This window comes from Corvus kubaryi, unplaced genomic scaffold (assembly GCF_017639235.1).
Source record: "Corvus kubaryi isolate FWS band 111438036 unplaced genomic scaffold, C.kubaryi_AGA036_p1.0 37300, whole genome shotgun sequence".
In the NCBI taxonomy this organism is placed as follows: domain Eukaryota; kingdom Metazoa; phylum Chordata; class Aves; order Passeriformes; family Corvidae; genus Corvus; species Corvus kubaryi.
The window spans coordinates 3,137,618-3,279,656 of record NW_024581093.1 but is presented as its reverse complement, the minus strand read 5'-3'; the positions used below and the strand labels follow the sequence as shown (position 1 = coordinate 3,279,656).

General features: G+C 42.2%; 4 protein-coding genes and 1 long non-coding RNA gene across 9 annotated transcripts in view; 4 read left to right on the top strand and 1 right to left on the bottom strand.

The window, feature by feature from the left end:
• Positions 1–6,848, top strand: part of LOC121664110 (c-Maf inducing protein) — a 131,120-nt gene extending 124,272 nt beyond the window's left edge. Inside the window, exons 19-21 of the mRNA XM_042027133.1 lie at positions 710–815; positions 1,879–1,949; positions 4,857–6,848. Of these exons, the coding sequence (XP_041883067.1) occupies positions 710–815; positions 1,879–1,949; positions 4,857–4,910 (231 nt within the window). The 3' untranslated portion in view covers positions 4,911–6,848. The remainder of the gene's footprint in view (positions 1–709; positions 816–1,878; positions 1,950–4,856) is intronic.
• Positions 6,849–8,420: 1,572 nt separating this feature from the next.
• Positions 8,421–19,518, top strand: LOC121664109. 3 transcript variants are annotated; one of them, XR_006015878.1, is made up of 3 exons: positions 8,421–8,986; positions 10,713–14,172; positions 14,425–19,518. It is a non-coding gene; the product is annotated as an uncharacterized LOC121664109 (long non-coding RNA). The 3 variants fall into 3 exon arrangements; XR_006015877.1 differs by having other exon boundaries at positions 8,424–8,986; positions 10,713–10,830; positions 14,092–19,518; XR_006015876.1 differs by having other exon boundaries at positions 10,713–19,518.
• A 16,918-nt stretch (positions 19,519–36,436) lies between these two features.
• On the top strand, positions 36,437–94,286 carry PLCG2 (phospholipase C gamma 2). 2 transcript variants are annotated; one of them, XM_042027129.1, is made up of 33 exons: positions 36,437–36,538; positions 40,165–40,398; positions 52,722–52,862; positions 55,450–55,543; positions 56,701–56,748; positions 59,339–59,423; positions 60,184–60,267; positions 61,624–61,667; positions 62,805–62,877; positions 63,752–63,853; positions 64,011–64,129; positions 65,025–65,110; positions 66,026–66,146; positions 67,190–67,358; positions 69,152–69,256; positions 69,483–69,572; positions 70,113–70,291; positions 71,231–71,431; positions 72,710–72,829; positions 73,829–74,009; positions 75,214–75,282; positions 76,446–76,555; positions 77,402–77,498; positions 78,449–78,515; positions 78,768–78,925; positions 81,570–81,672; positions 83,574–83,783; positions 84,371–84,516; positions 85,507–85,621; positions 86,810–86,977; positions 87,288–87,376; positions 90,784–90,968; positions 91,751–94,286. In XM_042027129.1, exons 2-33 carry the CDS (start codon positions 40,203–40,205, stop codon positions 91,791–91,793), a joined length of 3,798 nt encoding a protein of 1,265 aa, XP_041883063.1. In that variant the 5' UTR covers positions 36,437–36,538; positions 40,165–40,202; the 3' UTR covers positions 91,794–94,286. The 2 variants fall into 2 exon arrangements, with proteins under 2 accessions (XP_041883063.1, XP_041883064.1); XM_042027130.1 differs by lacking the exon at positions 36,437–36,538 and adding an exon at positions 41,448–41,642 and having other exon boundaries at positions 40,324–40,398.
• Positions 94,287–97,791: 3,505 nt separating this feature from the next.
• On the bottom strand, positions 97,792–101,914 carry SDR42E1 (short chain dehydrogenase/reductase family 42E, member 1). 2 transcript variants are annotated; one of them, XM_042027131.1, is made up of 3 exons: positions 101,805–101,914; positions 101,025–101,126; positions 97,792–99,778 (listed from the first exon to the last, which is right to left on the bottom strand). In XM_042027131.1, exons 1-3 carry the CDS (start codon positions 101,843–101,845, stop codon positions 98,671–98,673), a joined length of 1,251 nt encoding a protein of 416 aa, XP_041883065.1. In that variant the 5' UTR covers positions 101,846–101,914; the 3' UTR covers positions 97,792–98,670. The 2 variants fall into 2 exon arrangements, with proteins under 2 accessions (XP_041883065.1, XP_041883066.1); XM_042027132.1 differs by having other exon boundaries at positions 101,344–101,837.
• A 19,338-nt stretch (positions 101,915–121,252) lies between these two features.
• On the top strand, positions 121,253–133,595 carry HSD17B2 (hydroxysteroid 17-beta dehydrogenase 2). Its single transcript, XM_042027128.1, has 5 exons — positions 121,253–121,655; positions 126,572–126,784; positions 127,111–127,296; positions 129,915–130,052; positions 131,493–133,595. The coding sequence occupies exons 1-5, from the start codon at positions 121,379–121,381 to the stop codon at positions 131,849–131,851; spliced, it is 1,173 nt and encodes a 390-aa protein (XP_041883062.1). The 5' UTR covers positions 121,253–121,378; the 3' UTR covers positions 131,852–133,595.
• The last annotated feature ends 8,444 nt before the right edge of the window (positions 133,596–142,039 follow it).

The following is a 142,039-nucleotide window of genomic DNA, read 5'->3' as shown; positions in this document are numbered from 1 at the left end:
TATCCTTTTTTTTTGTATGGGGAATATGAAGTAGAAACTGATTGCTCTCTTGTTTTAAGACTGTTTGTATCTCCTCCAGATTTGTCTTAACAATGTAACTTTTGCATTTGAAAAACTTCGATGCTTTTTGTTCAAAATGAGTTTGATTTCACTGAATGAAGAGCCTGCTTTTCGTGTGTTTTTTTTTTTTTTTAATTAAAGAATTAAAAAAGGGTTTAGATTCCATTTTATTTTGCGATATCCTGGTTTCCATTAATCTAGAATTTAGAAACAGCAGAAACCAACTGGGTCAATAGAACAATTACCAATCAATAGTACATTGTTCTTGAGACCAAAATAGCTAATTAATACCACTTGCATCGTGCTTTTTTTGTGTGATGTGGTTGGGAACTGTCTGAGGCTGCCATAACCATCGTGTATAGTCTGGGTGGGAGCCCGCTTGTACAAAGTCCAGGCTTCAAAGGCACCACTCTAATTAAGTGATGGCCTGTGGTTAAGTGCACACAAGTCACTTAATTTCTCTGTTCCCCGCCTTCGAGACAGGGATAAAACTATTTGCTTTCTCTGCTGTCATTTGTGATGGTGGCGAGCGATTGGAATGTGGCTTTGAGGGCTCAGTCCAACCCCGTTTCCATGGCTCTGTTTGCACTGAGGTCCTTGCAGGAGGTGTCGGTGCCTTGTCTGACTCGGCTCTGCTTGTGCCCCACAGTTCGGCGACGCGGGGCTGCGGCTCCTGTCCGAGCACCTCACCATGCTGCAAGTGCTCAACCTGTGCGAGACCCCGGTCACGGACGCCGGGCTGCTGGCACTGAGCTGTGAGTGACAAAACGGGGGCTGTGTGGGACACTTGTGTGGAATTCGTGCAGGATCAGGCAGGAGATGGATCTCTCATTGCCATGGCACTGCTTCTGCAGGGATTTAGGACAGGCCGTGGCTGTGTTTTGGTTTAATCTTCCCTTCTCCCTGCCCAGTCCTGCAGCCATCCGGCTGCGGGATGGGGACCTGAGCCTGATGGCACTGAGTGGCCTCATGTGGGCTTTGTCCTCCTGGGCCATACTCTAGATCTTGCCTCTGGCTTCATGGCACCTGTCTCCATCTCATGTGGTGACCTGTTGCCCAGGGACCTCCCAGATTTCTTCCCATGGCTATCCCCTCTGGGTGGGACCTGGCCTTGTGGTGCAGGAGGGGAAGATTGCAAAGCCATCTGGCAGCTTCTCAGTCAGTGCCGCAGGTTCCATACTCCTGGCAGTTTTTGTTCCTTTGTTTTTAGGGAGGTGAAACTCTCCCTGTTCTTAGTTTAAACAAGGCAAGGCAGAGTGAGGCATCCAGGATTCCCTGAGCACTGAGAGCTGCTCGGTGTGCTGGAATGAACCTCCCTCCTGCACCCAGGAGTGCATTATAAACCTCATTGTTGGGTTTAGAGGGCTACTTTAGTAGGCTTGATCCTACGCAGACGTGCCAGACAGGCCAGTAGTTATGGCTCATCTTAGGAAACTATTCTGCTAAGTACTGGAGCCTAAAATGGGAATGGGGGGAGGAGAGGGAGGCCTGCCAGATCAGTGAGCACCACGCAGAGCACTGAGAACGGGCACTATTCAGAATAATGTGCAGGAAACCGATTATGAGAAGTTGACTGAACTCCTTTGAAGTCAGCAGACTTAAGCATATGCTTGATGGCCCTTCCTAAATAGGGACTTTTTCCTGGATGAGGGCCCAAACAGCTGTTTATCCATTTGTATTTCTGTATTTTACACTATTCAGCTTTTTCCTGGGAGTGTTGCACATAGTCATGTCTTGTTTATGCTTTGGCCTACTGTAAGCATGATATTTTAAGAAAATGCAGCATGATCATAAATATCTGTGTGTTTTCTCTTTCAGCCATGAAGAGCCTGTGTAGTTTAAATATGAACAGCACCAAACTTTCAGCAGATACCTACGAAGATCTCAAGGTATTTGTGAATTGCATCCTCTAGAGATGAGAAGTAGCTGTAGCAAGAGCACGGTGGTGATGCCTAGGGCAGGGAGAACTGACCCTGTGGAGTGGGTAGCATGAAAGTTACCTGAAGTGGTGAAGTGGATTATTTTGGGGATATAATTAATGACTGAAGGCAGCATTGTGAGGTTTCCAGCTTTGATGGACTCAGGAAACATTTAATATACTGAATAGAGAAGCATGAGATAGAATCAGGAGCTCAATCTTTTTGCCAGTGCTATCAACAGTAAAGGCTTTATCAGTAAAAGTTTCATAAATAGAAGCATATTGATTGTTTCTGATGAGGATACAGAGACAGGTACAATCTAGTGCACACCATGTCCTGTACTGTTAACAGGACTAGAAGTAACTTGGGTGAACAGGATCATGGAGCTTTGATTTGGAAGGCAAAGGGAGAACTAAAAGCATCGAGGAAGATGCAAATTTATCTTGACACCTCTAGGACTGGAATTGGGCTCTGAGCAGAAACGTCTGCACAGATGCCCAGTTCTGAAATTTGACATGTAATGTCTGGTTTTTACTGTGACTTTATAACTGCTTAGGAAAAATGGTGTAAAGAACCAGGATGTAGCCCCAGGGGGTTTCAGACAAAGCTTGCTTGAAATGTGTTGGCTTTTATGACTTCATGTGGACTTTGCCTTCGTTCTGGTGGTGTGTGAGTTGCCTCTCCCAAAATCTTACCTCAGAGACCCAAGGACTCAAGATGAAACTCGACATTTGCTTGTCTTGGATGTTGAAACGGATTGGGCCAGGTTTACTGAAAAGGTCCCAACCTTGGGTTGAGTTTGGAACTTGAAGCAAGTTCTATAACTGCTCTGCTTTCAAAATTCACTGCAAACGTCTGTCTTTGGTTCTGGCTGTGGAGCCAGGGCTCCCCCAGGGACTCAGCTGCAATGCTGCTTGCATGGAGTTTTCAAGATCAAGTTTTCAAAACTTGTGTCACAATTGTATATGCAAAGAAGTCGTCCTTGGAATTAACAGCTGGCTTGCAGATGGGTTCACACAATGGAGCTTGTTTCAGGCCCCAGGCATTTACAGACAATCAAGGTCAATGCTGTATTTGGCCCAGGGCTCTGAAATCACATCTATTGAAAGGCTCCCCCAATCCCACCCCTGCTTCTGAGGCCCTTTGCCACTCACTTCTTACTGAAACTCACATTTTCCTAACCAGTTCCCTCTGCTCTGGTATTGCATTAATAGTCCTTAGCAGCAACACAAGAAAGTGACTTGCCAGAGCAAACAGCAAAACTGGCTGTGAGCAAAGTCCTCATGATTGCAGAGAATTCAAAAAGCTGAGAAAACAGGCAGGCATCACTTTTTCCCCTTTCACCTCTTCCATTGAGATTTATCTCGGTGGCCATTTTTTAGGGCCCTGTGTGTTCAAAGGTAGTAGTTTCTCTCCCTGGGGCACATGGTTGTAGGTTTGTTAAGAACAGCTCAGACTTCAAAGAACGTATTTATGATACAAATCTTTTCTTCTTCTCCCCTCAGTTTGCGAGAGCATTTGGGGCACAAGCCAGTGATGACATTTCCTCTCAGCTCCATCCCCCACCCCACTAAACACGCTTGCACACACACAGACACCCACATATGTACCAGGCAGGCTGAACCAGACAATAAATAAACACCCACTACTGAAGTCATTATTGCCTAACTGAAAAATTATTTGCTGGCAGTGTCTGTAGGATTATGAATAGCTCTTATCAAAATATGCATGCACATAAATCAAGGAGTGAGGTAATAATGACTCCTAGAAACTTCCAAGTCCTCAATTATGCCCTGGCCTAATTAAACATGTTTATTTGTTTTGAGAGAATTAGCCGTGCAATTATGGTCAGAGAGCGTGGAAACGGGATTGGCCAGTAGGAACAGCGCAAATGGCCCGTCCCCGTCTGCCTCATGTGGGGTAATTCAGGAATGACACGGCCAAAAGCAGCGGAGTTGTGACAGGGAGACTGCAAAGACACCAAAAGTTGCTAATGCTCTACAAATTGTTTTAGTACGTGGAGGGTAAAGTGAGCGATGTGGAGGCCAAAGGAGGAACGTGTCTCTGTCTGCTGCAGTTCAAGGCCTTCATGGTGGGAGTTGGACAGACACATTTTGCTAAGCATTTGCTTAAAAAATGATGCTCAGGGTCTGATCTGGACCTGGTGGCTGGTGCGTGGGTTTTAGAGCAGGTGGGACTCCAGTCCTGTGTGTGTGTAAGGGCTCAGCTTTGTGTTCCTTCGCCACACCCGCCCGCTCCGGCTCCCCGCTGAGCTCAGCACTGGGTGAGGGTGTCACGCCTCTTCCTGCAGTTGTGGTTGACAGATCAGTCCTCCCAGTTTGCTGGGAGGTGCTTTGTCCCTTTCTATAGCCCTCCTCCAGATTTGGATACGACCTCTGAATTGAGTAAGTCCAAGGATTGTTTCCACATAGGAAACAGGCCAGAAAGCTGTATCTGCCCTTTAGCTCTCCTAGGCTGCCTGTCATCCTCGCCACCACCAGCGGGGCTCTGTGCTTTCCTTGCCAAGCAGAGGTGCTTTCATCCTCTTTCAGGAGCCCACATTCGAAATACAAGTACGATCTTCAGAGCTGAACAGGTCCCAGGGTTGCTGTCACACAAAAAGTCACAGGACACAAAGGTTTTTTGGCCTTTACCTCCCCTGGGCAGCCAATTATCAACACCAGCAACAGCGGGGCAAGGTGCTCTCCGTCCCCAGGAAGTTCTTTTACCCCCCTTCTCTATTCCTCCTCAAATTTGGGTACCACTGCTCTGTTGGATAAGTACAGGGAATCATCCCACACAAGAGATTTGACAAGAATCACGTTTTACCTGAGCCCTGAACATGTTGTTAATTCTGACCTCTTCCTCCCCTCACAGGCTAAACTCCCCAACCTGAAGGAGGTGGACGTCCGCTACACCGAAGCCTGGTGAACTCCCCCTGCCTCCGACTCTTCTCTTTTGCTTCTTGTGAGAAGGAAAAGATTTTTAAAACAGATTGAAACAAACCAGAAAATAACTTTTGGCCAATTCCTGTAGAGCAGCGAGTCCAGGGACTTGGTGGCAGGAGTTGTGGTTGTGGGGTAGCAGAGTGGAGTTGTGTGTGTTGGGAGGACGGGGCAAGCCTGGACCCTGTCGGATTCTTTCAGCTTTGTGATTTCAGAATCAACATAATTTAAATTGAAAAGGAAACAAACAAACAAACAAAAAAGGACTTTGTAGCAGCAAGAGGATTATAAAGAGGAAAAAAACACCTTTGTGGATTTTATTTGCCTTTGTGTTTTATGCCGTGTGGAGAAAAAAAATATATTCCTTTGTCCTTATTTACCTGGGTTTCCTTGGCTGGCACCCAGCCAGCCAGAACTCCTGTTTCACCAGTTTTGCTCCAGAAAATCAAACTTACAAAAATCTCAAGAGAAGAAAACCAAAACCAATATGATTTTCACCTCCCCCCATGTCCTTGCAGTTGTTATGCAAAGTAATTTTGTTGTACATAAGATTTACATAATGCACCTATTTAAGAAAATGGTTCACAAATAACAGGTCTGGGACCTGTCTTTTATTTATGAATTGTTAATTCTTTTACCCTTTTTTTTGCGTATAGTACTGTATAAACTAGTTTGCTGTCTTGTTGTTATTATTATTTTTTTTAAGGAAATGTCCTCCTTGAAGAATTGCCTTTTAGTAATGCAAACTGTATTATACTCCTCTCTGTCAACATTCATTGCGTTGTCTTTTTTAATTTCAAAATGCCTCAAATGTTATCAAAAAGGAAGGAAACTCTTTATCAAGGGGAGCGTGGTTGTTGGGGAGGGGGTGCAGGGATTAATAAAAGTCACAATTCCTTCCAAATTCTGAAAACTTTCTTTAGTCTTTTAAGCCATGTCAGGTTTAAACATGGGAGACGGGGACAAGACGTTTATTTTGCCAATGGGGTGTTTGCAAACTGTAGATTTTACAAGTTGCCTCCCTTGTTTTCTGTTTACGTCCGATATTTCAAAAAGAGAAAAAAAAGCTCTCCCTCCACTTTGTGCATCAGCTTTTTCTGTTTTTTTTTTTTTTTTTTTTTTTCCCCCCCCCTCCCCTCGTTCCCTTCCCCTGTCCTGTGCTCCCCCTCCCTGCCCTGTTCTGTGCACGCATTGTTCTGCATGTTCCTCTGGGGAGACTGAGGAAATCGCGGTGTTGCTGATCTGATAGCTCTGACCTGTCTGTAAATGTGACTGCTACATTTTTCAAATTCCACAGTTGCTTAGAAGATGATTTTTTAAAAATTGTGGTTTCTTTTATAACTATGCTGTTGACTTTTTTTTTCATAATGAGCCTTCATTGTACAGAGCTGCTTATTTAAAAAAAAACAAACAAAAACAAAACAAAAAAGTTTTTTCCTCTGTTTAACACTTTTATTTTATTCTTCAGCACCTCAAGGTTTCACATACAGCCAATGTAATTTTTTATATAAATATATATATATTTAATCTTACTCAATGGAAAGCCAAGCTTTTTGTTCAGGTTTTTTTGTTGTTTTCCTTTTTTTTTTTAAGTTGTTGCTATGTAGACAACCCCGTCCCAAATGATGTTGTTTTTCTCTTTTTTTCTTTTTTTTTTTTTTTAATAATGAAAAAAATTGAGTCTTAACTCATGTAGTGTGTCAGGTTTTTTTTCCCCCCCCTTCAAATCCCAGACTGTATGAAGATGCAGTATGGGAAGGAAGAAGAAGAAGAAAAAAAAAAAAAAAAAAGAAGAAAAAATATGCCAACATTTTCCTTAGCACTGTTGCTTTTACCAATGGTTTACTACTACTGTTCTGTAGCTGTGTACAAAGAGATGTGAAATAATTTCAGGCAAAAATAAACTGTAAGTGAATATCTTTTAGCTGCGTGCTTTGTGTTTTCTTTGAAGCAGGCTTTGGCTGGCTGGTGATGAGGGGACACTGTGGGAGGTGCAGACTCCAGGGGGACCAGCAGGCAGCCAGGGCATTTGCCACCACTCCCCAGGCTGGAGGAACCACCACCTAGAAGGGAGGGAGGAAGAGGAAAAGGAAGGAGGACAGCTGAGCTGTGTGTGTCCTGTTCTTGCATCCCTCCCAAGGGCTGTTCTCTGCACCATCCCCAGTCCTTCAAAGGCTGAAGGAGTCCCTGCAGTGGCCATCAAAAGAGTTGCACCGGTGAGGGGGTTTCTTGCACTGGTTGCCTGATGTAGACAGTGAGGGAAGCACTGGGGTGTCTCCAGGCTTGAGAGGGGTTTCTGTACATTAAGGTGCATTTCAGAGCAGCCTCCAAAAGCAGGGATGTGCTGTGTTTGTGTTCTCCCAGTGTCCTTGATGGAGCACTCCAGGCTGTGGGCTGGATGCCAGCAGGAGACCCAGCTGGAGCTCCACAACTCTGCCTCCATCGTTGGCACAGCTACTGAACTCTTCAGCTTTCAAACAAATGGGTCCCACTTGAAACCCATTCCTTCAGGTGTTCTGAGAGCCGCCTTCATCACCTATGTTCCCTGGCTCCTGTACTCCCACTTTTATCTGTATTTCTGTTCTGTTCCACAAAAGAGACTTCAGGACATGGAGAAACACAAGGGTTTGTACTGTGCTTCCAGCCAAGCTCAGAAGAGCTCACAGGGTGGCCCTTGATAAAGAGAATTACCTGCCTTCATTTTTTTTCCTTCACTGAAACCAGAGAGCTGTTGCTGAGGCTGTTGGGCTTTTTGGGTGTTTCCCTTGAGCAGTCACTGCTGCCTATGGGCTGTCCTGCCCTGGCAACAGCAAGGACTTCACAAAGCCCTTCTGGACCCAGAAGAGCCAGAAATATTCCTGGGATGTTGCATGAGGGACTGAGAAGGAAGGAGAGCTTTAAGCCTTGGTGAGATGAAAGCGTGTGTTGGATACAGCTGCTCTTCCTGCTGCGGACAATGACCCCTCCCTGAGCTCCCTAGGCTCTGCCTTTGGGGGAACTGGTGACAGCATTTGGCTTCTGCAACCTCAGCGGGATCATCAGCAGTGGGAGAAGCCTGGACATCCACAGAGCTTTGCTGAGATGCCACGTTAGGTGACTTGGAGTGAGCAGGGAATGGGCATGTGTGAGATCCCCCTTCAACACCTGCCCCAGCCCTGCCTTCTGCAACAGCCTCCAAGAAACTCCTTTGTGCTCCCTCCCTGCTCCTGAACCAGCAGAATCTCCCCCTGCCGTGGCAGCAGGCTGAACCAAGTCTGAGTGAGCTTGGAGCTGGTCCGTGTGGTGTTAAGTAAAATGGTACTTGGAGTCTGTCTCACCTGGCTGGAGCCATCACTGTGCCAGGGCAGCTGTCTTTGGTCTCAGGCCTGCACAATTACAGAGCAGCATTGGGAGGCTGTCTCAGGATTGTGTCCGAGTGAGGATTCTCCTGTCAGCTGTGGAAGGTGGGGATTAGACATGCTGTAATAGAGATGCTGTATCTCAGCTTGCACTTAGTTTTCATGAGCTTTTTGTACCAGAGCACTGGGCCTCGTGGCTGGCTGGTGGCTTCCCCTGGATAATGATGTCTTTCTGCCTGTGCCCAGCTGCTGCTCGCTGATAATGGAGCCGTTCAAAAGCTGCCTGGTTCCATTTGGGAGGTGACTGCAGCCCATCATCCCGGGGACTCGGAATGCCAGGGGCTTGTCTAACCTGCAGCTCTCGGCTTTCAACCCGAGCTCGTGCAGTACCTCTGATGCAAGTCCAAAGAGCACAAAGCGGCAGCACTGCCAAGTTTCAGGAGCAATTTTCTCCTGTCCTCATTAAAACCCTGTGCTTGTCTTGCCTTCCTACTGCTGCTTCCACTGCTCACAGCTACCTTTTGAGTTTCAGAAGACCAAACACAAAGATGAATCGCACAAAGCACCTTTGCCTCCAGTTTCCCAGCTGTGTGGGCTCAGCTTATTTGTTGCTCAGAGAGTGAAAGATATGCCTAAAATCCTGAGAATTCAGCATGGATTTGCTTGTAGGGGAGTACTGAAACAGCTGCTAGCCTGAAGCATTGTCTGGTGGGATTTTTACCAGGTAAGAGCTTGGTATGTGTTGTTCACGGGATCCAGGTGGAGGCCAGGTTATCCTCAAGTCCCATCCCTGGGGACCTGAGGCTCCTTGCCTAATGCTGGCTAAGGGACCTCACGGGGACGTGTGGGAGATGGTGGCACTGGGTGGGTGTGGAGCACCTGCAGTGTCCCTGGGGCAGACCTGCAGCTTGCTCTGTGTCCTGATCTTCCCCCAGAGCAGGTGGGCCTTGTCCTGGGGCTGTGATCTGTCCTGGTCCCCAAGGCAGGGAGAGGCTCCATCTCTGAGCCCCTCCAGCACCGAGAACAAGAAGTGTCTCTGATGCTCTTCACTCCTTACGCTTCCCAGAGAGCATCAGGTAAAGCCCTCTTGGAAATACAGTGGGCTCTGGGCTAGCAATCCCCAAATGCAGTAAAGGATTTTTAATCTGGAGAAAGAGCTCCTTGAAACTTTCCAAACATCTATAAGCAGTAGGGCAGTAAGTGCTGCTAAAGGCAGTGCTGACCTCTCCCAGCCCCTGTAACACCAACCAGCTGTGCCCATTAGAACACATCACTCAGTTATATTGCTGTCTCTTGAATTTTTAATGATTTTTTCCAACTAAATGGAGTACACGTATCAAAAGATTTGTTTTATGTAGATGTTACAATGCATTTTTTTTCCATTTTCTATTGATGGGGGAAAAGTTTAAGTAAGTATTTGAGATTAGCCATTTTTGTTAACAGATCTTGGAACGTCCTTTTTGCCAGTAATATCAAACGTGCAGGTATTTTTCCTGCGAGCCAGATAACTCCTTTTTTTTTCAGGTAATCTCACTTTCATGCTTTTCACCAAGCAGCTAGAACAAGTACTGTGATACATTTGTAATTTTCCAATAGGCTCTATCAGGTTTTAAATATATACATACCCAGACCTCACAGAGATCTGCTGGCCGCGGATGAACCTTGTTGATGTAAATTTGTGTCTTTTACCTACCAATCTCTACAAGGACCCAAACAGAGCTTTGTGTAGGAGAACAGAGCTCCCAGTTTGTGTTCAGACCACTGAATTGGTCTCAGCACCTAAATTCACCAGTTTGCTTCACAGATCTGGCAGTTGATATAGTAACCAGTTTCCTGTTAATTTTTTCTTCCAACTGGGATAGGATATCAAACATTAATCCTTTAATTCTAATGCAGCATACATTTGAAGTTGAGTTGTTCACAGTAGATACTGAGATACTTTAAATCATAGCAGGCTTTCCCACCCAGAATCTCCTGGTTTTGCATAAGCCTTTGCTGTGAAATCCCTGCTTTTGTCTTAAATCACGAAAAAGTTCTTCTAAAAAGAGAAGTTTGCTTTGAATATGAGGTCAGAGACCCACTGACTGTCACTTCTTTGGTATGCACTGCACGTCCTTATGTTGAAATACTGAAACCTTGGCTTAGGAACGCTTTTCTTTCTATATTTTACCTATTATGATGACATTAAGGATAACTAATGTTAGTGAGTCATTTGCCAGGTGCTTTATGATCTTGGGGCTAGGTTTGGTTATTTACTGCTGCAGAGGGGCAGAGTGTGATCCTTGAAAGCTGCAAAAACACATTTATCAGGAACACTTCAAATTTCAGTTTAGGCCATAATGTTGGAAAGACACAATCTGTGGTTGATTGTTGTTTATAAAAGAGAAAAGGTATTGTAAACCTGTCTATTGACTAGGGTTTTATGTTGTTCTCCGATTCTGTTTTACCAGCTGTCTTCTTTCCACGTGGTTCTCGCCAGGCCTGACAGATGGGATGAGCAGTGGCAGGGCTGGGGGAGCATCCCTGTGCCTGCGTGCCTGGATGGGGCCCATCAAGATCCCCTTCATGGTAAGGAAAAGAGATTCTGCTCTGCTCCTAGCGTAGGAGCAGGATTTGTCCAGTGTAGCAATAAAAAAATAAACCTTTATAAAAATCCCAGCTACAGCTGAAACAAACCTCACTGTGACTCGGGGGAAGGGCTGTGTGAGGAGCAGCCGGGACAGCTGAGCTTAGCCACAGCATTGCTCCTGCCCTCACTGAGGTGAAATTCTTGTTTTAACATTGCAGTGAACTCGGTAGAGTATTTTTGGCTGGAACAGTCTGACCCAGACTTCTGCAACAGTCCACTATTAACTGATAAGTTAAAGGAGGCTCTAGGGGAATCATGGATGTGGCTAATGGGATGAAATCCATCCCTGGAACTGACACTGGCAGAGGGCTGAGTCTCCTCGCTGAAGCCTGGTAGAGATGCCAGGTCCTGCTCCTTCACAGCTCTTTTCTTCAGAAAATGTGCTGGGTGTCATTGTCAGAGGGATTTCTGGTTTAGAGCTGGGGGAATCTCCCCCGAGCGTGGAGGGCAAAGCTCCACTGCGCAGCCAGAGCTGTGCGTGGCCATCAGATGCTCACACAGGATTACATCCCTCAAGGAGGCGTGGAATTCCCTCTTTGGGGGGTTTGTCTGGCTCCCCCTGACAGGAGAGCAGGTTGTGGTGGCTCTGCTATGGTGCCTGTGACAGTGAGCTTGTGTTCCTGCACAGTGAGAGCTGCAGGACCCCAGAGTGCCAAGCCTCTGCCCAGGTCACTGTCTTCACATTTTGGGAGCTTCCAAACCTCCTTTCTTGGAAATACAGTGGATTTATGAGGACAGGGAAAAAGGGTTGGTGTGCACAGGGCAGAGCACGGTCCTGATGGGTGTTTCCAAAATGCAGCCCCATCCCCCTGCTACCAGTGAGGGGGTCCCCAGTCCCCCCAAATGACATGAGGAGGGTCTGGGCTGGTGGGCATCGCTAGATGCTCTGGCAGGCCCAGTGCCAGGGTCACCTCCTGTGAGAAACTCTCAAATAAATAAATAAAAGCCCCAAACCAGGGCGGGGGGGAGAAGAAAAAGGGAAAAAAAGTTGCAGTTGAGGTTGAGGCTGCTGCAGAGCTGATGACATCAATGTTTCCATGGCGACAAAATCTTCACTTAGGTATGGTGAGTGCCCTGAGCTTGCGGCTGCCAAGGAAACCCGCCCGAGCTCTGGCACCAGCCACTGCAGTCCTGGGCCTTCCTCCTCCTCCTCCTCCTCCTCTCCCTGCCCTGCTGCCCAGGGCCTCTGAACTGCGCCCTGCTCCCGGCCCTGTGTGGAAGTTAGTTGGTGAAATTGTCCATTTTTCATCCCCACTGCTGTGCCAGCACATCCCAGGAGTGATGAGGGAGAACTGCCATCAGCAGGGACGTGGGGACACGGTGGCTCTGTGACTGTCCATTGCCATGCCACAAGTCATCTCCTGTCCGTTCATGGACTCCAACATCTTCATGGTGGCCAAACAGAGCTCTTGGCTTCCTGCAGCTCACAAGTGAAGTTGCTTTGGGTTTTGGGGCCTGGTTTGGGCTGACACTGTGCTCAGGGGCTATGGGGAGCCCAGCCTGGCATGGGGACCCTTCCTTTCCCTGGACATGGTGTGGTGTGGCCTGAAGGCAGCAAATGGCTGGAGGGGTGACTGTGGAGGAGCAGGTGGGTGGGATATTTTCCATTCCTCCATGTCTTAAAATGCAGCACGAAGCAAACGCATCAGTGGCCACTCCTTTGCTGGGAAGTTGTCCCAGCACAGCATGGGTTGGGTCTGGGTAATTTTTTTTCCTATGATTCAGGTTAAAATCCTTTAAGTACCCACAGCGTCAGAGACCACCCCCAAGGAGAATTAGGGAAATTCATAAGATGACAACGGTGTTTATCCTCCCCCACCATCACGTTTTCCCTCCTCTTCATTAGTACAAATGAGCAGCCTCTCCTGAAGTTTGGTTATTCTCTAGAAAAGCACTGCATTCAGACAAGAGCAGTCATTAGTCACCAGGGTGAACCCAGGGCTAACGAGCAGTGAGTGAAGTGAGGAAAAATAATTGGCAAGAGGTTTGGGTCTAAATGAAGTGGGATTTCAGTGCTGTGCTCAACTGAAGCCATGCCATATCTGGCCAAGGGTGAGCACCCTGACCAGTGCTCCCACAGCAGTCTTGACAGCCCAGAAGGACCCCACAGGCCCCTCCACATGGTGGCAGGTTGGTTGGTCGCTGGTGGCCGAGGGCTCTGTCCTGCCATGAATTCATCTCCAGTGAAAAAGTATAATCCAAATCCCATGAAAGCTGATGGAAAATGTTCTTTTTTAGCTCATTTCAAGGCAGACCCCAGTGATTAATAAGCAGTCTGGGGATCTTTGTTCGGTTCTGTGTTTTTAAGTGGATACTGAGTGCAGGCCTAAAGGCTCCAGTGACGGATTGTGTCACATGATGCCGCTGCATCACTCCACGTGTGACCACGGCCAGCCCTGTGTGACCCCACCAGGGACTGTCTCCTTGCCTGTCTGCACTCTGAGGCACAGCTCTAGCTTTGAAGTTGGGGGTTTGGGTCTTGGTGAAGCTGTTGTTATTTCAGAAAAAGAAAAAAAAAGAAGCAATCTGTCTAAAAGAGAAACATCTGGCATGTGAGACACTGCTGGCGCTCAGGCTCCAGGGTCTGTGATCCATCAGGCTCTGAGCTGCTCTGCTGCTGAGCGTGGCTGAGCTGAGCCAGTTTCTGGGAAGGAAAGGAAAGGAAAAGCTCAGCAGAGGCACAGCAGAGCTGCCAAATCCCACATGGCACGAGGGAGCCAGCCTGGTGCTCCCACCCGGGGCACTGAGGCAGCGGTAGAGCAGGTGACCAGGGGTGCAATCACCTCATGCCACTTTCATTTTGGAGGAAAAACACACAATATACCAGGAGGCAGAACTGTGGTTCAAGCAAAGCCCAACCTGCTGCTTGAGTCTTAAAAGGAAGTTCAACAGTTTTGCAGTAAAATGGCTTAATTTTATCCCACAGCTGTGGTAAGAGCAAAGGCGATTAACTAACTGCAGATCTCTTGAGAAAATAAAGGATTTTTTTAGGCCTGAATTTTTGAGAATAATTATCAATTTATTGATATCCCTTCAAAATAATTATGAATTTTACACAGTACCAGACCTCCACTACCCAATTTCTGGTCACAAGAGAGGAGTGTAGTCAAAGGGAAATGACTCACAGCTGCCTGTGGTTGAAATTGATGAGATATTTATCTGGAAATATTCTTGTCAGTGGCTTTTCCTTGTATTTTGAGTCAGGACAACAGCGTGGAAAACATCGCCAAGACAGTGGTGTCCTCACTGTGGCGGCTGCAGGGACAGGAGGATCAGCTCTGGTAAGTGGAGGATCAGAGGGTTTAAGGCCAAGAAACCCCTGTCTTAATGTTCCAGCTCACTTTCTGCAGGAAGCAGCCCATGATAACCCCACAAGTGGTATTTACTGAGGACAGAAGGGAGAAAGGAGATGATGGAGAAAACCAGAGATCAGCTGTGAGACCTTGGGATCACGCTTGTTCTTTTTAAAAAATTTTTCTTTGCCCATCCCAAGAAAGCCCCTTCACATCCTGCATTATCTTGCCTGTAAGCAGCAGCTCTTCCAGGAGATTTAAATAGACGTGGAGGAGAAATCCTTCCCCTGCTTGCACCCGGGGTTACCCTGCGCGTCATCTTCCCGGAGAGAAGCAGCAGTGGCCGTGTGAGAAGAGAACTGAGCTTTCTGAATTGCTTCAAAGCCCTGCTCTGCCAACCAGATTATTGATCAAGAGGAAACGTCGGCGTTTCAGAAGCTTCCCCAAAAAGGCACGGAGCCTACTCGGCTCCCGTGCGTCACTGGGGATTTTTTTATCCGCGGATTTTCCGGCGTGTTTAACACAGCCGGGTCGTCCAGGAGGGACCCTGGCAGAATCTCCCTGCCGAGTGACTCACACTTGCACATCATGGGAATATGGGTTGACTTCAACATACTGCACTTTTCAACTCTGATTCATGCCACCCCAGGAGAGTAAATAAGGCAACTCCACACACATCTCGGCCGTGACGAGCTGCCTTCCCACTGAAAAGGTGTCAAGGCGAAGGACACTGCCAGGGAATGGTGTCACCTATAGCTTAGCCAGCGATTTCCCAAATAGGATAAAATGTCTCTTTGCATGTATACCATGAGTCCCCTTGCAGCCCAGGGTACCTGCTCTCTTGCACATTGCAGGAGGTCTTTACTAAACCAAAGACACTGCGCTAGTTCCAGCAAGGTTTTGGCAGGTTTGCTAAAGCCTGGGGACATTCATTAGCAACCTGGGGTTGTCACTTTTCAGGCAGATCGTCTCTCCGCAGATTGCTTCAGAAGGGTGTCTCAAGAAAGCAGAGAGCCTCTCTCGTCTGGATGATTCCCAAATTCAGGGTAAGCCAGGTCGCTGCTGCAGAAGGCGTTACGTGATGTGTTTAGCACCATAGAGACAAAAATCAGGAGCATATTTTTTTAACACGATCTAAATGAATTATGTATCCGAAATCAGTTGTTTGGGGAAAAACTCCAGCTGTCATTACTGGTACCTGAATGGTGGTGAGTCACCAAATTACATCCTTGGGTTGGGGAAACAGCGAGCTGAATAAGTAGATGTCTAGTTGCCTGTTTAAGCCAGTGAAGCAATCCAGCTAAAGCACCTCCTGTACCAGTCAGATGATTTCTTCGGTACAATTTTACTCCAATCCTGGCTTTCAGCTTTGCCAAGAAAGCCCAAGGAAAGAGCCCAGGTGCTCCTTACAGCTCCTGTTCAGCGTCTGCAGGCAGTGGCAGCCCCTGCCCTGGGTCAGCTCTGGCAGCTCTCTCCAGCACATGGCTCTGCAAACCCAGTGACTCAGCAGGAATATCTTGGCAGAAACCATCAAAAGAAGGCAGCCTTAGACATCTCCTGATAGCAGATTGTGGATTTGTGCTTTTTATTTAGCCTGATCTGTCATTGAGACTGTGTAGCTATCGGTCTCTGCCTGGAGGGAGCTGGATTACAGGTGATTTTTCTGATTGCAGGTCACTGATGTGAAGAGGTGAATGTGTTCTTAGGCAGGTTAGCCAGACGGAGGTTAATTGAATAAGCATTAAGTGAATTGGGGGCTTAATTCCCAGTGAACGCCAGCTCCTCCAGTTCTTTTCTCCCTTAGGCTTTAATAAAAATCTCACTCTTATCCTGAAACCTGCAAGAGAGAAATATCCCCAGCAGCATAATTAGCGCATGCTATGCCACCACTTACGGTGCTGTAATATTGTCTTTCTCTCAAAATAAGTAAAGAAAGAAAGAACCTCCCCTCATTTGATTACATGTTCTGTTCTCTCCTCCAGCCTTGTCAACATGAAGCACAGAGATTGCCTAATCTGCTCTCGTTATTTAATTACGTGACTGCCCTGGCTTCTGGCCGTAACCCATCACGACTGGCACCGCATTCCTGCCCAGCCTCCAGGCACCTCCAGCTCCGGTGGGTATGGGAAGTGTGTCCTCACATTCCCTGCCTATCGGGTGTGCGAGTGGCCAGCCAGCCCCAGAGTAAGGACGTGGCTTGGATCCAGCTGGGGAGTGAAGCGCTGGGTCCCCAGCACCCGGGCCTGTGGTCCCGAGGGGACATCAGCCAAGCCCTTGAGGAGGAGGCAAGTGGAAGCATTGGGTGTCCACACCCTTCCTGGCATGCCCGCTCCCCGGGAGTGCCAGCTGGGATTTGTGTGGTGGTGTCCTCCCCGTGCTCCCGGGATTCCTGCCGGCCCCAGGGTGCGCCGGGGCTCGGTCCAGCCGCGGGGCACCGGCAGCTCACGGTGGGAGCTGAGCCCCAGCCCTGGCACAAATCCTCCTCTGTCCAGCCAACCTCTCCTGCCCTCAGGGGACAGCTGCAGCCTGCTTGTGTCTGGGGGTGGTGTCTGAATCCAGCCACTTAAAAACACAGTAAAAAAGTCCTTCTGCTAAAATGCTGCTCTAGGAAGGACAGAGGACCACAGCTGTGTGGCTCAACAGCACGGATGAGAGTTGATCTTCCGTGATGTTATACCAGATGAATTTATCCTCTCAGCCTTAGTTAAACCGTCTGCATACCTGGTCCCTAAATCACTGTTTTCCTTGTCTTGTTATTTATCTCTCTCCCTCACAGAGCTATCAAAGCCCTGGGATTAAGGACATAAAATGTGTCTCCAAGACAGAGTCCGTGCCCTCTGCTGTTGACAGTTTCCCCACGTGAGGCCCTCAGCAGTGTGGCTGTGCAGGCCAGAGAAGGAAATGAGAACTTGGTCCCCCCAGCTTGAGCCTTGAGGCACAAGGTGCTTTTATTCCTCTGCCACTTGCAGGGAAATGAGTCACCATCAGGACGGCATCTTCTGCGTGCGGTTGGTGTAGCTCTGGGAGATGGACCCTGGCAGAGTGATGGAGGTTTGATGGCACTTAGAAAGGGCTGCTTCTATCAATAGCTTTGCACAAGTACTTTGGTTCTTCACAGTTTTCATTAGGGGAACAGCTGCAGAGGCACAGGCTGATGTATTTTCCACCAAGTCAGTCCCCCTTGCCTGTGTCTGAGCAGCTTTGCCTTGGAGGACCACAGACCTTGTGGGACTCCTGCACTGAGGCTGAATTCTTCCAGCACCAGGACTGTAACACACATGTGAGAGACCTTTGGAAAAGAAGGGATTTCTACTGAAATGTGGTGCTTGTGTTTCTTAGGCTTCGAGCATCCCCACCTAAATTCACAGGGTGCTGAAGGATTAGGTGCCTGTTTTCCTCCATTCTCATTCCATTTTGTTTCCTTTGTTTGGTCCCCATCATAGCAGCTCTTGGGCCCAGGCCCAGCACTTAGCAGCAGTAGCACAGGAATTGATTTCAGCAGAAGAAGACAATTTCCTAAATTATTAATGTTAATAGTGGACGAACCACAGGACACAAGCAAAAATATACAGAACAAAGAGCTGAAGAAAAGCAAGAGGATGGCAGCCGGAACCATCAGGGTGATGAGAGACAGAACAGGGACAGAGAGAGAGATGTCCTGGGTGACTGGGACCAAGATGGAGCACACACAGAGAAGGTTTTTGGGAAAATCCAAAACCAAAGCAGTGCACCCCTTGGAGAGATTCCCAATTGCTATGGATACATGCACTGTTATTATCAGGGTTTTATAACAAGCAGCTCACACAGAGAAATTTCTACATGATGAAAGATCTGTGCCCCACAGATCTGTGCCTGTATTAGAAACCTGCTGGGGGGCAGGGGACCACTCCTGTGCTGTCCCCATCCTGTGCCCTACCTCAGGGGTAGTCCCTGAGGTTGCCCAGTCCCTATGGCACAGGGTAGCTCGTTGCCAGCCTGCCTGGTGCGTCCTAGCTGTGTTTCTCAGAACCCCTCTGTGTTTTCAGCTGATTTGCTTTGACATCAGCAGCCGGCAAGAAGTTCTCTGTGTCGGGGTGTGTGGGAGTGCTATGTGACACCTTAATCATGCTGAACAGGAACACACATTCAGATTTCCTCGGCATTTCAAAGAAATGTGATTTCCTTTGTGCTGCAAAGAAAGAGTTGACTTGATTGCGACTCTCTGTGGAGATCAGCTCTGGTGCCTGTGAATTAGGGTGCCAGGATCTCATTCTGGGAAAAACAGGGAGATAAAACACACCAGGCTTTTGAGCTGCAACTATCAGGGTTAAGTTTCTTGCTTGTAACTGGGGTTCATTTTGAGGAGACCTGTTTAATTTAATTGGCCAATGTATCACAAAATCAGCTTTTGTTCAAAAATTAAAATTTGCATCCAAAGTATCACATCATACTGAAATATGTATACTGAAATATCATACTGAATCCCAGCTTTGGAAACGGTTATTAGCCGTTGAGCACAGGCATGGGAAACTAATGCAAAGTCCAAATGAGTGATTCATTTGTTAACTTATTTCTCCTCCCCATATGGGTGACAAATATTTAAAATCTCAGAGAAAACTCAACTAGGGATGAATATAAATGAGTACAGATATAAGTGAGCATCTGCTGACCCAGATGAAATGAAATAATGGTCGGGAGGAATCATGATACACCTGCTAGCACAGGGCCCAGTGAAGAGTGATGGTGACGCAGGGTGGGATTTTATGGCTGGTGTTCTTTGTGATACGTGGCAAGGCCCTTGGGAAAGCTGGATTTGCTGCTGTGTTCATCCTGCTAACAGCCTCACTTGCTCAGCTTTGCTCATCCGGATGCACAGGACTGCTTGGATGCTCAACATGAAAATGCTTTTCATTTTTTGTGATTTAAGAGATAACCTTAAAAACGGTACATTTGGTAAATTGCCACTCATGATAATAAGCAAAACTCCTGTTGGATCTGATAAATGAATTTGAATGATTATGCTCAATTTAGCAAAGCACCATGTTCCTGCTGGATATGTTCTCAAAATATGGGACTTAAATGGGGTACTGCCCAGGAACTGCTGTCAGGGGCACTGAGGTTTGCCATGGCATTCACCAGACATGTGATAATTGTTGCTACCCAAAAGTTTCAGTTTTCAGCACCAAGTTAACTGTTGCCTAACCCTACTCACATAGCGTGCGAAAAAAGTAGGTCACTCAAGACAGCAAGTATTGCTCGGCTTGGAAATCCACTTCTGCACGTTCACAGTTCAGCAGCTCCTCTAGAGGAGGGATCACATCCGTTGTCACCAGGCTCCTACCCGAGCTGCTGCCTCAAAAGAGCAGTGACGTGCATTCCTCTCCCCAGTGTAAGGTGAGGGTGCTTTTCCTTGCCCAGGTGGGCTGCTCCAAGACAGGGAATGTCCCCTTTCACCTTCAGTGGCAATGATCTTCCTGCTTTAATGGAGAGTTAATGATAATCACACCTTGCTCTCTGAATCAGGTTCTGGATTTCCAGTCTCAGACGGGGAAATGACATCTCTGCTCAAGGAGAAGCTGGAAGGAGGATCAATTTCTCTTCCCATGCCTATGTCTCCTGTTCCTCTGTGATACTGCAAAAGCCACATGCTGCCCAGGATCAGGATAAGCCCTGCTCACTGTGGCTGCCAAGGGCTGGAGGGTGGTGTCCAGGGACAGCAGGGTAGTCCCCATGGAGGTGGCCCAGGAGCTGGTTGTTGGTGGAGCAGCACTGCCCTGGAAAGCAGGACAGTACAGACCAGCAGAAGCAGGCTGGGCTTGTCCTGTGAGCCTCTAAAGAGGAGTTCAGCATTGGGCTGACCATGTTGGATGTTTGTCCACCATGAGCTACTCTTTCCCACGGTGCTCAGGGATTCTCCTCAGGGGGATTAAGGCAGTTTGTATGATCAGTTCTTGGTACCTAAACCCTAATATCTTGTGTTCTGAATCCTGTCTGCCGGGCTGGGGTTTCCTGCCCTGGGCACCTGCAGGAAAGCAGACCCAGGCAGAACCTTCCTGCAGCTCCCTCACTGCACTGCCACGCAGTCCCACACCCAAGTGGGTTTCTCTCACCTCGTGCTCTTGCTGTATTTAAGTCTCCACATTTTGTGCCTGGCTGTTGAACTGGATGGCGGGAGGCAGGCCTGTGGTGGCACCTTTTGGGGCAATTGCAAACAGCAAAGGATTCTTAGTCCCTCAGCTAAATCACATGCACTTGCATTGTGGTATGGGTTGGAAGGCAGCCACTGCTCCTTCTCCCTGGGTGGAGCAAGGGGCTCTTCCCCATCCATTTGTCAAACCTATGTCATTCTAGAGCTGAGGTTAAGCAGTCACACAGAATTACCTGTGCAAAAATACAGTGCAGGGAATGTTAGCTAAGCTTCACTTACATCACTGCCGATGTGTTATTTTGGGACACATTCATACTGTGCAGTCCTTATTCAGATGAAACTGCAATTGACGTATTTTTTTCCATAATGTTGCTTTTATTTGAAATCATATCTATACATCTTGTACAAATCAAACTAATAATAAGCATTTCCATGTCAGACTGTACTTATGGATTAATTTTGGAATTTAGTTTATAGACATGATTTGACTTTGGTGGGATTTATGTCCCTAAAAGGACTGCAGCAATGGGACAAATTCTAGAAAGTGGCTTTTTGTCTATAATTCAACTTATTTGTTTGTGGAACCCTGAACAGTGTTCTAATCTTCCATCTGAAAACTGCCTTGTCACCTCTTGATTTACAGCATTTTCCTTTGCCTTGCCTCTCTACAACTCGGTATTTCTTACAAGGCAGGTATTGTCAAATCTCTTTCTTGAAACATATAATAACCACCTTTTGTATCGAACAGGCATATAAATTACTCAGCTTATATGACAGAACAGAAAATAAAGAGTTGAGTATCTGGCAGAGATGCCAAAGAGTGATATTATTATAACCTTACCGTGAAAGATTTGCCAACAGAAAGTTACATATCAGTGAGGTAATCAATGACAATATTCCCTTTATTACACCAAATACCAGAAAAGATTCTTGTAGGATATATCTCCAGACAAATCACAACTCTCTTATCAGTATGTTCAGTAGCCATCCTTGTGCGTCACAGATGGGATTCATAGCTTAAATAGACCCCAAAGAAGGACACATGATCACAGGGGTTGCCTGTCAGTGTTACAGATGTATTATTCACATCTTCTTGGGAATTTTCCTAAGATGTTTGTTTTTAAGGGGGAAATAGTGTTCCTGCAAAATTAATATCTCACAGATTTTCAAATTTTCCTTCATGAAAATTACACCAGCAATGGAGCAGCTATTTCAAGGTGGAATGGTCCAGATGAAACCAAATCACAGTGCTTGGCTTGGAGCAGTTTCAAACAAGCGCCCATCCTCGCCTGAGCTGCCGACACACGTGTGGGATTTATGTTCAGATGCTTTGTCCCTCCAGTTCCTGCAAACAGGCTCGGCTGATCTTCTGGCTGAAGAAAAGCATCCACCCTGGCAGCCGGAAAACACCATGTCCCTGGGCAAAGAGGTGCAAAGAAGCACAGTGTACACTTGTAGGAAAAGTGAAGATTTCAGTTGACAGGGGAATAGAAGATTATAGGGTCAAGAGGCAGCTTAGAAAAAAGCATCTGTATCAACGTCTCCATGCCCTGCCTCTCACTCAAACTTCTCGGCCCTCTTTAAGCCTCCAAATCAAGTGGCCTGTGCAAGGGTGATCAGGACAGCCCAACACAGACACGGAACAGAACCCCAAAGCATTTTCTCACCAGCTCCGTCCTTGGTGCCGGACTGTATCCCGAAGCAACCCTATTACCCAGGGAATGGTGGGAATGGCCAGCCCTCCCCTAAACACCACCTGCAGCGCCCGATCAATAACGAGCAGCATTACCGTCAGCGCTTTCTGCTTGATTTATCGGTGCTTGTAAACATCAGCTGACTTTGGATGGAGCCTTAGGATCAACCTGGCTGAAGTGGAAGAAAAAAGAGCTAAAAGCCCTTGGTCACCGTTTATTCACGGCTGGGATTTGGTGCACGGCTCCACCTCATGGCAACTGCACGACAGAGCTGTGGTTTGGCCTCGCAGGGTGAGGAATGGCAGCTTTTCCTTGGCTGTCACCAAATCAAACAGGCTTAACTGAGACTCTGGAAATCAGATTCAGGTGCAGCTGAAATCTCGGTGCTGAGCTTCTTCTGCTTAAGGCGTGAGCGTCGCACACAGGCTTTGGCTGCTCTGTATCCTTTCCCCTCTCTGCATTAGAAGTGGGTGAGTGTCATGGTATATTTAGGTTGGAAAAGCCCTCTAAGATCCTCAGGTCCAAACATTAGTCCAGCACTGCCAAGGCCACCGCTGAACCACGTCCCCAAGAGCCACATCTACACGTCTTATAAATCCCTCCAGGGATGGCGACTCCGTCGCAAAAGTTTAAAAGTGTTATGACCTTAAGAGCCACTTATTTATCGTCTGATTCTCCGGACACAGGTTCCTCACAGGCTCCGTGGGATGCCCAGCTCCGATTGCAGGAGTCGCTGTGGTTGCCGAGGCAGGGGCCAGGGTGGCCGGGACGCGCGGGGACCGCTCCCGCGGTGTCCCCGCAGAGCGCTCACACGGCTCCCTTTCCGCAATCTCTGCTGCCCTCGCATGGCACGGCTAGGAAAGGAAATGAGCCCGGCTTGGGCAGATCCGGGTTTGAACAGGACGTGTGCCATCAGTGACCGCCGCTGCGGGCTCGCAGGCAATTTGGCAACTGCTGATGGTCATGACCCTTTCCGCGGTAATAACACTGACAATGGATCGTCGCTGGACTTTATCACATTCAAAGCCGTGTTCAGTAATAAATCTGAGCTTCTCTAGGAACGGTCTTGAAATACAGACCTAAAAAGCCAACCCATCAATCTGCACGTGTCCAGGCAGGGAGTCCTTGTCTGCTCTTTGGTAAATGATTTTTTTCTTTATAATGTCATTTTGTTCTTCACTAATGCTCTCCATCCAAGGTTATCAGGAAGCTAATCAGCTAGACTTCCCAAGAGCAAATCATTACCTAGGAAAATATTACTCATCCTGAAGACCAAACACAGCCTCGAGCCCTTGAGTATGTATTAAAGAAGGCTGTTCCAATCTGATGGTAAGAATAAAAATTTATTTTGCATTAGGGTCTTCTTACTGCTGTTACTAGTAATCATTGTATTCTATAAAAGCATCAAATTATTGATCTGACTATCAAGAAAGTCTGAATAGAGTCTGCTTCTCAGCTATGAGAAACTCTGGTGCTCTGTTTCTCATACTCAGTACAGTATCTCACAACCATTTCTAGCTATAATTTTGTAGACCTTTGCTTTCATTTTATTTAAGCTTAATTTTAATACAAGACTGTTCTTACTGTTCACCGCCTGTGGTTAAATCCCATGGTAATATCTGCAGTCTGATGCACACCTGTGTGCCTGCTCTTGTAGCAGTTACCAAACCCCAAGTAAGCTCGTTGTACAAGGGGCAGTAATGTACAGCATGCAGAGGACTAAACGTGCTGTCCCATGGGATGTGTGCCATATGCAAATATGGGTCACATGTGCAAGAGCAGATTTGAGAAGATAAGCTGCTAAACTGGCCTATCTCTGGGAGAAAGTCAGGCTGGCAGACTGAACAGCTGAGCTAATAGCTAAACTGATCTTTAATCCATCTTTGCTGTAAGCTATCTAGAAAGAGATCACTAGGCACTAAGTAGCCTATGTGGATGAGGTAAATGATAAAACCTGAGAAAAATCACTGGGAAACTGGGAAAGTCGAAGTTTTGAAACACCAGAACTACTGGAATGGCATAGCTGTATCCAGTGCAAGGCAGATGGCTGTTGATGTGTCTGGAGGTGACTTAGTTCATGCAGTTGGATTTATTTGCTCACTTATGAGGCCCTTTTGAAAGAGAAAGGTAAAAAAGAGGCAGTGGGTGTGCCGCATGAAGAGAGGCACTTAGGAGCCAAGCCAGACACTTGTCTGATTCTGCTGAGCAATATTTCTTCTAAATGAATCCTGAGCAGAAAGTCTGCTAATACTGGATGTAGGCAGTGAGTGGCATCGTGGTATCACAGAAGAAGCAGCAGAGCAGCAAACTAAGAGGATTAGACACAGCAGAGGGACAGATAAGAGGCTGAGGAGAGGTAATTCTCAGGATGGGAATCCTACCTGTGTTTAGTGCTCTGTCCACGTGCCCACACATGGTAAGTTTTATACACTGCGGTTTATGGAAATTAGTACCATTGGCCAGCAAATGTTGTGTTGCTCCTTCATCTCTGCCCTGCAACTCCCAGGGATAAGGAAAGCAGGCATCTCTCCTCTCTCCCTGTGGACTGATGTGCCTTCTGCATGGCTTGTAGAAAAGCACTGCACAAGCAACAGCTTTTGGTGACGGAAACACCTGGTACGTTTGGACTCACTGAACCATCACTGGTTTACCATTAAAGGAGAGGCTGGCATAAATAGTCCTGGAAGAACACACACAAATCCTGGCATGAATAACAAAGCAAGTGCCACAGTAGCATGGATGATATTTTAATGTCCCAGGAAAGGAGAATTTTAGGAATCTGAATCATGCAAAGATGCTCGCTAGTGTTTCTGGGTCACTTGGAACCACAGCAGCCAGGAGCTCCTCAGAGGTTTGCTGAGGGCTTCAGGCAGGAGGAGTGGAACTGCAACTGGATCAGGCTTCCTGGCTGAGGCTCACAGTCCACACACCATAGCCTTCCAGCTTGAGGAAATGTAGTAGAAGGGACGTACAAATGTGGTGTGATGTATATGAATAGGAATATTACTTTGGCAGTCTCCTTCTGTGTTATATTCTCAGTGGTAGCTCCTCTAAATCACCAGCTCTGTTATAATATCTGTAAGTACAGGATAGGGCCAGTATTGTTTCGAGATTCAATTTATCATGCTAATTCCAAACCTCGGTGCTGTAATACTGACTATCTTTTTATTACATAATCCTTTGCCCTTGGGAAAGGGGTATAGAGGATGTTAAAGATGCCATCAACAACTGATGCTTTAAAATACATTTCTTTTTTGCCAACATGACTGTATCATAGGGTAGCTAAAAACTAGAGGTATAAATAAATAATGGTTGGCATATTGGCCTCAGAATAACAAATTTTCTTTTTCAGTCTTACACTCATGCAGATTTAGTTTCTAAGTGAAGTGAGGTAACTTTGGATAGCACAGGTTCCATCTGTAATAAAACAATAGTAATGCTAGTTGTAGTGATAATGCTGCATTAGTGGTGGAGCCTTGTTGATAAATAGTGTACCACAAGAACTGCATCCAAATACTGCATCACAAACACTGCCTCCTGTACTCCTGAACCAAGGTCTCAGCAAAGTGAAGTATCCTTGTCTCCATTTTGCAGTTGGGGAAGCTGAGGCACAGAGTGACTTGCCCAAAGTCCCCGAGGAGCAGTTGCAGGGCTGGGGAGAGCAGAGTACAGCTGTGGCTTCGATCCCAGCTGGAAGTGTGTCCTGCCATGCAAATCCCGTGCTGTGCTGACCAGTTGCTCCCGTGCAGGGACTCTGGTGAGGGACTGGGAAGCTCCCGTTGCAATGAGATGTTCTGATCCCTTGAAAAAGGCTCAGTCTTTCTCAGTGCTGCTGCTCTCTCGGGATGCCTGTGCAGTGCTTTCTGCAGAAAGTTGTCCCTGTCCCCTTTGTGGCATCAACCTCCACCATACTTGCTGTCCAAACAATTTGAGGACAAATAAGGAAGGAAAACGAACAGCCAGCTGCTTTCCATTGAGTTAATGGGTTTCTCCTGGATACTTTGCAAGAGTTTTGTTTAGCCCAACTCTGGCTTCCGCCGGCAGTGATGTGAACAAGCAAAGGAGCCACAACAGCTCTCGTGTGAGTGCAAAAGGCCCGACTGTGGTCACACAACAACAGCTCAGGTGGTGGGGTTTGAGATGTGACCTGGCACTACAAAACCACAGCACAGCCTCAGTGGTGTCCTTTGGTTTGTTCTTCTGCACTTTGTTCTCAAGGGCCTGCAACAAGCCCTACAGAAGTAAAGAGAGTCTGTTTTCCGTGTTTGGGATTTTAGGGTATTTTTTTGAACAAATCGTTGCAAATCAGCTGCTAAAAATGTGTCTGCCATTTTTTTAAAAAGGCATTTCCTGTAAAATCAGCTGGCATTGTCATCCTGCCTGGGCTCTCTTCTGCAGTAACCTAGCATTTTGGTGCAAGAAATATGGCCATTTCTTCCTTGTTTTTTCTCAACTGAAACATATCCAGAAAGACTGCTGGTCTCCTTCACTCAGAGGGAAGACTAATTTAAAAACTTCTTTATTATGCTGGTAGTACCAGCCCATCCCTCAAACATTCATCTTTCCTTTTAACAGTAAAAATAAAAAGGAGGTAGGTTTGAGCCAGTGTGGTGCAGGGGGCTCCATGAACACTGAGGAGCAACTGCAGCTTTTTTTTCTCTTCAGCTGAGCCAAATTTTTATGCAGACCCTGATTTTTGATAGAGTGATTAAAATCCATTTTTGAACAAGCCTGGGAAGGCAGCAAATTTGTTCTCAGCACACACATAAATAAAGCCATGATGTCTGAAGGTCTAAAAAATATCTGTAAAACATATGTCAGCAAGAAATAGCATTTCCAAGGCAGCTCTGCTCTCAGCTTCGATGCTTGAATATTTCAACAGAAATTATTAGTGTGGATTTTTTTCTATCATCATGGAGGTTTTCAAAAACCTTGGTGTTTCTTTCCCTGTTTGCAAAATGCTTTATTTTTTTAGTGAATCATTGACAAATTTATTACTCTATTTTCTTTTTTTTTTGGTCATATCAACTGAGATATATCTTAATGTATTTTAAGTTGTTTGTAGGTGTCTTGGCACAACAGATTTTTCCTTTTCTCTTTGTCATAACAGGAATCAGTCGTTTGCTGGCTGGTTGGATTTTTCATTAACTAATTTCAAAACACACAGTGCTTTGCCTACTTACAGAGTCTCTATTTTCAGCTCCCTCATCAGAAGGTAGATGTAACTGTGTAACATGCAGATTAAATTCCAGGTATTTCAGCCAACTCTGCTGTTCAAGGCCTATTCTCATGAGCTTCTAAGTGGTTCTGTTGCATTAATTTTCCATGCCCATTTACAACAATAAAGATTATCAGCTTGTTTACTGCTAATAAGTAACGACCATGAAAGGCCAAATTTAAAGCAGTTTTGTAACTTAAAGAGGTATACTTCCAGCTGATGCTCTTTTTTCCATTGCTTCCAATATTTACAATGTTAGTTTTGGATTTGTGTTTTCAGATTTCTGTCTTGTCTATGTGGGCTGAGCTGGGGGTAGAGGTGGCAAGAGGCAGGTGAGGACAGCAGAAGCAGGGACTGTCTGTAAGTGCTGGATGAAGGAAGATGTGTGTGAAACTTCAGCTTGAAACCAATTATGCCCCAGCTCTTCACCTGTGGGAATAGAGTTAATAATCTCTCATTATCTTCCTGTCCTCCTTCTGCTATTATCTGTGCTGCAATCCAAAGGAGCACTGGTTTTAGCTCTTTAGCATTTCTGTAGTAACTGCAGCCACAGATGCAAAGTACTCCACTTAAAGTGACAATCTTCAGAGTGAAACATGATGTTGATACCACAGCTAGATGTAGGTGAACTCAAACTTTGCATTTTTTAGCCAAAAAAAGTTTTCTTATATGTTTTTGCTCTCTGAGAGAACTACAAACCAAAAATGCCTGTTTTTTAAATTCTCAGCCCCACACTTCCTGACTGACCCAGTATGAACCACTGCTGCTCTGCACACATTATTTCCTCTCTTTGAAAAAAAAAAAAAATTAGCCACAGTCTGGCAATACCTTGCTTTTCCATTGACCTTACCTCTCACCTTTTGGGGGTAGAAAGCTGCTCTTCACAAGAAGGGAGCTAAAAGCAGAGCAGGGCAGAGGCAGATGTAGGGTTGGAGACACGGCCTTCTCCAGCCCTGTATTTTCTGATTCTGTTGACTGATCTCCTCCCTGATATCAAAGCACCTCACTGCTGTCCACTGTAGTAGGAGGCTGGAAACATTTCATTTTATTCTTTCTGTAGTATCAAGGATGTTCTTTTGCTGCCATTTTTGTCCAGCAATTTTCTTAGCAAAATATCTCCTTGCCGCAGCACTGCTGCTATTGCGCTGCCTGGTGCTAGAGCCTGCCTGTTGTCACACTGCAGAAATCATCAAAAAGCAACTTTAGCTCTTGTCTTTGCTATGTAACTGAGGCTTTCCTGCCACAGCAGTAGCCAAGGTCTCCTCAGTCCATTGACGATGTCTGTCATCAACTCAGCAGCTCTGTGTGTCCCTTCCATCTGTGCTGCCAGACCAGGGGAAAGCTGCTGACTGGCACTTACTGGGAGCAGGATTTTCTTACTTTTCCTTAGAGGTCCTAAAAGGAACCTCTTCTTCAGTTATATTTCTGCATGATTTTTTTATTTTTAGTTTTCTATGTTTTCTTTTTGGTCAAATAGTATCATGTTTTATTTTGTTTTCATAAAATATGTCAAAAAGTGAACTCTGTTTTGCCATATTCAAACTCTGTTTTGATATAAATATTTGTATTGCATTTCAATCTGTTAAAATTATATTTTTTCTTAATAGATTTATCTACAGATCTAATTATAAATTCTGATTATTATTTGCATATAAATCAATTGAAAACCGGTATTATTCAGCTTCAACGTATTCACTATTTTTAAAATAAAAAAAGTAAATGAGTGCAAATTATCAGTTGTTAACAAAGTGAACCTTCTCTTAATCTTAATACCCTCTGGGGTAACAAACCAGGAGTTCTATTCTGGTCTAACTTTTAAATCCTTGGTTCCACGCTTAAGCCATTTTTTCCTGACAGCACATGGCTGAACACAAGCTGGAAGTTTGTATATATATTATAAATGCTTATCTCAAAACAGACACGAGTTTTTTCAATTCTCAAGGTTTTTATTTTTTTTCTTCCTAAGGATTAAAAATATTTGACATTTTCCTAAAAGCTCAATGAGCACAGTCCCTGAGACTCTTAGTGATTGTCAAAAAAATAAATTATAAACCCCTTGGATGCGGAAAAAAATTAAAACAGGAAGAAAGGGCATCCCAAAGGTTTAGAAACCAGAAAGCAAAGAATTCAAAATTTGCCTAAGACAACCAGAAACTTACAGTTGTTGGTTGGTTTCAGGTGGGGGCATTATTAACACATTGCCACGTTACTGATGCATGATGCAAGCGAGACGGGGTGAAAAGGGCTCAGCCCATGCGGGTGCTAGAAGGGGAGAGAGTCCTGCTGGCTGGAAGGGACATATTTCAGAGTTAGTGTTCCACTTTCTTTCTTAGGACCTCTTTTTTTTCATTTTTCCCCTGCTAGCAGCAGCCACAACAAAATCTGTCCTTGCGAAGAAGTGAATGCCATCAAAGGTGACAACTTCTTCTCTTTTACACTTTAAATTAGCTAAAAGGCCCAGGCTGTTGAAAACTTGATTAGAGATTTTGTATGCTTAAGGGGTCTTAACAGTGTGCTTTTAACCAGGTGGAATCAGAGTACAAAGAGGAAGGAACCTCCATTTGACACTGCCTCATTAATCTCAGCAGTGTATCACTCATTATTCTGCACTGGATTAAAGGTAAGCTCTGTATTGCTGCCTTTGAGGCTCAGCAGCGCAGTTATCCTTTGCAAAAATGGGGTTAAATAACTCCCCATGTGTGGCAGAAAGGTTCTGGAGAGAACACAGTTTGGTTTAAATTACTTGACAGAGCCTTCTGTGTTCCAGCCTTTGTCTTCTCTCTTGTAAAATATTCTGTAGCTTAGCTCCAGGATAAAAGGAGTTTCTTAATCATAAAGGAATATATTAAAAAGCATTTTTTTTTTTTTTAAGAGGCAGTGGTATTTGAAAATTACTAGTCCAGTCTGAGAAGAAAAGAGGAAACAATTTGTGTGTGCGTGACATTTTTATAATCATTACAAGCACACACAAGTCCTGGATGCTCAGCTGAAGTTAACCAAGCTATTTTTAATTGGAGATCAGGCCAAATAAGCACTTGTAAATTCACATTGCTGAATTTTATTCTAGACATTGTCTTCTATTAAGTAAGGAGCATGTTAGAAATTTTCCATGGAAAGAAAGTTGTTTTTTGTTGTTTTTCTGTTCTCTGCAGAGTTCAATTTTTGTTTTTCTTTTAAAAACATCTCATAGAGCCTCTAAGTTCAGATTTGCAGTCAAATGTTAGTGATTGAGAGCTGTTGGTAGCTGGTGTTTGCAAACATATTGTGAAGTTTCTGAATTTTGCACAAATATAATCTGGAGAGGTGAAAGGATTTTTTTTTTTTCATATGATAAGTGAAGTAATAGGGCTCTACCTATATTCATATTTATACACACATACATGTATATGAGATCAGCAACCATATGGAGTTATCTGCCTGAATTTCTGAAAAATGGTCCTTTGCTCCTCTAAACCGAGGCTCTTCTGAAGCTGCAAAGGTAAATTTGCTGCCCAGCATACTCAGAAGTCTCTTAGTACAGATTATGGTTGCAGATCACCCCATACCAGCTCCTACCTCGATCTGTTGGCACACAGGATCTCTAACACTGCATGTTGAAAAGATGCTTATCCACAAAAAGTAGAACAGAAGGTTTTGACCCTTTAATGTGACTCACTCAGTTATGACTACAGTGCAGAAAGATAACAGCAGTTGCAATAATGATTTGCATTCTATACAAATATTCTGATCCCGGAGATAGAACCAGAGGGATGCTTTTCCAAGGCACAGGCATCTGGAAGGCATATCCTTGAGGAGTATCTCTCATTCTATCCCTACTCAGAAATTATCACTCAAGTCTATCATTAATTTTTCAATCATATTTTGATTTTAATGAGATTTTGACATGTTTTTACATGATTACATGCTTATCTGCATTAGGACCATCGTGCTCTCGCCATCCCCAGAGAATTCTTGTGCTTTGACTAAAAAGAGGGCTTTTCTAAACTTTTCTGATGTAGCTTGTGTCAGATTAAAGCTGATCTATGCATGAGTGAGCACAGATGCAAGGAACTTCTCCTCCCTTCCTGTGTGCCCTGAGGGAAGGCCTTGCACAATAAATAAATCCCTGCAATCATCCATGTAGAAAGTAGAGAAAGACCTGGGCTATCTCTGTTTTATGATCCCAGAAAAGCTTCCACCAGCAGTAGCAAAATCAGTGTTAAGAAGAATTCAGCAGAATAGGAGGAAAAAGGAAAACGACTGTGGAGAGAAGCCTTGGTGTGTGTTCTTCTCACACTGTGAGACCCCCCCAGGCTCCCTGGGACGAGCTCAGAGCAGTGGCTGAAGGCTCCGGTTCAGCCCTGCTCATTGTGCCCAGCCTGCCTGAAGATCCCTTTCCTGAACCTCTCCAGGCTTTCAGGGATAATGAGTGAGAGCGGGAGGCTAAAGCAGATGGTAACAGAGCCTTTTCTCTCCTCAACTCACCCGTGGTGCTACTCTGTAGTGAGAAAGAAATGAAAGGCTGGAAGTTACCTGGGGGGGTGGGGGGAGAGCTGGACTGTTTCTTGCTGAGTTAAAACTCACTTCATTTGAAGCTATTGTCAAATGCTGTTTTTTCCCAGCCCTTCCCACTCAAATTCACATTATTTTTATGAAAGATTTTTATGTAATTGGCTTAAAAAGCACAGGAGAAAATTTCCTCTGGTTCCCTGCAGAGCCTTCTGCAGTTTTCCTTTTCTGCTGAGGCCTTGTAACATTGGTATCAACTCACTGTTGATAGAAATAGTAATTAGTTGCTGGCATTTTATCACTGTGGATGTAGTGACTGTAATATTTAACTCTTCATCTGAAGGGGGGATTGCAAGCCCTTTAAACATACTGGTGTTGTCTGTAGCCAAAGCTGGCTCAAGATGCTGAGTAAATAACTCATAAATGTGGGCACAAAAAAATGCACTTTGACACTTCTTTCAAATATTTTCACATGTATTTTTTAGAAGGTTTTTATGGAGCATCCCAAACCACACAGCAGAGTTTTCACTCAACTGAACCTTTTGAAAACATAATTCTGATAAATGAAAAGGTTTCTTCTCACACAGAGAGCTTTGCTATGAGGAAATGCCATTCCAAAGTCAGGACATTAGGATAGAACCTGGAAGCCATGTTCTGCCCAAGGTGTGTAACTGCTGTGAGATCTCTGGCAAACGTCTTCACTCTCTGGGCCTGATGCCTTTGAAAATGTGATATAATGATTTTCATTATTTTTTAAAAATTGTTTTGACATCTACAAATGCAAATTGTTACAGAAATTCTAAGGGACAGCATTGTATTTTGTATATGAGGCCAGTTAGCTGTAACTACTCAGAAGATTTTTAAATGCAGACCTTGCAAACAAGAGACAGGGTGACTGAACTGAGGAGTAGCTCAACATTTGAGGACTCAGACAAACATTTCAGCAGGCAGCAGGCCAGCCACTTACAAGCACAACCTCCCTTCCTCCATGTCAGCTTTTCTGCTAGTGGCCTTAGTAGTTCACTTTAAGTCAATATTTACTTTAAATATTATGATTAAGTGACAATAATATACCAAGATGAAAACGCAATGCTGATAAGAATGGAGCCAAGTACACACTAGAACACTTTCTACAAGAGATTCTCTTCAAGGAGCCTGAGCTCTCTTATGCTGAGAAGATGCGCTGGGGGTGTTGGACCTGTCACACTGTGTGATGGTGTTGAAGGTGGGTCCCCTGTAAAATTCCCCTTGAATTGTGCTGCTACAACTGGACATTGTTCTCAAAGATCAGCTTCATGCTACAGAGGCCCTTTGAGACACTAAAGATGATCACCAGCACCTGATCAAGGCTCCTGAGAGAAGCTGAAGCTATTGCCATGAGTAGCTGTGGTGGCACAGGACTGCTCTACCAGTGACAACAATCACTGGGAGGGACGTCCTTCCCCTCCTCCCTCCAGGCTGCAGCAGTCATTGCCACCTCAGCTCTCAGGTAGTATGTGAGTTCTCTTGACATGCTTAAAACCAGCTTGAGTCCTGTAGATGAAAAGTTCATAAAGGCAAAGCTTGAAAATTAAGTTCTCTTCATGAAATATCTGGTTAATAAGTTTTGTAGCTCTAACCAGAAAATCTAGATGAGCTAACATCCTAAGGAGTGCAGATAATGTAGTGGTTAGTAAATCCTTTGGCTAAGAAATGTCTGTGACAGTCTTTAAAATATTTATTCCTCCTGCTTAATGACTCTTAACATTTCTTACAACTGATGTGATAAAGCTTTTCAACTTCTGTCTTCCACACAAAAGCTGTATTTTCTTTGTAGCTCCTGTGGGGAAGTGGCACCAGTTTTGTGACCATTATTTATTATATCCACTATATAATAAATATATGGCTGCCTAGCCAGTTCTGTGGGTCTTTTTTGAACCTTGCTTTATTCTTCAGGGGAAGCAATCAATGCTTCATTACCGAATACAAGACAAGGTTGAACTTTTCAGTGCTGTAATTAAGAAAGTGTCAGTGTGAACACTATAAATTCCCTTTCTGAAGGATTTATGACCAAAATGTAAAACTATACTCCCAGCTGAAAAACTCGCTTTTCAGATCATATAGTATGCATTGTGATTTTTTTCTAACAATTCAAGAGGCCTTTTAAAATTATAAGAAGAAAATTTAATGGAAAAAAGAAGAAGGAAGGAAGATTTTATTCTTGTGGTTAACCTTCTCCTTTTTAAACACACAGGCTTTGTGGGGCAGATTCTTCAGCTCAGAGAACTAATTTTCCCACACCTCTCCTCAGCATAGATCTACAGGCTTTTTTGCTACTAAAAAGGACTGATGATGACTATCACATGATAGTCTTCTGTGTCTATGAGATCCATACTCCTTACAGAAAATTCTGTTGTTTGCCTGGAAGTTCTCACTTTTGAGTTTTGGATGTTGGATGGCAGAGCTGCTGTTTCTGAAAACTCAAATCTGTTGTGATTGTGAGGATGCTTGAGTACTCTTATTTCTGGTCTAGTGAATGTGCTGAAAAACAGCTGGTGTTTCTAAGAGTTACTCTTTTATTGGTTTGGTTTTAAGGATTGCTTACTCCATCCGAGATTTTGCTACATCCAGGAATTTACAGGATTCAATGTTAAGATCCCCACTGCAGCAATAATTTTCTCCAACATACATATTTTCTCTGGCTATATAATGACTCTTCAGCTTTAAGAAGTCAAGTAAGTCTAAGGTCATGCAAGAAATGCTGGGAATTGGTAGGTTTTATTTGTCCTTCCAAACACCACTGAGGCACAAACACAAGTATGTCCAGACCAAAGGTTTTCTTTGCAGCAGTGTTTAACTACTCAGAATACCATAAAGATGAGCAACTCTGTGCCTGTGTAGCTTCTGGGTTGTTCAAGGGTGGTTCCTGTGCTGAAGCTGTGCCATATGACTGGTGAGGAGACTGTTGGTACCTGGCCAAGCGAAGCAGAACCAGGAGGGGCTGCTGGGGCTGGTATTTGCTGGAACCTGGATTCACTGTCAATGGACCCAGATGACTTCTGGATCTGAGAGCTGGCATTAAGTGAATACTGTCATCTCCTGCTAGTAAAATGCCCAGGATCACCTGCACTCTTCAGCTTTCCGTGGTGTGAATGGATGTTTGGGTATTAGCTTCTGCAGATGGGGAAATTGGCTGCTTGGCTCTTCCTTTTTGCCACTTCATATAATTTCAAAGGCAGCTTCAACATGAAACACTGAAGACTTAAAGATGAAGAGCTAAAAATAATGTACGGGAGAGACACTGTGGTGTGATTAATACATATTCTCCAATTCTCATTTATTTACAACCTTGGCTCCTGTAAGATGTGAATTCATAACTGAGTTACCTGTTATAAAGAGAGAAACTCTTCCCAGGTTAGACATCTGGAAAAATGTGAAAAGTCTTCACAAAATAGCAAACCATTATAAGATTGCAATGATCATCTTTTTGTTTTGCATTTAAAATGAACCACACCTTTCCCAGGTATTGGGTTTCAGGCTTTTCTTTCGTGGTGGTATATTTTGAATGTGTTCTTCTGTTCTGTTCTGATCAGTCACACTTATTTGAAACCCTTTAGTACTTTTGACTATGATAAAGGCTTGTTAGTTTGCTTTTGGGAAGAGTTTCCCAATTTGCTCCTATGGAAGAGCTAGATACAATTGACATTTCTTCTCCTGTGTAGCTAAGTAATATTGCTGGTGGTTTTTGGTGCAGAACCCCACTGCAGGTATCACTTTGTTTCAGTAGTTTCTGCACGTATAGGGTGAAAGTATCAAGTAATGTTTGACTACTGTTAAACTACTGTTTATAATGCTGACTGAAATGATGGAAAACTATTTTTCTGCTCAACAGTGTTAGTCTGTTAAAAGACCTCTGCTTTTCACTCCCTTGTGCCAGCCAGTGTTGGAAGGAGGGGAGATGAACAATTGTCTCCATAAGATTTAACATCAGTGTTTGGAAATCAGTGTTTGGAATATAGGACCTGCCATTGTAACATGGCACAGCCCTTGCAGAAATGGCCAAGAGCTTCCCTGCAAATGCTGTGGCATCCCTAGCTTTGGTTTCTAGGCATTTGCTTTGGTGTCTGCTGAACTGGCATGGCTTGTTCCCTGTGATGACCATGTAATCCTGCCTATGGGTGGAGGAATTTTCCCCAGCTTTGACAAATTGGTCTGGTGCGAGACTAATACCTCAAGTTGAATGTACCGGGGCTTGATCTGCAAGCAGGACGTCATGTCCTACCACTACTCTTCTGTATCCCAATCTGGGAAATGCTTTCAGCGTTGCCACTCCTAAACCGAGGCGCGATACAATTGTAGCGGATCACTTGGAGTCAGTTTTAACTTGACAAGGTAACTCTAGCGACAGTGAAATTGTAGAGCCTTTTCCTAAGGCTCAATCACCTCCTCAGACGAGCAGAACATCAACTCCGAGGGGCGGGACAGCCCGCCCTGGCAGAGGGGACACGGCGCCTCAGGGGGCGGCTGTGGGGACGGGGCCCTGCGGCGACAGCGGCAGCCGGGACCTCGCCTCGACAGCAGCCCCGGGAGGGGGGCGGAGGGAGGGACGGGGCGAGGAACCCCGAGGAGCCCCGGCCCCGCTTCGGCGCTGATCGGGGCGCGGGAGGGCAGGGCCGGTGCCCCGGGCTGAGGGGAGCCCGCGCCATGGGCGCCCGGGGTGGCCGCGGGGTCACGTGGCGCCGCCCCTTCCCGGTGACGGCAGAAGCGGAGCCCCGAGAGGCGCCGCGGGACGGGAGCGGCAGCGCCGGCACTGCCCCGCCGCCGCCCGGAGCCCCCGCCGCCGTGCAGGTGAGGGCGGCCCGCGGCGCGGAGGTGCCCGCGGCGGGGAGGGGCGGCTCGGCAGCGGCAGCAGGTGCCGCGGGGCTGGGGCGGGGCGGCGAGTCCCGCGTGAGGGAGGCTCTGGGGAGGGCAGGCGGGGGATGCGCGGGGTGCGGGAGAGGGCCAAGGTGCAGCGAGGGGTCAGGGGCAGCCGTGCCAGGGGGGCGGTGGGCATTTAGGTTGGAGGGGACAAGGAAGTCTGGGGGCTGCCTGAAGTGGCCCTGCCACCCCACACCTTGTGTCTGGCCGGGCCCCGCCGCAGCCCAGCCTGACGGAGAAGAAGGAAGGAAACCTTGGCGGTGTGGCGAGTGCCTGACAGCAGCCCAGCCGTGCGCGGCCCTGCCTGGGCTGAGGGCCCGGCCTGGCCGGCGCAGGTGGGCACTGTTTTGCGGCGGTTCCGCTCCCCTGCTCGCCCCGCCAGGCTGCAGGGCTCTGCGGGCGGCAGCTGCGTCGCAAGGGCCGTGCATCGGTGGTTATTAATTATTAGTGCTGTGGTACTGCGCCGGTGTCACTGGTGGATATCCATCTGGCGAGGTGATGTCCTAAATCCAAAGGCAGAGCTCAGGGCAGAGGGTGCAGCAACCCTTTTGCAATGGGAAAATTTAGAAATTGGCTGGAGGCAAACTTTGGGTTGTGCTTCTTGGTTAACTTTCTGTAGAAAGCACCTGCTGTGTCATATGGTTGAAATTATAACAGACTATGGATTCATCAGTGGTTATCCCCGATATTCTTTGCTAGCTTGTACATTTATAGCTTGCCTTTTCTATAGTTTTTTCTCTCTGTGTTATTGCTAAGAGAGTTATGAGCTGTACATGGATCTGCCGCTATGAAGGGCTTGTGTGTGGAAGTCTGAAGTAAAACTAAATAGACAGGATAGATTAAATAGAATTTAGGCTGTTTTCCTGTCCGTGTCCAGTTGGTTACTTGCAGTGTGTCTTTTAGACTTTTTAGTCCAAATCAGTCAGGCTTTTCAATTAAAACCCATCAGAACAGGTCTTACACAAACAGTAACAAGTGATTCGAGTTCTGCATATGATACAGGACACCAAAATTTAGCTCCTGTAATTCCTACAGTCAAAGGGAAAGAGTCATGTCTATGTCTAAGCTAGAGCTTGTGGCATGTTTTGATGATTATTAACTCACTTGCTGAGTCCTGTAAGTGATGCGGGATCTTTCTGACTTAGGGGTAAGTAATTTTGCAGCAGAAGAACAGTGATGCTTCTGTTACACACAGTATCTTGTAGTTCACACTCTGCTGGGTTAGAGGCATCCAGGTAATGGGGTGATGAAGGTCATCACAGAATTCTGCTGCTGGGTAGAAAGATTGTTAAGTCAAATAGCTGTGCAGTGATGGGTGTAAGAAAGGCTGAGGGGCACCTGTGGGTGAGTGTAAGACAACTAATATTTGAAGGTCTAATGCCGAGAGCTTCTGTTAGTTCTTTTGCAGTTAGGCAGCTCTCTGTGATGTTATTCTTAAACTGGAGCAGGTAGCCAAAACAGCCTGGGAGTGGTCAGTTAGGTTGATCAAATACTGCAATGTTCTTTCCACCTTAAGTCAAAACGGCTTATGATTTAGGAGTTAAGTTAGATTAAATCCACCGTTTTCTCTGGTTTCGGGAGAAAGAGCTCCTTTAAAAGGGGAAGTCCAGTGTATTATATCCAGCAGAAACTGTTTAAGAAGCCACCTCTGAGAGGCAGTTCCTTCGTACTAAGGGACTTATCTCTCAAAAACCCCGCTGCATTGCCTTTTATTAAACAGCTGTATTTAGAAACTTCTTTTCTTGTTGTTCTAAATATTTCATTCAACAGCTGTACCTTGTGCTGCAAAAGGCAGAGCAGATGTATATTCTTTTATGACCTCTTGAAAAACTATACTCATTTAAAAGTTCAGTTTTTTATTGTTCAGTGTAGTGTTGCTCAAATGCTTAAACCTTGACCTAAATGATAGCATATTTGTTTTATTATGATTCTTAAGGACAAGAGCAAAGTGAAAAGACAGAGTTTCTATTTTTTTTGTCAGAAAACAGACACTGTTCAAAGATTTTAATTTTATTTTTTATTTTTTCCCTCCTTTCATTTCTTGTTATTACAAATCATTGTAGCAAGGCAAGATGACCATGGCTGTCTTTTTAGGTGCAAGCCTGTCATAATTTAAATGATTATCTGATTATCTCCAGGCAGTCTAAAAGGATCAGCTACATTACAGCTAAAAAAATATAAATCTGCCATTGCTTACGATACTCCAAAGTTGTTCACTTCCTCCTAGTTGTGGGATTGGGGTACATGTATTTTTTCAGTAATATAAGGAAAGAATACTCCATTTTCTTATTACTGTAACACGCCAATATAAACCACCAAATAACGTGTATAATGTTTTGCAAACCATGGAGTGAGATCGTTCTTGCTGTAGAGCACTTCAGGCTTATGGTGGGCAGTGCAGAAGAGGCCACCCTGGAGGTAAGAAGGGACTGTTGCAGCTTCTCTGTTAACTTCCCAAAAAAAAGTGTTTATTGAAGTGGTAGAATTCAAAAAGGGATTGGAAAGACTGCACCGGGCAGCTTCAAAGTCAGAGAGATTTCCCCAGCTGTCCAACTCGTGACACAATGTTACAAGGCAATTTAGTGACATTAATGAGACGGAGCGGCAAAGAGCAATCAGGAGACAGTGACACGGGGTGAGGAGGCGATGGCTGGCAGAACTTATGAAGGGGAAGCGAGAAGTGCCACGGTCAAATTAGCCATGAACACGGAAACTGAAACCGCTTTTGTGATGGAGAGCAGTGGTCTGAGGAGAGAGGAAGAGAAGCAGAGGAGACGCTGTGGCTGGTGGCTGCATGCACAGAGCTTCTTTAAACCTGTCCTGCTCAGGGATGAGGTTAAGGGGGATGGCTGAGAGCTGTGTGGTAGCAACCCCTGCGACTTGTGTGACAATGATACTGATTTGTGGGTGAAAGAGCAGGTTGCAGAGCATTCTGTTTGTAAGTAATCTCACTGAGGAGTAATCAGGCTCATAAATTAGCTGTTTGATGCAGTGATGTGGGAGACCAGAGAGCACAGAAATGTGCTAATATTTGTGAGAGCTCCTCTGTACATATCCCTCTTTTGACTGTTTTGTGCCAAGATGTGTCCCAAGTGTATGCACACAAATATCTGCCACCCAACATGTGGGTAAGAAAAAGTAGGCTGTGTGGGAGAAACAGAGTCATGAAGTTTTAAAAGTGCACAAACTGAGACTTTTTAGATGTAGCCAGCACTTCAGTGTTTGTATTACTCATGGTTTCCCCTCATTACAGTTCTCAAAAGGACAGTTACCTGGTTCACATTCTCATGTAGGTCTCATCCAGGTTTAAATTCTAATACAGTGCAAGATTTTACACAAGCTGGTGTTGCTGGATCTGCCCTCTGTGAAGGCTCTTTGTACCTTCTTTCAGGATAAACCAGCAAGGGTTAATGTTGGCCTTGTACCTGCCTTGCATTTGCATGGGCAGGAGTCTCTGCTAGGTATCTAACTACATAAATGTGATCTTTAAAGAAATGAAAATGCTGTTTTAAATATTTAATTTTCTCCCTTTTCTTTCTTATATTTTTTCTCTTCAGGACACTGAAGACCATAGAAGTTTGATTAAAAAGAAAAAATGCCCAGAAAGAATATAGACTATGGAGTGCTGCCTGAGTATGAGAAAAGCCAGATCAAAAGGACCTTGGAATTGGGAACTGTTATGACAATATTCAGTCTTAAGAAGAGCAGCCCAGAAAGGAGGACTATTCAAGTCATAATGGAAACCAGGCAGGTAGCATGGAGCAAGACAGCTGACAAGATTGAAGGTTTCTGTGAGTATTTGCAATGTGTACCTGAACTTGGAGTTACTAATAAATTGATGTACTTGTCAAATATTAATTTAACAAGCCTTTGTTAACATTATGAAGCTTTTGGCTGAATGAGTTTGGTAATTTGCTGAGAATTTTTTGAATGGTTGCAATGTAGATGAAGAATCTTCTGTAGCTCATTATTTAGGTATCTAACATTACTTAAATATGATTAACATGCTTTTTATCCTTAGCCTTCTTTTCAAAGTTTTTATCTTTGAATATGGTGGTGTTTGTGTTCTCTGAATTGACAGACTGTTTTCCATCATTATGTCTTATAAATTCAAGCGAGTAATTATTCTTTACCACTTGTCTCTCCGAAAAGAAAAAAGAACCAACCAAACACCTTCAAATACAGGGGAACTGAATTCACATTTTGGTATTCTTGGGGCATTTGCTCTCTCATTATAGAAATTATTATTTAAGACCATTATTGGCAAGTACCGATGACTTAGGAGGACGAAGCTGTGAGATGAGATGGTTTCAAGGCCCTGAGCTGGTGTTGTGTCTTTAGTTGATACTGGAACTGACTAAACCCACTATTTATAACAAGGTCAGGAAATAGAAGGGGAGTGTAAGGCTAGATAGGGCTGCAAAAACTAGAATAGAAGAATAAAGTGAGACTAATCCTCAGTTCTTATAAACACAGCTGATGCCAAGAAAGCTCAGCCTGGGCTTTCTGTGATTTGTGCAGCTCAGGGTGGTGTAATGTAATTACAGTGCTTGCATATGATTATATGGTAACTTTTTTTTAATTACTGTGAGCATGATTTTGCTCTACAGCTGCTAAGTAGTGTTTGTCCTCAATAAAGGAATTGAATAGTTTTTCTGAAATGCCAGAATCATTTATTGGTATGTTGAAGTGTGGATTTCTAGAAGGTTTTGGTTTTTTTTTGGTAAATACACGGTAAGTTAAACACCCATTGGTCTGTAAGGCTGTGAAGATAGGCACTGAGAATTTGCATGATTTTGGGATTGTCTGAGCAGTTTCTCTTCATGCTCCTGACTTACAGGTATTCAATGTCTGCTACTGTTTCCATTGATTCCTGTCTCATTCCTTGTGGAGACTGGGTCTGCAGCTGGAAATGTGATATAGTGGAAATAAAGAGTGGTTGTCTGGGAGGATGGTTTTATCCTTGGTGGTGAAAATACGATCATATTCAGTATTCTGGGAAAAAGCTAACAGGTCTGGACACCCTAATTAACAGGTACTCTAGATCATAATCTTTCATTGTCCCAGTTTCTTATGTGACAAATGAGGGTAATTATCCTTTCCTATAATGATGAATGCAAGTACAAGTGCATTGCTGGTACTGTGCCAAAAAAGAAGTCCTGAGAGGGTATGTAGAATTCAGTTATGAGAGCAGTGCTTGAATATTGTTTAGCAAATAAAGCCTGGGGTTTACAGAGCAGTAAGATTAAAACATATCAGAAAATGACCACTCAGTGGGGGAAGGAGACCTCAGAGCCCTCTGGCCAAACCAATCTCTGACTGTGTAGTTGAAGTCTTGTAGACTTTTGCCCAGAGGGGACAAATTTAAAGCTGAACAGACTGTGCATTCCATGTTGGGGTCAACTTTTTCAGTACTGTCTTGTAATCACCTTTTATCAAAGCTTCCTGGGGGTGATGTGTGTTTGTGGTGATAAATCAACTAGTTTGCTCTATGCATGGATTTTAAAAAAGGTGAATATTGTAATTTGACTCTTAAACCTGGATGATCTAGCAGGGTGATGACTTGGCTTCTAGATCCATAGGCAGTCATTGCTAGAACAGGGAATATTGCTCCAGACCTGTGAGTTACCCAAAAGCCATCTGCCTCTCCACAAAAAATTGTAGTACTGTAGCATCTTTTTAATTGAGCAACACTTCAGTGACATGTATAACGATGGGAACTTTAGGTCTAAAAATATGTCCTAGTCTAAAACACAAATATGCAAAATATTGTTTCATTGTCTTAAAAAGCAATGAATCTGCCCCAACAAGCTATTTTGCAGGTATTTTGCAGGTATTGTTCCAGAATATGATATGGACGGTTGTTCCAATTCACCATGAACCATATCTGGTCTACTCGAAATGACAGTCACTGCAGTTTTAACTTGCTGACAGTGTGTTTGCTGAAGAGGAAGGAAGTATTTTATTTATTTAGTTAGTTATTCGTATGTTGCTGTTGCTTCTTTTGACTGAGACTCAGGCTTTCTTTTTGCTTGAAAAGTGGAAAAATGATGGGTTTGAAGCTTTCCTATTTGATAATTGAATGGACTAGTCTCTTGAATATGGATGTATATATGAATGACCCCAAATATATGCTGGTGGAATGTGTTGACTTTGCGACAAATAAAACCCACTTTTTTTTTTTTTTTTTAAAGTGGTTGAGGACAGAAAATTACCATCTCAAGTATTCTAATGTATTATAATATATTTATAATATATAATTACAATACTCTTATGCTGTACAAAACCTAATATTCATGATGTGATCTTAATGGTTGCTATTTGCATGTACGTCAGTCCAAAAAGAATTAATATTCAGTACGAGTGGGAAAGTTAAGATGGTTTCCTGTTCCGTGTGTGCTATTTTAACTCAAGTTTGGCAACTGCTTTTTACAGAAGGCAGAAAACTCGATGTTTGCATCTGCTATGGGTTTGTGGTTCTAAATCAGATAATGAGGAGAGTTCTTTACCTTTTTGGACACAAAAATAGGCTGCTAATAGATAATGGAGTCCAACTTTTATACTTTAATACTCTCTCTTTGGAGATCAAGAAAAAAATGTTTATTTTCCCCTCCCTAACTGCCCTCATAATATTGGGAATTATGGACGTCATAGTGCTGATTTTATTGCTGATGGACCGTAAATGTTTGAAGAAAACTCAAATTCCTCTAAGCCAGAGTTGATTATACTTATTACAACGACATTTTCAAGTTTGGTTAATACTATTTTGGAAGTGATTTAAGTTAAGCCTCACAATAACAAAAAGGCAGCTACTCTTATTCTGGAATAAATTGACCTGGGCAAGGGAGAGATGTAGGATTAGCAGTGCTTATATAAATATTTACACAACCCCATGGGCCCAAAAGTGGCACTATTGTGTATTTTAAATTGCATTGCTCATGAAAAGGTCCCTTTTGTTAAAAACCTGCCAGCATTTCTGTTTAGAATAGAGTGAAAGAGTTGCTAAAATTAAGGCTATTTCCTGCTCAGTGCAGATGTGTTTCTCTGGATGAGAAACTTCAGAAAACTCTTTCTAGATCCAGGTCTTTGGTGTGGTAAGCAGTGAGGATTTACAAAGCGTAGGAAATCTGGTTTAAACAATCTCTGTCTTCATTGCATGGTTCAGATCACACAGTGTCCAAGTACTGGAGACTTTACATTGACCTTTTGAAAGACTTGAGTTGCCATATACGAGAGGAATCTCTAACGAAAAGGAACTGGAGAGAAGCCTCTGTATTTTCCCCTAAATGAAAGAACACAGGTTGGTTGTGTCCTTTAGAGAAGGATATGCTAACAGTAGATCAAGAGGCACTGTAATTCTGACTGTGTGTGAAATAAGTTTGAGGAGATGTTTTCACAGCCTAGCATTAAGCAGTTAAATTCCAAAGTTAGTCTCACCTGTCTGCCCAGACAGGCATTTGAGAGAATGAACTTATTTTTGCTTGAGAGAAGGAAAGTTTGGTTTCCTTGTACAGAGAGATTTGATTTGCTTGTTTAATTTGTAATGGGCCCTTTTCTTGCAGAAACTAATCCATGCATACTGGGTAGATGATTGTGAAGCTGTGACTTGCCAGCATGATCGGTTGCAGTATGTTCCCTCCTTATGATTCTGCTGTGTATTTTTATTGTGCGTTTAAACTTTAGAGCTGTGCGTGGGTCTGGGTGAGGGCATTGGGTCACACACACCCAGGGTTGGCTCTCCCCACTTCAGACTGTCCCAGGCTGGCCACACCGTGGGGGTGTGTTGTACCCACTGGGACAGCAGTGACAGGCAGAGGGGAAGGAAGAGGTGGCCAAGGGTGGGCAGGATTTTCCAGGACTCTGCTAAGACACACGTCTGTGTGGCTGACACCTGGGGTTTGCTGTCTGAGAGGACATTCCAGAACTCCCAAATAAGGCCTCACAAACTCTGGTATAGCATTTATATGCACATGAATAAATTAGGGCCCAAAATTATGACATTTCAGCTTGTAGAGCAAGCAGGTGGCAAGGTGTAAATCTCCAGGAAGCTGATCCGTTGTGGATATTTCGTTCTTTCTCAGATGCAAAGTGCTTTCAGGACAATTATTAAGGGAAAGTTCACAGTGACTAGAGTTGGATTAGTCACTGGAAAATGTGTGAGTTTCTGCAGAATCTTCCAAGAATCCCTTGAGTGAAGCGATGATTCACAGCCAGGAGAATTTATACTCTCAGAAATCTGTGGTGCCGTCCTTGAATGTGCAAGGATGTAATACAAGCGTGCTCATTTCAGGGAAGATTCTGTTTGAGGACAGAAGATGATTTCTCTGTTTTTGAATAACTAGGAATGGTTTTTTTTTTTTTTTTCACACGAAGAGGTGACCTGGTTTTGCAAAATGAAATAAACCATATTTTAATCCCTGAATTTTTGGAAAAGAGAGGTCACCTGTTTTTTTCATTTTTTATTTATTGCAAAAGACTCCAGACTAAAAATAACTAGTGACAATTTAGTTGTGCAAGCTCATAACAAAAAATAGGTTTAAAGCATCAGAGGGCCATGTTTAGAAAAAGTTAAATACCAGCTGTGAAACTGCTGTTTCTGTATGCAGACTGAGAGGTCAGGGTGTAGGTAAGGTTGAAAGAGAAAAGGAAGAGATATGTTAGTATTAATTTATTCTGAAAACTTTCTCAGAGGATGAAGTACCTGGGTTGGGGAGTGGCAGAGGTGCAGACCTCGTGTCAATGCAATTGCAAAATTATGAAGCAGAGGAATAAAGGCTATACTTAAATTGAAGCTTTGATGCTTGTGACACACCACGGTACAACAATAGTAACCATTTCTATTTTCTGCAGCCCAGACCTTCATTAATGCAATAGGACTATCTTGTATCTTTTTTTCATTTATAACAGAAACCCATGTTTGACAATGCATAACATGTTATTTTAGAATTAATGTGAACTGCTTATTTCACATTGTCTCACTTCTCTAGTTTTATATGTAATATTTTCCCAGAGTTTGTAGAACAAAATGACCATTTTCTAAATACATTTGCCATCTCAAAGTCATTTAGCAGTACTGATTTTTCATTTAACCTACAGAAAAGGTTTATCAAGTGTTAAGTTCACTTGAGATTTTCTTCTCTGCTGAAAAGAGGAGATTTTACAGAATTTGTCCTCTAGAACATGATTAGAAAACCCAAACATAAAACGAAGTTGAATTTTTATGTTTCGCAGGTATGTTAAGAAAGGGAGTGTGGAAACTAAAACCAGACTTAGTAAATTAATGTTAAAAGTAAAATTAGAACCTGTGAGATCTGCACTGTTTTTTCTCAGTCTCTAATTGCCCTGTGCTTTCAGACTGTGTTACACCGCCAAGCAGGAATCACTAGTTTCTGCCAAATGTTGCACCTGGATATTTAGTGATCAAAGCTTGTTATAGAAGCAGTGCATCTGAAATAGGGTCATGTAGATATCAGCACCAGATCAGGCCACATTTAATTGACAGGGTGAAGGGAAATGCAGGGATCTGTAATTTAATGTAATGGCAGTTTTCTGTGTGTTGCCACAGGCAGTGCTGGTCTACCTAACAAGGGTTTTTTATCTTTGTTGTTTTATTTTGTGAACTTTATCCATCAGCATCTTTGCCTTGAAATTAAATTTTGATAATTTTGCTTTTAAAATCTTTGCTAAAATGACCTGCCAAAGAGAGCAAATTTTGATGCTATACATCCTTTTGGCTGTCAGATACATTGGGGAACTTCAAAAACTAATACCTAAGAGAGTGTTCATGCATGTGGCTCACATTCTTAAACATTGATTTTTTTTTTTTTTCCTATGTGTTAAACAGCTGAGTCATTTATTTAGTAGAATTGTTAATGTCAATGTAAATGTCTTCTGTGGTGGAAAACTTTTTTTTTTTTCCCATTGGAGAAGATGGTATAAACATTTACAGATCTGTACCTCTCTGGGAGAAGTGATGAGCATCTACATATCCTGCTGAGGAGTGTGAAATGAGTGCTTTGTTTGTCTTGAATATTAGACTTAATCTTGCTGATTTCTAGTAGTGATCTTTGTTTTCCTTACTGCTAGCAGAATTTCTTTGTCTGAATTTCCTTACTGTTCCAGACTTAAAGTAATAAATAAACTCATATTGAAAACCCTGAGTCTCCATTCTGTCATTTGCTTTCTGTATTCTGAATCTGTTAAAGAACAGTTATGTCATTGCAAATGTCAATCTACTTCTTGCTCTTTGTGGAGTAGCTTCACAAAGGAACATTAAAATTCACCTTTTTTTTGTGTTTTGAAATGGCTGTATTTCAGTTGTTAGCCAGGGGATCTTTGTGTAAGTCTTCAGCTGAGTACATGGAGCTTGGTTTCTGTGGTCAAATGAAAAAATGAACATGTGTAGCCTCTAGCTCTTTTCAAACAATGTCTTCCCTCTAGCAGCTCAGTTCCGCAATGTCTGATGCTAACTTAAATGAGCAGACTTCCTGCCACGGCCAGCCAGTGAAACGGGGATGGAATGAGCTGCACAGACCTGAGCACCCCTTAATTGGTTGATCAAAGTGAGTGTGAGATGTAGGTACTCCATCTTTTCCCCGAAGTCAGGTTTATATGCCAACATTTTTGTTTTGTTTTGTTGCATGGAGCAGAATGGAAACTTTTATGGGCACATATGTAAATTTTGCCCTATTATGTCATTTTGTGGAGGTGCCCTTTAATTTTTAATATGAAAACAGTAGCCAGGTGTACAGCCCTGTGAATTCAGAGCTCAAACTGGGAAGCACTGTAACATGGTGCTCTACTGAGCAATCCAGTGAGAAGTTATGAATTTAGTAGTAATTTGTTGTTACTGTACACGACAGCTCTGTGTGACCTGATTATGTAAAACCCTGTGGGTTTAAAAGGTGCACTTCTCTAAACCTGATGTCAGTCACTGAGCTAAATCCCCAGAGGACCCCTTGGAAAGGTGGTCACGGGTGCTTTCTCAAGGTGTACCACACTGTTTCTCATGTTTCATCCTTGTAACTATGCTTTCAAGAAGTTTTCTGGCTTCTCTGTAATGACTTCCTTGGGCCGCTGACTGTCTCAGTAAACATGTGTTTATATGAGCTGAATTACTTTCCCTACCACATCTGGACGGCCATGCTGCAGGACATTTCTGCTTTCTTGTGACTTTGTCCTCCGAGAGAAGCCTCACCTTGTTCCCTCTAGAGTCACGTGTTATTTGTGTTTCATTGCTGCTCTGAATAAAAGAGGCTGTTAATACACACCTTGTGTAGTTAATATTTAATTCTGCAGAAGTGAGAGCAGAGCCATTGTCCTCACTAGCTACTATGAAGTGCATTTGCAAAAAGATACTAAAGGCTTTCTTCATTCACTGGGCACTCACTTGAACACAGCCTCTGTTGCAGTGGGCAGTTTCTGCCTTTCTAAAATGAACCTACTTTGGAATATTTTGTAATGCAAATTGTTGGAAAAAAAAGCTGGTTCTGAGCGTGGATGTTGCTATACATATATACACATGAAATGCAATTACATTCATAGACAGAATAGCCATCCCTTGTCTTGGCACACACAGCCTGGGTGATCCGAGTCCCTTATTTTCTTCTTCAAAACATTGCCAGTGGTTTCACTTAAGCCTTCTTGAGACTTACTGAAATAATGCTCACAGCATGATTTCTGACTCTAAGCCTCCTCTGAATCTCTCTGAAGGCTTTTTCTTTTCCTTCATTAAGTACATGACTGAGCTCTGATCCAAGCACCATTTATAGCCACAGACACTGAAAAACTCCCGGGGAATTAGAGCTTTGAATGTTATCTTACAGAACTCTGTAGTCCATTGTGACAGATTCAGGTAAACTTCTACGCTATTAATCTAGACTTTTCTCTCAAGGGTACCTTGATAGGTTGACAGCCTCTAAGGTTTTTATGACCCATGCATTTATATACAATCAGCCTGATGTTCCAGTGTAACATTACCTGCCTTGACCAAAGGTGTTCTTGCAAACACTCCAGTGAACTTAGATGGGCACTTCCAGCTCACAGAAGGTTCTCTGCTGCTGGCACTGGCTGGTTTTCAACAGGATCTGTTCCCTAACCCACCTGTCTGTTCAGGTGGTGGGTGGTTGTGTTCCCACCCAGAGGTGGGTGGTGGGTGACCATGTGGCAGACAGAGACAGAACTTTGCCCTTTAAATAGCTGGTTGTTCTCTCCTGGAATGAGGAGCACAGTGTTGTGTATAACAGTGTAATGTTTTTTTTTTCGCTGTTTTTCTCTTGCCATAGTTTTCTACCTTTGGTTATCTTGTATGATGTCTTCCACTCAACTTGCAGGGCACCTGCTGTAGTGAAACGCAGGTTCTGTTTTACCCTCTACCTCCAAGTGTGACTGAAGGAAATGTAACAGGAATTTGTACCTGCAAGTGTGTGACTGAACATGACCACTGCTGCCAGGTTATTTGAATGGAGATCAGTGGAGATGTTGAGGATCAAAAGTTTATTGTTAAGTTCATGGCAATAAAGAGCTCTGGCAGGTGTCCTGGAAGGCACTGAGCAATTAATCTGTGCAGTCTCAGGAACATATCTGTGTAGTAGTGTAATGATCCATTGAATTCACTGATTTGCCAAACAACACACAGCAGCAGGAGCTGAAGTTCGGCAGCTTCAGGCTCTGAACTGCCTCGAATGCACGGCCAGATCAGGGTCTGAGACAGGATGGTAATTGAAAGTGCCTTGGAGTCTGGTCTCCTTAAAGAGCCACTTGAGGGAGGTGTCAGAATCAATCCATGACTGATGAGGCTGCTAAGGAGATCCTTTCAACCTGTGGAAATAATCACATAAAGGAATGGATGAAATGTAAACTAATTGTGGGTTTTAGAGTGGCACTAGACTTCTGCAAACTGTTTGGCTGGGGACTGGCTGTGCTGGGGGATCACTCTCCTTGTCTTGCTGGATGTGAGTCAATTTCTCTACAGGGCATACTTTGATTCATGTTTCCTTGAGAAATGTTTTAATCTTCTTTCACCTTTCTTGTGGAAGTTGCACCTGTAATGTATTGGATTTGATTTGACTCTGCGAGGTGCATGTGTCCAGGTCTGTGGTTTTTTTGGGTGTATCAGGCCCCAGGAATATGTGTCTGTGAAGCCAGGGCAGGATATGGCTCTGCAATTTGCATGTGGGATTGAGAAGGAGGAAAGCTCCAGTACTTCAAAGCAGTACAAAGATAGAGTGTCTGAGGTGCTGTGCCTGCATTCTGGAATAGGTATGAAATTACATTTTAATTGTTCAGTGACAGATTGTGCTATAAAAAGTTCACAGTAACTGCGTAACAGCTAAATTGGTACAGCTGATTTACTAATCTGAGTCTGAAACATGTTGCAGCTTTTCCTGGTCTGCTACTTTCTTGGTATGGTTGGAATCAGCCATTCTGGAGTTAGTGGGCATCACATGGAGGGTGCCAGCTGACTCCAGACTACCTGTGGAGGACACAGAGCTTAGAGCAAGACCAGAATTAATGCTTGGTGTTTATATTTCTCTTTTCTCCCTTTGATTCTCTACATTGTTTTTTCTTTCAACAATGTAGAGTAATACATCCTAACCAACATTACGAAATGTCATTAAAATACATACAGGTAGTTTCCATTCATTTTCTGAAACTATAATATGTATTATATCTTTATTTCTATAAAAATCTAAAGAATGTTTAATAAAACCTGTGTTTTGTACCTGTTTCTTTTATTTTCTAAGCAAACATAATGATGTCTTGCCTGAATTTTGTAGGTTGTATAGAATATGTTGCCTGAAAAGAACAGGGATGTTAAATTTTGAATTTGAGGTTTTCTTCCTTCTCTCACCCAATTTTGTTCTCTTGCTGAACCATTCGTTTGTTTACTGAATGTTTAGCAATTAGGGTATAGTGAAACTCTTTCTGAAAAAACAGTTGGAGAAGCCATAATATGTCTGTGCATACAAAAATCCTTGTGCTTCTATGTATATACACATAGGTTCATGCAGGAGAAGGGGATGGCGGGGTTGAAAGGCTGTAATGCAAAGAGAAGGACTGTAGTGAGTGCATGTAACTGAGGGGAGACATTGGGTAAGTTTGTGTGCTTATTTCACAGGTCAGTGTGAGGTAAGAGCCCCTGGAAATGACAACAGCAGTGCAGGTTGTGAAATCTCTTTTATCGCTGCTGATAGTTTGTACTTTGAGAGGGCCTTTTGTTCTGTTGTTCATGTGTGTGGATTTATAGGAGTCTGAAAGGAAAGGTGTGATTCACTTTGAAGTTAAAACTGTGTTTTTCAGCAGGGATTTGTTGGGTGAAGGGAAAGCAGAAGAGGTGGCTGGGGTGGCACTTGCCAATGGCTAGAATGAGCCAGCCTGGTGTGCAGTCCCATGCCATTTACTGCAGCATTGCAATCTCCTCCCCTCTCTATTTGGGTAGTTTCTATCTCTGCATTCTGATTCTTCTCTGCTGATATTAATGTAAATTGGTGGGTTAAGATCAACTTTTTCAGATGGTGACGTTTAGGATGTTAATTTGAATACATCTTTAGGGATCTAAGTGACACTCTGAATGGTAAGGGGATCAGAGTCACTATTAAGGGCTTTTGGTTCCTGGTCATTTATAGGCACAACATGAATTTATTTTAGAAGTTTGCATCTAAATTTAGGGGTCTTGACCAATCAGATATGCAGATCTTAGGAGATGTTTTCATGGTTTGAGAGGGAGGCTGAGACATTAAAATCTCTACCCTGAGAATAATGATGCTTGGAAAAATTAATTTAAAAAAAAATTTTGATTAGTATCCTATGATTAGTTCAGGTTAACCTTTGAGGTCTCATTTTCGCAGTGTTAAGTTGTTTAATCACTATGAGAAAGGAGTTTCTGGTAGAAGTTTGGCCTGGGATACTTTGCAGAGAATAAGAAGTTCCAAGATGAATTAATTGTCAGGATTTTCTTGCTGAACTTCCCTGTTTGTCTATCCATGTTGGCATTGTAGAAATGCAACATTACACAGGTGGAAGCTTTACCATTGCTCAGCTCACCCTCCGCTGCAGCAGAGCTGCTGTTTCATTATGTTACTAATGGTCTTCTGTTACTGATGAGGTGCTCATTTAAAACAGGGGGTTTATATTGTGGCATTCTTAAGTGCATGGACAGAAATCCTCAGCTGTTTTCCTTGAATCTTGCTAGGTCTGATAAACACATTTCAAGAGCAGCCATGAAATATTTTTCTTCACTCTTCATTCTGTAGCTCATAAGTCAAGACTGTCCAGAAGTGGAAAGAGCTGTTTATGTCTCTGGTCCACAGGCAGAGCAAAACCACTTCCTCAGTTTTCTAATAAGTATCTTATCTTGAGAGCACACATATTTCTATTTCAGTGCTGTCTCACTCCTGTTCTGCAGGCCCTGTAGCAAGGGTTTGAAAAAAGGGAGCTGACTTGGGAAAGTGTGTGCTTGTCCAGCATTCCCATTCTGCTGTGCTCCAGTGCATACCTGTGTTCTCTGGAGAGCAGCGAGGTGAAAGTGATACAACAGGTTATGTTAAATAACACAGATCTCTCCAGAGCTGACCATGAGAAAACTCACATTTTAATTATTAAGTTTGATTTTCTCTTTATATTCTTACTGCAAATATTTTTCTTGAAAGTACCAGTGATTGCACTAGCTGACAGGGTTGGCTGGCTATCTAAGATATATGTAACTTTTAGGTAGGTAAGGTAGAATCATAGGTTCTATTGTCATGGCAATTGGAAATTACTTTCTTAGAGTCAATGCTATTTTTGAAATCACATTTTCTGTGACCCAAAGGGCCATGTGTATGCATGCTGTCCATGGATAATCAGTGACAGTGAAATAATAAAAATATGACAGGTTATTTTTCTTCTTCTGGACCTTTTCTACTATTGTCTGTTACTATTTACTTGTGGATTTATGGATTGCAAGCTGGTGCAATTTGCATTTCCTTTGCAATACAGATCTGCAAGTTTTTATATTTATATATATATATAAAAAAATATATATATTTTTTAATAGGTATGTGCATACTTTGAGTTATCCATCTTACCATTTCAGGCTCTGTGCTTGTACTGACTGAATGTTGTTTCCTTTCAGTGGATCTAATGGAAATAAAAGAAATTCGCCCGGGAAAGAATTCAAAGGACTTTGAACGTTGCAAAGCAAGGCAGAGAGAAGAACACTGCTTTACTATTTTTTATGGTACCCAGTTTGTCCTCAACACCTTAAGTTTAGCAGGTACTTTTATCTTCTTCCTTTCTTCTTTAAAGCTACTGATTGAACAAGTCAAACACATTGATGGAACAGGAATGCACAGAATACTGTGGTTTTAACTTCTACGGTTCAGGAGTGCACCAGATGCTTAAAATCTGGAGACAGACCTTTTATTCAGTTTTCTTGTCTGTGACCTGCTGCATTTGGAATGTTTCACTTTCAAATGGTGTGTCGTGTGAGTGTCATTTCTGATCTTTTCTAGCAGGGTAGACTTGCTGGTTAACTATCTCCAGTAAGATTTTCAGCACTGAAGAGCAGAGGTGACATTGCCCTCTTTAAAGACAGCTATTCACTGTGGCCAGAATATTGTCCTGACACTTTCAGTCTGGCCAAAATGGTTTTGGAAACAATAGTCATAAAAAGTTAGAGACTGCAGCTGTATCAGAGAAATTTTTCTATCACCTATGAGCAATTGCAGACTAATTTGGAAAAATGAAGTTCTAGTTTGAGTTATTTGTGTGCATGTCACCTGATAATACTAAACCTCTTCTAAATAAGTACTATGGGACCATAAATAGAATTGGAAGGTGATAAATTGAAAATGAAGAGATCTGTGTGAAACAAAAGGAATTTGTATCCTGTATCTATAGAAAGGGTTGGGGCACTTTTTACTTCAGGCAAGATTATCCAGGGTCACAAGCCCAAAGATTTTGAAATAAAAAGGGATATAAATTCTTACAGTACAGGCTGAATACAGTTTCAAACTAGTGGAATTTACAAAGAGATTTCTGTTATAAAATGTTTGTAATGGTGTTGGTTTAGAACCATACAGACAATTTACTTGGAGACGTAGTTCTTTCTGTCCTGAGCGGGAACGTGCTTATCCATTTAAACTATTAATTGGAAAATCTTAATGTGAGAAAAGGGGAGTGCTTTTTAAGTGTTTTAATGCTGAGAGCTTTTATTTTTTTTATTATTTATGGAATGAATTTCCTACAGATTGCAGTATTAGAAGACAAATTTTTTGCAGTTGAATGCTTTCAAAATGAAAGACTGCTTGTGATTAATCCGTCCTTAGAGGTTTTAAACTTTAAATAAGTTTTACCATTGTTGACTGAAGTCTGTGAAAATTTTGAGTAAGTGGCTGTGTTTACGTGCAGTTGTACCAGAGACTTCATCTGGATTTCCTCTGACAGCCCCCCCAGTCCCTCCCCCATGGCAGTTCTCAAAGCACACCTTTGCCAATACTTTGGAAACACTTGGTACCATGAGATGTTGCTGTAATGCTGAACTGCAGAACAACATGATATAACTTTCAATTAAGGGGGAAATCCTTTTCCTTGTGGAAGGGCTTTGTCATGGGTTCTTAAAACAATATAAAAGAATTGTTAGTTGAAGGGAATGGTAACTATTATAAAGGGCACAATTGTCTTGGGAGAAGAATTGGTTTGGCAGTGGTAGTGGGTGTTCTTTCCGAAATTGTAACTAATTGAAAAACATTTCCATGGGGAGCTGAGACTGGGCTCCAGCTTCATCCTTGGGGGATAAAGCATTGTTTGAAAGTTTAAATGAAATGTAATCTTCACCTTTTGAGAAACTGGTTTGCTTTGAAGGCTGTTAAAAGATCTCAGCTCTTGTGTGAAAATAATTTTTTAGAGCTGGTTTAATTGAAGAATGCCTTCATGCAATTTTGGAGCCAGCCTGCTAAATCAAATGGACTTTGCCCAGCTGAGGGCTTTAATGATCACATCTCATGCAAGGTTCTTTCAGCTTAGCTGGTATTTCCTAGGGAAAGCTGTGCCCAGCAGGCAGTTCCTCATCTTGCTTCTGTTGGGTTGAAGAATCATCAAATGCAATCATGATAAATGATGAGAAGGACTCTTCTGGTTTGGGAAATGGAAAGACAAACTAAATTTTAAACAAAACAGAGCAGTGATCTACTAATTTGCAGGGTTGGGAGGAAGATGTACCTGGCTTCTAGCTAAGGCATGTGAGAAATTTTAGGCCTTTTTTAACTTGTATTAAAATGTTCTATATAAGCCACACCAGTTTTGTACATTGCTCCCTTTCTGTTCCTCTTGCCTCAGATTAGTCTGGAACAATCTGTGTTTAGAGGCATGGTTAAGGTAGACAGGAGGTGGTTATGTCAAAGCCAGTATATTGCAATTTTGTTGTAGGTTGCTGGGAATATAATGAACCAGCTTTATGCTATAGCAGTACTGGGTTCTTTTGCCTGTGTGCTTGAAGTTGCTATGATCTAGGCCCTGGACTTCTGCTGCTTTGGAGACAGATGATAAGAAAACGAATTTTGATTGTGTTACTGCAGGAACTCAGCAGTAGTTTTATAGTGTTTTTGCTGAAATCCTGAAACTTTCCTGCTCTGATAAGAAATCTTGTAAAATGAGGTATTTTTTTGTCAGAGCTTACCTACCCCCAAGTTATGCTGTTTTTTATTAGCTTTATTAGTAGCAACATGAAGTTATGCAATGAAATTTATCAAAGAGGAAGGTTAGTCAGCAGCTTTGTATACTAGGGTTTATATAAGCAAGCTCTGTCTTGATTTTGTGTTGATTTTGTTTTGATGTTTACCATAGTATATTTTTTTTTTCAGCTGACTCTAAAGATGATACTGATAAATGGTTGTGTGGCTTGAATATCTTGTATCAAGAGGTCATGAGTGCTCCCACACCTGCAATCACAGAGAGGTACGTGGATGTGTTTTCACTTAGTGAGACTGGGAATTGAAAGTGGAAAATCTGAATGAAATTTTTAAGGCGCAGCAAGTGGTGCTTGCCAGTTACATTAAGAACACTCTCCAGTTAGTGTATGACACTGAAAGATCACATGGAAATTCTCAATGTCTATTTTGCTACATACGTGCTCTAGAGTCACACTCTGCTCCATACACTAATGTGAACTTGTATTTCACCTTGTACTGTGCACCCAAAACAAAATCTCTTCATGAGATCACAAGAACACCTGGTGTTTGTGTGTTGGCTTCTTGGAAAATTCAAATGTCAGCCATATGAAGGTGAAACTGCACCCTTAATCTTCAGAGGATGTTGCACGTGAAACTGCTCAGGCTCAGATTGCCGGTTCTGTTGACAAGGTTTCAGTGATACCCCACTGCTTTTCATCACTGCTGGCATTTTTGTTTGTGGCCACTGCTGTTACTTGTTGTGAGGATATGCTCTGCCCTTGCTTGCTCCCTGACCAAACTGTGGCTTTGACACTGATGTTGTCAGACAAGAGTAATTCCTATTGAGGCTGAAGATCAGCTTAGCAGTGCATTCATCCTTTAGGTCAAAATTGTGTGTATATATGTACGTAGTTACTATTGATGCAACTAATAGTATTTTACTGTGCATCTAAAACTGACATGCACTGTGATGACAATTTTCCTTAAAATTGTCTAAACCCCTCTCCCTTCCCTCTAGTTTTTAATTTTTATGCATCTAACAGATCTCTAAGCCAGCAGCTCAAAGATAAATCTGGCAGAAATCACTGACTTTATGGAGTTACTCCAGTTTAGATTAGCTGAAGTTTTGGCTCACTTTATCCTCTTACATTTTTACAGCTTCTGGTTACTCATTCTTTTCTGTCCTGCCCACCCTTCCCCTTCCTGTGTTGTTTACGTGACTTTAAAATGCAGCAGAAAAGTACATATTTACAAGTGTGGTTAAAAAAACTGGCTGGATCCTTAGATGCTGCACTAGAAATGTTTTTGCTTTACTAAAAGAAATGAATCTTAAGACTTTTAAGTACTTCTATTGAGTTTTGTCTGTGGATTTTGAAATTTCATTGGCTGTATATTCTTTATAATTCTTAGATTTATTTCTTTTTTCTCCCTCCTTTCCACAAGCTGGCTGAGAAAGCAGATCTATTCTGTTGATCAAACTAGAAAAAATAGGTAAGAAGCTCCGTCTTTTTTCAGATGTTTATAGTAAACTTTTGTTTCAGATTCTAACATGGAATGAAAAGAAATAAAGAATTCATTGTCCAAAATGTCGAATATGAGACCCCTGAAAATGGCATTTGCCCTTGCTTTTGCTAAACACCATGTGTCCATAGCACTCACTCAGGTTTATATACGTGGTATAATGAGGAAACAAATGATGAAAACGAAGTATTTTAAATTTTAGCCTAGAATTACTTCGCCAAAATGAGTGAGCAGTGTGTTACTGTAGAGGTTGAACGCAGCTGTGCAGGTACCTCAGGTTGCTTGCTTTGTAGAGGCCTTTGCCCTTTCACAGCCGAGTAGGAGCTGCTTGGACAGTGCAACCTGCTGTGAGCTCTCCTGTGCAGCTGTGCCGCCAGGACTTCCCTCATTGCTGAGCTGTGTTTGCATTGGAGTGACCAGGCTCTAACACAGACAGACCAGAACCAGCAACTGGCCTGGCCATGGGCTTGTCTCTGCCATGTATTTGAACAGACCAAAGCCAAAGAATCACCTCCAACCTGGTGCTTCTCATGTGAAAGAAGTCCTGTGGGTTATAGCTCCCAGTGTGATGTGTGGCTTCATGTGTTTGAATTTCAGTAGTTCCTTTCAGGTCCATGTGTGATGTGGGTTTGTAGCTTTTACACACAAAGGAGACCTTTTTTTAAAATTAATTCAGCTGCACACCTCTCCTTAGAGTTACCAGAAATCATACAACACTGAGAAGAATGTTAACCTTTCCTCCCCTCTGTGTTACTATTTCACCATGATTTTTCTCTTTGTCTGGAATGTGCATTTGTTTCTGAAGTGTAGAAAGGCTCATGCTTTTCCTTTCATGTTCACCTTTTCCCAAAAGCAAACTGCCGTGTGGTGTTTCATTGTGCGACTGAGGCCGTGTTATTGCAGGAAGTCACACCCTTGTGCAGACAGCCTGTGGCACTCTGCAGGGTGAGCTGAGACCCCACTTCAGATCTGTGTTTCCTAAACTGGCCACAGCTGGGAAGGGGACAGTCCCATCCTTTACTGGATATTGACTTGTACCTCCTGATGCATTTCGAGAACTAACTCTGCAATGGGTGTGTTGTGGGGGTTCACAAAACAAAAGCAAATGTTTGGATGGAGCAGCTGTGGCTGACAGTAGGTGTCTGCTGAAGAGGTTTCATTTGTTGCTTTAGGGTTGTTCTACTGCTACAATGCAGTTTGGTTGGGACCAAGGAGACTTGCACTGCGGAGAGGGTAGTTTTTCCTTCTCTTCCTAAATGATTCATGCTCTTAGAAAAATTCAGGAAAGGAGTTTGGACTGAGCTCTGTTGTGTTTAGAGCTGTGGTTTTTAGGGAGGTTAATTGTAAAGGTTAGGCTTCCAGGCAAGTGCTGTTCCACAGGTTGAGTTTTTTTCTGGTGGTAATGAAGTCCCAGCTGTTTGTTTTCTCTTGCACTTATCTGGCCAGAGGAAATTGCTTGTGCTTGGTGTTTAGGGTACAAGTGGAGTGCTCGTTCTTGCTTCTAATAGTGTTTTTTTCCAGAGGTCTGGCGACAAGGCGGAAAGCCAGGAATTTCCTGAGTTCTAATCTGGCTTGGGCATGGACTTTGGCTTAGTTCCTTCTTGCTTTGCCTCTTTCTCTCTCTACACAATGGAGATGAGAATATCTCACGGGGTAGCTGCTTGTATGGACACTGTAGAATGGGAGTGTTACTTTCATCTATGTGCTAATTGGTTCTCTTGCTTTCAAGCAGCTTTGTTCTGACCCTGGATTTGCAGAGGTTTAGTGGTTCTGAATTGCTCTGTAGGTCAAAGCAGGGCACCTCAGTCTTGTTTTGTTGCTTGCTTTAATATTTTGTGGGCTTCAGCAATAGGACTCACAGGTCTTGTAGTTGTGCTCTCTTGACTTGCTGCCTTGCTGTTATCTAGAATACTTTGGTTTTTGAAGTGTTGCTGGGATATCACTGGGCATTCTGAAACTCTGCAAAAAGAATCAGCAGGTCTGTGTAAATGGAACTGGAAGGGAAGACTTGGTTGGGAGAGGAGGATGAGATCATGTTCAGATGTTGCTGAAGGGAAGAGCCTTGCTGCTGTAAATCAGTGGTACCAGACTGAATAACATCTGGAGAAAAAGGTTAAAACGGTATTGAAAATTGGAGCTTTTTATTTTCTGTTTGTGCTCATCTGTTTGGTACAGCCTTTGTATGATGTTTTCTGTGTCTGGAATCCAGTTTCAGTGGAAGAAAGGCTGCAGTTCATCGGAGCATGTATAAACATCTACATTTGAGCTGATCATCTCGCTCTGATTGATTGTTGAGAGAGAAATAGATATCTCTGCAACACGGTTCTTTTCATCCCAACATGGATGTCCAAATTAATTGAAATGCCTGTTTCTCCATGTCTAGCTTGCTTCCATGTAGGTGTTAAGTTTATAGAAGTTTATGGGTATGTGAGATGATCCCTACCCAAAATGTTTCAATAGTCACATTTTTGTGTTGATAGGAAATATATGAGTAGCTGACTAGAGACAGCACAACTGTGGTGATTTTGCTATCTTTTTTTTATCCTTTTTTTCCCCCCAGTATCAGTCTTAGAGAGCTGAAAACTGTCCTTCCCCAAGTAAACTTCAAAGTGAGCAGCATGAAGTACTTGAAGGATAAATTTGCGGTAATTACCTGATTACTTAAACTCGTTTGGTATTATCTGATAGGTGTTGATGTTTCTTTTTAGGACACTTTCTATATTTTTGATTCATATCATGTACCGTTAAATAAATTATATTGATTAATTTCTCTGGTTGGCTTTGCCTGTATCTGAGGATATAAGAAAATACAGACATAGATGTTCCTTCTTTCTATTGTGTGGTTGACCAAAGCCAACACTGGGTTTTAAGCTCCAGTACTGGGCAAGTACATAGAAAAGTATTTTGTCTTTCTGTTTTTTCTACATGAATTTTATCTTAATTTTTTTTTTAAAATATGATCAAATAATAACCTCTTCTCTCCAACTAATGCCAATATTAATAACTTTTGAAGGTCATTCCATTCCTACAGGAACCTAGAATATCCCCACCCTTTCCTGCTTTCCAGCTCTCCACCCCTAAAGCAGACATTCTTGTTTCTGCTTCCCCAGCTAACAATGAGTAAATGAGGCTCTACTTCTCTCTCAGTTGTGGAAATGGAGTGAGGGTGCAAAGTGCAAGGCCAAAGATGGGGGCTAGGAGCACTGTCATAAACCATCTGTTTTCTCGTTTTTATTCTTAAAAACATAAATAAATTTAAAAATCCCAAGTGGTTAAAAACAAAGTTTTTAACAAAGTTGGAGTAGAACAGAATGCATGAGAGAATGCCAACTGGAGTAAGAGTAACTTGTTCACTGTGCAAGTTCAGGGAATTCGGAATTCACTGCACGCTTCTTTCTGTTGTAGGAAATAGGTGCTCACAAGGAAGAGCTTACTTTTGAACAATTTCATTTGTTCTACAAGAAAATCATGTTTGAACAACAAAAATTGGTAAGCTTTTCATAAATGGTCTTCATACTGTTCAACTGCTGCATCATAATAGTGAGAGCTGATTATCTTTTTGTTTGTTACTTATTTTCTTTTTTCCTCATTCTTGTAACAGAAAAAGGGTGCAGTGCTGTACCTGATGTGTAGATAACAGTCACTATCAGCAATTGGCCTAAGAAGATGAATAAGTCATTCATGTTGATTCTTGTGTGCTGGTAGTAGAGACAGGCAGAGATACAGGGTTTTTAGGAAGAATTCTTCTTGTGAGTTTGTTCAGGATGCAGAATGTCTTTTCATTAGGTTTGGCTGATCTTTTTTATGATAGAAGCAATTCCATATTCCAGATTACCAGCAGTAAGTCCATTACAGTCCATCAGACAGTCCTTGGGAGGCATAAATGCAGTGGAATTACATTTTAGCTAATTTAAGTGGGCAACTGCCTGACTACTGTTTCCTTGTGTTCACTGTACGGATTCATGAAGCTGGTGGAAACTGCATACATTTAGTGACTCTGAAAGTTAGGAACCCTTTAAAACTGTGTGAAAACACATAATTTGAAATTACTTGCGTGAATGTTTGTGTTGACTATGTTCTTATTGTGTATTCAACTTTAATTTTGCAGATGCTAAATTAGAAGCTCCGATAGTCAAAGTCAGTGCTGTTTTTCTGCCAATAGAGCTTGTGCTGTTAAAAAGTGATGCTGAAATCATGGTGGAGTGATAAAAACCCCTAGATTTACTGACGTGGTTTTAGTTTTGGCCATGAAAGTCCTGTTAATTAGCTTGAGCAGAAAGCTGAAGCATTAAACACACAGTAAGGAGCCTCTCTGACTTTGTTAAGCTCTTGTTATTGCCCTGTGTGAATCATTGCAAAGAAACATCTCAATTTGTTTACAAGTGCTTCGGTCAATTGATAAGTTTCCTGCAATCTCTAATGATGCTGTGCCAAGCTAGAAACCATTTAGGTTTTATATTCACTTGAATAAATATGATGGATGATACTTAACTCCAGTTTTTCTGGGATATCAAACAATAAAAGCTCCCCAGAAATTTGGCTATTTGTGTAAGGTGCTTTATCTAAGCAAGTATTTTGCCTGAGATTTGTGTTCACATTGAAAGGCCTGAAGTGCAGTTGCCAGCCTTGGCAGTATGTTTTTTTAAATGCATTTAATTACAAATGTGTCTTGCCAATTTGTATGCAACTTCTCTAGAGCAGACAGGCATTTATTTCCCCTTTCCAAACCAATTGACATTATTAGATGGACTTAGATGGAAAATTGGATATTCTTTTATTATTTATTCTTTTTCCCTTTTTTATGTTTGTTCTTTTTTTGTTTGTTTGTTTTTTGTTTGTTTTAAGATTCTTGATGAATTCAAAAAGGATTCCTCTGTTTTCATTCTTGGGTGAGACTCTTCATTTGTATTATTTTTCCACATTTTCATATGGTCGTAGTGTTGCAGGATTGTTTTTTAATTACCTCACTGTTTTTTTTAAATTTTATTTATTTTTTTTGTTTTGATGTTTTAGTAAGTGAAAAGAAATCATGTATATTTTTGCATTCAGAAAGGTGAACTTACATTGGAAGTAAGTCCTGGTGATTGTTTTTTACTTTCTGACTACAAAAATGGTATGGACTGAAGTTACCTGTCCTCTGAATTTATAAAGAACTGAACAGAGCGATGGAAGGACAATTTGATGCAGATATTTTAGCTTCAGTCTGGAGAGTGGTGTGGTGCACAGGCTTTGCCTAGACCTGAGCTGAATGCTGACAGTGATGGTTTCTGCATCTTCCACTTGACAGACTTGACAGTTTAAGTAAGATGTGTATGGCATGAAGAAGAGGTCACAGGCCGTGCTAACCTGTTGATTGTGGATTAAACCAGTTTATCTCTTGAATATTACACTAACAGATGAAGGAAGTAACTTAAAAAGTCTGCTCTGAGTGTACTGAGTATTTCCTTAGCTCTGGGTCTTGTCATTAATTAAACCGTGAGACTGCTTAAAAGCACGGATTTATAAGCACCTTCCTGGTACCAGATGCTGCTGTGTTTGTGACTCACAAAAGGCAAATCAGTGATATCACTTTCCCTTGGTGCAGGTGCACCTTGTCTCCTTTTTCAGAGGATTTTGGTCTATCACAGTAGTTAATCTAAATATCGCATAGAAGGAATTACTTGTGGAAGTGTGGCTCTGTGATAATTTAAAAGAAGTTTTTCCATGTACCTCAACTAAACTTACGAACAGCCCGGTCAAGTTAATGCAGCTCATTTGCTTCAAAGCAACAAGTACAGATTTGGTGCTTTTTCCAATGAATCACTCTCAAAAGTACATCAGGAATCCAGGAGGCTCAAAACACAGTAATTGGATAATACAGTATTACAAGCCTACTCTAAATCCCACTGAAATTGTAAAAAGTCTCTTGCTGGTGGCAGCACCTTTGTACTGTAAATCCAAGATACAAATCCATGTCATCTTCTGCTGTAATATCTGATTACCCTCTGCTATTTCTTTAGCTTCACTTTCCTTTTCTTTTTTTAAAGAAATACTGACCGTCCAGATGCTTCAGCAGTTCACCTCCATGACTTCCAGAGATTCCTGCTACACGAGCAGCAGGTGGGAAGGTTACAGAAATACTGAGCTCTTTTTCTTGGGGTTGTATCACAGAATTCTGTGCTCATTAAAAAGAAATGTGAAGTGTCATAGAATATGATTGATGTCACTGTAATACTGGGCCTTGGAAAGATTTTTCCTTTGTTGCCATTGAAGTCCACAAGAACTCTTACTTTTCACCTGTATAAAGCCTCTGAAGGTGCACCAGAGGACCAGAGGGAGGACAAAGTAAATGAGGTTTTAACAAGCCTCCCCTTAGTCATGTAAATAAACAGACAAGGTTAGAAGTAAATGCTATGTGCAGTCAGAGATGAATGCCTGGCCTGGTGGCTGCTGTCACCAGAGGCACACTGGGGCAATGCCTTGGCCATGGCCCCATTTTTGCAGCTCTCACATTGCTGCCTGCCTGCATTCCAGTCAAAGGTAATTTCCTATTGAATGGTGCCAGTTAGATGTCCCGTGCCAGCAAGCACTTAAGGATGAAGGCAGGGATTGGAACTGTGTCTTCATGGATTTCTGTAATGCTATTTAGCACAGACTCCATGGGAAAAAATGGTGCAATATTTGCTAGGCACTGCTGAGCTCCAGGTTTACAAATGTGATTGAAAAGTGAGACCTACACTTCCTGTATAAGCTTGCTACTTTCTTTTTCTCCCAATTTCACAGTTTTCAAAGGATGTTCAGATTGCACTTAGAAATGAGAGAGATTATAGTTAAGGCATGTCCAAGGAGGCCCAGCTTTTTTCTGCCTGTCAATGCATAGATGTACTTAGGTAGTGTGTATGTATTTGTAGATCTCTCTGTTCCTTGTTTGATTTTTGTACTGAATAATACCACTTCTAAAGTTTTTTTCCTACTGTATTGTAACTACCTGAAGGAATCTTGGGCTCAGGATCTCAGTAAAGTCCGAGAACGAATGACAAAGTTTATTGACGACACTATGAGAGAAACTGCTGAACCTTTCCTCTTTGTTGATGAGGTGAGATAATGGTACTTTGTAGTAGTTCTCATAGACTTCTTTCACAGAATTTTCACTGGGTGGCAAGACCCCTAGACCCCTCTTGCTGCATTGCTGGATTTCTTTTATTCTCATATGGTAAAATTGTTTAAATTCAGTCTGTCTCTTTGTATCGTAGTTCCTTGCTTACCTTTTTGCAAAAGAAAACAGTATTTGGGATGAGAAATATGATTCAATAGAAGTGCAGGATATGAATAATCCTTTGTCCCACTACTGGATTTCTTCCTCTCATAACACGTAAGTTACCAAAAGTCGCGTTGTTTTTCCCTGTTCAAATAAATGTAGCACATGTGAGAGAGACAGTAAATTATGCCAGAAATGTGCTGTGTGGATGTGTAAAACCTTCCTACAGTGTGGTTTAAATGTTGCAAATGGAGTTTCTGGGACTCCTTTTTCCCCTTCTCATAAGATCTTAGAGGTTTTGAGATACAACTCAGCTCAGCTGCCAGAAAATCCAAGTCCTATTACAAAAATAAAAAGAAGTATTGAGTTGAAACTGTTCTAAAAGCCTCTCTGCTTTCAGAAATTTAAGTTACTGAAGGGGCTTCCGTTCTTTCCAAGCACCAGTAGCCTCACTGAGCTCGTGTCAGAATTCATTAATTGTACAAAGTATGTGATGATGAGTTTGAACTGTCTTCAAATGAAGGGGGTTTGCTCACGTAGCATTGTAGTGGAAAAAAAGGTGTGAAAGGAGGGAGGAGAGATAAATAAAATATTGCAGGGTATGCAATAATATGGATATGGATATGGCATACAGGTGTATTTTGAAGTATAAGGTGTGATATCACTCTAAATACCTTCCACATCCCTCCCACATGCTTATGCCTGAGCATGATGAGGTTTAAGCGTGTTTCAAAGCTCATGGTTTGCTCTCTAGAAGGATGTCAGAGTTGTCTGCTGTTTAGATTGAGCCTTTAGCCTCCTATAATTTGGTCCATTCAAAAACCTGATAGCATCACGCTGAGCAAAATCTGGTTCTTCCATCAGAAGTATAAAAAAAACCCAAACCAAACCAACAACAACAAAAAATCAGGATACATTCTCTATGACAGGAGGCAAAATATCACTGAGTGAGTGAGAATTGGTTGAAACTGACTCCCTGCTTTTTTTACCATTTTCTTTTACTCCTTAGATACCTGACAGGAGATCAGCTTCGCAGTGAATCCTCTACAGAAGCTTACATCAGGTGCCTCAGAATGGGATGTCGATGTATTGAGTGTGAGTAAAGAGCTTGTGGAGTGGTTTTTAATATGTTGTCTGCACAAGTAGTTTCCTCTGTTTACCAAGAAAGAAAAAAGAACTGAAATCAAGAACTGTTTGTTTTCTGAATTTGAAGTTAGTCATATAAAAAACACTGATTCCTTAAATTGTTTTGCTTATGTCTCACCAATGCCTCATTCACTTCCTCTGATTCTTGTTCTCAGGCAGTTTTAAGATAGTCTTCCTAAATCTCCTCACTTTACAAAAAAATTCAATCTTGAATCTATATGAAAGCTTAGGATTTAAGCTGGAGTACTTGTGTAGCATAGATAGATAGTTTATTTAGCTGCATGGTAATACAGACAAGCCTAAGGCACAGAGATTTTTGTGATGTGGTGTCTTTTGTCATCCTGTTTAATTTGCTTGTAAATCAGGTGATGTCTTGGTGCATTTGTTCTCCATCGATTGTGTATGTGTCTTCAGCTCTGTGCTTGTGTTCCTTATTGAGAATTTTCACTTTAATTTCATGTTGTTTATTTGACTAATGCAAAATATATCTCATATTAGAGTTTCAGGGTTAAAATCAACAAAAGACAGAAGCTCTCAACTTGTCACTTGTTGGAGTGTCTTTATCCCTGGAAAATTACTGTGAACTAGTAGATCGACACTATAGTTGCCTGAATCTCTTATTTCCAGATTCCCACATAATATTGCTTGGAGAAACATTTTGTAGTGTATTTTATTTGTCTTGCTCTTACTTAAGTAAACTCAGTTTCCTCTGTGAGAGATAGAAATTCATCTGATAGACTATTTTATTAGAACAATAAGGTCTATGAATCAGTATGAACACTGGAGTTTTTATGTATCCTTTTTACTAGAGTCATTTAAAGAACTACTTGCTTTCTTATTTTTTCCACTGCTTGTCTTTCCTAGTGGATTGCTGGGATGGTCCTGATGGGAAACCCATCATTTACCATGGATGGACACGGACAACAAAGATCAAATTTGATGACGTAGTGCAGGCAATCAAAGACCATGCCTTTGTTACATCTGAGTAAGCTTGATTTTCCTTCAGCCTATTTTCATATGCTTAGACCTTTCTGAACATAATTTCTCTGCAACCTAGAGAAAAAAGTAATCAGAGATTAATGGATTCCAGTAGTCTTCATTATTGCCACTTCTGGGTCTTTAATAGATGCAGTTTTGAGAAAAAGTCCCAGTGCATAATGATTTATTGCTAAGGAAGACAGTACCCTAAAGTGGTTTCCAGCTCCTTGTTTGGGTCTTTTTTTATTAAGTTGAAAGTGAAACTTCAAATGCTTAATAGTATGTCTTAATTCTTTTTCAAAAATTAACAAAATAGTACAATTGACAAATAATATGTCTGTCAGGTGGTGTTTGTGTTGTAGGGGAGGTCTTAGCTGAGAAGATACAAAACTCATAGCATGTCTCCTGAATTGGTAACATGGGTTTAGATCTGCATCTCTGCCCTTCTGTGACTTGTACTGAGACGTTCTTAACATGAAAAATATTACCCAGTACCCGGGAAAGAAATCAAGCTGTCAGTGTCCTGTTTTTCCATGTTACCACTTGGACACAGAGAGGCAGTATTTTCCCATGTGGATCACAGGAACACTGTGTTAGTGACAACCATAATATGCATTATGGTTTCAGACTCTTCTCATAGTCCATGTGAAGGAAAACAGACACGATTTTGAGGAGAGGAGAAACAAATTTTCACATAATGGTACTTTAGCAGTGCAACTGTGCCCAAAGAGCTTGAAGGGAATCTTTGTCCTTGCAGATATTCAAATCTCTGCTGGATAAAGTTCTAAACAACCTGATCTAACCTAGGAACTGGGTCTTCCCAAAGAAGGGGTTTGGGTTAGATGGACCTTCACAGGTCCCTTCCAACCCTGGCATCTCTGTGATTGCACATCTGTTATTACTTGTTGTGTCTATATCTTCCTTTTGTCTTCTTGTTTCCTTTAAATATTTTCTGTCCTCTGGGGGCTGAGGGAGGGTGTTGTCTTCCTTGCCTTGCCAGCCGTAACAAAAAGAAATTGTCTTCATTCACCTTGGTTTTGTCCGCCAAAGATACCCAGTCATTCTGTCAATTGAAGAGCACTGCAGTGTGGAGCAGCAGCGACACATGGCCAAAGTGTTCAAGGAGGTGTTTGGGGATCAGCTTTTGATGAAACCTGTTGAAGCCAGTGCAGATCAGCTCCCATCACCAACCCAGCTGAAAGAAAAAATCATCATCAAGGTAGACTTGCTTTGTGTGCTGGGAGATAAAATAGGAGAACAAGAGCAGGATCAGAAATACTGTTCCTGACTTCACAGATTACTTTCAAGAAACCCCTTGCTTGAAGTGTTTACTGGTTACATTTGACAGTAATGTACAGTGTTCTGTAAAACTCTGTATTAAAGTGCTTGCTCTTGGTTTTCTTTGCAGTAAGTGTTGGCAGTTCAAGTGCCAGATCAAACGTCAGCTCTTTTCTAAAGGTCTTCCAGCTCCTGAAATGTCACTCTAAATTTCAACAAGGGTTCACTGCTGCAGATGTTCACCACAGAGGTTTTACACCATGTGGCATAAAAATGACAGAAGTATGTTCTTGAATAGAAAGATAGATCAATATTACTATTTTTCAAGACTGCCTTTCATTCAAGTGAAACCCAAAGCTCTTGCGGCTGCACACTGAGGTTGTGAGGATTTCACAAATTGATGAGTGTTTGCTAACTCAGTGTGATTTAAATACACAGTTTAGTGAGTCACTTCTGAAACACAGAGGCCCTGCTCTGAGAAGGCAGTCCCCATTAGTGTCCTACCTTGTGGGCAGTGCAGGTGCCCACATCAGCTCTGTTGTGCAACAACAACATAACCAAAAGAAGACTGAAACTGTGGTAGAACTTTTCAAATGGCAACATTTGGTGAAGAATCTCAGGGCTGCTCATGATCTCTGTAGTAAAACAATAATTGCTTTTGTCCATGCTTCTGTTTTCTTGCTCTTGTAACAGTATTGCATCCTGTGTATTAAATATCTGAATGGAAGAAATAAGGGTATTGAATGTAAGATTGGAAATAATAGAACCCCACTATAAGGTGCAAAAGTTCTGTGCTTAAGTTTTTGGGGTTTTTTTTGTCCTCCCCAGACTGTCTGTTGTTTCCATGCAGAGCAGAGAGGGAACTTGCATAGGCACATGATTAGTAACATGACAGATCTGGTTTAAAGGGAATTACAAACTATTATGAGTGTGCACAAGAGAACATCCATATCACTCTGTGCTGTCTAAAAGGGCATTGACGAGTCTTTAAATAGATCAGCACCTGCCAGTGACCTGGTTGTGTTGTTTGGCTTTTGTTTGGAAAATGTTGTCAGTAAACAGTCAGAGGCAACACTTACTTCTCTGGCCTGTGAGATTTTTCAGATAGGTCTATCAAACTGAAATCAGCCACGAGTAGGCTGTGTGAACTGAACGTGGTTGAGGTCTGATGTGAGATGATTAATCCCATCATTAACTGCAGTTAAGTAATTGATATTGTCTGTGGCCCCTTGAGACACTTCTGTGAACCCTCTAAGGAAAGTAGAACTTGACTCCTTTTTTCATAAAGGATTTCCCCTTGTACTCATTTTTGTCATAAAAGAGTGAATTCCTCATTCATTTTAATTCCTTATCTTTTCCTTTTGATTTTTGTTCCTTATGTGCTGCTTTCTGCAGAAGGATTGCTGTTTATCCTTGTTTCTTGGTATGTGTCACTTCATGTTTTCTGTTCTCTAAAGAATGGTGAGATCTTATCAAACTACTTGTTTCTTCACTGCTTCAATGATACCTCTACTAGTTTTTTCTAACTTTTATTATGGGATCTAAATTTTAAAGAAAGAAGTTCCAACCCTGTTTTTTCCTTGTGGAACAACTGCTGTTATGATAATGACAGAAGGTGGCTGTGCAATGGAGGGAGATACTTCCAGTAACACTGAGTGTGCTGAAACATTATGACCAATTTTATGTGTGGTTCTCTCTGAGTGTATGTAAGTTGGTTTTTTTCTTGTTTTTAAGCACAAAAAACTGGGGCCAAAGGGAGATATTGATGTGAACTTGGAAGAAAAGAAAGAAGAAAAGAAGCAACAAGGAGAACTTTACATGTGGGACACAATAGAACAGGTATTGTTTCTATGACATCTGCTGCAGGTTGTTACTCAGTTCTGTAATACTGAAAATTGACATAAATTTTCTTAATATTTGTGTAAGTAATATTGTCAGTTGAACAGGTGTGGATGATGGGAAGAAGGTATTTTTTTTTTGTTGTTGCACCCTGTTTTGAGATTGTGGTTGAGAGTGGTTAGTGAGTTTCCCTCTGTTAATTGTTTTAATATCTCCTAACTTTCAGAAATGGACTCGGCACTACTGTGCTATTGCTGATGAAAAGCTTTCATTCAGTGATGATATAGAACAGAATGCTGATGAAGATTCATCCAAGGTGATGGCTGTGTTTTATTGTTTAAGCATGTTCTTTTTATTATCTCAGATTCTTTCAATGTCTACAGATGTGTGTTTTTTATGCCAATGAAATTGTACAGGTTCCATATCAGATAACAAGTGTGGAGATAAAAGAACTAAAAAAGGGTCTTTGACAAGGTCAGCTCTAGTTAACCTTATTTTTAATAAAATAACTTTTTCCCTTGGTTAATTGAGGACTTGCAAAGAGGAGTACAAGGACAATGAAATATAACTTCAGTGCTTATATGCTAGTGCTGATGTGTGCACTAAGTCTTTTAAATTTACTGCTATTCTTAAACTAAGCAGAATGAACTAATGTGTATTGTGTTGCTAATGTGTTACTTGGCTGTTGTGGATGGTAAAGCAGGGTAACAAAAAGGTGATTGGCTGGAGAGTTCAGGCCTATGAAGAGCTGAAACCCTGAAATAGTAAATTGTTATATATCACCAATAACAAGTACTTAGTTTCAAAGTCATTAAATTAGAAATGCGCTTTAAAAAATTCTTATTTTCTGATCTAGGAGGTGAAACGCACTGAACTGCACTTAAGAGAGAAATGGTTCCATGGGAAAATGAAAGGGGGGAGAACAACTGCTGAGAAACTGCTCCAGGAATATTGTGCTGAAATGGGTGGCAAGGATGGGACATTCCTGGTTAGGGAAAGTGAAGCTTTCCCTGATGATTACACCTTGTCATTCTGGTATGGTCATTGTCATACAAATTTAATGGGGGATTTATTTATTTTATGGCATTGCACAAAAATGTGTGCATTTTTCAAATACGCATTTATATATTTACAGCTGAGAAGAAGTAGGAATAGCACTAGAATGTTGTTGATGGGATTGGTAAAGACTACTTTCTAAAAAACTTCAGTATAGCATTGTGCATTTTGGCAAGGTTGTCAGGGCAGGAATAACCAGTTTGATTCCTCCCCCTCAACTTTTCTAGTGTTCTGGCAGGATACAGGATTTGTTATTTCCTCAGTGAGTGGGCCAAAATTAGATATTTTAATTTAGGGATAAATTGCTGGTTTCTACACTGAAAAGGTAATCTCACGAGTTAGTCTTTGTTAGCAGAGATTGATCTTTTCAGTGTAAGGATTTTTCTAAAGGAAAATAATAAAGAATTTTCAGGGGGCTTTTTCTTTATGGTTTTTTTTTGTTTGTTTGTTTGTGGTTTTTTTGGGGGGTGTTTTTTGGTTTGGTTTGGTTCTGGTTTTTCGTTTGGTTTTTTTTGTTTGTTTGGTTTTTTTTTTTGTTTTTTTGGGTTTTTTTTTTGTTTGGTTGGTTGTTTTTGGTAGTCTGGGTTTGGTGTTTTCTTTTTTCTTCTGGTTGGGACATTATGAGGGATAGCCCCAGATGGATTTCTGAATCAGAGAGCTGTCAGAGCAAATTTTACAGAATAAGTTTATGCCAGATTTTAAACTACTGTCAGTTGAAAATTATTTTTTTGGTCCTGTAGCCTCCCATGTCAGAATTTTTGTTACTTGTTACATTGGCTGTTTTACGAGATGACACAGATTTCTTGCCTCTTCACAAGCTCTCCAAGTAGTTGACCAGGAATGGGTGGGGAAATGCTTTGAAAGAAGAAAATCTGTTGCAAACCCTGCATTTCCCTTATGGCCCCTCTACTCCTTCAGGAGGTCAGGCAGAGTCCAGCACTGCCGGATCCGTTCCACCAGTGATGGGGACACTGTGAAATACTACCTGACAGACAACCTCACCTTTGACAGCATCTATGATCTCATCCAACACTACAAGGAGGCCCACCTGCGATGTGCTGAGTTTGAGCTGCGCCTGACCGATGCTGTGCCTAACTCCAGCCCTCACGAGACCAAAGCGTACGTAGAGCAGAAGACAAGCACTGCTGTCACGTCAGTGCCCTTGCCTTGCTTTAGGTGGGCGTGGATTTCTGCAGAGAAAATCCCCTGGATTCAGGAGCACGCTTCAGTGTTGCTTGGCCGTGGAAGCTGGGGGAATAGGCATCCTGAAAGATGCTGAGTGAGAACACTGACTTTGTGAGAACCTGGTACAGCAAAGAGTGGTCACTGAGAAAGCAATTTCCTAGCAGCAGCTGGCAGATCAGTGAGAACTGTAATGCTGTGGAAATGTGCCAGTTCTTCCTTTGTCTGTGCAGTGTTTTACAACACCCAGCGGGTTGGGTTAGATATTTAGTAGCTGGCTGTGGTTTGGACACTAAGTGGTCATGGTCTGTGCCATCTGGAAGCTCTGTTACTGGGGCAGTGAGCCCAAACAGCTACGTTTGCCTAATCCCACCCACCACCTCACCCTGTCAGAGCTGGTTAGGCTGACTTCACCCCGTGTGATAGGAACTAAGCATGGTGTTTATTTCCAGCTGGTATTTGTCTGCCATAGATCCTGGGCAGAGCTTATTCTTGTTTTTTGGCAGAACACTGTAATCACTGCCCTTTGTTCTGTTTTCTTTGCAGTGGGCAAAAGTAAATCTCCTTTGCATGTAAAATGCTAATCTGTGACTTTAAATTTATTTTTTTTGCCCCCCTGGGATCTGGGAGTCACTGACCACCCACACATAACTTTGGAAGTCAGTGAGAGGGGAAGGAGAATTTAAAGGTTAGAATTTCCTGCCTTTCTGCAGAAGCTGGAGCTACACTGCCAGTATAAGTGGCCACAGTTTCACTGAAGGCACTTTGGAGCCAAAACAGCTCCATCCCTATGGTGAAAGATAAAATCAAGCTCTGAATAAAAATTCAAATCCCTGGTGTCTTTCTTTTGTCTGTGTTTAGGCTTTATCTTAAATCTACTGTGTCAAAATGTAATAAGTACTGAAAACCGAATGGCAGACTAAAAGCAGGATGCAGTTCCTTTGTTTCAGGAACAAATGCAGATTTATGTTTTATGATTTCAGACAGACAAGGTGTTCTGATATATTCGTGATGCTTTCATCCAAAATAAACTGCTGTCTTACAATGTTTTGTAATAAACTGCTGTCATAGGTGCCAAGATGGGGAAAATCTAATGCATAATTTTTCTTAGAACGTTTGAAACTCTGTTGTTAATAATGCTGTCTGTTATTCTCCATAAATGACATTTGACAAGCCTTGTAATGCCTTGCCCGTTCTGGTTTTTGACTGTTGCAGTTGGTACTATAACAACTTGAGTCGGGGTGAGGCAGAAGACATGCTCATGCGAATTCCTCGGGATGGAGCCTTTCTCATTAGAAAGAGAGATGAACCTGATTCTTTTGCCATGACTTTCAGGTAAGAAAAGACCGATAGGATTACCTTACCTAGCAGCCCAACAATATTCTGGTTTTTCTTATTTAAAAAATAATGGTTTTTTAGAGTCATGCTATTCTTGCTTTCAAACTATGAATAATTACTGTGGTTGATTTGTGCAGCAGGCCCATGTATGAGAGTGTGTGCAAGAGTTGATTTGTGACTGGCCTAAACGTTTATGCTTTTATAAAGATTGTTTGAGCACCAGCTGTCCCTTTCTTCGCATACAGAACTATGGATGGCCCTTCTTTCATTCCCTGACACTCCTTGCTAAAGGGTGTTATTTTGAAGTTTCCTTCAGTGCAGATTCATCAATTATTCTATGTCCCTATCACCTAGAAATCCTGACCTGTCAGATAACTGAAATGTCAAAGTGAAATTGTTGGCTCTTCTTGCCAGGGAAAATAGTTTTGAATAGTTTTGTGATTCTTGTAAAAACATTAATGAAATATATAGAATTGGAGTGTTTTCCATCGTGCCTTCAGAGAAAATTGTGTTTCTCTGAAAATGTGTAATTTAGCAACATGTAAAGTTGCTTACTTACATGCCTTGTTTGTTGAAGATGTCCAAAATTCCCCAGTCTCCTGTGTACTTTGGGTTGAAGTTTTCTGCTGTTACCAAGGTGGATATTGAAGTAACTGGAGCTGCAGCATCTCAATAAAACCATTTCAAAGCAGCATCTTGAAAAGGGTGTAGGGGTCTTTTTGGGTGGGATGGTTGTCAATGGATGGTTTTACTGCATTTATCAATGCAAGCACAAACCTTGTATTTGACCACAAGAGATTTTTTTTCTTTAATAATTGATTTCTGTAGATACCAAAATGGTTATAATAATCATAATAATTGAATAAAAGAGACTTTGTTAGAGGGAGAAGTCATTTCACATGATGAAGGTGCACAAAGCAGCTTTGGTCCAGTTCAGAGCCCTGGTGCTCTCCCTGCAAACACCGACACCTCTTGAGCTGTGCCCTTGTTCTGCAGAGCGGAGGGGAAAGTGAAGCACTTCCGAATCCAGCAGGAGGGGCAGCACTTTGTGCTGGGAACCTCGGCCTACTTCGAGAGCTTGGTGGAGCTGGTGACGTACTACGAGAAGCACCCGCTGTACAGGAAGATGAAGCTGCGCTACCCCGTGACGGAGGAGCTGCTGGAGCGCTACAGCACGGTACTGGGATACTGGGATGGACTGGGGCGCTGGGCTGGGCTCTGCCTCTGGTACAGGATCTCCGGGGGAGGTTAATCAGGTCACTTTCTGTGAAACTGAGATGCCTATACTGACTTCTTTCACAAAAGTGTGAAGGACAGCTTCATCTTTGATTACAGGCCAACTTTTGCCTTCCCCATGATTTGATTAGAGAAGCCCCACTGTGTACTGGGAGTTGTTGCCCTACTAAAATGAGTTTTTGATAATAGCCTTGCCTACCGTTGGCCCTGTCTTCTATTGCTGAAGTGGGCAGTGATTCTTAAAATGGTCATGCAGATGCCCTTTGCTAAGTACTTCAGAAAAAATGAAATATTCTGCTGTACCTCTCACTCTGGACATTTCAGGGACAGTGTCCTACTGCCTTCTGTGGTAAAAGGTACTTCTGAAGGCTGACTATTTGAGATAAGCATGAGGAAATCTCCCCAAGAGACTTATCTCTGGCTATTGACTAAACTAGGAGCCTGGATAATTGGCTGAGGATAAAGGTCTACTATCTGGATGGATGTGTTTCATTTTGAGGGAGATTTGCTTTGGAAAGCCTGAGGTGCTGTCTTCACTTTTCAAGTATATGTCTTTTAGAAGCTGCAGGAAATTACATCTGGCAGGTCTGAAGAAATCAAAACCTGGGGATTTTGTTTTTTTCTGGGGAGACTAAAAGGGACTAAAAAGATTTTAGACCTCAGGATTTATATAATGTTGCCTACAGCAAAGGTTCTGTATCTTAGGACTGGGTTCAAATGGAATCTCAAGGAGAGAATAAAATGAAAATATGACTCTGTATATTGTTTAGAGTTCTTACCTAATAGTGAAACCAATACTGGTACAAAAGTACTGTAACATGGAGATCATAAGGGCAGGTATTTCTTTTCTGGTTGCACACAGAAGAGTAATCACAATCAAAAAACCTTTTGACTGATTAAGTGATACCTTTATGAGGTATTGCTGTTCATTAAACTGAGGCATCAACTGATTAAATAACAAACTCATCTTCAGTTATGTTCAACTATAGAAGTGAGCAAAACAGAGGTGTCTGGCTTCCCTTCTCTTCTGCTGGGCTATGTGCTATCAAAAAGGTGGTTTCAGAAATGATAGTTCTATAAACATGAAGTACTTTTATAATTTTTGATTCCTGAAACTTGATTATTTTTTTCTTTCTTGTTTTTAGGAAAAAGATATTAATTCACTCTATGAAGTCAGGATGTATGTGGAACCTAGTGAAATCACCCCCACAGTGGTATGCTTAAAGAGAGATATTCACACTTACTGTAGACTTCTGAAAATTAGACTTATTGGTTTCCTGTTAGCAGTAATAAAAAGAACTGAAAGCATCAGGCTGCTTGATCTATGGGGGACTGGACAGCAGAAATTTAAAGGGTGTGACTTTTTTCTAGCCTCTCTTCAGAATTTGTACCCACCTATTTTCTTGTACAAATCCTGTTCATTTAGACTCACTTGGGCTCATTTGGGCACTTTTTGCTCTTGGGTCTGTGGAGGTGATTTGGTTTGGTGGGCTCCCAAATTAAATACCTGTGAGAGGGTTCAATTTGAGAAGGCCACATCTTCATGGAAAGAAAGTACAACATGAACATTTCTGTGCCTGTGGGTGTCTGTACACACTCGTTCCATTAGCAAGCATGTTCTGCATGCACAAATAAGTGCAGGCTTTATTCGTGTGTTTTCTATAAAAATCTGGTGCCTTTGGTCTATTAATGAGTTATTAGAGTTTTTATTCTTTTAAGAGATAGATACCATTTTAAAAACAAGTGTCACAGCAAACACTGCTTATCTGGAGTTCTTGCTAGTGCCTACCTATTTGTAAATTCTCAAGAAAATCACCTGCTTGTAAATTTTGTGACTAATTCTTTTTAGTCTTTTTGGCCAGCGAATTTGCATTGCTGCTGAAGCATTTGTGTAGTAGTAAATTCAAGATAACGGTTTAGCTCATCCTGCTAAAACTGCGTGTCTTCCTAAAGGAAGTGTGACCAGCAGGATAGCTGATGTGGTTTTGAAGTGGAGGTTTTGTAGGCACCTAAGCCTGAAAGCTCCAAATGCTTATGAACACGTGTTGTAAAAATAGAGGATTTATATTTCACCTTGTAGTTTTTTGTGGTTTTTTTTTTTAATTTTTGTTTTCTACCATAATTGTATTGCAGCACCCAAAAAAGAAATTTTTTTTATTTTTCCTTCTTTTCCAAGATGATAGTTGAAGAATACCAAAGTAGCATCACTTGCTTCCACCAATAGATGTCACTCTGGAACTTCAGTATTTTGTTTTCTAAGCTTCATAACCACAACAAAAAATAATCCAATCCTCCCTATTTTTTTTTTAAGATTGCATTATTGATTATTTTATGACCTGTCCCCCCAGATGACCCCTTTGCTCTGTTTCTCTTAAAGCCTCAGAGAACAGTGAAAGCCTTGTATGACTACAGAGCCAAAAGGAGTGATGAATTGAGCTTCTCTCGAGGAGCTTTAATTCATAATGTCACAAAGGAAACTGGAGGCTGGTAAGGACAAAGATTCCTCTTGGGAGAACTTCTGGTGACTTACTAGATGGAGGAAAAAATGAACTTTGAGTAGTAGTTTTTAAAAACTGCCTGTTGTCTGATTGCTGCTTATTAACTGTGCCCTTATAAATCTTAATGCCAGTGTCTTAAAAAAAAAACCCCAAACACAAAATCCCCTCATCTTCAATTCTCCTTTCATGTCTTTTTCATTTTTCTATTCCGCAGCAATAACCTCAGCCTGCAGAACCTTCATAGCCTGGTATATCCAGTATTTTTCCCATAATATCCAGTATTTTCCCATAATATCCAGTATTTTTCCCATCTACCCTTCCTGGACATGTGTGTGTTCTGGGAAGTCATGCATCTCTTATCATTGCAATCATTGCTCTGCTTCTGTCCTTGCTCTGCTAAGCATTTCTCAGGAATCAAACCCACCTTTTTTAGTGCTCTGTACAGTCTCCTTTCATAACAGGTTTTCTTTTTTAGCTGGCTTGTAAATTGCTTGGAAAGCTTGGGAATCTAATGTTTCCCTGTAGTTTCTACAGGGTAATCAACCACATAATAGTATTTTTAGTACTGGAGGGGGAAAAAGCCTCTTAAGTCATTAATTGCAGTTTACAGTAACTGTAATTCCTCTGAAATCATCTGTTACTACAGTTAATGATCACTTTGTTAGAGCTTTTAGCTACTTCATCATTTATATTTTGGTGATAGCCAGCTAGACAATCTAGTGTGGGGTATTAATGACCAATTTCTTGGGGATTATTGCTTCATTAATGGCCTGTTGAAGCTCTTTAACTATTTTTTTTTTTTTTTCATTCTGTCTACTTTTCTGTTTAAATTCAGGTGGAAGGGGGATTATGGAGAAAAAGTCCAACATTATTTTCCATCTAATTATGTTGAAGATCTGTCATCTGATAGCTCTGCTGAGCTTGAAAATCAGGTGAGGGTTACGGTTTGAACACTACATTTCCTTGGCTATCTGCTGGAAGTGGAAGTCTGGTTTATACACTCACAGCTCTGTGTGCTGTGTTTGAGAGAGCACAGAATAGAGGAATGAATGCATTTTTCATTGTTCTCTGCTGCTGAATATTTTTTTCAGGGCATCCCATGCTGAAAGCTATTTAAGGAGATAGGATATCATGAGTTGGAAGGGACCCCTAGGTATCTGTGATTCTATGATAGCTGAATTGGTGGGGTTTTAGGAGATTCTGGTTGTTTCCTGCTCATAAAAATCATAAACAGTTTAGATTTTTCATAGTTTGGCTAAACAATAACATGCCTGAAACTTAACTAATTTTCCTTTATAGTCACTGTCTTAATATTTGCAAATAAGAAAATTATATGTCCAAACACACCTTGTCATTTTACTCTTCATTATAGGGTTTTTATGCATAGCTAACCCAATCCTGTTTGTCAAAAGAATCTAAAAAATATGGTCCCGTGTCTTGGACAAAGAGCTCTTGAACAAAAGAAAACAGAACTCCACAGTAATAAGTTTTGACATTTTTGAATTTTAAAAATAAAACATTGAATTCTTTTGTTCTTCTGAAGCACTTCCAATGATTTTCTAGAAGTCTTTGTAGAAAACCACAAGTATTACATTTCCTGCCCCCTGGTTACTGTAACCTTAAGCAGACTTGAAAAATGAACAGTTGTGTCAGGACAGAAGCTACTACAAAGTAATCTTGTTTTGACTGCTCTCACTGAAGAGATCCTCGTGTGTTTTTTAGATATGAAAACAGGCTTTTAAACACAGGCTTTCAAACATCATAGTGGACATGCTTTCAGTAAAGCTGAGATTAGATTTAATGGTGCACATTTATTATTTGTTAATGTCCTGTGCATGTTCACTCAAGAGATTTAGGGTCAGATTTAACTCATGTTTTTCAGATCATTGAGGACAACCCACTGGGCTCTCTGTGTCGTGGCATTCTGGTGCTCAATACGTACAATGTTGGTATGTATTTTCTGGTGCTTATATATGGACACCCGACCTTTCTCTGTTGAGTAGACTCTTTTATGTTTATCAGGAGGGATTTTAAAAAGACCAAATCAAGCCCCCCAAACACCTACTTGTATTAATATAGCCAGTACAACTAATATGTTGAAACTTCCTAACAGTATCTGCTGCAATAAATCAACAATGGCAGCTTAGAAAAAGAGCTGTTGGATTTCAGTATAAATTTCTTGCTATGGTTTTACCTAATAGTGAAAATGCCACAAGGAAAACACAAAAAGCCTTTTGTCTTCATTCTGGAACCTAAGAATCCAGAGGATCCATGTGTTGAGTTTGCAACTGATAAAGTAGAAGAACTCTTTGAATGGTACCAAAGTATCCGTGAGATCACTTGGAAAACAGCAGAAGAGGTATTGCTACAAATTTGTCTGTTGTTGTTTTAAATAATGTACTGCTATAAATTTACAATAGATTTTGTCTTTAGCTGCCCTCTACTGCTATATGTTGCTCTCACATGGTCCTTGACCCTCTTGCATAGTGCTGTTGTCTGTTTATTTTATTGATGTTGTGATTCTTGTTCCATAACCTCTCTGGGGAATGGTAGGTGAATTAGCATTTTACATAAATTGATGTTAACAGGAGTTTTCCAGCAGAGTACTGTCTGTGATGCACCCTGCCCCTCAGTGAAGTGTGCTTGCTAGGCCAGAGTAGATACCACTGCAATTTTACAGCTGGTCACACTGGTTCATCCCAGTGGTAAGCAGCAGAAGCTCCGATATCAGACTGTTCTTTTCAGAGCTGTGAATCCACCAGTGAAAATGTGTGAAATCTGAGCTGCCATTCTCTAAACTCCTCCTCTTTGCTAACTATTTTCCAGTGAATGCAGTGGCACTGATAGAGAATTGTTTGGCTAATACTTTGTTTGTAACTAATAACCACATTCTGGGTTTCCCTGTTCTTCAATAGTAGTATTTCCAAAAACTTGCCTAAAAATTGAAGGATTCTGCCTAAATTTAACTTCTATGTCCCTCTACTGCCACTTAAAGACATTCTTCAGAACTTGCTTTTCCTGCTCTGATGTACTAATTTACCTCCCTGTAATCCTTTCTAGTATTTAAGAAGTCTCTGACTTGACCAAAAAGTCCTTACTTTGGCTGTTCTTAAGGATACTCTTTTTTTAATATTGCTTTTATTCACCTTTTATTGTTAAGTGGGTGATATGGTTGATGGAAAATGTGTTTCAGTATCACGTTGGCTCATGCTGTTTATCTGTCATGTGGAATGGAAGTGCTCTGAGGGTTGTCCTGATCCTATTTATAGCAGACAAGTTGATGTCTCAAGCAGAGGACTGTAAATACAGCAAGGGGAGAAGCAACAGGAGCTGTTGACCTATTGTTGGGGGAGGAGAGATACAGTTCTTGTGCCAGGCTTTCATTTAGAAATAAAAATGAGAAAAAGAGAAACATGACCTAAAAGAAGTGTCTCCAAATCGAATGTTTTTTATGCTACAACAATGGCTCTTCAGGAACCTGGCAGCTTTTTCTCTCTCTGTACAGTTGGAGAAGTATTAAACAGTCTGTGTTCAAAGATACTTTAAAACTCATTTCTGTCACTTGGGAGGCCTTTCTCACAGCGTGGCCTCTACAAAGTTCACATGATAGACTGACTGCAGCATGGGGAGGGGATGAAGATGAGGCAAGGCCCTTGTTGTCAGTACAGTTAACAGGCTGAATTTTGGGAAGGAAAAAGCACAGTGAGTTAAGACTCTGCTGCAATGTGATACAGGGGGATTTAATGAGTTTGGTTTTGGGCAATGTCTGTTATGTACAAAAAATAAAACTAAGCTTCGTGTATCTTGTAATCTCTGCTCAGTACTGATACTTGCCATGCTCCCCGGGGTGGTTGTTCCTTGCTCTCCTGCTTGGTTATCACTAGAGGTTTCTGTCTAGAGAGGAGCTCATGCCACCTAAAAGTGATCTTTTGCTGCTTGGAGCTCTGGTTACTGTTGAGCAATGTCTGGGAACTGTGGTGGATCACTAAGTACAATGAGGTTTGTACAGCTTTTTCTGAAGGTTATTTCCAAGTCTAAAAACTGTATTCCTCTTTGTCTTTCTTAGACTTCAATGTATAATCCAGGGTTCAGTGAGATATTCTGGAAACTCATGGCTCCCTAGTTCTGATTATCATTCCTTTTATGTTTGTCTTGTTGAGGGAATTCTTTTAGAAGGCTTCCTGATTGCTGCTGCTTCATGATCTTTTGTGCCAAAGCTAATCACTGTTCAGTATGGGACTCTTCTAACATGTTTTATTCTGTAGCTGCTTCTTATGCCTGAAAAGCCTCCAGCCCAAATGTCTCCACTCAGGACATGTCTTTCTGCTTTCAGCAGTTCCCAGTCTCTGCTGGCAGGGAACATTGCTCAGCTTCCACAGAGCAGGTGCTTGCAAACGTGGAAGTAGAGAGTGGGTTTAGTAGTGGGGATTTCAACAAGATTGCACATGATTTTCTTACAGAACATGATGGGTTTGGTGCACAAATAGAAAACAACATAAGAATGATGCACAGAGGGTTTGAATTTCACTGTTTGGGAGTTACTAACAAGACTTAAGTTCTGCCAAGGATTATAAATAGATACAGAGACACTTCACTACCCTTTGCATTTTTTCTGCATACATTTGCATTTATATGAGGTATAGGGTTAAGAATGTAACTAAAATTGAATTGAGTAGAGCCACATTAAAAGAAAAAAAAAACGTTGCCAGGATTCTGAGCAAGACTGATCAGGGAAGAACTGAAACCCTTGCTTGTAAAAACCCCAAACACCACCTTTCTCCCCACCAAAAAAACCCCAAAAGTACATTCCCAGCTAAACCTCGCTGTTTGCTTATTGCCTGTTCTCTGACTTGGATCTGAAAGGCCATTACATCTGTGCAAGTGTGTAAGGTATCAGGTAGGAATCTGGGCACCAGAGAAGGCATTCATTAGAGTGCACCCTGGAGCTACTGTGCCATAATACTCAGTGTGCCTATCATCTAAAACTTTGTTATGTTTTCCAGGAGAACAGGAGGAAATACTGGGAAAAGAATCAGTTAATTGCTATTGAATTATCTGATCTGGTAATCTACTGCAAGCCAACAAGCAAAACCAAGGACAATTTAGGTATTGCCTTTGATGTTACATTGGAATTTTACCCTTTCTACTATCTTTACAGATGTTAGTTGGGATTTTAGGTCTGAAGATAAAATCTATCCTACTGGAAAACAAAGTTCTGCCTCACTGTCTCGGTTTTGAAAGACAGGTGTCTGCTAAGGAAGGCAGAGGCCCCCCTTGAAGTGGCAGATATAACCCCTTTTCCCTCCAAGTTATTATATTTTGAAATCAAGAGCCTTTAGGCGAAGATGTGGGAAATAGGAATAACAGTTCTTTACTCTATATATATATGTATATAACCAGTCAAACAAAACAACAACAACTATGGCAGTAACAGCAATCACAAACCCAGTGCCAGCCTTCTCGGCTGTCAGGCCCTTTCCCCTCGGGTGCAGTTCCGCTCGCAGCCGGCAGGGGCGCTGGCGGCTCCCGGTGAGCAGGGCAGGTGCGATGGTTCCCCCGCGGCTGCAGGGGGCGCTCCGGAGCGAGCTCGGGAAACCCGCGGCTCTGGTGCCCTGGGATCCCGGGAAGGATGGAACAAAGGCTTCACAAACCCCTGGGCAGCTGATCCCGGGCTCTCAGGAACAGCAGGCTGAAACAGCAGGCTGAAACAGCAGGCTAGAACGGCGGCTGGAACGGCAGGGACGGACGCAAATCCCGGGTGGCAGGCGAGATGTATCCAGATGGGAGAACCCCACGGAGGCCCAGGCAGGCAGGGCGAGCAGGGCTACAGCGTAGCGAAAGCTCGAAGCAGCAGCGGGGCAGGGCAGCCACAGCCCGGTCTCCAGCAGGGCAGGGAAAGCGGCTTTTGGGGTCCCGGCGTTGCTTCCAGCAGGAAGAAAGAACGGCCAAAAAAGAAAGAAGCAGCAGCTCCTTTCTCTGCAGCTTCTCTCTCCGGACGCTCAGAGCGAACTGACCCCACACCCAGGTGTAGACAAAGGAGTAGCCAGGCCCGCCCCACTCCCCTTTTTGTCTTTCTTAAGTACAGCTATTTGTCCCCTAGCAACATGCATATGGGAGAAAATTCCTTTAACAGGAAAAAAACTAAGACTAAACTAAAACCCCAACACTCACCTAGGCAGTTTTCAATAGCACTTTGAAGCTGTACACCAGGGAACTTGGTGCTGTTCATCTATCACAAAAGAACTGTCACAAATTTTAATTAGTTAACTAGAGGCACCCTCTCAGATGTATATTCCATGGGGAAGCTCACTAGTTACATCTCAATTGACTTTTTTGAGACTAAAATCTCTGGCTGAACACTTGTGATTTGTTTGTAAAAAACCTTCATAAATAGGTTTACTGTGCATTTTTAAATTTTACTGTAAGAACATGTTTGCCAGGACTAAGCTGTTGGAATGATGTATGGCTTCATAATATAACTGGGCCTCTGTAAGTGCAGCTGTGGATTGTGACACTGAAATATGTACTTTTTATTCCAGTTTTTTGTCATTGCTGCTGGAGAAGCCAACAAGCGTGCCCTTTTTCTTTAAGTTTCTTTGCAAATGTTTTTAATAAGCTGTCACTGCATTTAAGACATTATAATTATAGTCATTGTTTGAGGCATTGGCTAACCCTGGCTCACCCTTTCTTCTCCCCATTTAAACCTAGGAAAAGATGTCTCATTTAAATATGTATTATAGTGATCAGAAGTACATTATTAGCAATGAGATGAGAACATGACTACAGGCTCTTATCTGCCCTTCTGTAAAGCGTGTGGCAGGCAGGCAATTTTAACTTTCAGCCTTGATTTTCAACCAATTTGCCGTGTCTGCATGAAAACTGTGCCAATTATTGCATTAAAGGACAAGGCAAAACAAAGTAAAACAAAGTGTTGGTAAAAATACAGTATAAGTGTCAACATCTTTCTTCCTTTGGTAACCACTGTTCTTCCTCCCATCCATGTGTAGACAATCCTGATTTCAGAGAAATCCGTTCTTTTGTGGAAACCAAGGCAGAGAGCATCGTTAAGCAAAAGCCACTGGAGCTGTTGAAGTACAACCTGAAGGGTTTGACTCGCGTCTATCCCAAAGGACAGAGGGTTGACTCATCCAACTATGACCCGTTTCGCCTCTGGCTTTGTGGCTCCCAGATGGTGGCTCTGAACTTCCAAACTCCAGGTAATTTTCCCTTTGAAAAAGGATCTAATGCATCTTCCATTTCACTATAAATGAGCCCTTTTCTGGCCCTTCTGCCTTTCTAATCACCGTCCTATTTATTTGGACTTCCTGCAAGAAAGAGTGTTTAGTTTGCTTTTTAATGTGTGGGTTGCCATCCAAAGCTGGGCCCCAGAAACAGATCTCCAAAAGCCCTGTCTCTGAGCCTAACTGCCCCCAAACCCTGAAAGATTTATTTCACCTCGATCTCTTTGTGATAAGCAAGGAGACATGTTTACGGTGAGTTTCAGGTGGATGAATGGTTGTGCAGCCACAGGGAAGGCTGTATTCCACTTCCTGGTGAGGGCCAGCTAGTTTGTGACACATTGATAGGAAGCTAATTGGGGATGGAGATGGGGTTTTTTGGGATTAAAATTGGTGAGAAATGGCCTGTCAGATTCAGTTACTGAAGGAAGCAAGTCTCCTGCCGTTCCAGCTCTTTCTGGTAAAGTGCTGACCAGAAAGAATTGCAGAGAGGAGCTGTTAATCTGGTATTTCCTTAGCTTTATTCCAGGGGATCTTGTGTTGTGACTGTTTAACTCTCTCCCCAGATAAATACATGCAATTGAACCATGCCTTGTTTTCCTTGAATGGACACACTGGCTATGTGCTGCAGCCGGAGAGCATGAGAAATGAGGAGTATGACCCAATGCCAAATGACTCCAAGAGGAAATTGCAGATGATTATGACAGTGAGGGTAAATCTCTTTTGTAAATTATGCTTTTTTACAAGTCATAAATATCTATAAAACTAAAAATAAAGCTATTATGTTTCAGAGCAAGATCTGACAGATTGTCAAAATACTGTTTTTAAATGTCAGTGTGTGTGAGAATAAAAGTAACTTCACTGGTTCCTGAAAAGAAATACATGTCTTTATCATGCTAATGAAGAACGTGCTATAGGACTGAAACCACAATCCTGGGATGATTTTGTGTAATTTCTAATAAAAACATCAAATGAACTCACTTGAATTTCCAATCAAATGGGTTCTTAGTAGCAGTGTCCTACTGGAGATTGATTAGCAGCAGACTAACTAGTTTAGGGATTTTGAGTGTGAAAGAAAGATATTTATAATGACATGTAGAAACTAAACAGAAAACCTAATAAACTGACCCCCACTTCATCATATTTAATCCACTATGACTTAATCTGAATGTCATTCTCATTTTTCTTCAAGAGATGAGTTTATCATTGGAAAGTTTTGCCATCTTGACTGGGTGCCAGACAGGGTTGGACTTGTTTCTGTTCTCAGTTGCTGTGCAGTAAGACATGTCCTTTCAAAGTATGTTTTCTGAGAAAGAGGAAACTCTTCACTACAGTTTAAAGATGAGGTAAACGGCCTGTGAATTCAAAGCAGAAATGTCTTGAAATGGGTATGTAATAAAGAGAGAAGAAAGATAACAAAACTTGTGCTACAGGCCTGGCCTGGAGCTGCACACTGTGTGTAATGAATGTCAGCTACAGTGCCTTTTTTTTCCACAATGAAAATCATTGAGTTACCCAGACTATGGAAGGTATTGTTATTGGTGGCACAGATAATACATGCAAACATATTCAAGAGAGAGAATGTGTACTTTTCCATGTTCTGGATTTTTTCCCCCCTCTCGTTCTGTAGGCTACTTCTGTTCAGCAACAATGATTCCAAGTTTCCTTGGGAGGTGGTTATAATTTACAGTTGCTTTTGCAGGTTTTAGGTGCTCGTCATCTCCCTAAACTTGGTAGAAGCATCGCCTGTCCCTTTGTAGAGGTTGAGATTTGTGGGGCTGAATACGATAACAACAAATTCAAGACAACAGTTGTGAGTGAGTATCTGGGTTTCTGTGTTGCTGGGATATGGTTGTACTTCCAGGGTACTTAAACAACATGAGCAGAGGATGAGCACTATAGGGGGAGTAAGTTAACTGTAGCTCTGGACTGATGAGTCACAAAGTCTTGTTCTCTTGCTTATCTCGGGCCCTGTTAATTTGAGAAACTTCATTGTATATCAAATTTAGGAAAAACAGTACTGTTATAGTTTGGGGGAAAAAAGTCCCATTCTGTTATGTTGTTGCCCAAGCATAAGTTTTGTGTATTTGCATATTTTAAAGTATTACTGTCTTGAGAGTGCCTCCAACAGTGCTAGTCAGTTCCCAAAAGTCTGGCCCAAATGGGGAGTTACTACTGTGAGATCCAGACTGTGTTTATTTAAACTGAGGTTCTAAGACTGGCACTCCCTTGGAGACAGCTTGGGTGTATAGGGCTGTAAAACAGAGTAACTTGCAATGCATTAGAAGTCTGACCAAAGCTCAGTCCTGGGGAGTTCTGGATAAGGAATTTGTTTGTGTTTACATGAACTTAAAGAGTACTGAAATGGGACAATATTTCAGCCACTTCATATTTCACCATTTAGTATTTCTGGATGCAACAGTGTTCCTCTGGTGAAAAACAGGCTTTGGTTCTGATTATCCAAACCAGTGATACCAGTGGAAAATAAACACAGAATCAGAAACAGAATGTGCATTGTGGCTCCTCAGTACTTCAGAGAAGATGATTATGATTTAAACTTTCTGTGGGAAGTGACCAAGACTTTAGAGAGCAAGCTTCCTGGTTGTGTCACATATAGCAAATCTTGGTGTTCTGTACATGACTACAAAAATTGGGCCAAGGTACATTAATCTTCCTAGTGCTTTTCCTGCTTTCTCTTGGATATGGAGTGTGAGGCTTATATGAGAAATTAATTAGCTTTCTTTTTTCTCTTTACAAATACATGTCCATGTACGAATACAAATAATAGCTTTTCTTCATGGATTTTCATCCCTGCCAAGTTTCCTCCTAGTTCTCCCACCAAGTAAACAAATACAAACTTTCTGAAGCAAGGTTACAGCATAAGACAGATGGTAAATAGGATTTTTGGGCTTCTGTATGCCTAGAAAATGTCCTGGGATACATACCCATATGTGAATGAAGTGAAATTATTGCTTCATCCTGCAAATGTTTCCTTTTCATTGCAGATGACAATGGCCTTAATCCAACTTGGGCACCTTATGCAGAGCAAGTGAAATTTGAAATTTACGACCCAAATCTGGCGTTCCTGCGCTTTGTTGTTTACGAGGAGGATATGTTCAGTGATCCCAACTTCTTAGCACATGCCACTTTTCCCATCAAGGGAATCAAATCAGGTGAGATCAGTGGTTATAATGAGGTGCTGTTGAGCATTATTGTACTGTGCCAGACTCTGCTGCCAGGCTCCCTCCTGCCTCGATGAAGCTCCTTCCTCTGGCTTTAGTTTTCAAGAGCATGTGAAATCAGGTGTTTCTCAATTTTGCTAGTCTTGTCTTTTGCTTCTCTCCAACTGCCATAGCAGACCCTGCTCTCAGCAGAGGAGCATTTGAACACTGAAGAATGTTCACAGTGTGCACCATTTCTGTGAGTGCAAATTCCCCCTTGATGGACTCTAATTGTCCTTTGTTTTCATTCCCCCTGCCCCAGGTTTTAGGTCAGTTCCTCTCAAGAATGGCTACAGTGAAGATATAGAGCTGGCCTCGCTTCTGGTGCACTGTGAGATGCAACAAGTTCTGGTGAGGACCACTGGGGTTTGTTTTGTGCACTTAGTGTGTCTGTTATCAGTTCTTTGTGGAAAGCAGGAACTGAGGATTCAGTTTTCTGTTCTGTGTCTGATGTGCTGTTGTCAGGCATTTCTTCTGCAGGTACCGGGGAAGACAAATAGCACAAATTGAGTTACTCTCCCTCTGGGTGGACAGATTACACGGTTGTTAAAAGAAATAATGCACAAACAAAGCCTCATTACCTCCAATAGTTTTTGCTGTAACAGCATGGTCGTTGTCTTTCCTTGTTAACTGACTGATGCCATGCAAAGTTAGCTAAAATCAGCTTTGGCTTCATAGAATCATCTTTTTTTTAAAGGTCCTACATAAAAAAAGAAATCACCTCAGCAATAGAAGATAGTAATTTCTCCCACTATTTCATTAAAATAAACAACCCAACAAGGAGAAGACATATCTGGTTCTTAAAGAACTGCTAATCTGCTTCTTTTAAGCCTCTCTAAACACCTACTTGAAGTAGTAGTAAACATAAGTTTACTACTACTGTTAAAACACATAAGGGAAAAAAAAATGATGCATCCTTGCTCATGAATGCAGGCATTAAAGCAGCTGATCTGTGAACAGTGTTTGTTGGTGTTCCAAGGGTGCTGCTGTATCATGTTGATTTGAAGGATATTTCTCAGAGTATTTCTCAATAATATATTATGTAATTTAAATATACTTGTGATATGATGAAAGTTCAAAGATGCTTCTGGGAAGTGGCTGTTTCAGGGTGCTTTCCAGCACCGTTCTGATTCAGAGAAAAAAAAAAAGTTCAACTTCTTATTTGTAGTCTGTCAAATCATTCAGGCCCATGCTGCACTTCACACTAGTGTACATTATTTTTCTGATTGAAACATCAGCTTCTGTGAACTCTTAAGTCATTATGTCTCTGGAGGGATTTGTGCCTGCAGTTGCATACACTGAACTGGGAATTTCTGAATTCAGTCACACTGTTTTTCCCAAAGGAGTGGAAGCCTTTTTCAAACATGCTTTGTGGAGGTTTGTACAAAGCCACCTTATAAAACCTGATGTAAAAGGACAGCGTGTGCAATGACAGTGTTGAAAGCTGTAGTAGGTTCCTGTAGGTTCCTTCTGTGAGCCAGCCAGGGGTTCTGAGAGCAGGAGAGGACTAGAAGCTGAGCCCAGTGGTGTGTGTGTAAACAGGAGACCTATGTCCTTTCAAGATAATATTTAAATTGTTCATATTTAAATTGTTAATATTTCACGGACTCGAGTCTGACAAAGGAGGCCTGGGACACTGCTGCTTTAGGGCTTGCTGCCTTTGAGAAAATCGACAAAATCACCATTGCCTAATGCTGAGCATGGACATCACTTGTGGATGCATTGCAAATCCCTCCTGCTGTGGCTTGTCTTCAGGAACCCAGATCATTATTTGCCTGGGGCAGGAGCAGCTCTCAGTGTTGTTCACAGCAGCAGTCTGTCCCCCAATCCGTCAGCACTGACTCCTTTGACAGTAGCACATTTCACACTCTAGAAGCCCCTTCTGCTTGTTAAGCCAAATGAAGATGCAGCTCAGCTTGGTGTTTTTACAATGCCTGGTGTCTCTGGGTGGTAATGCAGTGGCAGGAGAACTTCCAAAAACTTCCTTTTGTTTGGCAGCCTGCAACAGACCCAGGCTTACTAAAGTTGTCAACTCTAGAACTTTTGCCAGATCATTCAAGAAGCATCAGAAAAGATCAAAGCTGCCTCTGTTTCTCTGCTTCCTTTTAAAAAGTGATGACCCTCCATAAAATGATACCATTTAATAACAGGCCTGTTTATATACAGAGCCCATCTGTGTGCTCTTGGAGATGAAATACAAAATTATGGCGAGGAATTACAGATGGCTGTGGAGTTTATTAGGAATAGTAAAGCAAAAATATTGTAGACATAAGCATGTACATTTGTGAATTATTATGTGGGGCCTTATGCAGTTCCTGTACAAGTTAAACAGGTTTTTTGATATTGTAGAAATTGTACTGTACTGAGGTGGTTGTTATATTTATAAGCACGTCTTATTTGCTTGAAAATTGATTTACTTCCTTCAGAAAGTGTATGTATTTCTTCAGCTTTTTCTGACTACAGTCAGCCTCAATGGTGTATATGTTCTTGACTTAAAGATTGAAGTGGACATCCTTAAATGTACTTTTGTGGATACATTTATTTACAACAAGTAACAGTAATATATATGCTTCTTGATGGCTACACCTGCAAATTGGTAATTAACAATCTGCATTTCCTTTGTGATTTGGGAATACAAAGTTTCCTACCCCTTTACAAACAAAAATTAAATAAATTACTCTTAAAATATTAATCAGTAGCATATCACTGAGGTTGTTTCATTTGCTCCAACCCGTACCTGCGTAGGAATGTGTTTCAGGAGGAAAAAGAAGGTTTAGGAAAGGATCATGTTGCTGTAACTGAAACCCCTTGGGTGTGTTGCTAAGCTATCAATTTTCCTAGATCTGGACTGAATGGAGAAAGAGGCATTCTTATTAGTATGCTGCCTTTCAAAATGTTTGGATTTATTACATTTATCGATTGCATGTCATTTCTTGTAGAAGGAGTATCTTGTTTTGCTGCTGATGTGAAAATTAAGACTTCAGTCCTGCTAGTTCTATTCCCCACTAGTAACTTTATAAAGAGGCAGCTTTTGCATCCAGAGTTTTGAAGTATTAAAATAATTTGAAGTCCTAAAGGGAATCATGATGATTGTTTTATAGTTGTGGAATATTTTGAGACCTTCTACTGTGGGCTACAACTGAAACTCAGACTTACTCAGTTCCTCTGCAAGTACTGAATTGCTGTAGTTACATAGAAATGCAGGATCTGTCTGTCTTTCTTGACTGTCTGGGTACTTGCTGCTGTTAGGGGTCCTATTTACCAGTCAGTATTTTGATCTTTAGTCTGTATTTCAATAGAAAATCCCCAGGATTGTCACCTTGTCACATGATACATAAATATGATGGAAGAGCCAAAAATGAAACATTTTAAAAATGTGTTTTTAATATTATTATAATCTGATAAGTCATCATGATACACTATTTTCTGTTCTTCCCTCAACAGACTGACATGCTCTATTAGGAAAAAATATTCTGATAGAAGTGTTTAGATACACAAATTTTGTGACCTGTGCTAGAACGTCCCTGATGCCCCTGTCAAGATGGTATGGCTGGACAGACTGTGGGGCTGAGGGGTTTTTTTAGTGCTTTCTAAGTTAGTTTGTTTCCAGAAACATTCCAGAAACATCCCATCAAACATTCTATGCAGCTATTAAAATGTGGTTAGGAAAACAAAATAATCCCCCAAACTCTGTTGATTCTGTGTCATTTTGAGAACGTGTTTTGCAAGTTACCTTGATTTCCAATATTCCTTTGAAGGAAAGTGAAGAAGAGCTTTATTCCTCATGTCGGCAACTTCGGAAGCGCCAGGAGGAGCTTAATAACCAGCTGTTCCTCTATGACAGCCACATGAACCTAAGGAATCCCAACAGGGATGCTATACTGAAAGAATTCAACGTGAATGAGCACAAACTACAGATATATCAAGAGACTTGCAACCGCAGGTGGGTTGATGATCATTCTCCCTTCCAAGGCAGCTCTGTCTAGACAGGATTTATGGTAAGGAAACCTCAAATATATCAAAAGGAGCATCTAAAGTGCTGTGAGGGTAGAATGAGCTCATCTGAAGCAAGGAAGGGCTGCAGAGAAGCCAGGCTGGGCCTCAAGCCACTAGAGGCCAGCAGAAGCTGTGGAATGTGTGCTCAGTGACATCTCAGTTGCAGTGATCATAGTGACACTTGTAATCCTGTGAGATTTTATATCCCTCTCTTCTGCTTTCTGGGAGGAAAGCCTGGAAGTATACACAGACAAATAAATAAACCTCTTCATTCTTGCTGTGCTATCAGAGTTATGTCCCTGGAAATGTCATGCACATGTGAAATATGTGGGAACAGATACACAAACCACAAAAGATAAAGCCAGTATTGAATTGTAACAGCACAGCATTGTCAGTTCAGTGTCAGTACATTATCCAGAGCTTAGGGGAAGGTTCCTTCTCCTTGGCCTGCCACTTTTGGGCTGAGTGTGAGGGAGATAGAGAGAGGCTTCATGTACCAAGAGGAAGTTTTGAGTAGATCTCAAGACTTTAAATATTCTTACCCTTTATTGTGTGTGCTGACCAGCTGCATGAATCACTTGTTTGCTTCCATTTATTGAGGGAAAAAAATGGCAATGCTCATTGCTGATATATTACTTGTCATTGGTATCCAAGTACACTGAACTTGGTAGACTGTTTTCCTCTGAAATTCCTTTTAAGCTTGACTTTTTCCTTTTCTTTTCCCTTAAGATTAAAGGAGAAGAAAGTTAGTAACAGCAAATTCTACTCTTAGAGCCCGTCATTCTTTGATGTGTGCTTTATGGTGCAGTTCAGGAAGAGATGAATTTATCCTGGTCATCCTACTCAGCGACGGTTTCATCAGATGGAATGACTGGAAGAAGAGGAGGAAGAGGAAATACGGATTTCCTTTATAGTGTCTTCTTCTTAAAAAAATCTGTTTTAATACCTAATAATTTATATTCTGTACAAAGCATACCCTCTGTGCAGGCCAGAGCTTCTGTGTATTCAAGATTTTTAAAACTTGAGGATGTGTAGTTGGATAGACCTCACTTCTCATTATCAGTAGCTGAAGTACAAGTATAAATCATCTCCTGTATGTGTGTACACAGGCTGAAGATAAGGCAGTCACAACAATTTGCATGCGTGGAATCACACCACTTTAACAACCTGGCTCCTCAAGATGAACTAGTAGTGAGTTTTTAATTTATTAAATGCTGTACAAGCACTTCTACACCAGCACTGTCATGTCATGTATGTTAGTCCTCAAGGCAGCAGATTGTGCTGCTGATACTGTATAAAATATTTTGGGCAGCTATTGTCTCTTATTAAAAGTTTTCTGTTACATTTTCGAGAACAAGATAATATGTTAATTTTGTTGAAAGCAAATACCCTCTATGACTGTAGTTGTGTTTTTTCTGCTGAACTCTCTTTAAAGGTTTAGGAAAGGAGCAATGTGTGAGCCTCTATTCATAGCTCCTGTGAACTTGTGTTCACAGCCTCGAGGCACTGGGAGAAGTTCTAAGATATGCAGTAGGAGATATCTGTTTGTTTGCAGAAAGGGAAGGTATTTAAAATTCTGAGAACCACTTACTTTTGTACAGTATCATTTCTGCAAATCCTTTCAGCTGCTAATGTGCTTAGAAATGAATTTTTAAATGAACTGTCAATTTTTAATCTTGCAATCCTACGTAGATGATAGTCAAATGATAGTGTTCTGTAAATGTAGACCGTTTTCCCAAAATGTAACTAATCCAAGAATGAGAGTGTGCACAAATACAGAGGTGCATCCTCCTGGTGCCTTTAGTCAAATCAAGAACATGGAGCTGCAGATGAGAATATTTGTTAGATTAGCAAGTGTATTTTCGTGCCAGAGCAGAACTAAAGTGCTTCAATGGAATATTTAACAGCAGTTGTCATAATTTCTATATGTGTTGGTCCTTTGTGCTAGTGCTGTGTTGTTATAATCAAATTCCTGGTTGTCTTATCTCTACATGGGTGGAGTTTTGCTATCTATATTCCCAGCTTTAACTTCCAAATATGTGCAGAGGAGTTTAGCTTTTGGAGTGACTGCCTGAGGCACAAAATGCTGCTTACACAGAGCTGTGCTTCTGATCACAGAGGACTTGCACAGATTTGGGATTCATGGCCTGATGCAGCTGCCTCAGCAATTTTCAGTTTCTCTTGCTCCCCATGCTGTGACTTCTGTTGTTTCAAGAGGCGCTTAATTGATGCCACTGTGCATTCACAGATGATGGCTTGAGAAACCCCCTTGAGATTTCAGCTATTGTGCAAAGACAGTCTTGTCTCAGAGATGAAAGTGTTATAATGCTGTATCCCACAAAGGGGTGGCTTCTGTAAATGTTTTATTATAAAGAAATTAATTACTAATCACCCAACTGAAAATCAGAGAAAAGTTAAAGGCAATTCTCTGCTTTTTCATCCTGTCTGAAATCTCTTCAGTACCCAGCTGTGATTGACCTCTTCAAGGAGTAGATGGGTGTAAACCCTACTCAAAGAAAAAAATCTCATCAACTGTGGATTTGGGAGGTGGAGCTGTAACCCAGACTGTTGTATAGAGCTGGTTTTATCTTCATTATCCAGGTCTGGATTGTTCTGCTTGTCAGAATTCTTTTTAAGCTCAGTTCCAGAGCAGACCCAACCCAACTGGCCATTTGTCTTGGCTTCCTTCATTCTTGTGTGTATTCCTGACACAGCACAGCCACTGTGTGATGGACACAGGAGTGAGTTCCTTGTGCTGCTCTTGTGCAAATATTTAAGAATTAGCACATTTTGTCGTCCTTTGAAAAGTCCTGTGCACATTCTCCACACGTGCATGATGTCAGAAGTTATAAGAGGCACTCCATCAGTGTTTGTGGAAATGCATTTTGTTTTACAGTAAGAAATTTTCCCAGACTATGATGTTACACTGTGTGCAGAATGAAAATACTGCAGTGACTCTCCTGCTGATTTGCAAGTGGTGGGGAAGGCTATGTTCTAACTCCTCTTGGTTCTTGCATTCTGTGTCTTATCTTCAAGACCTCACCTATCAGTTCTTCCTCGGGGCAGACTCTGTAGCAACTTTTTCACAGTTGCAACTGTTTGAGTTTGAAAGTAGGTTTGAATGCGTGTGCTAATTTTTTTTAATCCAGGAGGGAAAACATTCATAAATTTTTGAAGTTAACAATTGTTAAATTGTTATATTCTTTTAGAAACTGTTTTAAATCATTGAAATAACTTATTTTAATAAATAATTTTTGATATCTCACATTAATGTGAATGATGCCAGGTGCTTCTTTGTTTAAGCATTTCTTGTTGAATTTCATTACTTTTGCCAGTCATTTGAAGCAGTGAGTTCTTACTGAAAAGTGATCTGCTGGTGTGGTATGGCGTGCTTTGCTAGAGGTTGGAAGAAGGGCATTTCTGTGTTTTTAAGATGAACTGACTTAATGATTGTTCCAGTAGATAAGGGTATCATTGCACTTCCTCTGGCTCCAAACACATGAGGCAGAAGGAAAGGGTCAAAGATCAAGTTTAACTTGTGACTCCAAACCAACCTTTTTCAGTGAGAGGCAGATACAAACTCCAGCTCTAATGAGAATCAGATTTGTATGAGCTTGAACAATAAAATCTGAGCAAGGCAAAGATTAAATTTGTGGTAATTTGGAAGAAGAGTAATATTGATTTTTACCAAGAGATTGCACGGGGAGAACTGCTGCTGGGTGAATGCACTCTGCCTTTATGTGGTGATTTTTTTAATTGTTGGGAGTCTTGGGAACAAAATTTTTCTCATCTTTTGATCAAAATTACGTGCTTATTGAACATGAATCAGTATGAGGTGTCTTCAGCCTAATTCTTCTAGAAGATCATTAAATCAGCCAAATGGTCTTTATCACCTTTGCATTTGTAAATATTGGTACACATGAGTTTTGGAGTCCAAAAAATTGCTACATTTCGGTGTTTTGTTGCCTGTATTCTCACTTTTTTTCCACCCCAACATATGTATATATTTCTCTGTTGAAAGCATTTTGTTAGTTTTGCAGTTCTTTAACCTTGGTGAGATGGTGTGAGCTGTGCACCAGCCATTATCTTAAAATTCTCCAAACCACTTGGAAAAATCTGAATGTGGTGGGGAAGCTGAAGTGCAGTGGTTGAATTCTGCTACGGTAATGTGTCAGCATTTTTAGTGCAGTCCAACTGGTTGGCTTTGTTCCAGACTGAAATTCCATTTATATAATGAGAAATAGAAGTTAAATATAATGAAAATTAATCTTCAGAATCAGTTCAGAGATGAATTTATCTTCAGATCCATAACAGTATTTATAAGCATGCCCAGCTATTAGTTTTAAAAGAATTTAAATTAAATTAAAAGCAGTTTATTCATTGCTAGTCTACATTTTTAGCTGTTACTCCAGCAAAACAGGGAATTGTGAGCTTGACTAAAAAAAGCAGTAGTTCCCCCAACACTTGTGTACCCCTGAATTGCAGTTTAATCCCCAGATCTTTTACAATATGTGTAAATTATCAGTGTTCAGGACCCTTTTCTCTGAAGATCACATAGTGAATTATTAAATATGCCACTGTATTTTGGAAAGTATGTGGAAAACAGTAATAAATAGAAACAAAGGGACATTTTGGTTGGGTCCCTTAGGAGAAGGGCCTGTAAAAATCTGTTTAATTAAGCATCAAAAATAAATATATTTAAATGCACATGAAAAGTATAAGTTTTCATGTATATCTGGAAAATTTACACATTGACATGCTGTGCCTAAGGTTAAGTAGCTGGCCAAATATTCTTAAAATATTCACTTTAAACATCAGCAGCATTCATTATAGTGAGGCACCTATTAATTGTTCAGTAATTTTGAGGACCAGGAAAAATTGAATCTGAGCTATATTTTCATTTTTCTCTTTCAGTTTTTAGGTGCATTTCTGGTAATTCAGTTTCAGGAAACCAGGTAATAAATTAAAACTTGAAAAGAGACACAACACTTGAATTAATTACCCTAATTTACCCAGCAATTCATGCAGGAGGAGTAATGACAAAAAACAGGAAAAAGGAGCAAGAATTCTCATTGTAAAATACTTCAAATAGAGCAGCTGTGACTGTCCCTACTGGGATGGAATTTTCAAGCAATTTGAAAGTATCTTCTTGGGCCACAGACTGCCTGTTTTCCTTCTGGAAAGAGTAAACCTATCCTTCACCTTCTCTGTGGTCAGGACTTAGGTTTGTTTAACAGATGGAGCTAATTGACATGGAATTAATGAACCCCAGTGCACCGATTACGGCTCTGGGGTGTGTCCCCACATCAATCCCGTGTGCTGGAGCACACTCATGGAACATTAGGACAAAAAATGCTCTGTTATCAGAGAGTTCTGTCCTTGACTCCAGGCAGATGAAAAGCTTCATGCGTTGAGCTCAGCTTCTGCAGGAGTTGTGGTGTTTGGGGGTTTGTTGGGCTATTTTTGGCTTCTCAGGAGCTGCTGCTGCTGCTGTACCTCAAAAGCTGTCCAGGGCCTGAACGTCAGCCAGTACTGACAGCATGGATTTAGGATTCATGGCTTAAGGGACCCTTCCATAGGTTTTTTTCACTAACCCCACCATTGAGAAAATTATAAATAGCAGGAGCTGAGTTTTGCTAAAAGATTACAAATAGCAGAGAAAAGTCCTCTGGGGCACAGGAGTTCAGTTCCCTATGTTAAAAACAATTTTTTTACAAGACTTAGAATGAAATACTGACGCTGTTTCTGTGCAACAGGCTTGTGCAATTTCTTCTACATTTTGGTTTTGTCTTCTGCTGGCATTAAATTTTTTAAATCTATTTCTGATAACATTGTGTCAAAGCCAGAGAACTTAAAGGGGAAAAGAACAAAGTGGTTTCTACTTGAAAAAAGAGAACTGTTGGAAAGAGAGCATTGGCCCAGTGCTTTCATGAGGTCATGACTGTCTTTTTTCAGTTTTATTAAAAAGAAGGTTTCTTCTTTCTGCAGATGATTATGTATATTAATGACTCCTGGAGAGTGGCCCTTGTGCCATCAGCACTCAGTTGGAGGCACATAAGCTCTTTATAAGAGAGTGCAACACTCCTGCTACACAAACAGCTTATTTGCTATTAGAGAGGGGAAAAAAAAGTGAGTTCTCTCTTGAGCTGTCCCTCAGGCTAAGTATTAAATTTAGTTTCTTTCATGGTGTACTTACTGGTAGGGGAACGAAGGAGAAAAGTCAGATTTCAAGCATAAAAATACAAAAAGTTATCAATAGTGTGGGCTGGGGTTTTTTAAAGGTAAACTTCTCAGGAAGAGAACTCAACACTCAAAAAATAATGCTGTCTTCAGTCACCATGAGCTACAAAAATCTGCATCTTCTAAGCAGGGGTGGCAGTGGACTTCTAGCTTGGTTCCTCTATTTAGGCCCTCTTCTTTTCTGAGAATCTTTTAACAGTGCAATGGAACTCTCTGCTTCTTCATTACTTCCCCATTTCAATTGCAGCAGAGTTTAACAGAAGTATCTGGAAGTTACTATTAATTTAAGACCAGTGTAGCTTCAGCTATTAAAATGGAAAGACTAAAGAGGTTTGAAATTCCTCAAGGATTCTGCTTTTATCAAGGGGTACAGAAGCTGTAATGCTGATGAGTTAAGGGAAAACAACTTTGTGTTTAACATTTGAGGTGAAGTTTCTCAGTTTCTGTATTAAATTGACAGAGAGTTGCATGGAACAGCAGTGACCTGTATTTAACAAGGTCTTATCTTCTATTCTTAAAATTCCACAAAATTATGAGTTTCCTTGTAGCAAGTGTTTATTTCTATTACAAAGCTGAAATTCTATTCAGATGGTATCAGGTGTTAAAGAAATATTATTAAAGGCTAAAAATGCTTTATAAGTAGTGGAACGTGAATGCAATCACTCACCAAATGCCTTTGATGAATTATTTGTTTGACCACTCAATAATGCTGGGAAAAATCATAGGTTTTATTTATGAATGCACTTCATCTAGCTCATTCATTTTAAACAGGCATATTTTTCTGTTAGAAAAATCTACAAATCTGTGGTGCTTCAAGCACTTTGCTGTAATTTGGATTAACCACGGTGCATTTTCCAGAAATATCATTAGATATCCCAGAATTAACTCAGGAAAGCATACCAGAATGTATTCATGTAAAAACCCCATTTGTTTATTGTCTAGCAGTTTATCAGTTAATCTTGGTTAGGCATATATACATCCAAACTGGGAAGCAGAACTGGGGTTTGGAATGTGATCAAAGAATAAGTTTATTCTCTTCTGGATCATGTAGCACCAACTCTTTAGGAATAAAGGGCAGGGATCAGGAGTATAATTCCATCAGGGAGGAAGAGTCAGCCTAAGGACATTTGTTCCATTCACTGTATTGTGCTGTTGTACCTGAGAATTAAATGCTGTTTGCAGTAATACTGAGCTTCACCTTGTTAGTGATCTTATCAATTTTACTTTGGGAGAAGGTATATCTAAAAAACGACACTTTTGTACTCAGCAGATCTGTTTCTTGGGGATAAAGCTGTTATTTACCTGAACCACATAAATATGTATTTTTTTTAAAATCTTTTTTTACCTGTCTGTCAGAACCAAGAGTAAGCAGAGAACATAACCAAATTCTGTCCTCAGCATTTCATCTTTCAGAGAGAAAATGTCGCTGCAGATGGAAACCATGAAACCAGCACAGCAATCAGCATCAAAAGCAGTCCTCCATCCCTAACCAGATGCATCATGGTGTAATTTCTTGGCTTTGGTCCACATCCCTGCGATCTAAACCACTCCACCACTTCATCCAGGCTGTACTGCTGGGGCTCATAGCCCAGCTCCTTCCTGGCCTTCTCCATGCTGAAATAATGCGTGACACCAGTTTTGTAAACCTCCGTGCGAGTGAGGAGGGGCTGGAAGTTATAAACACACCCTACAAGAAAATGAACTATTTCAGTAAGGAATGCAAAAAAATAGACAAGGGAGAGGGGAAGGCGCCAGGTTGGGAACTTGTAACCCAAACCTTCCACTAGCGGTCGGAAAAATTCAAAGTTATTTACAGGCCTGCCATCTGAAATAAAATAGGCCTGGCCTGCAGCAATGTGCTGCTTGCTGGCTCTGAGGGCCTCGGAGGCAAGGACATGAGCCTGGACCAGGTTGTCCACGTGTACAAACTCTACCAGACTCAGAGGGTCTCCATACACAAACTTAAACAGTCCCCTTTCAATGTAGCTGACTATTCTTGGAAGGTGTCTCTGCTCCCCAGGCCCGTAGATCCCTGCTGGGCGGAGAGCACAGGTCCTTAGGACACCTCGGCCATTTCCAAGCTCAGCACCGTTTGCCTCCAGCACCTTCATTTCAGCCAAAGATTTCGTTCGGGAGTAGTGATCAGGGTGAAGGTGCAGAGGCAGATAAGGCAGAGACTCGTCCCCATTTTCTATAACCTGGCCTCCAAATACCACGTTGTAGGTACTTGTATAAACCAGACTCGGCACTCCCCTGCTCTTGCAGGCCTGGATGACATTTTCTGTTCCTTTCACGTTAACATCTTCTATAAGTTTTCGGTTCAGCTGCTCCCTGCCAGACATTCCATAGGAAGCGATATGGAATATGCAGATGACATCTCTGAGAGCTTCTTCCACTTCAGACAGGCAACAGATATCCCCCTGCACGAACTTTATTCCCTCTGGCACAGTTTGAAGTGGCTTCACGACATCAAAGAGAATCACATTGACTCCCTTTTGATATATGGCACAACCTAAACTGAAACATGATAGAAACCGTATGTTAGGATACAGCACCATGGTGCATGAAACATTTCACCTGGAAGGGAGAGAAGACTATTAACTGTTTTCATGCTGATTATTTTTCTGATGGGAGTCTTTTAAATACTCAGCCACCTACTATAGGGAAGATCCAGCTGTGATAGTTTAGGTACTGAACTAATTTCTCACACTCCATCAATACTTGGAGAAGAAAAATGAAAAAAAGAGGCAGAACTGCTGTAAACAAAAATTCTGAAGAGAAATAACTGTCTGAAGAGTTCTGTCCCCTTCAGATCAGCAGCTTTCAGATGTGCAACTATTGCCAAATATTTAAAAAAAAAAAGCTGTACTTGTTTTATCTTACTGCTTTTGTGATATCCCAGTTCTGTCAAAACAACAGGTTGGTCTTTGCTGTTGTGTTTGAAATTTATGGAGGAGTGGGAGAGATGCTTCTAAGCTGCTATGAATGCTTTGCCACATGTCTACATTTTACTCCAAGTCACAGGTACTGACACAGAGTATAACTCCGGTGTTTCTCTTCCCCTTCCCTACATTTTTGTATGTCTATTGTGCTTTAAGGGGATGAGACTGGAGGGAAAAGCCAAGCAGAAGTCAGATAGGCATCCTCTGAGATTTTTTTTTTCCTTCCCCTGACTTGAATTCTGGTCCTGACTGTGATCTCTCTCTCCTCTGTAAGCAGTTATAGTCTAGGGCTCAAAATAGGATTTTTTCTTTACATGGCCTGCAGAGCCAGCTACAGCAAGGGAAAATGGATTTCACTGAAATCTGCACCTTATTAACAACTGTAATCCTCAACCATCGCTGTTCATGGAAATAATACATTCTTGAGAGTTCAGCTGGAGTTGTTAATCTATAGAGCTAAGCACATGTGTAGCTATTTGCATGTCAAAAGAAAAATGTGTGTACAAGTGTAGGCGTGTCCTTCCGAGCAGGCTGATGATGGTGATCCTACCCCCCCTACAGAGGTGAGCACACAGGTAAATGTCTGCGAGGCAGCTGGTGCTTGGCATTTGGAAACGCGGTAACAGCGTTGCTGACAGCCTCTGGAAACAGAGTAACAGAGTTTGTTTAAAACTGAGACCCCGGATGAACCAGAAGATGGGATCAACTGGATCAGGTGTCTCAGGCCCACAGGTTTCCCTTTTACAGATGGATTTTGCTGCCTCCCCAGCAGCAACCTCTTACATTTATTCCTGTATGTAATAACTATTTAACGCACTAACCGGAAGCCAAAATAACCCCCTCCTCCAGTAATGAGGACTCTTTCCTTGGCAGCGCTTCCTTCTTCCATCCTCTTTCCTTTGGCACTGTGTGCTGGGACTGACCTATAAAACACATCGCAAACACACATATTAAAACCAAGCCGCGTTTTAGCATCAGCGCACGTTCCCGTAGTTGTTCATTGATCTCCTTCACGCTTTAATCGCAGCCCTTTGCCTCCCTGGCTGCCAGAAGGAGATTCAGCGCCGGGACCGCTCCAGAGGGACGCTGTTCCCGGAGGCGGCGGAGCCCTGTCCCCCCCCGCTCGGGGGTCCCCCGTACCTGCGGTGCCGGTCCCGTCCCTGCCCGCTCCTGCCGCGGTTCCCGGGGCGGTGCCGGATCCCGGGAAATGGAGCCGGGGGGGCGGGGGCCAGCCCGAGATGGCGGCGGGCCTGCGGGCCTGTGCCGCCGCCGCCAGCCGCGCTGTGCGGGTTCCTGTGACGGGAGGGTGCTGCTGGCGCCCTCCCCTCGGGCCTGGGGCGATCTGAAATCGCGGTGGAATCGGAGCCTTTCCCGCCCCGATGTTTGTACCGCACCCCCGGCTCGGGGCAGCCCCCGGGGATCGATCCGGGCTGCGGATGGGCAGATGGGGTAGCGCCGGGAGAAGGGCTCGGGGCTGTTGGTGGGTGGGAGCTGGACCTGCCCCGGCCCTGAACCCCCCGGGCCCTGGGCTGATCCCCCTGCGTGGGCAGCAGGGGAAGGGGAGGATTCTGCCCCTCTGCCCCGCTGAGGTCAGAGCCCACCTGCAGAGCTGCCTCCAGCTGAGAGAACTGGGATTGTTCATCCTGGAAAAGAGAAGGCTTCAGGGTCACCTATTTGTGGCCTTCCGGTACCTGAAGGGAACTTACAGGAAGGATGGCGCAAGACTATTTGCAATACGTGTAGTGACAGGACAAGGGGGAATGACTTCAGACTGAAAGAAAGTAGGGTTAGATTGGATATTACGAAGAAATTCTTCCCTCTGAGGGTGCTGAGGTCCTGGCACAGGTTGCCTGGTGAAGTAGTGGCTGCCCCATCACAAGGCAGCTCCATGGGCTTTGGAGCAACCTGGTCTAGTGGAAGGTGTCCCTGCCCATGGCAGGGGCTTGGAACTGGATGATCCTCAAGGTCCCTTCCAACCCAAACCATTCTGTGATTCCCTCAGGGAGTGCCTGCAAGTGTCGTCCCAGGGGTGTGAGGCTTTGCAGAGGTCTGGGACACTTGAGAGTCCTGGGCAGTTTGGGTGGACAGAGGAATTTCTGAACTTGTCAACCATTTCTTCATGCAAAGGGTTGTCAAGCATTGGAACAGGGAAGTGCTGGAAGTGTGCCAGAAAAAACTGGACACGGCAGTGCTGTGGTTTAGTTGACAAGGTGGGGTCAAAGGTTGGACTTGATGATCCTGGAGGTCTTTTCCAGCGTTAATGATTCTGTGATTTCCTGGTGCTCTGAGTGCTGCCTTCAGATGTTCCACCGTGTCTGGGAGAGTTCACAGCATCTCCCTGGATGAAAGTGGCTGTCCCACATCCTGCTGCATTTGTCGTGTGTGTGAGCCATGGAACACACCCACAGGAGTCTGCAGTGCCCCGTGCAGAGGTTGAGTGAGAAGACACTGCACAGCACTGCCTGGCTGCAGCAGAACTTCTCCTGAGTTCAGCATCAGCAGCCCCAGCTGTCTGCCGGAGAGAGCCGTAATAGGAAAACAATGAAGAATTACATGATCAAAGTCTGGCTTGTGGTGTATTCCATTTTTCATCTGCAGAACAGAGCCACTTGGGGAATGCCAGAGAGTGGATCCAGTGTCAAAACTACTTAAAACCCTGCAAGTTTCTGTTCTGCAAAACCTTGACAGAAGTAGATGCAGTAGGCTCTGTTGTATTTTTGATTGATGGCTGGCAAGAATTAGAACTAAACAGATTCTAAGAATTCTGTAAGTACTAAAGATTTTTTTTAGCAATGGTTTCTTGCTGGTGAACCTCCTGGACTCTTAAATAGAAATTTCAAGATGGAGCTGGTGCCGTACCTGATTATACAGAGCTGCTGCACCTGTAGAGATGTGCGGAGTGTCTGGAGTGGAGGGCATCCCTCAGTCATAGCTGATTTCCCTGTTTCCTGTCTGTACAGCAGGAGAGTGGGTTTGAAACAGCCTTGAGGCATCCCCTAAGATACCATCCAGACATAAAATCAATGGCATGTTCACAGAGGTATGAGAATTCTAGCTCACAAGCAGAAAAAATCACTTATGTATTCCTAAATACTAAATATAAGGATTCTATATGGCTGCAAATGCCTTTGGGGTTTATGCATAATCTTTGAGAATATTTTCCCAAGTGTTTAATCACCTGCAAAGTCCAAAAGAGTCCTGAACTTTCCCTGAGATCTGTGGACACAAGGTTTTACTATGAGGAGTCTCACCGAGATTATGGCACTTGGTGTCTTTCTTTTGATCTAAGAGATTGTGTTTGAATGGAATATTGAAGGATCACAGAACAGCTGAGGTTGGAAGGATATTGCCCGGTTAAACCCCCTGCATAAAGCAGGTTCAGCCAGAGGGGTTCCACGGGTTTCTGTTGGCATTGAATATCTCCAGGGATGGTAACTCCATGTTCAGCCACTTTCTCCTCATAGCTCACAGAGCTTTGTGCTGTCTGAGCAGTGACCTCACGCTCCATGTTGTGTGAGTAAATCCCTCTGTTTGAATAGGCAGCTGTTAACCTCAGGATGACCCTTGTCCTCTGGACTTTGGGATGTGTCCGTGCAGGACAATTTGCAGGATTGAGACCCCTCTCTGTACTTTCTGCTTTATCTTGCTCTCTGCCTGGTGGGTCATCTACAGTGAGTGAATTGTGTCAGATTATCTCATAATTATGAATATTGTGACTATAATAAGGCTGTAGTTTAGATACTGTAAAGATGTTGCTCTTAAACCACTATCAGTTTTATTTCCCGTTATAGTGAACTGTCCTTTTTGGCTTCAGAGGATAGTGAGGAACATTCATTCCTTCAAAATGGTGACACCTATGAAAGCTATGGGTAAATATTGTTCTCATTTTACAACGACAGATCTGATGTTAAGTCTCGACACTCTCAGATCCCAGTTTTGCACAACCCATTTATTTCTGTTTTTTCATTTCCTGTGAGAGTCTGCTTTTCCTAAGGTTTTTTGGACTTTCTGAATGTATCGTAAATTCTGTTTTGCCACCAAATAAACAGACTTCCAGTTTTATTTTGTATATAATAGAATGGCCTGAGATTGTGTCTTTCTTTAAAAAAACCATGTAAACCCTACTTTCCCCTTTAAAGATCCAGGCTTTTTGGAGCATGCCTTGCACGTGTCCCAGCATGCAGGGAATGAGACTATGCTACAGTCACTTGAAGAGATTGCATTGATGCCTTGAATTGCATGTCAGGATAGAAGGATTTGCAGTGTAAGTGGGAGTTATCTGCAATGAACCTGAAATGGGCTACAAAGGAATCCTTAAATCAGCTAAATAAGCAGCTGCTGTAAACAGTGCAAGTTAGAAAGCATGAGCAATGAAATAATTAATTATCCTTTCACAGTATGTTAGTTCATCTGGTTCCCTTTGCAATTTAAAATACTTAGCTGGTAAAATTATTTTTGTCATCAAAATCCAAAGTGTGCCAGCAGTACTATTTCAGGAAGCAGCACAATATTTCATCTGGGGAAATAAACCTTAGCTTACTGTTTTCTTATTATTTGATTGGTTTCTTTTAGGTATTACTTAATTGTGATTTTTTTTTCACTGAACAATGCAATGAGAGAAGAGAACAAGATTTAAAACTAGGTTAGAACCAACCATGTTTATGGCCTTATTAAAACATACAAAACCAATTGGTTAAAATGGTACTGAAGAGGTGAAAACAGAACCTCCATTGTGAATGGAATTAGAATTGTAATGTTCAAAATTAGAATCAAACATTCAATCTAGATTAGACTGGAATATTTTTCAAGGAGGACAGTGTTATGGATAAAAATGCTAGTCTGAGTTTTAGTCTTGGCTCTGGCAGGGGGTTTCCTTAGTGACCTTCAGAATATTGATTTGTGTTCTGTGACAAGGGTGTCATTGAACTTCCACCCTGTTCAAAGTTGTGGTCGTGCTGGTTTCATTTGTGTTTCTGATGCTCAAATTTGTTTGGGAGCTGCTGTAAAAGTGTTAGTAAACCAAGAAATAAATTGTGTGGATCTTAATAAGCTCAGAGAAGTGTGCAAGTTACACCCTTTGGAAATGTTAGCACTGACTTCTTAGGGCACCTGTTGACTGTACAGTGTTGCTTGTGGTAGTGTCACACAGTTAGTGATGTGGAGATGACCATCCAAAGTGCTTCTAGTTGCTTTTTCCTGTGAGTTCCAGTAATGGAGAAACTCAGCCTATCTCTTCCACACTGAGAAAGGAAAAGGACTTCAGTATTAATTGTATTTACTGCTTAGTGAACACCATTCACTGAATTGTTCATCTGAGCAGTTGCTTTCTATCATTTTCCTAATCTAATTCTGCTGTGCTCTCTCTCTTTAGGAGATATGACTTTATGAACATTTCAGTCCTGACTAGAAGGAGGTGCAGGGAGTAGCGGATTCCTTATCAAAGTAGGAATTCACAAAATGGAAAGTAGCCTCTACTCAGCAGTCTTGCAGAGGGTGAGGCTGTTTGCAGAGTGTTTTGAGATCCTCGGGTGAAGGAAGATTTTTAATGTTGCACTGAAGATATGTGGGCTTTGTTATATCATTCTTTCTATACAAAAAATATATCTCCATTTTAATATAGGTTTGGGATCATCTTGAGCGTGAATGTGAATTTTGGGGTAAATATTAACCTGTAGCTAACAAGTTCCTTTTCATACCTGTCCAGAAGCTGAGTCCAGTGAACAACCCATGGAGGGAGGGGGATGTGATGCTGTCCCTGCTCACAGAGTGCTGTCCCTGCTCACAGAGTTCTGTCCCTCCTCATTTGCTTGAGGCAGCTCTGCTCAAGGCTGTGCAGGAGGGAACTTTTCATCCCCCCCCCTTTCCCCAGGAGCAGCTCTGACCTGGGGTGTGGGTGTAGGAGGGTGCAGTCAGCTTTCAGAAGTTACAAACTACTCAAACTTTGGCTGTTTCACCCCAAAATGTAGCTGGGGTGGAAATACCAAGCAGTTGCCAGTCAGACACCAACTACCTAAAGTGTCTGGATGGTTCCTTCTGCAGTTCCATACTCAGATAATACCCGTGCCCTGAGAGAGGGTGCTGTTGTACCACAGTGCTGATAGCACAGACATCATTAGTATTGCTGTTGTATTTGATGTCAGGGCTTAGTTACCAGCGAGGTATTTCACACAACACATGTGAACAGCCAGGTGTAAACAACAGGCTGACACAGGTTCCTCCTTCACAGAGCAGAGCAATTTAGGCTCAGTAGTCACACCTTGGCTAACTTGGATTTCCTGGGTGGGTTGCACTGTGGTCATCTTCAGCGCATTAGTTATGAAAAAATCATTACTATAAAAGACACTGAAAATGCTTGGAATTCTTTTGGCAAAGATTCTTAAGGAACAAGGTTGATTCTGAGGTGTCCGTTCAGCAGTCGGAAGTGATGCATGCATTCTGTGGAGCCATCAGAAATTAACTTCTTCTCCATTCTGCAATGCTTTGAAAATGTAGATTATCCTATTTCCAAAAGCAGCAGTTATTTATCCTAAAGGGAAGGGAAGGAAGTTTGCATATTTTGGGATAAGTGAATGGTTGAGCACAGGACTGAGAATTGCCTGCATTCTCCCTTTTTACTTTGAGGACAAATTGCTGTTTGTGGTCTGTGTGTCTCTTTGTGTGCCCTGCAGGGCACATCAATCACCCAGTTTTTAGAATGAGTATATATTAATCTTCATAGCCTCTGTGGAGCTGAACAGAGTCTGTGGGGACTCAGCCACCCCTAAGCATTTCAGTCCAGGTGTCTGAAGTCAGTGTTTACTCCTGTGATATTGATCTTAAGCTCCCTTAAGCCTTGTGTGTTTTTTAAGACCTGATGTGTTACCTGATGTTCCGAGGTGTTGATATCTGTTTGCATAACATGTTGCACTGATATTAGTCCTGAGCTGCACAAGGTGATGCTATCCAGTGTAATTGAAGCGCAGGTAAAAGCCAAATTTTAGCTCATCCTGTAACCTAATTAATAATTTCAGTATTGCAGAGGAGCCACACAGGACTGGAAGGGCTCAAGGACTGATCCTCTTTGTACCTGAAAGGATTATATACTTTAAAAGTTAGTATGTTGAGAAATGTCTTATGGGAAAACTAGTAGAATATTATTGAAAATACTCTCACAGGTGTTTTTGCTCTCAGAGCAGGGAAGGACAGGTTTTGGAACACAGTGCTGAATGTCTTTGATTCTGTTAATTAAAGCAAGTCTTCTAAATTTTCAATAGGAAGCTGTTTCACAAGGTAATTATACACTTACGTTTCAGTGATTGTCTGATTCAGTTTCAAGTGTGATTGATGTGCATCCAGATTTTTAGTGTGCCCTTATTTACCACACCAATATCAAGGAAAGGCTTCCCTGTTGAAGTAATTTATAATTTAATTCTGCTATCCGTAGGTTGACAGAAATCTCATCCTCTCGTGGAAGCAAGATGAGGTTGGTCTGTTATGAATCGTTGACACTAATAATTGAACACCCAGTTGATGGTACTACTTTGATCTTTTGGAAGGATATAAGGGATCTTTCAGCTTCACAGCCAGCTAATCATGTGCTGTAGATACCACATGTAGAACAAACTCAAGGCAAAATGTGTTCATTAGTCCGTATTTTGTACTGTGCTAATTTTCCGTGTGTGTGTAAAGGAGTCTGCAGACTCTGGTGGTGAGGATGAGATGCGTCAGCAAGAATACCAGGGCCTGAATTTGTTGTGGCACTTCTATGGGTTTCTCAGTGGGAAGTGTACTTGATGAGGGAGAAAGGAGGTGTATTTGCTGAGGAAATGTCTCCCATCTTCACACTCCTGGTGCCTTCATATTCCTCGTTCAGTCTCCCATTTTCTGGAACTGCAAGAAAACAGAACAGACACTGGCTTAAAAAATTTACTACCATTTTGTTCCGTAATGACCTTGAAAACATTCCAAAAATTTCATAATTTTTCAGAGGAAAGATTAGGTAAGAGTTTGAAGTAGGGGAAAACAAACTCAAAAAAAGACAAAATCTCTTGCTTCAGCTGTGCTTGGGCGAGATAACCTCCATAAGTCTTCCTTAATAGCATCTTGGTATTTACAAGAGCACCACGCTCTTTGTGTATTTTGATACTGATTTATTCTGTTCAAAGAAACTAATGATTGTAGAAATCAGAATTCATAAGCATTGTATCATGGCCTGATGTGTGACTCTATTCTGAGCTATTTCAAAATAAGAGATTCTGACACAAACCTGAGTTTTCCTTCAAAAGAGATTTGTTCAGAACCAAAAATTTTGAAGGTTCAAAACACTTGGTCAAAACAAAATAAATCCAATAACTCTAAAATGGGGCAAAATTACTGAAGTTACAAAGATGAGATAGTTATAACATGCATTTTTCTTCTGTTCTAAAACCTTATTTGGACATGTTTTATCCTGGAATGGTAACATGAGGAAGGTGTTCAGAGTGGGATCTATTCAACTGGAGGTGTGCTATAGCTTACAGTAATTTACTGCAAGTTATTCTTGCTCCTAATTTTCACTCCTTGTGGCAGAACTTGTGGGTGCAGCATCTGCTCATAACTGATCTTGAATTTTTGCTACTTTTGAAGGAGAAGCAAGATCTGAATAACCAGGGAATTGAAATATCTGATTTTTTCTTTGATTCTTATGGTAAAACAGTTCCGAATGAGCTTTGCATTTGAAGTGCTGCTTCAATGTCTTTCAGAGAGTATCCAGCCCATATACACAGATTTTGTGCCAGTGGAAAACACTGGATTAATTCCAGTCATACATCAGCTTAATTCTTCATTCATCATAGGAACATGGAAGAATCAAACATCAAACACATTTGTGGACAAACTGCATAAACTGAAATGTTCTTCTAGATGACTTAGAGGAACAGCATGTTCTAGTAATTAGCTTTCTTGTATAATGAAGGTTTCTCAAGTCGAACACGTAATCTTCAAGTTACCAAAGGAAAAAAAAAAATTGTACCAAGGAACGCCTGGTTTAGCAGTTGTTGTTTTAACACTTTAGTTTTAACACAGAGAAAACATTGTCTGGTGCAGTTCTTTCCCCAAGTCTTTGACTTTACGTTGCCTGAGCTCCTTTGCCCTTTTAAAAGCTGCTCTGGGAAAGCCTGTGGAAGCAGTTTGAGTGGCCAGTGAGAATCCCTTCAGTGCCATATTGTTAATGGCAAAGCCAGCAGATTTCACCATTTGTGTTTCTCCTGTAGTTTTGGTCCTGGCTCCTTTCCCTACTGCCATAAATAAAGGTAATCTCTGCTAGGAGCAGACATCAACTCCAACAGGCAGTTAATCACACTTCAACAGCATGCATGTTATAAGCTTATCAGGCAGAACCATCCCACCTCCCATCATGTTTTATCTGTTTATGAAGAAAATGCCTTCCATAACTGTAATTGAGAAACCAAAATGACTCAGAGTTTGGAGGGAATCAATAAGGATATATTATGCAGCCAAACTCCCCGTGTCTTGTGTGCAAAATGGGTCACTCTGCTTTTGCCTTGTCAGGAAGGGTTTTGTTCATGATGGACTTCCCCTGGTGTCCTGAAGTTTATTAACTTGAAGAGAATTTCAAAGCTGGGATGTCCCTTGTGAGAATCGGCTACAAACATTCCTCCCATTTTGGTTGGAAACTTCCCTTATTATCTCTGGTTCAAAAAGACCCAGTCCAGGCAGGGCTGAGCAAGGAGGCAGGGCTCCATCTCCTGTAGGTTACACTTTAAAAAGGGGTCTCAGTTAACATCTGCTGCCACTGAGTCCAGTTTTAATGGGTACTCTTGGTGCAATATTACATCTGTAATGTGTATTCTGTAATTCAGACTTCTTAAAATTAGAATTATCAGATATTTGAGTTACTGAATTTCTTGAACAAGTTGACTTCTTGGTGCTTCTGGCCATAATAGCTGAAGTGATTATCATGGACTGATATCTTGGGGTGAAGGTGCTGTGTGTTACAAGCTTTTACTGTACTTCCTTTATGGAATAAATGGAGTAGTATTTAGTATACAAATTAAGGCTAAATTAGTATGCATGTGAATGCTACAGAGTTTAGTTCACATGCAGTGGCTAGAGCTTGTTTAGTGCCTCACGCTGGAGGCTGCACAACAGCACTCTAAGAAAGGTTGTCGGAGTAGTTTTTTCCCCTCTGGTGCCTTTGATCTGTGGCTCCATCTGCAGCCTTTGAGTTATGACTGTTGTATTTCAGCTGCACTTTCTGAAGTCTCTGGGTGATGGAGCTGTCCAATTTTGACTCTTTTAGTAGTTGAACTGTTCTCTTGCAGGTGAGGTACCAACTGTGAACCTTTAACACCATTTATGTACGTCTTCAAGATCCTTTACTGTAAATACTGATTTTATAAAAGCTTTCTGTGTTCTCTGGCATTTTAGAGATTTTAGAGATTACAAAAGAACATATTTATAGCAGCACAAACCCAGGTATGTGATAGCATTCAAAAGAATGGATGAAATTAATTGTTGCCACTTCTGCCCTTTTCATTAGAAGTCTTTGTATTTCCCTCTTAATTTTCTGTCTTGCATTTTTGTAAAGTTGAAGTTTCACTTTCATGGATAATTTGTTGAATGCATTCCTGTTTGTGCAGGTGTGTACAAGGCTGGATTGTGCTTTAGCCTCATGAGGTTGCAGTAGCTGTTTAATCTGCTCACAAAATTTCACAGAGTATAAAGTTCCAGTTTTAAAGTCTCCGGTGTTACCAATTTCAGTCATGTATCCCATGATCTTAGGGGGTCTTTTCCAACCTAAATGAGTCTATGATTCTTAGCCATTAAAAATACTCATCTGAGACTCAGCTTTGTACTTTTTCCATCTGTGAGGTATCTCCTCTCTGACCTCTGTTGGTTAAATCCTGAGTTTTGCTTGGAACTTCTGTTCTTAGAAGGGACACAGTGGGTGGCAGGGTCCCACTCAGCTTCTTCCAGCTGTATTTGGAGTAAAGGAAGATGTGTGAAAGGTGATGGAAAAGGTAAGAGTGGGGTGCAAAGAGTCTCTCCCAGAATTGTGAAACTGAGGCAGTGCTCAGGGCTGAACTTGTAGCAATTCTGCAAAACAGCACCCCGTAAGGAACCTCACTGGGATTAGCATCTCACTGCTGCTATGTCCATAAATCCTAGCTCAGTGTGCCTCTGCTGCAATGCAGGTACAGTTCGTGCCTCACTGAAGATCTTGGATTTGAGACTCCTTTTGACAGCAAGTTGGTTCAAGTTTGAAAAATCTGTGCCTTCAACAAAAGAGTAGGAAGAACCTCACATTCAGAATTTTAAAACTCCTGTCATTTTAAAAATTTAGTTTATTTATCTTCAGTAATTGTGCTTGGTTTTATCAGTGCTGAAATTTTGTTTCTGATAGCAGACATGAACCAAGTGAGGATGATAACATCAGATAAAGTAGATAGAAGAGTGTGTGTAGGAAACACTCTGTGAATCACAACACTGAGGCCAGGTGTGTCAGTTACATTTGGCCATGGGCAAAATCTTCATACAATAACATTTTTATTCATGCTTTTGGCACGATTCCTGTGGATTAATAATATCTTCTTTCCTTTTCTTTCTGTCTAAAAGCAATTTTTTTCCCACCCGTATCTGCCCATTTCCATATGTACATATGTAAACATTTCTTGCACTTCTCTGATTCAGAGATGCTGATGCCTTTCTGATGAGCCCTTCCAGTCTCCACTGCCCACTTTGGGTTTTCTCAGCTGGGCATCTTCCTACTTTTTCTCATTCTCCAGAGAAATTCTGTATCAGCATCTACAACACAATTCTCAGCTGGCCTTTGTTGTGCTGTCTATAAAACGTTATTTGATGGGGTGTAGCCTATGGGTGCTCCAAGAGCACTTCCCGTCAGGATGATCCCTGTGTAGGTGAGCACAGGACTGAGAGCCATGATCCAGGAGTTCTCAGCTGGGATTTTTTGCTTGATAGAAGATGATCTCTCTGCTTCAGTGCATTGATGTGTTCTGTGGGAATGGTATTTCCATCTTGAAGCATTTATGACCACTAAGTGCTTAAATATTCCTGGTGGAAAGAAATGTCATTGAAAGAGAGATTGTGCCAGCAGTTTTTCTTCAAAATATCTCTTTCTTCTCTATTTTCTGCTCTAGAGTCTGGTATGTAGAGGTACTTAATTCTTTCCCACTTTTCCAAATGTAGCTGGGTGCCTCATTTCCATTTGCTATTTTGAATGTAACTGTAGGGACAGAAGACTATGGATGAATCAGTTATCAGCAGTTAAAGATATGAAGGGAAAAATTATACTCCTAAGGATACAAGCATATTCCATCTAGATTTTTTTATTTAGTTTGAATTTTAGTAGTGAAGTTTGATCAATATCTACTGATTTGCCCTAGTACTTCCTGTGGTTCAGTTTAAATGACTGCTTGGAAAACCCCTTGCCTGTCTCTCTGCTATAGTCATTGAGTGGCTTTCTCTGGGACCATCTCTCATTATTTATATATCTCGTTTTCGAGCTGCATCATTTTATCAAACGTAATGGTAATCGACTCTTCTTTGTAACCAGTTATAAGGGTAAGAACTTTTAAACTTTAAACTTTCAAATGACATTGAAATTCTTATTTTATCAGCACGAAGATGTATTTGATGTGATCTTTTACTTTCTTTAAAAATAAAAATCCGGTTGAAAGGAAGCAAAAATTGCTCCTAGGTACTTTTAAATCCTAGCTTCAGTCCATAAATTTGACTGTAGTCTTAAATTGAAAAAACATAATATTTAACAGGTAACATAAAATCCTTAAGAATTGGATATGCTCTCTGCTTTAAAATGTTAGAACTCAGAAAAAGGGAATCAAACCCACATATGAGCTCATTGTTAAAAGTAATTGAGAACTAAAAGCCTCCTTGGATACTTGTGTGTATCCTTTTAAACTTGATAGAAACTGAGAACTCTCCTGAAAGCACATGTCTGGAACAGCTCTTAGGCATGAGCTATTTAATGATATTCCAGCCTGCTAGAATAGAACTCCTGTAACCTGGAACATTGTTTCCACTGCCAATGTGTTTACAGAATTTTTTGCCCCTCAGTTACAAGTGTAGTTCAGTGGAGAGCAAAAGTAGCTCCCTTCTGGTGCCCAATTGCATCCCATATTTCAGCTCAATTCCTGAAGATGTTTGTTCACTGCTGAAGTCCTATCCTGACTTGCATCTCTAACAGAGAGAGAATAACTCTACCACATTATAGAGAATGGGTTAAGAACTAGAAAGGGTTATTAATTTTAATAACTGTGTTCTGAATCTGCCCATATATGTAGGTAGAAATACAAAAATCCCAGAAATCCTGGAGACAAGACACAGAACCTGTCTGCCATCTGACATTTTTGACAAGCTCTCCAGAATTAATCTGTCTAGGAGCTACTATGCTCAGCTTAATTATGGAAAGGCTGCATCTGTGTTCAAAGCTGTTGAGAGAGAGAGAAGAAAGTAAAAATGTCCACTAGGTTTGATTAACTGCTTTCAGCCTGATGAATAAAGACAGATGGTTACTAGTTATTTTTCCTTAATGGATGTTGGAGCTCCATTTGGTGGATGAATTAATGTTATAGGTCCCAAATCTGCCTTTGAAGCTATGCCTGCCTAACCCTTAGTGATTATAGCAAAGTTTGCATGCGTTCAAGAGAGAGGTTTGCCCTGAAGCTGTCATATATATATTTAAAAACAGTTTTGAAATTAAAAAATAAAAGTAAACCCATAATTTACAGTATTAATAAAACAAGCTACGAACTCTGCACAGCTCAGGAAGGAATCCCTTACAAGGGGTGATTATTTTGAAGTGCCTGTGCAGACTTATCCCCACAGAATCTGTGCCTGTTTGGGAATGATCTCCACCTGGAGCCTGACAATATTTTAATACCGACTTTAAAACTTGGAGAAGTTCATTTTAAAGTAGCACTTGCTAGTTGTGTCACCTGGAAAGCGAAATAAATAGTTTTATGGTGTAGGTTCATTTGCATGAATCGATTATCATATGTCAAATCCAGGTGGGGAAGGTCTTTAAGGCAGGCTCTAATTCTGCAGGTGTGCATGTTTAAAAACATGGCTATGAATATTTCTTTCCTTTGCTTGCATGTGAATATCTGTGTTTATTTTTAAGAATGTGCATAAGTGTCTGTGAGCTTGGGCTCCCGGGGAACATTTAGGCCTAATGGGTCTCGGGACTGTCATTCAGCAACCTATTAAATCATCTGTATAGTTTTAAGTGTGGAGGGTCATAGTGATTTTAATGGGATTAAATCTGCTTACATCCAAACAGTGTTTGAGTTGGGGTTAAGGTTACTGCATGATAAAAATTGTTTAAGATGGACAATATAATAAAGAGAAGCAAACCAACAAAAAATTACATTGAATATACAGATTTTTCCAGAGTCAGTCAATTGCCCAGAGAAAAAACCACCATTTAACTAAAATGCTGCCTGCCACAGAACCATCAAACCCCCCTACAGATCCTGAAAGGGACCTTGAGGGGTCGTTTGTCCCCCTGCTCCATGGCAGGATCATCTGTCACTGAGTCATTCCTGACAATGATTGAATGTGATTGCAGCAGTTTACAAGCAGCACAAAAATGGCTGAAAAACGGCAGGAATTGGAACGTCCTTCAGGTCTCAGCACTGAAGGGGAAATCGGGGACATCCGGGACATATCATTCAATCAAAACAATAACGTAAGTCATTGATTACACACAGAGTGAGGTCACGATTCCTCAACAGGAAAAATACATGGCTTCAGCCTTTGGAAGTGAGGGGCTTGTCCTTCAAGTGACAGCAAACAGAGTGCGCTGAGGGCAGATGACACTTTGTCATGGCTGATTGCTTAATGCTTTTTGAATCATGGCTCGTTTTTCATCATCATTTTGCTTTGGCTTTCATTTCAAAGGCTGCCTGATGGAACTCTGAGGAAAACCTAAAAATAAGCAAATTCCACTTATGAGAGGCAGAGATGTTTTTAAGAGTTTGCAGGTGGAGGGAAGGCACATGGCAGATGTGCATAGTTAATAACCCCAGTGACAACGAGGGGATGCTACCACCCATTTCTTTCATCCCCTTTGCAGAGTCTGTGCTCAAAGCTCAGACATGGTCTGGGGCTCTAAGCTGTATGTGATTCATTTGTGATGTTGTCACTATCTACAGTGAATGACAAGTTATTCTGGTGATGTTGTAAATCCCCCCACTTCAAAGGGACTCTTCGAGACAGTTTCTCTGTCCACACATGCTTTAATCAGACTTTTGATTACTGTGCTTGCCTAGTTTTCTGGTTTACCTCTATATTTACATTGCTGTTTATGAATTTAACTACACCAGAAATTATGTGACTGTTGCATAGATAATACCTAAATATTTGAAAACATTTTGTGGTCCAACATTAAGATGTATGGAAAATGTTGGATGCAAACCAGATGTGTCTCCAGCCTGCCAAGGTTTGAAGACACGCTGGAGGAACAGTTACAGAAAGATGATGCAGAGCGTGGTTTTTATCTGATGTAGATATGGTTGATAGGACTTGTGGTTAGGGCAAAGCATCAGAAGTAAGGCAGGCAAAACTGCATTTGCTTTTCAGGAAGCACCTGCAAAGAAACAATGAGGCTGTGGGCTATGAAAATGTGGAAATCCTTTGTGTTCTGAGTACAGAGATGCTGCTGTTAGCTTCAGAAAGGCAAAGCTGCAGAGAAGGGAAGGGAATAGGGACATGTAATAAAAATCTAGTTGGAAAAACAAACTAAATGTTCAGATGAGAGTACAGCTTATGTCTTTATTTCTCATTTATTGGGGCACCACTACGCTGTGCTCCGTCCTAGGCAGGGCTGGAATTTTTACTCTGAATATACGAGAGGAAATTTTAGGGAACAGTCTGTGTTGTCAGAGAAATGCACTAAGATAAAGTGGTATCTTTTCTTCTCTAGCACTGATGGTTCTCTGAAAATCGTTTCATGTTACTGGATGACAGAAAAAAGGCAAGCAAGTGTAATTTCTCATGAGGATAACCTAGAGATGATTCTTGGCTAACTTCCTAAAGAGTGCCTAATTGCCTTTAGGTTTTCTGATTCTGTCCTCTTCTTGGAAAATAATCACAATTGTGTTGATAAAAATGACTTATTTTGGAAAGAGTGCAACCTCCTTTTAGCTCTTCCTGAAAGCCCAGAGATACATGGATGTCTGGAGAGTTCGGGGAGAAAACCTCCCTTGCAAATACAAAGGAGTGCTCATAATTTTAATGATTTCTCTGATTTAAGATGTTTTGTCTATTGCAGAAAATTTACAAAGGGTGATTAGAATTCTTGTAAATACTGAGGCGGAACTTACAGCCCTTGGCTGCATTTACAGGTCCAAATTTGCCATCAGTACAGACATTCTTCACTCTGAGGTTCTTTTTTACATTTGAGAAAAAACCAGGAGATTTAGCTGAGAAAATTGTGGTTGCTGCTGTTGTTATTATTACTGTCTTTTGTTAGTATTGAATTTTGAGGAATGATGGGCTACAGTTTTTTGTTCACTGCCAAGGGTTGATCTTTAGGATCTATTGTCAGTCTCTGAATTGACAATATTTACCATTATTATATTTCTAAAAACAAAATGTCCAGAAGCTTAGAGGTAAAAGATATTTATTACATTTCTTTAATAGGTATACACTTTATTTGACAGGAATTATTTTCCCTAAGGTTCTATTAAGTAAATAGTTCGAAGATGAAGGAGAGGTTGCACAGCTTTATTTTCACTGGTACATAATCCTTTTTTGCCTTAATTCAGTTCATGCCTGTGAGTTCAGAGATCTTAATTTACAAAGATACTTGGCTGCATTTCTAGCTTTAGGCAGAGTGATGGTTTCGTTGTCTTTACTGGGACAATTCATGTGCTTCAAATTGAGTGCATGAAGAGAGAATAGGCTGAAGGAAGAGGATTATCTCAACCTTTGTACAGGAGTTCTGCAGAACTTGTAAGAGGAAAATCTGTTTGCCCAAATGAATTTTGTTTATGGAAGTTCGACAGTTTCTGCATCCAGGACAGACAGCCTGACAAGTATTTGTGTAGCCATCAAGTCCACCAGAATCCAAATGTATGAAGGTGTTTATGTTCTCTCAGAAGCTGCAGCAATAAAAGTAAGTAATTTCTTTTTTTCCCTGCTCCTACATGTATTTACTCACTAGAATATTGTTTTTCTCTTGGTTAATGACTCATTTGTTGAAACGGATTCCAACCTGTTTTATGCTGAAATTATTTTCCAGGAAAAGCCTCGTTTACCAGAACCTCCCTTCAGAACCTGAAATGCAGAGCCCTGACCCAAGCCACAAAAGAACACGAAGCACACAGAGCAGGAGCTCTCAGGAGCCACAGCCACTGCCTTGCACAGCTGAAAAAGCCTGAATCAGCAGGCAAAACAGACAAAATAGTAAATTGAAGAGTTCTGTGGGAAATCGTAACCTGAAATGAAAAACAAATCTGTGACAGGCAGAGAAAGCTGAAACAGAGGTTGGATGTGTGGAAAAAGTGTGGCGTGCTTCTAGACAGTGTAATTGATGTTCCATGTGGGACAGAAGAATATCAGTTGTATCCAGCTGGGACAGCAGCTATTGGATATGGCTCATGGTGCTTCTGGCTGAAGGGAAAATGATGAAAGGAAAAAAATACTGGCTAGTAAATTATTGGAAAGCGCAAAGAAAGCCCATGGGAAAAGTGGCCAAAGAATTGAAAAACAATGCAGGATGAGGTAACAGAGACATGCCTGAAAACCTCGTGGTTGAACTGGAAGCTTCTACTATGCTGGAAAGCCATAGAGGCTTAAAAAATTTACAAACATCAGGAAAATTACTGGACTCAAAAGGGAGCCATGAAAAGCAAAGACAGAAGGGAGCTCATTACCAAGGCAGAACCAAGAAAGAGCTTGGTGGTGTATTTCTAAGAAGTTGTGACCAGGCTCAGCTTCATCACATTTCAAAGGAACTGGGGAACCTGAACCTTTCTTTTGTCCTTTTTTTTTGTGTTAAGAGCAGCAATCAAAAGCACAGGCTGCAGCCATTATGGTGAAAAACATAGAGCCAGCAAAGGATGGCAGGAGAAAACTTCAAGGAATGGGGAGGAAGTAAGTGAATATCTGTCAAGAAGTGATTTAACCTCCAGAATGGGAAGGTGGAGTCTACAATTTGATGTCTGTGATAAAGATCCCAAACATTGCGGGGGTGTCCTTGCTTTGTCCTGGGACAGTCTTCTGCAGGGATACTACAGCAGGTGAAAGGTGCTGTGACTGTAGGATTTGAAGGAAGACAAGCTGAATTTTTAGACTGGCTGTTCATGTTGCTGATTACCATGGAGTGATTGTTCTCCAGGAAAGGCATCTTCTTTTGCCATTGAGTAATTGGCCTGCAAGAGTCATCACCATGGAGAGATTTAGATGGTGGGGCACACATCTGCAAAGTCCCCAGGAGGAACATCAGGAACAGGCACAGAGATCAAAGTGCTCAGTGAGGGGGAGCAATGGCACAACAGCTGGCTCAGCCAGGATGGTTTCTCTGCTGCTGTTTACCACTGGCATGGACTGACTCTGGAATCAGGGTCCAGACTTTAGTACAGGCTCTGTAGCTTGTCAGGATATTAAGGGACAGGACATTGAGTTATTGTCAGGTGGCTCTGAAAAGCCATCTCTTCTCTTGGAACAAAGAACTGTCCTGGCAAGGGTAGTTGAGCTTAGCTCCAAATCAATTAACTTAAATCCATTCTTGTTGTAACACAGATGTCACAGTGATGCAACATCCTGACTGTTTGGAGGAGCCTTCTTTTTTATGGGAAGCTATAAGAAGAAGGTGAGATAATGGTGTATATTCATAGCGTGAGTAAGAATGGCATAGAGAAACAGGAAATAATGCAAACTCTATTGCAGTCCTAGGGTAGTGTACAGCTTTTAGAGCTGGAGACATCTCAAAGGGGTAAAGAGAAAAGTAGGTGCTTTTTCAAGAGGAGTAGTTGGCACAGGATAATAAAACTTACCTTGTGGCAAAATTGTGCTGAAAAATCCTCAAGCAGGAATCTGTCATTGCTGGTGTCAGAGAAAGTGCAGAGGCTTTGTGAGTTGGTACTCCACGCTAGAATTTCTCAGCCAGTTTTAGATCAAACCCTCCCTTCTGGTGTGCATGATCTACGCACTTACATGGAATTTTATTCACCCACCAGGGTGAACACATGGTCAGCTTCCCATTAAAAGAAGCCTTCAGTGGTTGTATTTTGTATTGAAATGATAAACTGAGCATTGATTCAGACAGAGTCAGTCCCCACAGCTGTTCTGCAGGGATGTGGGTGCAGACAGGTGCTGTGTCTGTGCACCACAGTGGGTGGGTGTATAAGGAACGCATGCGGCATTCCCAGCTTTCCAAATATCCCCCACCATGCCAGCTGTGTCCGAGGGAGGGGCTGTGCATGAGCACAAAACATGTTTCAGTGGGGGATGTGGTAAGGGAGTCTGGAGCAGAGGGGGACCCTCCGAGAGCTTGCTCTGCTGTGACCAGCCACGGTGGCCACCCCAGCGTGGCCCCGCACCCACCTCTGCCTGATCCCCACAGGCTGGAGGTGATCACTGCTGCCCCTCATCCCACTGTGGAAAAGCTCCATCTTGCTGTACCCTCAAGTGTGGGAGCTCATGCTCTAAATGCCAACACGTCTGTGATCGTCTAAATCGTGTGACAAAGACCAATGATGGAGAGAGCAAAATTCTCCATGAAAATATTTAAGAAGACGCCTTAATGGACATCAAGGTGTGACTGACCTCAAGAGCAGTGTGTTAATAAAAGCAGAAGCAGCAAATGGCAAAGAGAAGTGAAAATATTTTTCCTTTTGTGCACTGGTGGGAGGATGGGTGGATGAGTGTTCACAAGAGTAATGAATGATGAGCAGACCTTGAGGGTAGTGTTTCTTTAAAAAAGCGATCTCATCTCTGATGTAAACTACCTGCAGAGGTATGTAAACATTTTCATTGGCTACAAAAGTGTATATTCAACAGATTTCTAATCCCTTAAAACTCCAAAGGCGTAATGGAATGGAAATGTGCTCTGTTTCATGTCAGGTTTGCACCATGTGCTTCAATTTTCAGTGTCTGAAGTCAGATAGATCAGCATTATGTTGTCTTGGAAAAGCAGCTACATCATGTTAGCTGGATCTGTGGTAATGTAGGCTTGTCTCTCAAATCACTTACCAGGCATTTTTAAACAGGGTTAAATATGCATACCTAAATTGTATCTCAATCCCTTTGGCTGTCTGGATTTTAAGGTTTTTTTTATTGCTTAAATAATGTCCAGAACACAGCACAGCAGGTGTTAAATCTCTCTAATATATTTAATTGATTACTTCCTCCCCTCCCCACAACTTGCTGTGGGTATCAAGCCAGTGATTTCTGTCAAAACCAAGGCGAATGTCAGCACTGGAGGTCAGCTGATCACTCAGTCTCAGGTGTGCTACCTGTCTTCACCTAACAAAGTGCCCCTAATGGCAAACCAGCAAAAACCTGTTCCCAGCCTCCCAGCACACCCTGAATGTCAATTTGCTGTAGGTATTTGCTGAATGTGGAGTAGGTAAATAAGCAAAGGTGAGCACCAAAGCAGGGTAGGTAATTTGGGGCTTTTTGTTGAAAGAGGAGGGTTACACGTGTGTGATAAAGCCCAAGACAGCTTGTGTTCCAGGGATTAAATAACTGACTCATTTCTGTTACTGCCCATCAAAAACCAGTTCCACTGAAAATACACCCGAAGTTTTTTAAGCAGGAAAGCCCAACTATTTCTCATAAAGGAAACTTCCTTTTCTCACTGTCTAGGAAAGTTTACTTTAAAGATATATATAAAAAAAATATGGCAGTTAATTTTTTCCCTGGAGCCAAAGCTTGCTACATCATGTCCATTCCTGCTGCTGTCAATCATTATCTAGCCAGCATATTGTTCAGAAGGTGGGGCTGTCAGGCAGAAGGAATGAAGGGTAAGCAAAGGAAGGCTTCTGCTCCTTGCTGATGCGAAGGGTAAGTGAGATCATGTCAAACCTTTAAACAGAGTCCCCTTTCTCTGCCCCACCCCCTGCTCCTATATAACACACACTGCACTTAGCAATACCTGCTTCTACCCAGCCGGGGGTGGGGCGTGAGTGCCGGCTTCTCCCCCCTGCCGATGGATGCTCTGGCCAGCAGCCCCCTTGGGTGGCTCTGCGCAGGTGTCTCCACGCTTGCTGGGGTCACCATGCTCTGCACGGCCCAGAGGAGCCCGCAGGACAAAGCAAAGGTGCTGCTCTGGAGCCTCCTGCCCGCCTTGCTGGGGCTGCTGTGTGTGGCCCCGCTGGGGGCTGGCGGGGGGCTGGGGGCGTTCGTGGCCGTGTGCCTCGTCTGTTCCGTGTGCCTGGCGGACAGGGAGCTGCTGCCCGTGGGGGACAGAGCCGTGTTCATCACAGGTAAGGTGCTGTCAATGCACAAAACCAAACAAAAGCTGCCTTTTCTCACAAGTGGGCTGGAAAACTTCTTGTCCTCGGGTTAGTGCGTGCTTGTGAGAGTTCCCTTTATTCTTTTCTTTTTTTTTTCCCCTGCTTGTTTTATTTGCTTCGGCAGAGATGTTTTTCCCAGGTAAATAAGTGCTCTGAAATTAAGTAGAAAAACATCTTAATAGATGCTATTACTTTTTAGTGTCTCATTTAATCTTTACAAGTAGCTTTTTAGACATACTTGTGAAATTAACTGGTGCAAGAAGCATAAGAATACTTATGATGGTCTAATTTTTTAGGAGAGACATTAATTCCCGGGAGCTCTCAGAATGCTACATTCATACATTACTTTTGTGTACTTGAATTAATTGTGCTGGTTATGCATGTGGAGTTGTCTTTTGGGGGATGTGCGTGTAAACAGTGCACACTGTGTCTATCATGCACATATTTCAAGACACTGGTTTGGTGCCATCTCTTTGAAACACTGAAACATTTGGGAGGGAGTAATTCCTTTCACTAGCAGGGAAAGTTCAGAGCTAATTAATTCAGTCTCTGTTACCATTCTGATCTACTCAAAACCCACTTTTGTTTTGCAGGAATGACATTTTTGTAGTTTTATGGCTTTTCTCCTGTTTCTTCTAAAACTTTTGGTGTTGTTTATTTAGATGTTGTTTATTTGTGTTAATCAAACCTTTAAACTGGAGTGTCTGCCAACTGTGCTTCTTGCACTCTTAATTTGCTGCATTTGTTTTATTTTCTTTGGTTTCCCCCCTCTGGAAAGCTGAATTAAGTTGCTTTGGTTTATATAGCAATTTCTAGCAAAATTTCATTTTGTTTTATAGGGACACCTGGAAATAATTTAGATTTGCCTAGCAAGCTTTAATACAGGGATTAAGCATAAAAGTTGAGAGAAGACAAGAACAGCAGCAAGTTCTCCCCTGCAGTTTATCTTCCAGCTGGGCTTTTCCCTGCAGGTGTGTCAGATGAAGATGGATATTGGTGTGGGGAATAGGGAGCGATCCTTTCCCACCCCTGCAGACTCAGGGGATGTGCTTGCACTTGGGCATCTCCTTGCTCTTTGTAAGACTGAAAATGTTCAGGGAAAAAGCACTCTCTGGGAGCTTATTTGCTGTGTAGAATCTGAATTAGAACAATATAAGGGAGTTAGGAACATCTGGGTATAGTTCAGTAAGGGAATGTGCTTTCCTTGTACCTGTGCTGCAACTGTCCTGAAGAAATGCAAGTTTGGACATCTCTGACAGCTGATTAACTTGAGGAGGCTCTTCTTTGTCTTTATTGGAATCCCATGCAATCAATCAAACTCTCCATCAACTGAAACAGAAGTTTTACTCAACGTGTTTTGGTTAAATTGCACGGATTGTGGTGTTCTTCCCTGTCCCAACTACAGGATGTGTCTCCCTGTGCTTCTGCAGGTGCCTTTAAGAAAATTTTGGTGTCATTTTCTCCAGTTTAGAGAAGACCTCAGACAGGCACTTTGTGGAAGACAGTGACTTTAATTCTTTTTTTTCTTTTTCCCTCCAGCTTTCAGCCCTGCAGAGCTGAGGAATATGGCTGTGTCCTGGGAAACTACCACATATCCCTCGTGAGACAGCTGCCTTTGGCCAGAGGCTGGAGCAAGCTCTGCTGCTCTCCCTGGGTTCTGTCACACATTGTTCTGGTCCTCTTTGGATGTTCCTTGTAGGGTGCTGCTCTACATTATTTATTTAAGCCAGCAGTCCACTGGAGTACCAGGATGAGGGAAAAACTGTGCCCAGTGGTCAAAATGCCTTTTCACCTGGGTAACTGTGGGCATGTGGGCAGGCTTAAAGCCATTGCTGAAAGTCTGCTCTGGATCCTCTTGCTGGGAGCAAGAGCTCCAGTATCCTTAAAACAGACGCTCCTGGCATGAAACGCTTTAGGGGTAAATGCAATAGCCACCTTTCCTAAAAATTAAATTGCCACCAAGATTCGAAGCAAGAGGAACTGTAAAATTCTGTCCTTGCTTAGTCTGTGTGCAGTGGGATGATTTTCTCCAGTTCATTTGGTCTTTCCATTCTTGGGGAGTGATTTGGTGCATGTTCGGCATGAGTCAATTGTAAATTCTCAGTAATGATTCAGTCAGAGTCAGTAGTGACTGCTTTCCTTATAATAAATCTTCTCATAATCCACAAATTATTTCTGACATAGAAGCAAAAGTGTGGTCAGGGAGGAATTATCTTTTTTTTTTTTCCCCCCTATGAAGACCTAACTACTCTTTGAATTCTAGGAGTTGAAGAGTAAAGTTTCTCTGGACTTCAATAACAGGTCTGAAACTCAAATCATACTTTTTTTGGAAAAAAACGGGGACAAACCCAGCATCAAGCAAAGATAAAAACCACTTTTTTGCTGTTTTGGGATTGCTATGCCTGTCCCAAGTTCAAGTTGCATCGTATTCTGCCTATATTCAAGTTAAAGCTGCACTGTAAAACCCACTTGCTGGGAATGATGAAAGAGGAAGGATTTGATCTAAAAGTAGCCATCTTCACTAAAAGAAAAAGAAGGAAAGTCACTCTACCCCCAAACCTAGAAATCTGTCGTGTCTGGGATATTTGCAGGCTTCTTCATGTCTCTTTAGGGAATTCCAAGAATGCAGGTTTGTTCTGTCAGGTCAGGACTGGAGAAGCTTAATGTGATATTTGTAGTGCTCTGGTGCATCTTCAGCAAATTGCAGACTTCAAAAATGCTAAAAATCTGATGCTTTGTTTTTTTTCCCCAAGGATTAAATAGAGCATGAGTAATTCTTTTCTCCTTTTTCAAGACATGCTGATTGATCCAGACATTTAGTACATGTTTTCCTCAAGTCACCTGGAAATAATATTTTTCACCTTTCAGGACTATAACCCCAATTAAAAGACAGAATCCAGAAATGAAGATCTGACATTATTACAATGAGTCTCTTTGGCAGTCGAATTCTATTGACTGCATATTTTGAATGTAGGAGCAGACCTGGGATTAACTCTGATAATATCTTCCTTGGTGTGCCAAAATCCCAAACTAACCCTCAGAAGTTTATGGTAGGGCTAAGTAGGGAGTACTGCAGCTCTTTCACAAATAAGAAAATAGTAAAAAATCTGGCAGGAGTTCCAGTCCTTTGTCTCACATTCAGATTTCCAGGGTTTGGAAACTGAACACTGGTGTAGTAAATTGTGATTGCAGGAGACCCTGGGATACCTCCATGGATCCCAGTGCACAGCAGCACCCAGGAGCTTTCTCTGCTGCAGTTGCAGTGGAGGGTCTGGTGCAGTATTGTGGAACAGGCTGATGCTTTACAGTGTAAAAACTATATTAATTTATTAAACTCCTCATTTTCCTCCTGATCTTGTCCTTTGCAAGGCTCCTGAAGCACAGCCCCTATAAACTCCTTCCCTGTCACTACCTGTGGTGCTTCACTGGGAGCCTTGCTGGGGACACGGGTGATGTGTTTCTTTTGTTATGGAGTAAGTTCCTCTGTAGGTGGAAAGAATGGAAACCAGAATTTTAAAAATGGAGAGAAAACTTAAAATTAACTTATAATACAGTTGATGGGAAACTGAACATGACCCAGCACCATGTGCTGGCAGCCCAGAATCCAGTCAGGCCCTGGGCTCCTTCCATAGTCCTATGGGCAGCAGGGGAGGGAGGGAATTCTGACAGGGACCTGCTGAAGTGAGTCCAGAGAAGGCCACAAAGATGACCAGAGGACTTGGAGCACTTCTCCTGTGAGTACAGATGGAAAGAGATGGGACGGCTCCAGGGAGACCTTAGAGGCCCTTTCAATGCCTAAAGGGGCTCCCAAGAGAGCTGGAGAGGGACTTTGGACAGGGCACAAAGTGACAGAACAAGGAGGAATGGCTTCAAACTGAAAGACAGGAGGTTTAGATTAGATGTTGGGAAGAAATTCTTCCCTGTGAAGGTGGAGAGGCTCTGGCACAGGGTGCCCAGAGAAGCTGTGGCTGCCCCACCCCTGGAAGTGTCCAAAGCCAGGTTGAATGGGGTTTGGAGCAGCCAGGGCTAGGGAAAGGTGTCCCTGCCCATGGCAGGGGGTTGGAATGGGATGATCTTTAAGGTCCCTTCCAATCCAAACCATTCTGTGGTTTGTTCTGTAGCAGCAGCAAAATATTGTGTTGAAGGGAGAGACTTGTGAATCAAATTATTTGTTAAATATTCTTCATTGGTACCTGCTGGGAAGAATTGCACAACTGTGATCCCAAAGACCATTGTGTGTTTGGTCTCACAGTGCTCCCTGCAGCTGCTAGGTCATGGCATTATAGAGACAAAGTTTGGGGATAAGTTTGGAAGAGAATAGAGGGGATAAGAGAAATTCTGATGCAAGTTTGCATGAATTCAGTAGCTGACTTAGCACAAAAATGCCATTTTGAAGCTCTCTGAGGTCCTGAAAGCATTTGAAATGCTCTGCAGGTAAAGAAACGCTTGCTTAGTTTTGGCTTGGTTACAGTCTGTAATAAAAAAGTGCTTATCTGAGGGATCTGTGTGGTGGATGTGTGAATAAAATAATGCTGCCTCTTGGAATGAAGAAATAGAACCCAAGAATTTGTATTCCAGTGCTCTATAATTGCTTTGCCCATTGGAGATTTAATATTAAAACATTAGTGTGGGGTTTCTTTCTGGTTTTTTTTAGATACTTTATCAGGAGAACATGGTCTGTCAGTCTTTGAGGAGCATTTAAAGGTCCAGTTCCTCGAACTCCAGATCTGAACCTTTCTTTCTACTGGCATATGTATTTCAGGAACTTTGTCATCGTGTCTTTGTTTACATTTGCATGGCTTTCCAATGTGTGTATGCATTTATTTATTTATTTTTAATGGTGGTATAGGACAGATGCACTTTCCATGCTTTTTTGACGCTTTCAGGAAGCGACACTGGGATTGGACATGCACTGGCTAAATACCTGGACAGCCTGGGCTTTGTTGTGTTTGCTGGGGTTTTGAACAAGGATGGCCCTGGAGCTGAGGAGCTGCGGAGGACCTGTTCCCAGAGACTCTGTGTCCTGCAGCTGGATATCACCAATGCCACTCAAGTGAAGGAGGCCTATCTGAAAGTCTCAGAGAAAGTGCAAAACGCAGGTACAGCTTTTTTCTGCCCCCTTTACAATGGAAGTACTGATGTAGCAGCTTAGCAGGTGCATCTTTTAACTGTTGGCTACACCATGGCTTAGGTGTGTAGGTCATTTCCAGGGCAGAATCTTGGACAGTCAGGATATTTCCATCCAAGACTTCTGTTTTTTGGGACATGGGAAGATGGTAGTGACTGGTCTTGGAGTGGGGAATGTGTATCTGCAGCTGCAGATCATCTCTGCTTTGGTCTGGAGGCACCATCCAGCTCATCAGTGCACTCCTTATGGAGATATTTTCCTGATGCATTGCAGCCCTGTGCTTTCTTCTCTTCCCAGGACTCTGGGGTGTTGTGAACAATGCAGGAATCCTGGGCTTCCCTGCTGATGGAGAGCTGCTCCCCATGAGCATCTACAGGCACTGCATGGAGGTGAATTTCTTTGGGGCTGTGGAGGTGTCCAAGACCTTTTTGCCGTTGCTCCGGAAATCACAGGGGAGGCTGGTGAACATATCCAGCATGGCAGGTGAGCTGAGCTAAAACAGAGTCCTGGAGCAGCAGGAAAACCAATGAACTTCCTCGGCAAAAACGCCAAGGAAGGTGTTGGTCAGTCTGGCTTGTCAATACTCCCAGGGAACAAATGTTAAGGTAATAAGTTCAGGTTTTTCTCTTGTTTGGGAGACTATTTCCAGAAAATTTCTTTTGTTTGGGAGACTACTCCCAGAAAACAGCCTTTAAAGAAGAGTTTAATGTGGCTAAAAATATGCTGTGACAAAAAACCCCAGTAAAATTCAGATCTTGTGTTCTAGATGCTATGACTGAAAACTTTGTGAGCTTCCATAAAGATTGGTGGTACATCGCAGGTATTTCTATAACATGTTCAGGCAGAAGTCTGTGATCACCTCAGTTTGTGATATCTGCTGATAACCTGGGAGCTTTGTGTTTATATTTCTTTAAGAAGATTTTGGGTGCCTTCAAAATACTTAGGCCTAACTTACTAGGAAAGTGGTATTTTTCCATGAAAGAAAAAATGAACAAAACTTTTTAAAAATTAACATATGCCTTCCATTTCTTTCCCCATAAATTTTGCTATATATATTTTTATGTGTATCTTTATAACATGACCTTCTATTCTAGGAGGACAGCTGAGATGCTGAGATGTAGGAACTAATGTAATACAATAATGCAGTATCTGGTAGCCAACAGCTGAGGAGCAAGAGGGCTCCTTTGAAAATGAGACCTGCTAGAAGCAGGATGCCGTGCTGCTGGAAAGTATTTTGGTGTAGGATCTCTTAGGGATTTACTGTGTCATGTGCTTCCCACGTTCTCCTTTGCCCTTCTGCACAGCTGGAGTCCCCCTGAACCCTGCTGTACTGCTGGGGTGACTTGTGAAGGTGTCACCTGGTGTTCCCCTTCATGCTGAGGATGTGGCTGCAGTCTGGCTGTGACACTGTTTTATCTTTATAATCTCAGATTTGCTCTGTATTTGTATGTCTGTGTGTATGGCTCATTGCTGGCACTTTGAGAAATCAGGACTGAATTATCAGAAGAACCTTTCTGCTGCTGCTCTCAGGCCAGACCCCTGTTTCCTCTGCACACCCAAGTGAAGCTCTCACTGTGGGTGCTTTGGGGCAGATATCTTAATTCCTGGTGAGAACACCTGACCTGCCTTGAAGGGATAAATGCAGAGCTTCCCTGTGCTGTGTAATTTGCCCTTCTTACAGGAGCTGATAATGACCCTGCTTAAACTAAGCTGCCTGCAGAGATGTTGTTGCACACAGGCTGGTTTGGGTGAAGAGTTTCCTCTTAACCCGGGGTCTGGGGGTCCTTTGGTAAACCATTAGTGGAGAAGTCAGTGAGGTCTCATTGTGCTGAATCTATTCCTGTCTGTGTAGGGCTCATTTAACTGGGCTCAGGTTAGCCTGACCTTAGAGGGAAAAGTATGTGATTCAATTGGCTCAAACCAATCCAGCTTATTCAGATGCACACAGAAGAATAATTAACATATAATTGGCCTGACTTCTTCAAGGGAATGGCTCTATGTAAACAGCTTCTGTGATACCTTGGCCATCCCAGTACAATACCAAACAGCACCAGTGGCTTACCTGAAAATTCCCCTGTATCTGAAGCATTTTCCTTTAAAATACTCAAACACCTGGAGATGAATGTGTAGCACGTGAAACAGAGGCTCCATGGGAGGATGTGCCCAACCACCCATTCAGGCAGGAGAAGGAGGGATGTGCCTCAAGAAAAGGATTGTCCATTGTGCTCCCTGCTCTGCTGCCAGCACAGCCTGTGGTGGCTGTGACGATCTTAAATCTGTGTGGTGATAACACCAGCTGGTGGAGGAAGTGGGAGGGCTGAAGAAGATGCTCAAATCAAAGCATGTTTGCGTTTTTCTAACGCTGAAGGAGTGGCAATCTGCCAGATTTTCTCTGCATTTGGAAGATACTTTCTTCTGGAAGCTTGTTTTTGTAAACATATACTGGGTGTTCTCTTAGCTTTCCCATCTGAACAAATGTTTCTGGGATTGAAAAAGATGGGATAAAACAATAGGCAGGGGATCTGCTTCTATGCTGGGTCTCAGGGAGTCCTGTCACTCGTGGGGTGTGATTCCAGCTTCGGTTTGTCCCCAGAGGTTTTTCTCCACTCTTGCATTATTGTCTCTGGCCTTTTTGAAACTGTCTGGAAAGAACAGAAAAATAAGTTGGCTTTATAAATCCAGAATTGAGATGATTTACACTGTTCTAACTGTGGGGTTGAAATTTGTGTTACGGTGACAAGAACAGGAGCATAAAACTACTGCTTCACTATTTATATGAACTAAAACATTACCTGTGTTTCTCAAACCAACAGCCATAACTTTCAGCAGTTTTTACCCTTAAATGCAGTCCAGTTTATTTTTTCTGCCCTGCAAGGTGTCTTACCAGGTGTTACTGAGCATAACTGCTGTAAGCAACTGTTCATTTACAACTTTCACTCTTTTTTAACCTCTAGCAAGAGATGATTCCCTCACTAACTTGTCTTTAACCTCAGTGAGAGAGGCATCATTTTGGTTGTGCTGTAATTTGCCTCCTAAATCATAAAAATAAAGGCTGGGAAGAGCCACTGTCGAGGTTTATCAGGTTTCTATTGCTCCTGCAGGAGGCATTCCACTACCGATGTATGCTGCATACGGGGCATCCAAAGCAGCTCTGTCCATGTTTTCTGGAGTAATGAGGCAAGAGCTTTCCAAATGGGGCATTAAAGTTGCAGCAATTCATCCATCAGGCTTCAGAACAGGTCGGTGTTTGACATTTTGGAATGTTCTTTCTGCCTCTCCTCTCTCTCTGTAGTTCAGCAGCCTCAAACAGAGCCCTGAGTGATTCTCAGGAGCTGGACTTTTCTCCCCGTTTTTTATGTGGGTTATGGAAATTAAGTTCTGTGTTTTTTGTGATAGATACTCCCTCCAGCTCTGCATGCTGCCTCCCTCCCTTCTCCTGGGCAGATCTGTCTTTGCTCTGAGGCAGGACAGGATCCAGGCAGTTGGTGCCTTCCCTTTGCTCCCGCTTTGTTGGAGCTGACAAACGGAGCAGCACGGTGTGTCCAATTTGAGTGTTATGGCTCACTTGTCCTGCCTGGGAGCTTCAGTTCCCCCTGTCACTCCTCTCTTCCTCAATATCAGAGCTCTCTTTATTGAGCTGCTCTGTCTTGCATGGCAGTATCTGCAGCAATACCTGTCATCCTGCTTGCTTGCTGTCAATATCCTCTGATCTTTCCTCTCCACTCCTTTCCCCTGTGTTCCTGCTGCTTTCTGTTCTAAACTCTCCTCCTTCTCCTCCAACTGAGCCCTTTTTGCAGAGCCTATCCAGGTTCCAGACTCATCTCCTGCTGCACATGCCCTCACTGCACCCCATGCCTGCCCAGAGCATTTTTTATGTCAAGACCAAATCGAATTGGTCTTTTTCATAAAATGCAACTTCCCTGAACGCTTCCCCCCTGGGAAGGGACCATGTGAGGCTCTGGGCTCTGACAGCCTTTTGTGGTCAGTGGAACCTGCCTGAGGCTTTACCTTCAGGGTCCTGCTTAGCTGTACTCAGGCTTCTGGGTAAAAATGAGTCCTGGGATTTGAGATTTAAATATTTATTTAAGTGCTTTTCTTTATTTGCAATGCTTAATTTTTGGTAGTTAGGCAAGAATTGCATTGGAGAAGCCCCTGCTTTCATTCCTACATGAGGCAAATGGTGTGAAAAAAGAGATTAGAGTTCTAAATCTGTCCTAATAGAAGGCTAATCCTTCAGGAAACTAGTTATTGAAATATTAATGTCACTTGTTGAAAGGTCAGCTTAGCACTTGGCCAACCCAAGTGAATCCTGTTCATCTTAGTTTGCCTGTCTGTCCTCAGTTGTTTGCAATAAATACGTGTTGGAAATATCCAGAGAATGAATCGGGAGAGAGTGGCAAAGTGGGGAGGAGGGGGAAAGAAAAAATGCTGATTTGGCTGTGAGAGAGCATTTTTTGGGAGAGCAGGGAGCCAAATGGGGCATGAACTTTGTGCTTTTAGTGTAGCAAAAGTACTCACGCTTTTCCTTCTCTTCCAGCTAAAAGCACTGGCTGCTGACCAGCTGTGGTGTTTGTTCTCCACTGACCCAGTTTAGATCAACTCTGTCTATTAATTACAGATTTATTATTTTTAAATCCAGCCCTAAACGCACTTGTTATCCTGTGATGTTGCTACTGCAGGTATCCAAGGCACATCTGAGCAGTGGGATAAGCAAGAGAAGGAGCTGCTGGAGAACCTCCCGGCAGACACCAGGCAGACCTATGGAGAGGAATATTTCCTGGGGCTGAGGAAGTACCTCCTCGACATGCCCTCCCACTGTGCCCCTGACCTTTCCCCTGTGCTGGATGCTGTCCTGCATGCTCTGCTGGCCAGGAGACCCCAGGGCCTCTACACCCCTGGCAAGGGGGCTTACATCCCCTTCTGCATCTTCTGCTACTTCCCCCTCTGGTTCTATGACTTCTTCATTAGTAAGATGCTGAGTGCTGGCCCTGTTCCAAGGAAGCTGAGAACATCACGAGATGAAGGCAGTAACCTCTGAGGTGTCCACTGGTGTTTATGTCACTGGATGAGATAGGTGGGAAGAACTCTCTAAGACACTGCTACTTATTGTGCTGTCTTTGTTAAGTTGCATTGACACTGCCTTGCAAAGAGAGAAATCTTTGTGTTAAGAGCAATGTTTGGGAAAAGCAGTGGATAAACATAAATAGGAAGCTCTTCCCAGATGGGGGCATTTTTGGAGGAATTTCAGTGTTTTTCTGACGTCTTTGTATCCTGCTTTCTGTGTAAGGTACCTCATGAAATTATGCAGCTCCTGCCTGCTTCAAAAGGCATCAACAGCACACAGAGAGATATGTGACGTTTTTTTAAAGCAAAACAAAACCCCTTGAGAGTCAACAACCTTAAATCTTGTAAGAAGTTAAATATATTCCTATTGTTGAAGAGACTTAGAGCTGTGTAATGCAAGTCTTTTTCTCTGCAGCTTCAGCCTAATATGTTTGCGATTTGGTGTTTTGGTTCTTTTGCTGTTGAATCTGAGAAATGATTGTCCTTTTTCCCCCCCCAAGTTTTGTGATGTATAGTATTAAAGCTTATGATGTGTTCTCTTTGTGAGACTAAGCAACATAAATTTAGTTGGGGGGGAAAAAAATGAATGCAAACAGATCAAGATGTTTATGAATAAATATATATATATAAAAATATAATTTCCTTCCTTCAGTAATAGAAATAGTCATAGTGAGTGTATCAGCTGCTAATTTGATCTGTCTGGGTCATTCTGTGCATTGCCTGTATATGCCTGTGCTTATCTAATTGTTACTAAACTCTAGTGTCACTTCTGCTTTTTGTACAATTCCTTACTCAAGTCTGGGTTTACGTGGAACTCATGTTTTTGCCCATTTCTCCTGATACCTTCTTACGTCTCTGCTTTGGGATGAGTTTGTGCTCACTCATCTAAGATCAGTCAGTGATTCAAGTGGCTTTGCTGAGCCCAGTGTCCAACTTCTGATAGACTGGGGTCGCTCCTCTTCCCTAATTCCATGCCAGGAGCAGCAGGTGCCCTCCCTGGTGCCCTTTACCATAAACCCCTCACCAGTGGCAAGTGGTTGGGCAGCTCACCTGTATTTTTCCTACCTTACTGCCTTTTTGCATTGTCTGTCACATCCCTGGGCTTTGAAGGCTGTGATATTTTGAAAGAAATCCTCATCCCCCTGTGTCCCATGGTTTGGCCATGTGTTCTGTCTTTTACAAGATGCATTTCTTTTCCAATGATGAAAAATTAAAAGTGATCCCATTCTGGGCTTTAAATGTAGACATACCTTTTTCCTTTCCTTTCTGAGCAACTTCTAACTCTTCTGTCATAATCCTACTGCTGTGCTGTGCTCTTGCACCCAACTGGCCAAAATCACTATTTAATTTGCAGCTATGGTATTTATTCCATCACTACTGTGTCTGTTAGATCAATGCAAGAGTCCTGTAAATGCACAGAGGATGCTCAGAGGGCTTGGGCCATCATTTGAATCTGTGTCCAGTGGGGGAGTCCTCCTGTCCTGTACATTTTGTCACAATTGCTGCTTTTGCTGCTGAAGTTTATCACCTGCTGGGTTTATATCAGTGCCCTGATTGCAGACTTTTGCTTTCCTTGGAGGAAGTGTGCTCAGTGTTTTGAACTCAGGAACTCTGAGACTAATTCTCTCTCTCTTTGCCAATTTCTTCCTTTATCTATTTCCCTAATTTTTTTGTGTCACCAAAAACGTGTAATAAAAAAATATAATATTTAGTAACCAGATGGTTGTGACTTTGTCTCATCTCACCCTTTCTGCTTTTTGTGGATCAGTGCTACATTGACCCCTTTGTTTCCATAGCAGGAAAACACTGAGGAGGAAGGGGGTGTGGGGAATGTTCCCAGGGAAAAGGGACAAGATGGCAGTTGATGCCCCATTTTGGGCAGGATATGATCCCAGTTGGTTCAAAGGCAGCTTGTGAGCTGGAAGGAGAGATGAGTGTGAGCTGAGGGTGTGCTGGGTGACACAGCCTGTGAGTTTTGGCTGCCTGCAGGGTGAGGGAAGGGGCTGCCAGGGAGCCTATCTTGATCTCCATTGTGGATGGAGGTGGCTGTTTTTCCCTTCATGCCCAATTTGGGTGTAAATTTTGTGGGCTGGAATTTTGCCCTTAGGCACATTATCCATCATATAACCGAAATTTGTCTTAGCAGTCAGTCAGCTGCTTTGCCTAGCAATCTCCATAACAATCTTTAATTGTTGCTTTGCTATTTGGCTGTGGTTATAAAATGTAATTTTTTTTTTTCTCCCCTTGATTTTCCTAATAGGAATATTATCTTGCACGTTGCAGACATATTAAATTAGGCATTTACTTGGAGGTTTTGATTTCATTTTATTTTTTTAACTTTTATTTCCCAGGAAATTTCAGTTCAAAATAGTCATTTTATGTTTCTTTACCTAACTACAAAGATATTTTAGCAAGTCTCTAATAATTGTGCTATCAAAGATTGTTATTGTTTTATCCCTACAGGGATCTTACTTCGTGTTTTAAAGATAATTCTGTTGTAACACATTATTGAATTATGTGTCACTTAATGGGCTCTAGTACTAGAAGGAAATTTCTTTTGCTAATGGCTTGCATGGAAAATAATCCCAACTGAGAGTGGCAGAACTGCAGAATAAATTGTGGGATTTTGTGGCCAATAAGCCCACGTGGATGTTAGTATTGACACTGGCTCATGCTCTCAAGAACAAGTGCCTGGGTGTTATGGTCCTTTGCTTACCGTAAAGGCTGATCTGATACAAAGATATTTTGGGAGTGGGAAGAGAGGATGTTGAGTTCTAGCAGTGGAAAGTGTTGTATTAAAAAACCCAAACTAGTTATTGTGATTTGGGCCTATTTTCAAAGATAAAAAAATTTTTAACAAAATGTACGTGCTGTGAGGAAAAGCATCTGAGAAACTGAAGAAATTGGCTGTGGCCCTAAAAAAGACTAATAAATAGTCTAAAACATCACTTAATGCCCCACAATAATCAGGTGTGTATATATTGCAAACACATGTGTATGGTGTAAAAAAGGAGTTGTAAACTATGGAAATCATGATTAAAGAGCAGGTTTTATACACAGCTCTCTGATCCAGCCTCTGGAATGCTGTTGTGACCCAGAAGTAAATGCTGTTGGATGCTTTTTACAAAGGAATTCCCTGGCTGGTGTCCTGGGATCCCACTCTCCTGCTCTGCATTCATTGCTCTGGCTGCCACGTTCTTTTTCATGTGAAGAATTACTTGAAGATACACAGCTTTGGTGAGATGGAAGGTGAGTGATAAAGCAATTTGTCTTTATAAGGTCTTTTATTCTGGCTCCATTTCTCTTCTTCATGGGGCCCCTGATGACAACCCTGCCTGCTGTGTGCCTGTGTCACTGCAGGCTGGGGAAGATTTGTGTTTTCTTGTGGTTGTGTCACTGACTGGCCATGGCGGGGAAGTTTTGGTGGCCACTTGCTGAAGAACCATCTCCATGTTTCATGGAGTGTTACGTATGGGACTGCCCATGTGGTAAGGAAGGAGGTAAGGGAAAGGGCTGAGAAAGTTTAAAGTGTGCTTAAATGAGAGCTCTGACTGGGGGTTTGGGTTGGATAAAAGAGGTGGTGTAGGAGAATGGGGAGTACAGGTCACTGAGTGTTACAGACTCATGTAGGGGCAAGGATTAATCCTAAAACTGCTTTCAAGCTCCGTAGGAGGTTGAGCAGACCCATTTTTTCACTAGCAGGGCCAAAAACAACCATGGGGAGAAAGGTAATAGTCACTTTGTCTAATTTAATGAGCATGAACAGAAATGCCATTATTTCTAGACTAAAGTATTTCAGATTTTGCCAGTTTGAGTCCCTGCTATCTTCAGAAGAGAGGGAATAACTTCCATGTTCCTCTGGCATGTGTGAGGGGTTGTGTTGTTTATAGTTGCATATCAAAAGTTGCTAGAATTTTGTATGTATTTTTTGTATCAAGAGGATGCTGCCAGGGAACTTTCAGGTCTCAGTGATGTCAAAAGACTCTGGTTTCACTCTAAATTTACTCACCTGGGCACAGCATTGCAGAGGTACAACCAAAATGGGTCACATTACATTTGCTTGAAGCCAAGAGTCCACATGTAGCCATCAGCACCCATCTGGGCACCAGCTGTATTTGCAGCATGTTTGGGACAAATGTGTGAGTTTGGACAGTTTTCCTAAAGAGACTGGTTCTGGCATCTTTTCTGGGTTAGCGTTGTCTGCTTTACCCTGTCTATGTCTGTCTTTTGAAAGTCAGCTGGATTCCTAAAATCATACAACCCCAGAGGGCACTGTGCATCAGAGAGTCATCATATTTCTAGGAACGCTCAGAGAAATTAATTTGAAATCCAGTTCATGCAGGCTTCAAAGAAAAAGCGTTCAAACAAAAAAATCTTGGTGCTTGCGAGGAAATTGCCTGGGGAATTTTTTTTCTCCCAGAAGTCTGAAGAGACATAAATGGAAAGTATTGTCACTGCCAGGAAACACCCTGCACAATGCATCCTGGGGTGCAATCATTCCTGACAGAATTTTCCAGATGGTGCAGGGCTCCCTGGAATGCAGACACCATCCCAGGCAGGATTTTGATAGCAATGCTTCTGTCAGTCAGGCTGAACATCAGAGCTGTTGCTGTTCAATTACAGATGTATTCTGGCAACCTTGAGGCAGTGGGCTTTCACCATAGTAAGAGAGGTAATTGCTTTTACTTTTAAAGCATGACCAAACCATAAATCATGAATCACTGACATCTCATGAAAGAAGGTGAGTTTTAAATCCCTTTAATAGGATAAATGGGTTTTAAGCATGTTGTATAGGTCATTGTAACCTAAGCTAATGAATCTGACTTTAACAACCTGTATGAAAGTAATTACAGTGATATAAACAGCCTCCACAGGTTTAATACCTGGAATATGTAGGTTAAACGATCCAAGTTTATATCCTTGTTCATATTGTTGCCTGTAGCTTTGGAAAGAGCACTCAACAAGCCAGAAACTAATCCTGGGAGGTAAGAATTTGGATCTCAGCATCTGCCATCAGTAAGAAAAGCAGGGACAGCTCAGTAGTCAAGGGGTGGCTCTCAATGCTGGTGGAGCCAGCGTGGCCTTTGCTACCAATCTGCTAAACCAGGAGAGCTCTGGGAGGTGCAGAGTATGTCACTCTTTCCACAGAGCCTTTCAGAAGTGACCTGTTGATTAGATGTTTTTCTTCTATGAGTTGTTCATTCTGCCCATGTTTCCCTGATTTGGGACATTTCCCTTGTGGGTACTGAAGGACATGTTTCAAAATAAGACCCAGAATATGGAGCAAAGATCAAGGGGTGTGAGGATGAAAGATATAAAGAAAACAAAATGACAGTGACCCAAAGGGGAGGAAGGCTATAAAGGGGAGGAAGGAAGCAAGAAGGATGACGCTCAAGAAATGGATTTGGGCAGGTTCAGCTCCAGTGGCATGTCATACTCTGGGTTAGGTTGACCTATCCACGGTCTCCCACCACCTTCTTCAACACTTAAAGTGTCATTTAAGAGGCTGTGAGATCTGAGACTTACCTGAGATAAGTCTACTTCAGAGTCTTACATTACTTGGTCTTGTAGCATCCCAATCCACAAAGAAACAGGACATGGGGTGTTGTGGTGAGGACAGGGGTGGATGCTCCAAGCTTGACCTGTGTTGGGTGGTAATGGGAGACACAAATCTTATACTGGGGAGATGTTGGTGAAGCATTGCATTCCCACACAGCCCACACAAGCCCAGCAGTGCTGTCTTCTTTGCTCTCTTTCTGTGTGGGAAAGAATATCACGGTGTACTTGGTTTCATAATGGAAAAAGAGAAATTATTGCCCCTTAGCCATAGTAATTTACATATCAGCAATCTGTGAGAGAAGGCAGTGCTGTCTGTCTGGGCTTCCTGTGGGCTTACACTGTCAGCAGCCAGCACCAACACTGATCCACCAGCATGTGTGGAAATCTCTGGTGCGTGCCTGACGCAGTGAGCAAAGCACTCAAGATGAAGATGATGTGTCTGAGAATGGCTCGAGGGTGATTTATTCCCCTGCTGTGTGGGCAAGCCCTACCTTTTCAGACAACGGGTTAGGAATCAGTGTTATGGCTTCTGTGTATCTCAGAAAGCATCTTTTTTGCCTTTAGTTTCTCAGATGATTCATGGAATCACTGAATGGTTTGGGTCAAAAAGGACCTTTAAAGCTCATCTCATTCCACCCCCTGCCATGAGCAGGGACAGCTTCCACTAAACCAGGTTATGCAGAGCCCCATCCAACCTGGCTTCCAGGAATGGGCATGCACAACTTCTCTGGACAAACTGCTGCAGAGGTTCACTGCCCGAAGAACAAAATCCTAAAGGACTAATTTAATTAAAAGGATGAATTGGGGAAGGCAGAGCAAACAGTCTTAATTAACAGTGCTCTAATGTATATACAGCAATGTGATCGTGTTGCGTGCTTGGATAGATGAATTAAGGCAATGATAGGCTCTAAAAACTTAGCATTTTTGAAAATGTTTTGTCACACAGAAATGTGTTAGAAGCTCATGATGGGAGTTGGCTGTTTCATAGCGTGATTTGAAATGCATGTTCATGCAATACTAGAGTGTGGGTTGTATCCCTTTCTCCCAAATGTTGCCACTATGGTTGCAAATGTGTTGCCTTAGAGCAGGAAGAACTGCTCTTAAAGGTTAAAAAACCCCAACCAACCAACCAAAAACCCCACAAAAACATCCCCAAATTGACACAAAACCATGGCTTTGGGCCATGCCATTGCTCCCTCTGCCTTTTGCAAGTGTTCTTAAGGATAGGAAAAGGCTAACAGTAATATTAAAGAAGAACTGATGCTAAAAGCAAGAAGACAAATGATTCTGCTCAGCCTACTGGTTTAACATATGGTCTGGAGAAGCAAATGGGATGTGGTGACAGACCCACATGGACCATAATGGATGGCTGTGTTCAAGGGGAGCGGCACAACAGCCCTGCTCCACTGGAGTCAGCTGAATTTGGGCACCAGGGAGGAAAGGGTGCCTCAGCTGGAATGAGGGCAATGTGATGGATGTGCCATGTACCAGTTAGAGCTTAAAGCTGAAATCTGTCAAGGTGGTTTTGCGCAAAGGAGATGCGGGAACTCCTGGCCTGGGAGAGGTTGTGTCCCTGCTGGTGCTGGGGTACACAGGCAGCAGTTGACTGAAGTGGATTTTTTGGTTTGTTTTTGTGTTGGTAGTTGGTTTAAAGCCTCTTGAAAGCATTGTTAGGCATCACAGACTTCCTCTGTGGGGAAGGAAGAAAGGAATTATGGGCTTTCACCCTAACACCATCTGAGACTCTTAACTGTGGGATGTGATGTTTGCACCCCACTGTCTGTCTTTTAGGGGATTAATGACTGAAGATGGGAATCTTTGTGGCTGTAAGGAAAAGCTTAGGCTTTCCTGACTGTGTGAGCTGGGAGGCAGCTCTTGAGACCTTTCTCATACCTTACTCCAAAAAAAAATCCAGCGCCTGCAGAAAATAGTCAGTCCTGACCATTTTGAGGGAATTGGCTTAGAAGAACCCAATTCTTCTGAAAAGGTTAATCTTCCTCATAGAGTTTGCACAGCTTCCTGGTTGTAGGAGTGTACGAAGTGTAGGAGCCTACACTGAGTGTAGACACTACTTTTGGTTTTCCCCTGTTACTCCACAGGGCTTGCTCAGCCCAGAGGACACTCTGTTCTGGCAGTGCGTGTGTCTGGGTGAGGAGGGGAAGCAGGGCTGATGAAAGAGGGTTTGCCTGTGGTTGCCCATCTGTTAGGGTCTGATCGTCTCATGTTACTGACATCACTTTTGCCACCACAGAAACTGGTTCCCCAAAGCGGCTGCTGCTTGGTCTTGAGCTGGTCTTGAACAATCCTTGCTCCTGTGCTGCTCAGTGTGCAGCTGTACATCTTGTGGAAGCAGGATTGCTATGGAGAACAGGGAAGGACAGCCACTGTGAGGCTGATCCTGGCTTCATCACAGCCTGTGGCAGCACTGAGTGGCCTGGCAGGACCCTACCTGGATGTGTGACACACCTTCACAGGCCTTTCTCTTTCCAGAGTGACATCAGTGCTGTTTGCTCAAGCAGGACAGAACTTGCACATCAGAGCTGTGTTAGAGCTGCCTCCATCTTAGTGTATCTTTGCTAGGAGTAGAGTCACTGGGAATGGAGACAAATGTTGGCTTTCCTCTGGGGAATGGGCAGTTCTTTTACATCCATTAGTTTATTCCTGGCACACATAGCTTGGCAGGAATACTGCCAGAACCCCAGTAATGCCTGCAGGATGGCCAGGGCAGCATCCCATGCTGCTATTGCAGGAGGCCCTGGAGAAAAAGAAAATGCTTCCACAGAGAAATGGAAGCTCTTCAGGCTTGGTTTCCTTAACCTTTTGAAGCCCTGTTGTAGCTTGGGTTGTTCCTGGTTCTTAATGGATGTTTCTACATCTAACAAATTCCTGGTGCAGTAATTGGTTTTTCAATACTGAAGCATTTAAGTGTCTTAATTTTTACACTAATGAGCTGGGATTCCCCACGGGTTGTCTCACAAGCTGTTTCAGCATCACAGAATTTCTCTGTGCCAAGCATCACTGGTATCTTTTGGGAAGCAGGAGTTTGTGACCCCTCCATGCCATTAAGCTGGCTGCTCTCTGCCTGTGTCAAGGGTGACTTTGACAATCCAATTTCCTCAAGGCAGCAGAGCTGCTCACTGATCTTTCCCATGAGCAGCTTTCTACCCACTTCCAACCTCAGCCAGCTGAAGCTCCTCTTTCTCCTCGATCTGATTTATTCAGCAGCTTCAGTGTGACTTGGGACCAGCAATAAAAGTGGAAAGTAGGTGTTGCTGGGGCACAACCCATCTCTTGTGTGGAGTATTTGGAGGAATGTTGCTGGCACCTCTGTGCCAGTGCTCACAGGGACCTGGTGGGATAGGATTCATTGGTAAAATCCTCCTTTCCCTAAAATCCAGACAGCAGAACATGCTGCTGCCTGCTTGGCTGCAGCCACTCCAAAAGCTGCTCAGACAGCAATCAGAGGCTGTGTCTCTCTGCCAGCATATTAACAAGACAATTTACTATGCCTTGCTAAATATTTACAGCATGTTTACACCTGAATTTGAGCAACAGATTCTCTCACCCAAAGAGATGCTGTGGGCTGTGAGAAATGATGCAACATACTAAAAAAAAATATTCCCAAGGATCCCTAAAATACACACCAACAAACACAGCTCCTCTGCCGTCGAGCTGTGGTCTCCTTAACTCCAATAATGTAACTTCTGTAAGATTTAACAGGGAGACAAGCAGATGATTTAGCTGTTTTTCTGTGGTAGATGAAGAGGAAAAATCAGGCTGGAGTGGCGTGGAGGTACCACCTGGAGGATTTGAAGGAAAGCAGGGATTTCCATGGCTGAGCTGCCTCTGCTGAGCCAGGTGTTCTGAGGATGTGTCATTTTGATGTGTGCTGCCAAGAGGGACAGGTGGAACAGTGCCCCTCTCTGAATGACAGAGGTGAAAATGATAAGAAGCAAGGCAATGGTGTGTTGTGAGGTGCCATCAGAAGCAGGTAATGAGAAATCCCAAGTGCCAGGCACAGGAAATTTGGAGTTGGCTACAGGACATCTCCCATCAAACCTAACACTGCCTTCCCGAGGTGTCAGGAGATGGCCTTGGTCTGCTGAGCACAACCCCTGGAGGCAGGGGGCTACCAAAGGCTTCTCTTGGCAATACTGCACTGCATCCAGCCCAGACTGGTTCTTACTGGTGCAGTAACCCTACAGCTCTAGAAAACAGAGCAAGGACTCTGGATTTGGTAGCTTTGAGATCACATATTATGTAGAAAGTTTTTGTTGCTTTTATTAAAATATCATTGCCCTCACATACATTTTTGGGACTGAACATGTGGCCAGTTGCTGGTGTTACAGTGATGGACCTGCAGCAGGTAATCCTCACTGTTTGCAATGAACAAGTCTGGGCTACTTTTTATTAAAAAAATTGTTTTTTACACTTCAAGAACATAAACTTAGTGATAAAACCAGTGGGAGCCAGTCTGAACGTACTAAGGAGGTGGTTTGCAATGAGGAGCACAGTACACACTGTCCCAGCCTAGAACAGCAACTAACTGCAAATTTTCTTCCCAGTTTAAGGAAAGAGAAGTGCCAACCATTTAACCTCCTTG

Bases quoted from the DNA above. Each gene is read 5' to 3' on its own strand.
- PLCG2 (XM_042027129.1), top strand. From the start codon at position 40,203: ATGCCCAGAAAGAATATAGACTATGGAGTGCTGCCTGAGTATGAGAAA. The intron at 62,878-63,751 runs GTGGGAAGGTTA...AACTACCTGAAG, and splicing joins TCCTGCTACACGAGCAGCAG to GAATCTTGGGCTCAGGATCT. The intron at 69,257-69,482 runs GTATTGTTTCTA...CCTAACTTTCAG, and splicing joins TGTGGGACACAATAGAACAG to AAATGGACTCGGCACTACTG.
- SDR42E1 (XM_042027131.1), bottom strand. From the start codon at position 101,845: ATGAACAATCCCAGTTCTCTCAGCTGGAGGCAGCTCTGCAG. The intron at 101,127-101,804 runs GTGGGCTCTGAC...TGTGTTTTATAG, and splicing joins AGCTGGAGGCAGCTCTGCAG to GTCAGTCCCAGCACACAGTG. The intron at 99,779-101,024 runs GTTAGTGCGTTA...ATCATGTTTCAG, and splicing joins GGGGGTTATTTTGGCTTCCG to TTTAGGTTGTGCCATATATC.
- HSD17B2 (XM_042027128.1), top strand. From the start codon at position 121,379: ATGGATGCTCTGGCCAGCAGCCCCCTTGGGTGGCTCTGCGCAGGTGTC. The intron at 121,656-126,571 runs GTAAGGTGCTGT...TGACGCTTTCAG, and splicing joins CAGAGCCGTGTTCATCACAG to GAAGCGACACTGGGATTGGA. The intron at 126,785-127,110 runs GTACAGCTTTTT...TTCTCTTCCCAG, and splicing joins AGAGAAAGTGCAAAACGCAG to GACTCTGGGGTGTTGTGAAC.